The 144,179-nt window shown below is 42.0% G+C and overlaps 1 protein-coding gene across 6 annotated transcripts; it reads right to left on the bottom strand.

Annotated features, from left to right (window-relative positions):
• Window positions 1-42,399: 42,399 nt before the first annotated feature.
• ZNF462 (zinc finger protein 462) lies at window positions 42,400-135,646 on the bottom strand. Of its 6 annotated transcripts, none has more exons than XM_049794583.1 (13): window positions 134,814-135,644; window positions 95,444-95,695; window positions 89,365-94,853; window positions 88,326-88,490; window positions 86,430-86,704; window positions 83,183-83,301; window positions 78,843-79,034; window positions 61,934-62,198; window positions 57,297-57,433; window positions 51,550-51,773; window positions 49,035-49,167; window positions 43,896-44,010; window positions 42,400-42,645 (listed from the first exon to the last, which is right to left on the bottom strand). In XM_049794583.1, the coding sequence occupies exons 2-13, from the start codon at window positions 95,661-95,663 to the stop codon at window positions 42,444-42,446; spliced, it is 7,536 nt and encodes a 2,511-aa protein (XP_049650540.1). In that variant the 5' UTR covers window positions 95,664-95,695; window positions 134,814-135,644; the 3' UTR covers window positions 42,400-42,443. The 6 variants fall into 6 exon arrangements, with proteins under 6 accessions (XP_049650540.1, XP_049650543.1, XP_049650542.1 ...); XM_049794586.1 differs by having other exon boundaries at window positions 86,430-86,533; XM_049794585.1 differs by lacking the exon at window positions 134,814-135,644 and adding an exon at window positions 134,544-134,799.
• Between the last annotated feature and the right edge of the window lie 8,533 nt (window positions 135,647-144,179).

Here is a 144,179-nt window from a genome sequence, read left to right as displayed (position 1 = left end):
TGGCTGGCCAACAGGTGCCCACAAAGATGTTCTATCACTCCACCTCCTCAAGTGGACAGGGGGAGAAAAATATGACAAAAACCTCATGGGTCGAGATAAGGACAGGGAGATCACTTAACACCTACCATCATGGGCAAAACAGACTCAGCTTGGGGAAATTAATTTAATTTATTGCCAGTTAAACAGAGTAGGACAATAAGAAATAAGAACAAAACTAAAAACACCTTCCGCCCACCCCTCCCTTCTTCCCAGGCTCAGCGTCACTCCTGATTTTCTCTCCACTCTCAAGCAGTGCAGGGGGACAGGGAATGGGCGTTGTGGTCAGTTCATCACGTGTTGTCTCTGCTGCTCCTGCCTCTTCATGCTCTTCCCCTGCTCCAGCATGGGGTCCCACCCATGGGACACAGTCATCCATGAACTTCTCCAACGTGGGTCCTTTCTACGAGCTGCAGTCCTTCAGGAACAAACTGCTCCAGCCTGGGTCCCGCCTTGGACCTGCCAGAAAACCTCCTGTTCATGGGCCTCCGTTCCTGCCAGGAGCCTGCTCCAGCGTGGCCTCTCCATGGGCTGCAGCTTCCTTCAGGGCACGTCCACCTGCTCCGGCATGGGGTCCTCCATGGGCTGCAGGGGGACAGCCTGCCTCACCATGGTCTTCCCCACGGGCCACAGGGAAATCTCTGCTCTGCTGCCTGGAGCATCTCCTCCCCCTCCTTCTTCACGGACCTTGCTGTCTGCAGGGCTGTTTCTCTGGCATTTTCTCATTCTTCTCTCACAGATGCTGTTGCGCAGCATTTCCTAGCCTTTCTGAAATATGTTGTCACAGAGGCACTACCAACATTGCTGATTGGCTCAGCTTTGGCCAGTGGTGGGTCCATCTTGGAGCCAGCTGGAGCTGGCTCTGTCCGACATGGGGACAGTTTCTGGTGTCTTCTCACAGAAACCATCACTGCAGCCTGCCCCCCACCGCCACTACCAAAACCTTGACACAGAAACCAAATACACCTACTCTTAATGCTTCCAGTTTCTGTGATACTTATCCTAAAAATCTTCCCAAGTATAACCAGTCTACCTTCCTACTAACATCCTTTGTCAGATGTCTCTTGGTAGGTGCTAGGGCCTCCAAATTTAACCACCCAGAGAAAACAGTCCATTTAAAAAAAAAAAAAAAAAAAAGAGAGAGAAGAAAAGCAAAATTCTAGTTCTATTAATTGCAGAGGGAAAAAGATTGAAAATCAAAATTCAGGTGATCACAAAAAAAAACCCAACCCACATTACTCACTAAGGTAGAGATGTTAGCTGATGACCTTCCCCAAAACCTTCCAAGTCCCAGTCTGTCATTCTATTTGTCTTCTTGTATTTCCTGGATTGCCTACAAATGATCACTAAAAGTAGTAAACAGTCAAGAGAAAATGGGCTTGGATAATTGAGAGGCCACAAAGGAAAGGAAAAAAGCCTGAGAGTTTATATTTCTGTTTTAAATGTGATAATTCAAGATCTTGCACCAAATTGGGACAATTACATCTTTTCCTCTAAAAAAACAACAAAACCTCCAACTCACAGACTGATCAAATAGCTCAGGAAAAGACAGATGGTGTTCTCTGCCATCGCAGTTAATAATATGCTGTCAAGCCTAACAACAGTAAACAGCTCCAGCATCAAGGCCAGCAGGATTTCTAATAAACCTCTGGATGCAAAACAAAGTATGTCAGGACAAGTGCCCTGCTTTCTTTCACTGGGCTGCTTCCCAGCTGCTGCCTGCTAGGGGTGCCCCCCCCGCCATGATTCACATGTAGTGAAGATGTGACCCTTTCACCGTTTTATTCCTTTTGAGCTTTTTTGGAACATGAATGCAAAGAAGCTTATCATTCCATACTGGGAAAACTGCCTGTTTTTACCTCCATGACTTAGCCTTTAAGTCACGGATTAATGGCATGGCTCAAGGCAATGAAGTGGAGTGGTTTTGGTGTTCATGGCCCACGTGGCCGTGCAGACCTCTTCCTTTGCATTGGTCATGCTCAATAGCACAAGCCCTACCCTGATATGCATATGTGACTTTTGGTCAGGTGAATAGCAAAGCCAACAAGCTTCAAAGAAGCATCAAAGAGGAAAAAAGAGCTGACATGGGGCTTCTGCTTTCCACTGAGGAGCATAACCAATACTCATGCTGTTAAGCCTCCAGGGAGACATGTTCTTTGCCATGTTCAGCTCTTCATTGACAGAGGTGTGTTTGAATGGAGTGAAGATTTAAGGGGAGGAGAATAATTTTTTTATTCTTTTTGTCTTCTGGAAATTACAGATGTATCTCCTAACCTTTACCTGTATTACCTGTACAGGTTTACACTTCTCCAGCTGTGTGCTGTATCACATTGGGAACAAAGAGCACAGTGGAAAGCATCTTTCTGTCCACTCATGGAGATCTGTGCTATGATGAAATCTGTAAAACCAGTAAGTGACTGTAATGTAATGCAGGCTAGGGTAGCAGGACTGAGAAATCCTGCTTTATATTAAAAGCTCTTCAGGGCAGCATGCTTCTCTTTGCTTAAGGGTGTAAAGGGCTCATCTGGTGATCCCATCATATTGTGTGGGACCTTCAGATAACGCTGCCATAAAGATAATGAGTGGTTTTCATTCTAGTTCTGTCCTCTTCAAACAAACAGCTAGGAAATCTGGAAGAAAAAAAAAAAAAAGCTAAAAAAAAAAAAGGAAACAGAAAACCCACTATAAATCTGGGAAGTTATGCTGAAATAAGGCGAGGATGAAACAGCTCTGTCGGAGCAAAAGCAAGTTCAACTGACATGCTCCTTTTGAGGATCCCCCAGACCTAACCAGGTCTCCCTTCCACCTACCACATGGGCAGACCTTCCCAACCACATGTCTAGGAGAAAGGATGAGACAATCTGCTCTACCTTAGCCAGATGAGAAGAGCCTGCACATAGAGCAGCTTTCCTGCAGAGCAGAGAGGTAGACAGGGTTCAGTAGGTCTCGCCACAAACATACCTAAGTTTAACAGCAAAATGAAATCTCTTAGCCCAAACATGCACAGCCAGGCTCCAGCCTCAGTGTCTTTCTTGAGCGTTGCCTTCCCTAAACTACATGGCATGGATAATTTCAGTGACCTTCAGCACAGGGCAATCCGTTAAAATCCAATGCAGTGTAATGCTCCTTGTGTCTTTGCTGTCCTTAAATGTACTTCCTTTCTGCTACACTTCTATTTCAATATTTTGTTGCTAATTTCTATTCAAACAGTCACAGAATAAAAAGTGTCACTTGGAATGCACAAGGGAAAAACCCAAACAAGATCCTTAAAATGGACAAATCCAATATCAGCATTAAAAATCTCTGTGGATGGAGGTTTCTATGTTTTTTTTTTTAATGTGGATTTAAATAGAAAATACTTTAAATATATGAGGGTGGGACTTCTTTTGCTACTCAAGCAACAGAACTTTGTCTCCTTCTGTGTACAGATCAGATTTTCTTCCTGTTATATTTGAAGTTACCATTGTATCATAACCATCCTGATGAATGTGGTAGCCTACTAGCAAAATCATATCAGCCATAATCAAAACAACTTGAGTATCTGTCCTCTTTGCATTTTCACAAGAGGCATGATTAAATTTAATTTCTCTTTTTTTCTCCTTTTCTGGGGGTGAGTGACCTCTAGGGAGACAGTTGGCTAAGCCTGCTGGGTGGGTAACCCTTCCTGATTTTTTTTGGTAGGAACATTGGAGGTTTAGGAGCACAGCAAATTGCTGTTAAATGCTGCTCTTGTTAGTGCTTGGGAGAAGCAGGGCTGGGAGGAAAACAGTGGTGTGTAGGTCCGTGATCTGAATACTCCTGAAAGTCTGCCAGGGCAGATTCAGACCTGGTGTGTGGCATCTGTTTGATGGGTGAAGGACACTGAGTGTGCCAAGCCCTGCTCCCAGCTCACCTTCCCACAGCCCATGAGGGAGGGCTAAAAGATGTGTGCCTGTTTAATGTGTACACAAGAAGCCCAAGGGGAGCTGGGGAATAAGTCTTCAGTTACTCAGAGGTTTGCTGTATGGTGCAGAGGAATACACTGCTCTCCGTGACTCACCAAAATAGAAATAGAAAATGGATGGAAATTGCAGCAAGAGATTTGGGAGTGACACAATGGGAAACAAGGGGAGAGAAAGAGCAGAAATCATGGGAACTGATTTTTTTTTTTAAAAAAAGGGTTATGGTAGGTGTGGAGGAGCAGTACAGAGAAATGTGCATTGGGAGCAATCCTGATCTGTTAAGTCTGCTGTGGGACAGGGGGACTAGAAGGTATCTGCTGGTCCTCCCTGGGCCTGTTTTTAGATTTATACAAGCCAATGGAGGTGCATGTGTTTATCAGTGCCTGTCTGTCTGAACAGTATGGCTACAGCAGGATTACAGCTACCCTAAACAAGTTCCTCAAAACTCCTGCCAAAGCAGGAGTGCCCCACCTCCTACTGAAGCTAGATTGAGTCTCAGTGGACTGCTTTGGATGCAAGGGAAAGGGAGCCAACCCTCAGGTCCCAAAGGAATGATTGCATATCAGCAGGATTATCACTTCTGTGCACACCAGATCGGAAGCATGCCTGTAAAAACCACAGAGAGGAACAATTTTCAAACACTGCAGAAGGGAAGCAAGCAGACTCAAGTATTAGAAATAGCTGTACACCACAGAGCTATAGCAAGTCATCTCTCCCACGCCCCAATGGCATGAGGAAACAGTGAAAGCACAGCCAGGCACCAATCTCAGTCATAACCTCAGCTCTGCAGGCACGTGGAGTGAGGACCCCATACCAGCTCTCACCCCGAAGTTTGAATGCAGAACCTTTGTGGCCAGGAAGGGCAAATGGCTGAGGTCATACAAATGCTCCAAAAAGGCCATGTAAACATTTTGTTCAAGGAGGCATACACCTTGCTTGAGCCAGGAGGGCTGGAGTTGGCAGGCAGAAACAGCTTCCTACTGTGGATCTGTCTGGGATGCTCTAATGCAGTGGGACAGTGGAGAAGCACTATTTCTCTGCAGCAAGCAAAGCAGGAGACACACAACAGCCATCCACCAGCAGCATCCAGGGCTCCACCACAGGTCTGCTCCAAGTCAAGCCTCAAAAGAAGAGGGCAGAAGTTTCTCATGCTGTCCAACTTCGTCTCAGCACCCTCTTCACCACAACTTTCTGGGAAAGGAAAGGGAAGGGAAGGGAAGGGAAGAAGGGAAGGGAAGGGAAGGGAAGGGAAGGGAAGGGAAGGGAAGGGAAGGGAAGGGAAGGGAAGGGAAGGGAAGGGAAGGGAAGGGAAGGGAAGGGAAGGGAAGGGAAGGGGAGGACTATGTATAGACACAGAGAGGGGTATATAAGACAGACCCAGTGCTCACCAGCATTTGCCCAGGATACTTGAGTTATATCTTGAGGATCACTAATTGCCAGGGATGGTTCATCTTCACCATCTCATGTGTCAAAATGGTCTCTCCACAGTGTAAGTAAGTACCTGACAAACAAGAGGTCATTGTGCAGAGTGCTGAGCCTCTCCTGCTGCAAACTCTGCCATTTTGACACCAGCATGAATTATGAAAACACTCCTGAGGTGACCTCCTTACCTGTGCTCAGCTTCATTATCAGTCTTCTTTGGTAGAGGAAGAGGAAACTTGGAAATTCATTTGTAAAATTCCCACAGGTTGTTGCTGATCCATTCAAAGTGATGTTTGATCAATCAGTCCAATGATTAGGACAGGAATACGTGAGTGGGTACTTAAAGGGTTAAACTGCCTGAGACTCATATGCTTGGCAGGCAGCTTGGGTGAAAGTGACTTCCCTCTCCAAACAGAGTTTTCCCAAGCTTTTGTTTCCCACAGCACAAAAAGAGGAGTGAGCAGAATTGGGGGAGTGATATAGGCTGGGCAGGGTGGAATAAAGAGGTGAAGGCTGGGAGACTGCCACTGAACCACCCCCAGCATCTTCTTCCAGATGTCAAGAGACTTCGGGGTTGAGGACTGAGAAACGTGGCATGATTAACCCCTGGTGTTAGAAAGCAGGAGCTGCCACCCAGGGAACACAGGCTGACCTGAGGGTTTTGAGTCTGGAGCTGAGTGACTGCTTGATATCCGAAAAGGAAGCTCCCGCATAGACACCAAGAGCCCCCAGCATTCTGGTGGCACATTGCATGGAAACAGCAACAAAAAAGGGGACAGGGATTAAAACCAAGCAAGCCAGAGATTCCCAGTGTCTGACTCACAAGTTTAACATCCAGGTCTGCATTATTATTTTGTAAATTGCAGGCAGCAAGTCTTGGCCCAGATGGTGTTCCTCTTCCCAGTCTCATTTGTACACTGAGAGTGAGAGGCTCGGAGAGCAGGGCTGTCCTGTTTCGTCCTCTAATCCCCAGGACACTGTTCCTACAGCCTCTGGACTATGTGAGGAGCCAGGTGGTGGACCTGAGTTTGTGGTGGGGTGGTGGATGGAGCCGAGCCAGGGTGAGTCCAGGGGAGGCAAAAGCACAGGCGTGGTGGGGTGAGAAGGCATGCTGGATGATGGCTCTGGGGACAAAGAGCCATCAGGGCAGGAGAGCCAGCCCTGTGCTTTTGACACTTCTTGATTCCACAGAGAGGCAGGGAAAAATGCTTCAGAAAAGTCTCTCTCCTGTATGAGATTTCCTCCTACTGTTTCTCCTGGGTGTGACATGATCCTGTCCTGCGCTAGATCATCTATGCACATTGAAGAGGAAAAGGTGGGCAGGATAGCTTTTAAACCGACCAGAGGAAAAAAACGGTGGAGTTCAGTAAGTGCCTTCTAATTTCAGTCCTTTAGAAAAATGAATCCAAAGGATGTAAAGAGATTTTCAAATGCCATGAGTTTCAGCCTGACTTTGGTGTCACTGAAGTCAGCAGGAATTTTCTCCTGATTAACAATGGGAACAGAATGAAGTCGGGGCTGAGCAAACCCCACATTTACAGAGCAGTATTGTTCCTTCCCTCCTGAGCTGAGCAGAGGCACATTTCAGATAATCAGCCAGAAAGCCTGCGTTTAATGTCAGCTGAAGCAGGGAAAGTGTTAGAAGCCTCATAGAAACCCTGGGATGTAACACTGAAACAGGAGGCTGTGCTGAGTGAGGGATGAAAAGATAAACTGGGCAAAGGCAGTGTTCACAGGGACTCTGACAAAGGAAGATGGAAGGAGGGAAAGAGAGAGCAGGAAAGCTTGGGGAACAAAAGGATGGACTCTGCTGTTATGCGTACTGAAACAAATCCTGCTGGAGTCTGTGACAACTAAGTGTATCTCCCTGGGAGCAAATTTGGGGAGGATGGGAACACTTGCCTTTTTTGTTTATCACAGGGGAATGTATTTATACACCTATTAGGTGTCATAGCTGGGCCACACAGATCTGGGTGCAGCAAATAAGTGCTCTGTCCCAAAATGGGAAAAAAAATAAAACCCAAGAAGTGCCCATTATCAAACCAAAAGGTTGATATTAGGAAGACCAAATTGTATCCACCCTAAAAAAATAGCGACACTTTCTGACTTAATGTCTATTACTGTAAGGTGTCCACAGCCATGTTACATTAGATGTTTACTCCAATACTAACACTGAACAGTAATTAAAAGAAATAAAATCCAGAGAAGAAAATGCATTGCTTGCCTCTCTCCTTTATATTTGTAGTGGTGAATAGACCTCTAGTGGCAACAGTAAAAATATCCTATCAAGTATAAATAAGCTCTTGGGTAAGAAAATATGCTGTAGATAAAAAAAATCTGAACAAAGGTGAAAGTGAGGAACAGGTACCTTGAGTAATCAAACATAAGATTTTTGCTTGTGAATAACAACATCATAATTTTATCTGGGTGCTATTAATTGTCCAGTGGTCTTTGCTGGTTTTGCCAGAGCAAATAAAGTTCGTTGTGAAAAACAGTGGAAGGTTTCCTCCTAATAGCTGTCATTCATTTTGTGCCTCTTATAATTATTTTTTTTTTACAATTTCATCGAGATTAGCTTTTGTTCTTGAAGCTGAAATCTATACCTTTGAAATATGAAAGAGTCTGAAACAGTGCAGAAAATCAGCAAAGTTTCAATCCTTATTTAGGGCAGTGGGACAGCATTGCAGAACTGCCCAGCTGAAGGATTTTGCCTACTCTACAAACCCAGATAAATGAATTGAGGAAAGGTTAAGATAGAAATCTAGGTAAAAAGACTTCTACCTCTAACTACTTCTTCTTGCCTATCATTTCAGTAACACATGAGTTTCTCATCAGGAACAGGATTGGCCTATGAATTCATGTCATTTATGGCACTTCTTTGAAGGTAAGCAGTTTATGTGTCCTTTCCAAAAGAGAATCAGAAATTTAAAATCCTAAGTCCTATTCATTTTCAGTAAGGCATTAGATTCCCAAGAGGCTGAGTTAGCTTTGAAAATGACAGTGAAGCACCTGAGAGTTTCTGTTTAAACCTCTGACCATCAAAAGTCCATGTTTTGCAACTAAAGAAGAAACACAAGGATTAGAAAAGCACTGTTACAGCAAGGGCATGTGTGGATTAGGAAAGGGAGGCAGAATGAAAAGCAAGTAGGAGGGGAAGGTGGAGAAAGATAATCTAACAGAGATGTCAATACAACTATACAGATGTATACACGTACTCTAAATAAAGTGTCCATTTGTGCTGATTTGGCTATATGCCAGGGGATATTGTCTATCAGTAATATGAATCACAGATCTCTGTTTTGCTTAAAACCCAACATTTTTAGGGTCAGATTACAAACTGCCTCACACATAGTCCTGAAGAAAAGCTCATGCACAGGCCTCTCTAACCTGTAGTAGGCTGGTGTCTTCAGAAGTGACTAACTGGTCTCCCCACCCTGCTTGTTAATGGTACTGGAACTGGGTGGAGTAGGTGGGAATCAGGTCCTCAGGGCTTTGTGGACAACAGCACAGAGAGTTTTGGACCACAGGAGAGCCCTCATCACTGTTCCTCCAGCTTTTCCTCCTCAAGGTCCCTGGCTGGGTTTCTGGCATCTTCATCTGTTTGGCTACGAAATCTTTGAATGTCAGAGGTTTTATGTCTGGTACTCACCTCAAAGAACAGATCCCCACCTGAAATAAGGCTCCTTTGTGCTACCAAAGCAGCAAAAAGCAGCCATCAAATAACAGAAGAATAGACCCAGATTGTCTCCATCAGATTACTAATTGAGATGCTGTGAGGGGTCCGTACTGCAGCATGAACAAATCTTGAAGAAACTGTAATGAGCCCAGCTCTGCATAATACTGCTGTGCTTCCGTGGCAGGATCTCAGTACCTCATGCCTTTCATTTTCCTTTTGTTTTCACTGAGATGGGGTAGCAGCAATATTCTTTTTCTCAGGTGGGGAGCTGCTGCACCAAAGGACTAAATAGCCTCATGTGAAAGACCCACAGGTGGAGCAGAGAGCTGAGCTGAGGGGGTGGGTCTGCCCTCGTCCACCAGTGCCACTGTCCTCCCCAATGAGCAGCCCAGCAGGAGCCAGAGAGGCATCAGCCACCTGTGGTGGAAGCACCTCCACTTGCAGCCGGATTATGTAAGCACAGTTCCTCAAGCCAGTGAAAGGCTACTTGGCAATATATTTGCATGCTTGAATTGCAGACACAGTCCTGCACAGTATCCTTTCACAGGAGTGGAGGTTTGGTGATGGTGCTTCTGTCCACGCCCAATAAAGTGCATGAGCTGGATCTCTTTTGGCATGGGAAGCAGTGCTAAAATGGGGCAAATATCTGGCTCCCTAAGTGCTGTTAGTTCAGTTCATCTAGCTGTAGACACAAGGAGTCAGTCTACGCTTTCATTTTAGAAAGGTCAGGTTGCCTTTGCAGCTAGAAAGAGCTAGAAGTCTCTCTCCTTAGTTTTTTCCTCACAGGACAATAAATCCAGACAGTGTAACCTTGCCCTTTAAAATTTCCTTATCCTTTTTCTTTTGTCTTTTCTGCTGGAAGTTAATATTGCACTTGTCATCCTCACTGGTGTCTTCTCCCAGGCAATATTTTGGTAGCAGAGCTAGCAGAACCTAAAAGCAAGCAGCCCAGCTCAGCTGCAGTGAGTGCTGCAAGACGTGCAACAACAGGCTGCTCTTCTCTTCAGCATGGTTTTCCCTTTTCTGGCCCCTTTTTGCTACTTCTGCTGCCCCAAGGAGTGGGAGTGGAGCATGGCTGCCCTGACAGTGACACCTGAGGGACAGCAAGGTCTCTCAGCAGGCACTGAGCCTCATGTCTCCCTCCTCCTTGTTGGGGGGCAAGTCAAGGAGGAGGGATCTGCACTAATGGGGTATCTGGAGTTGGCCAGGGCTCTGCTGGCACCTGACCCATAGACATCTCTGTCCACCTTTGCATCTCCAGCCAGCCAGGGCAGCTCGCAGTGCCCATCTGGCCACGTGGCACCTGTGTCAGGACTGGCACTTAGCTTAACCCTAGTCCAGTTCTTCTTGAGTCTGGATGCTCGTGTTTTATCATTGGTCTCCAGTCTTGCTTTTCTGCTCGAGTTATCACAGCAACAATGGGTCTCCTTCCTCTGTCATGCTGCATTTATTTGAATATCTGCTAGTGGGTGACTGCAAGGGAAATAATAGCATGTTCCGGCTTAACTTTGGATAAGAATTTACTCTTTGACCTCAAGGGATCCACATCATGTGCATACCTATGCCAGCCAGAGCGCTGTCACACTCTGAAGGCTGCTGTTCTTCTTCCTCTTACCTCTAACTGTGTCACTATTGATTAATCAATAAAGTAGCCCAGATGGTCCTTAAACCGACAATATGGCCTCATGGTGCTAGGCCCTGTACAAAGTACTCTCTTTCCCAGAATGAGCTCGAAGCAGAGGTGTGGATGAGTGCCTTACAGAGCTGGATTTCAGGCAGAGAGCACTTCATAGAGCCACACAGAAAAACAAGTTTGGAGCCCAAAAACCAGTTGTCCTAGTACAGAGCTGGTGGCCGCAAACCTCTTCTTTTCCAAAACAAAGAGAATGGACAAGTTTGGTTGAAAGAGCAGAATAAGAACAAGCATTTTCCAACACCTTTCAGTAAGTTTTTTCATGGATAGGGCCCCCAACAGAATAAATCTTTCAGGAGCTAATTCTCTCTACTCCCACCCTGATGCAAACTGGGAATGACATAATGCTGTGGGCAGTGGGGGCACACTGGGAGATCCCAGCTCCAGGTGGTGATAAAACAATCCCTATCCATAGGTATTTTCAAGACCTTCCTGGCATGCATTAGGCAATATGAAACTGCTGTCATAGCTGTCATTATCCAAACTCAGCAAAGACATCAAAGAGGAGAAGCTGAGTGGACAGCCTGCCTCAGCCCCAGAAAAGGCTCTTGCTCAGAGGAGGTGAGAAACGCATCTGGGCAGGTCTGAGGAAACTCACATGGCTTGCTGCTCTTGCTTTGCAGAGGGGATGGTTTTGACTAGTTTGAAGGATGTGGTGCAGTTTGAATGCTCGTTTCTCGCTGTCGCAAAGTTATTATTAGGCAATGTGCTCTACTGGGTGGAGCTTATCTCTCCCACACCATCACTGAAAATGCAAAACCTAGTCAACCAAAGGTTTTAGGTCTGCAACACAGAGCAGCTTAAGATGTAACTCACTAGGAAGGATATTTTTTAGGAGGAGGAGAGGGAGATCAAGCAAAGTGAAGCCTACTTTTGATTCACTACTGCCTAAACATCACATTTTGATTTCTCGTGTCAAAATGACATCTGTTACCAAAACTCTTTCCACTTATTTATTTGCTTTCAAAACTTAAGTCTCAGCTGAAAAGAAATGTTTTCATTCAACCCTAAAGATTTTGTTGTCTCTGAACAATTTTTCCCCACTACTTTTTGTTTTATAAGGGAACAGTCAAACAAAAGAGTTTCAAAAATTGTCACACAGCCAGTAAAACTGAAATAAGTGTGAAGACCTCTTTTTCACAAAGTTCAAGGCTTACCAAACTTTAATATAGATAAGATACTGCAAGTTTCAGCATCTCTTGCCCTCTCCCTATCTTTAACTACATAGCTTATTGGCATATGTTAAAATGCACATGGAAGAGCTGCAGATTCAACAGTGCCAAAGTGATGTAGGAGGATAAGCCCCACTGAGTGTCAGTGGGAGCTCAGAACATCAAAGCCTTCTTCAGAGTTTTTAAACCTTGATTTAAATCTGCACCTACCTGACTAAATGTTATTTGTAAATGTTATGTGGCACTCTTCACTTCAGAAATGTAGTTGTAACAAAATGAGAAAGTAACTCTTCCTTTTCACTACATGCTGTCTGTCTTGCAATATGTCTATTATGTACATATGTAGTGCATATCAAACATCATTGCGGGGTTGGTGGTGTCAGATACATCACAATATGTATCTCCAATACCCAAATCAGGCTTCTGAGACCTATTTAGGTTTCCAGCTTCTTCAGAAATGTTATAAAGAAATAAGCAAAGAGGTTACCAACCTCCTCACAGAAACACCCTTTTTGGTATTTGTTTGCTGATAAAAGTTTACTAAACCCTCTAGTATTCATAAGCTATTGAAGTTCATGTTTGCACTTTAATAATAATTAAAATATCACCAATGGGAATCTGGCCCTGTGTGAACAAATCCTTGATGACAATTAATGTAGTAGTGAGGTTTGCTCCTAGAAACAATTAAGATATAATTGGATGAGTTGATCCAGAAAGCATGTGGTTTATTTATGAGGCAGAGGGGGCAGCAGCTACTTTCAACATGGCACAAATTAAAGCATGAGAATAGACTACATTATTGCACTCTAATTAACTGAACAGTTTAAAGTCTATTTTCAATTTCGTTTTTATCACAGGGAGAAAATCACCTAATCATATGATTTTACAGCCTCATTTTCACCTCCACAACTCCTTGTGCAGCCAGATGATGCCACCCTCAAATAGATCACAAAGCAACCCTTCATTTGTTGCATGCAACACTGCCACCACTACCTCCCTTCTCCTTGTGGCTTCGTTTGCATGGGGCCGGCTTCTCCTAGCACTGAAATAAGTTAATGCAAGGTAGAGCTCATCACACGGTGACAGGCGTATGGTTTGGCAGCACACAAGAGAGCTAGAGCTGTTGGAGGTAATTTAAAGGATGCCCTGAGGACAGCCAGCTACTGGATTACCCACTAAGCCTTCCTCCTCTCTGCTCAGCCAAAAGTCATCTCCAAAAAGCTGACAAGAAGAATAGCCTGGGGATTAACCTGCTCTTCTGGGAGAGACCCCAGTTCAGCTCCTTTGCTATGCCATGGGCATCCTTCCTGACTGAGGGCTGGATTCACTGATTACCTTCTGCACTATCCATTGACTATAAAGTGAGATGACCATGTTAGACTATTCAAAATCCAAAGTTAGGCTAAGATCTGTTTCATCTAGGTCCATTACATTATTTTCTTATATATGAAATAGAAGGCAAAGCATTTCCCTCTTCCCAGCAGTTTCTGAGACTGAAAAATTGAAAGAAAGCTCATAATGTGCACAAACTCCATGACAATAGGGGCTGTAAAAACACAAGCAAGAAGAAGGTAGGTAAGGTCTCCAAGATGCCTTAGATAATTTGCTTGGGGATTGCATACATCCAGAAAGGATGAGGACATCCAATGAAAACACCTGTAGTTCCAGTGCTAGCAGGTGACTGATGTTGTGCAAAGACAGTACTGAAGCATGGTTGTAGTGTGAAAAGTGCTGGTCTAAATGACCTCCTAGACTTCCTCCCACCTGTGCTTGGACCTCTTGAATTTAAGAACAGTCTTGTCTTTTGGGCCTGGTGGTTACCCAAAATAGGGCAATACCATTCATAGTGTAAAAACACTCATACTCTTGCAAGAGAATGAGCAATCAAGCAATACTCCAAATCCCACAGTGAATAATGGTCTGAAAATGAAAGGCAGCATTCACTGAGAAGAACAAGATGAGCTCACAACACCTGGAAGAGTCTTTATGTTCATGATGGGCAGAAAATAATTGGATTCAAAGAAACTCCCTCCTCTTTGATGTCACCGCCCCAGCAAGAAAATGAACTGGTATCATGAGAAGTTAGGTCTACACCACCGCTGTGGATCAGATCAGCTGAAGCCTGGTGGCCTCCACTCTAGTCAGTATGCACTGGTTTGTGTCAACAGTGCATAGAGCTAGAAACTGCTGGAGGAGGCAAGCTGCATTCACATTGTGCTGACTTTGGCTGACTGGTATCTCCTGATACCTGACTCAGTATCAGAAGAGCAACCAGAGGTGTGAACAGTAGTGCATTTTGACACTGGGTAATTCAGCTACTGCTTCCTGAATATAAGGCAACTTCCCCATTGAAAGAAGCACTTACTGTCTCAGTCCTTAGTAGAGCCTAAAGAAAACTTTTGATTACTGCAAACAAAAGATTAGATAGAACCTATTTGTTGCATGTATTTTTAACCGCTTCTGTCTCCTGCACAGGGTACAATGTAAGGAGGTTGTGAAGAGTTAGCTATGCTGGCACCAAACACTTTTCCCAAGCAACACCATCAGTTACAGCTTTGGTGTAGTTTTCCAGCCTGGGTTGTTTAAAAGGACAGAAGTCTTGCCTACATGCTTTCCAGGGGTGCTTATTTACAAGCCCAGAGGAGACAAATTCCAGCATACATCAAAAATGGGACTCTTGAAACACATTTGGATGCCTGCAAGATACATTTAATTGAGTCAGTATCCCACTGGAAATCAGGGTTTAATTACTATTGCATCAAGAAAAAAAGCCACCTTTATATATAATGAAATATACACTTCAGAGCTGAATCAAAACAGAGTCTCAGGCTGGCAGGGTAAACTGGATCATCTACAACTTGGTGCATTCTGTTAAAAAAAAAAAAAAATGAGATAAAACATAAGTACCACTACTTGAAGAAGTTCTGAACTTGAGCAAACTAGTTCAAGTCCTGAAAAAGTTGGAGGTTTCTTATATAACAAATCATCAGCTAAAAGAATCACTAATAAATAGGTGTCTTAGGCCATATCTTTGGCTGGTAGAACATGCAGACACATCCATTATCACCTTTTCTTTTTTATATGAGCCCTTCCACCTCTGGCTGTTGCAATAAGAATGGATTCAAGAATCAAAGGAATTCATAGGAGCAGTGGGGAACATAAAGCCCTGTATAATAGATATGAAATACTCATGGTAACAGATAGTCTTGGGCAGTCTTTGTAATTATTGGTGAATATTATAGGAAGTTTTGGATCACTGACAGTAAAAGTAAAAGTAGTAAAAGAAAGTGAAGGAATGACACTTTTAAAGTTTTGTCCCTTTTCAATGCCAAGTGAGTCACTGTACTTTGGCAGTCTATGAAAGTCACATTCCTGGTTATATTGCTTGGTGAGGAAGAGATTCCTAATGTCTTTAGCGAGGTTGATGAGACCCAAAGCCAGCGTGGAACCTCAGCTATTAACCAGGCCTGCGTCTAAACTCTGCCTCCTTTCCTTACACAAATCTCTGTTCCTATGATGGATGTCTGAAATCAGCATTTTCCTGCATGAGGCAGAACTGAGACATCTTTGCGTGCTTCCTTTTAAGGAAAAGTTATTCAGTGAAACAGATTACCTCAGCATAATAAAAAGTCAATCATCTGCAACAATATTCAGGTAAAGACTGTGTTCAACATTTTACTATTCAATATTTTTATTGATTTGAGGGACTTGAAAGCAATTTCAAGAAAAATGTGTATCTATTGCAATAAATGCAGAGGAGAATGACAGTGTGATTGAAGGGCTGGAAATCACGACCTGCAAAGACAGACTGAAAGCATTGGTGGTTATTGAGCTCGGAGGAGAGCAAAAAGAGCAGTCCTCAGCTATGTCCCAGGCTGCTCTGAGGAAGAATGAAGTAACATGTTTTCCACTTCCATTGTAGATGGGACACAAAATTATGCTGTGAATTGCAGGAAAGGGCCTTTATCTCTGGCTTCAGGAAATAAACATTCAAACAGCAGGAATAGCTGAGCCCTAGAGTATATGTATCACACCTCCACCTCTGGAGAGATGGAAGAAAAGATTAGACAAACATCCATCTTGGATAACTTGGGTAATGCTGAACCAGCCTTGAGGCACAGTGATGGAGCAGATACCTCTTCCAGGCCTGTATTCTGTGCTTTCCTGTTTACAAATTGACTTTTTAAATACATCGCCTTCATCAGAAGATTATTTTAGTCTTAGCTGTATGAATGGGTTACTGACACTCAGATTCACTTCCTGCTTTTTTTTCCCCAGGCTCGTTTGTGGATTTCACATTGCAGACAACCTGAGAGCAGACTTTTCTATCTGTCTGATCACTGCAAGCGTGTCCCTTGTTTGGAGACTGACACAGCTGAAGATGGTGGCCTCAGAGCATGACACACGCTCACAATGTATAAGGTGGATGTATTCTGAAGTCTGCAAGATCAATCACATGGTGGCATTACTGCTGCTTAATGAGTTGCTTGGTGTCAGCCTAACCCACAGTAAAAACAAAAGTGAGAGAAGAGATCTGCTGTGAGGATTCTGAGCTGGCCAGCCTGACCACAAGCTCAGCTGGTACGAGGCAGCATCTCCTCAAGCCACGGCTGGTCATGTGCTTGAGCCCCAACTATCCTGATGTTACCTCCCCAACTCTATTTACTCATGAAGAGCTTAAAAAACTTGGGGCAGCTGGGTTTGGAAAGATCACACCTCTCTCAACCCTTCGGTGCTGGAGGTCTACATGGAGGCAGAGCTCTAAATTTCACTCATGTTTAGCAGCAGTTAATTTCTAATTAATGAGCTTCTATTCCCCTCTCTAAATATCCTCACATAATTCAACTCCTACTCCCAGTTTTTGTGAGTCTAGTAACTGGGAGTGCCCAACTCGGAAATTATGGGCTTGCTTGCCAACTGCAGGGAAATCAGTGTGAAATCAATAGTTTGAAGCCCTGTGGATTGTGTTCCTGCAATGGATCATTTCCTCTGTGCTAGGCGTTCAGATGCAAGATCACACATGGTAATTTAGATAAGAAGGAACTTTGCAACAGGGCCATGTGATAAGAGGATCCAGAAACCAATGCTTAGGGGACAAGAAGATTCAGAAGAAGGAAGGGGTAGGAGGAATTTCCTGTTGAACACACAGACACATACATACACACACAGAGAGAAAAAAAACCAAAATAGCTACCTGAAACCCACAAAACATATGATTTACCCCAAAGCTGATATTCACTTTTACTATTCCTTGGGTTACAGGAGGGATGGATGCATATATTGTATGGAAGGATGGCAAACCATCACCCTATCCAAAGGCATTGCTGTTAACGGAAAGATACTTATCCACATCAGTAGTCGTGGTGTTTTTAAGGGCTTGATCTGATTTGTGGCAATTGTTGGATAGGAAAACTTCTGTTCCATCCATCAGTCTGGGTGGATAAGGGCCCACATCCTTAGTTGCTGTCCAAAGGCAGTGTAGCTCATGATTGTCTGTGCAGATATGCTTCCCCAACACAAAACTTAGCTGCCTGCCAGCAAAGTTCCCTAACTCTAATTTTGGTCTAGAGATAGGAGAAACATTCCCAAAAGTGTTGCTGTGGCACTTGGATCAAAATGAGTGTTATCAGGGGAAGCGGGAGGAGGAATCAAACAGCTTTTTTCCTAGCATCTCTTTTTTCTCCTTATCTTTTTGCCTCACAGCCTAAATAGTTGTAGTTAGAATATGTTTTGGGTGTTTTTTTTAAGAAAAAGATAATCAAGAAAAAAACCCTCCAAAACACTAGCCCAAAAAACAGAGCAAATGTTCTGCTTTGAAATTTTCTTCAGGAAAAAAAGTTTGTAGGAAACCGCCCTTTTCAGTTCAGAAAAGCATCCAACAATCCCTTCTTTCCCTCCAAATAGAGCGTTTCTCATGGCCAATTGTTGTCATGTTTAAAGCAACTTGAAAAACATAGCAGCTATCAAGAGCTACCCCAAATGTGTTATTTTTTCTTAAGAATTTCAAAACTTTGAAGTTCTTCTTACACCACATTTGATACTATCACTATTACTTCATTTCTCTGGCAATAGCACCTAGCAACCTCAGTCATTTTGGCAGATGTTATGCAAACATATAGGTCCATTTACACTTTTTGCATGTCAGCCACTGAGCTCTTCTTTTATTGCTGGGACTTATTTGCATAGCTGGTTAGTGTTACTATGCCACCTACTTTTCAGACACCCTTGTCTCAGCCAGATGTCTCCTAAAGCTTGCCTAAGTATAAGCAAGCCAAGACTTGGTTGAATCTCTCTTCAAACTGTTGTACTCCCCGAGACAGTTTTCTTCTTGCCTCTGGGCTGCCCCTTTTCAAAATTGGATGCACCAAAGCAGATAGATCAGGAGAGCTCAATTCTTTCTAAGCGCTTGCTGGGCAGTATGTCATTTATATTCTCCTCACTTTTAGAAACCCTTCTCAGGGCTTTGTTTGCTTTTCAACTGCTGCCAAACATTGTCCAGATGGTCTTAATGTCACATCACTGTAGGTCTTTTATTTTCTAGTCTGTGCTCTGTTTTGTCCTTCCTTCCAAGCTAATGTCTCTAGGACTATTTTTGGCCCCTTACTTCATTTCCTCTCCCTTCTGTACATCAAGCTGGGTGACTCACACTCATCTGTCCAGGAAATCTCATTTATTACCCCAATTGTTTTGGACTGAAAGGAGGAGAAGAGCAGTCATGTCCAGACAACTTTGTTTGTGCTACCCCAAAGTGGCTCACCAAGGGTTTAGGTATTTAACACCAACTAGTTACTCTGCACACACACAAGGCTGCCCTAAGGTGTGTAACAGCACTGACTGCACCTCCAGGAATGTGCTTTGGAGAGGGAGCATCTTGCCAGGACCCTGCAGTTATCACATGCTGCTGTATTTTTTAACAGTACCAGGAGATCCAATTCTCACCTACACACACATGCAAAAGGTAGCCATGTATGCCAACAGAAGACAGTATACAAATGTTGAAGTGCAACCATTCAGTTGATATTGCTCCACATGCAGACCAAATAAAGAAAGATGCACACAATCTTTGGATCTTAAATTCAGACAAGTGGACAATTTGCTTCAGCATTTTCCTTACCAGCATGATCATTAGAAACCTTCATTTCTCTTCTTCTTCTTACTTTCTCTCCTGTATTACAAGGATCTATCCACTCTAAGTATAACTCCACCATAATTATTCCTTTTCCATTCCTTTGGTCCCATTCCCATTTTCAGGTAAGAAAAGTTTTATGACTTTTACTACTTCCTTCCAAATTCTGAGATACCATTTTTCCAAGCCTATTGCTTTCATCATTGTCCTTAGTTTTGATGCTGCCCTGTCTGCTCAGTTTTAAAGCCAAATCCTATCTAAATATCACATTCCTCCAGAACAGGAAGCTCTTTCTCTGGGATGCTACCATCAATATCAGCAAACATGAAGGCAAACAAGTTATTTAAGCCTCAAGAAACAGCTACTCCCACTCTTCAAAGGTGCAGTAGAGGAGACTTGTGGGTTTTGGAAACAAGGCTGTGCATGGTGGCAACCTAAAGTTGTAGACCTATTTGCAACCCTTAGTCTAACAAACCTGATTCATGAAGGGAGTGGGAAAGATTTCTGATTTAAGAAAGAAGAGTCTGTGTTCTGCCTCTCTGTTGAGGAAGGACAAGGTCAGGTAGATCTCTCAATTGTTTGCTATCAAGCTCTGAGTAACCAGTGCCACACTATCTCCCAGCCTCTAGTAACTGAAATGTCAGGTACAATGACTGGTACTTATCATCTGAACTTGTTCCTACTCCATAAATCCATTAATTGAGACAAAATGGCAGAAGGATGATGCAGGTCTTCATTTAATACAATCAATACAGTGTGAAACAATACTCAGCACCTAAAGCTGTGGATGCCTTGTCGAATTTCAATAGCCAGATGGGGTGAATTGGTGTATCCTGGAGAAAGTCTAATGCTCTGCAAGTTTAAACGCTGGGAAGATGGGCCCCATTTGTGTAACTGAGACCAAACTTGTCATCCCTCTTGCTGTTAGCTGGTCTGTTGCACTGTAACCAGTTGTGTGAGAGATGTCAGATTTGCTGAATCACGCAGTTGGGTGCAATTCAGAGATGTTCAAACCAGTGCCAACCAACTTCATTCTGGTATCGGAATAAACCCATCAGTGTCATACCCAAGGTAGCACAACTACAGGAGCTGAAAACACTTTGTAAATGGAAGAGTTGATTGATAGCACCTCAGGAGTCCCCATATTGTGTTCAATTGCCATTAGATTTCCTAAGACACAGAGCCAAATTCTTGCATCCGCTTACTTACTGGTGTAGACAAAATCCCCTCTAATTCCAGAGAAATTACTTTGGAGCCACATGCTGCCATGTTAGACAGTTCCCAAGAGGAGAACTTGGTGTTTGCTCCCTCGCCCTGCTCCAGAATTACAAAACCAGCTCACAAGCACTGCAAAAGTTTCAATGGGGAAACAGCCTTTGTGTGCTTACCAACTTAAAACATGCAGCAAAAACTTCTGCGGCCAGCAAGTTAACAAGGAAGTAAGATGCTAAGAATCACAAGTCCTGTATACAGATTAATTTTGATAAAGAAGGAAATTTTTTCCTTTCAATAAAAAAAAAAAAATGAAATCTACTTCGCAGAAACCCCAGGCTGACCTGATTTTTCTGAAAGCACCCAATTCCCATAAATCAAAGACACCTGCAATCATTCAACACCTCTGTGAAATCAGGACAAACCTTGGGCTTTTCTTATTTCCAACAGTAATATAATACAGCAAATGTAAGCCAAAAGATCCCTTCCAGCCTCCTTAGTAATCTCCTGAGAGTCATCCCGTACATCCTAACACAATGCTGTCAGTTGGCTGATGGGGTCAAATAGCATCCAGGTTAAAACCAATGCAAACCAGAGAACAACAGTTTCAAACTCAGTGGGCTGGAAAGTGGAAGGTATGGTGTTCCTTTTTTTGTGTTCCTACACAGTGTGACCTTAGGCATATTTTTCATGCTGGGAAAATGAGAGTGAAACTCTGAAAAGTCACACAGCACCTTGCCTGCCCACCAAGATGAAGATCTGGGACCTAACAGCTCAAACCACAGAGATGGCCACAGGATCTTATCAAAGCCATATTTAAAGCAGAGATATATTTTACAAAATTTAACTTAAAGGAAGTGCAAAAATATATACTTTTAAAAAAATCTTTCCAATCCCACCCCCATTTCTCAACAGGTTGTGAATGGTGGGGGAGTACAGTGATATAGGTTGGGGACTGCAGAAACCAAAATCCCCAGGCACAAAAATTGGCCTTGGACTTATTGCTCCCTCTGTCTGTAACACAGCTTTCATTTCTAGAAAGCAGAGGCAACGATCCTGACAACTTTGGTAAAATTCTTAAACTCTAGAAATAGTACTGTGTTGTACTGTTTGGCACTTGGAGCCTCATTCAGGGTCCTGGATCCAACCATACTGGATTCTGTGCCAAGGTTGCAGATAGCCCCACCTACAGAAAGCATCAGTATCAGTGCAAGTGTTCAACACTAGAAAGGCACATATAGATGGGGAAGAGTACAGAAACAACAAATCCACTGGTCAATGTAGGTCAGACAGTGATCTCAGCACAGCAGAATTGGGTTTTAGAGGACTCTGTGGCAAAAAATGTTTAAGAAAGGATTTGAAGGAGAAGAGGGGGCAGCTTTGCAGGCAGTGCAGCAAGTAGGAAAGGTATGGGAGAAAGCATCAAGGTGCCTGTTTAAAAGCCCCCCTGTCAGGAGTGTGGGCTGAATGCGGTGTTCAGCAGAACCTGAGAGCCAGGGGAAACAGTAGTCTTGTGTCTGATGCTAGGGAGAAAAAGCAGCTAATGAAAAGGTGCAAAGACAGCTAAATAGCTAAACAGTCGCTGCAGCAACGGTCAGGACAGAAATGAATAAGGCAAAGTAGTGTTTGTTAAGGTCGGAGAAATATTTTGGTAGTAATTGACACACAAGATTTTTATTTGCATGGGTGGGTAGAAAAGGCTGATTTTTTGAGGTGTTATGCAGACTAAATAGGAAAAGTCAGAGCATGGCCTAAATGCACAAGTCTGGTGAGAATCCCAAATCAAAAATACTTATGAACAGTTTTCCCCCACACTAATAACAATAACAATAATAATAACAACAACAATAATAATAGTTATTATTATTGTTCGTGTTGTCATTTCATCAGTTCTAATGGTTACATTTATTGTCCATCTGTCAGGCAGCTGCTGTAGAGCAGGGATCCTCTGTATATATAGCTACTTTTGTGACCCAAGTAATTACAGAAGTACTTCAGAGCTTTTTTCTTCCCTGGGCACCAAGGAGATGACATCCCTGAAATGGCAGGGTACAGGTTTGGTCTGTGACTGTGGATCCTCGCTAGATTGTTTCCTGAGTTCCTGTCACCACCCTGTAAAGTTTAATGTGAGTGGAACGGAAAGCAGAGTTTTCCTCTCAGACCCTCCACTTCCGCTGCTTACAAAGGAGGATGAACACATCCTACGTGATCTTAGCACTTGAGGTACAGCACACAAACCTGGCAGGTGAGAAATAAGGGACATGTCATTGCATGTTGATGCACAGTGAATCAGGAGGTCACCAGAAAACTGAGCAGGCAACTCCACAGGGCACTTCTCCAGGCACTGCTGAGAACAGTTGTACTTCAACAGGGCAAGGCTGACCCTTGGTCAGGGACATCTCTTTGTCAAGAAGTAGTCATTTCTTGGTTTCACACCAGCTAGAAGCGGAATACAAGGCAAGTGCTACCATTGTCCTACCATGCGTTGAATTCTTTGTGTCAAGTTGCACTCAACCTCAGAAGGCAATGCTCAGACACAGTTGAGCCCATACTACTCACTCCATTTCACATATAGATGCTCAGCACTATTACATGAGGTCCCTTAGCTTAGCAGAAACACCAGTGGTACTCTATGCTTTTGAAATTATTTATGTAGCGAGTTCCTGAAAGATCCTCATTTTTTTGCGCTCCAGATACTAGAAGCAACAACTCCCAGACCTTCACAGTTTTATAAGCCACAATTCACTTCACTGCAATCACTGTTAGAAACATTAAAGAGCTAGATCTAGCTAGCTATTTATAGAGCGACATCTGAGCACTTTCCAAATCACTGAAAAAGCTCAAGGCTGACTCATTTTGTTACTGGAACCAAAGGATGGAATTTCAAAGTACCTGACCATACAAATCTGCACCCCTGCATATCTGACAGGGCAGCAAAGGGTAGCGTGTGCCTCTGGCCAGATTCTTGGGGGACACAAAGGGAAGTAAATCCATCAGAATCAATAGAGAGGTGCTGATTTATGCCAGTGGAAGAGCTGATGCCTTGGGGGAACTTCACAAATGCTTTAGTCACGCATTCCAGTTCATCAAGAAATTTTTCTTGCAGGGACACTGCAAGATGCATGTATGTGCACGTGTGAAGTTAGCAAAGTCTGTTTTTTTAAATCTTTTTTCTGCCACTGGGTTGGAATAGCTTTATCCAGGCTGCTTATGGACTGTATGGCAGCTATTAAAAAACTAGGTCTTCCCCACCTAGTTCCATGCTCTGGTGCTCATGACCCCTACTAAGCCTGTACCTGCTGGGCCCTCACCTTTCTCATTTTTCCCTGCCCAATGCATCTTCTTAACATTGTGTCCTGCACCACCTACATGCCACATCACCGTCATGCAGCACTTTTCTTGGAAATGACTCAGGCACCACAGAACATGATATAGAACAACAAAATTCATGCCACAGCTGCACACAACAGAGTTCAGCAGCTCCACTGTCACTGCCATACGTTGCGAAATATCATTTAGGAGGTGTCCTTCCATTACATTAGTTTTTCTCTTTTTGCAAGACACTCTTAGTATTACTCAGGGTTTTACTCTATTTATTCAATCTTCCTGGAGGTAATTTGGCAGAACTCAACATCTTTTTTTCTGCACCAGCATGAAGTGCTAGAGGAGGCAAGAGCTGACCAGTGTGAGTGGGGAAGGACATGCTGACAAAACTTTTGGGTTTTTTTTCAGTCTCCTTCACTGAGAGGAACAGGCCACAGACATACATTTGAGCAAGACAGGTATCACTGCAAGGGAGTGTTACAGTTCTGGACACTGTGTGATCCTCAACCTTTCTTGAACTAAGCAAACCTCTGTGTAACAAGAAAGACTATTGAAGTAGCGCAAGTCCACTGACAGTTGAAAACTCTGTTTATTGCCCTTAGTTATATCTCTGGCAAGGCACAGAGAGAGGAGGAGACTTCAGTTTTTCAGGCAGGATCTGGTGGTAGGAGACAGGAGGGAAAGAAGACAACTACTGTGTGGGATGATTACACATTTTAAGGCATGCTCCAGCTCCCTGACTCGTTGGTATTTTTCAGCAAGATAGTGTGAAGTGCGTGCACTTCTTCAGGATCTACTGTTTGTGTAACTCCCTGGTATCCCTCCTGGGCTTCAGAAGGTGAGAAACCGAGCCTACTGAGGTCATGGAAAAACACCAAGGAAACATTGCCTGACATGCTCTGCCTTTCCTCAGCCTGTGCTGTTTCTGTAATCCTGACCTCATCCTTTTCTCTGGTATCCAGCCTGGATCCAGAGATGGTAACAGAACCTTGTCATCTCAGTTGCCCTCCTCTTTACTAAGCTTCAGAGAAGTTGTCAGTATGAAGACCCTGACTCCTTGCCTCCTCTGCTGCTGTGGCTAAGATGCCATCAACTTTTAGAGCCCCCTTCTCCCTGCACCTTCACTCCAGGTCGACAGGGATGAGATAACATGGCTAAAGCCATATCCCTGCTGTTCACTCTGCTCCCATCAGACCCCCGTCCTCTGCTCTACCTTTAACAGAAACTGGAGAACATGGATTCCTACCGCAGAGTATCTGTTTCACTTTAATTAAGTCTCCAGTTGTTAAAGGGTATCAAATGTCCCCTGCACTGAGACAGGCAGATTTGTGGGACTTGGTGAAACAGGAATGCGCAAAACCAAACAGGGCTGTTTGTTTGGTCGGCAATAGGCGAGAGTACAGTCAGCGAGGACCTGCTTAGATTAGGCTGCCCGCTGCCCTGGCAGGGATACTTTGCCCTGCAGGCTGTGACACCTTCAGGGGGGCTTCAGTGAGGGGAGGCACAGAATTTTGGGTCCCACTTATTACAGGCACAAGGCAAAAAGCAATCAGACCCTGCCAGCCTGTCGTGCCCCTCCCCAGTTCTCCCCACAGAAGGGACAGGAGGCCTCTGGGACCATGCCCACAGCAGGCAGTGGGAAGGAGAAACTGGAGTCCCCAGCCAAGCTGACAGCAGGTGCCAAACTCCAGGGAAAGAGCAACGGCAGCTCTGTGGCAGGTCTGAGCAGCCAGCTCTTCCCAGCCAAGGACCCTGCCAGCCCAGGCGGCCGGTGTGGACGTGGGGGTGACGTGCCACACATCCACAGAGTGAATCCGTCAGACTGCTCTTAATCCTCCGCCACCTTGAGATGGAGCTTTGGCTCCTCACATGTGCTGACGAACAGCTGGAGCACTGGAAAAGGTGACAGGGTCCCTCCCTCCCAAAGAGGAGAAAGGAAACAGTGTGTTTAAATGAAAATGAAAATCCTCCATTTCAAATTGAACTTTTAGCAGAGTACTGTTTCTAAACAGAGGCCCTCCCTTTCAGGACTTCAAACAATTGAAACCAATTGTTTTGATTCACAAGGAGATTCCAGCCAGAGCAATGCTCTTGCATGGCAGGTTTTGCATTCATTGAATCAGCACCTCCCAGCAGCAAACCTTGCCTTTGGGAAGTTTCCAACCATCTCTGCTTTGGAAACAGTGCTTCGGGCAAATCACACTACCACATCAACACTGAATCATAGTTTAGATGGAGATAGAAAGCTAGAGGACTTCCAGAGCAAGCTGTTTCACCACACCCTTCATGCAAAGTCTTTTTTCCACTTCCAGTTCTTGCAAAGGGCAATGAGCATTGTTGTAAGTGTTTACATTGCTGCTCTCTGCCAAATTAACATGATCACTCTCACCACCACAGGACCTTTTAGGTAATGCTAATTACTTGCAAGAAACAATTTTAGAAGCACTAAAAGCAACCAGGATAAATGGTGTAACTCCAGTGAAAAACTCTATTCCAACAAACAAGCTTAAATTGTAAATTTTGTGAAAATGCCAGATTATCAGATACTCCCAAGTTTTGTAAAAGCAAGTTACTTTCAGCACATATATCATTGCTCTTTCATACATCATTTCACGGTCACTGTTGTATCAGAAGGTAGGTAGTGAGAATTAAGCAAAGAACCACCTAAAATACCAGTCCACATTGTGAACCAGCTTTACACAGTCCATTTGATGACCATCTGCTTTTCAAAAGTCACTCTTTGCCTGCCTTGAACCTCCTAAAAAATGTACTTTCACCATATTCCTGCTATGTAGGATAGCGTTGTCCCCACTGACTTAAATGCAAATCATGGTGTGGTGTAGAAGACTGAACACAGCTCATCTGAACCTTACCCCCAACCCTGACCTTTAAGATGATCTTCCCTCTTTCAGTTGCGTGTGGCAAGTCTCGGTATATCATCATCAGTGGGAAATATGTAACTGCACCGCTGAAAATAACTGGGAGACATGTAGGTAACTGAGACAATGCAGAACTGCCAGAACCATGGCAGCTGCTGAGGGCAGCTTTACAGTTTGACATTATGCACATCCAGGTAAATGATTATTTTTATATGCATTTTCCTGTGGGCACAAGAACTAGCACAAATATACAAGGAATTTTTTATTATTATCACTTTGTGGAGAAAGTATTGAAAGCTCCATTTCACCAGGGACTGTTTCTGGAAGGGGAAGAAAACTGGTGGAGTCTTCCTCCCAAAATCTCTAAAGTGGGTTAAACAAAGACATTCCTTCAAAAAATGTTAAATCTACCATGATAATACAGGGAAATAGACAACCCCTGTCCTGCCAGAACCTCGTTTAAATTAGCTTTTCTAAACTTTTCTAAAAGCTTCTATTAGCTTTCAGTAACAATAACAGGAGGCTAAACACTTCAGACAAAGTACTTTCTCCATGCTGAACAGTTGAAGGAAAAAAAAAAAAAAGAGAAAAGAAAGAGAGAATGGGGAAAGCAGTGGAGCACCAAGGCTCTCCTTGTTTCTGGGGGGATAGATCCTCACGCTTGGTCTGAGTGCCTCGTGGCTTCAGCAAAACTTTGGATCAAGCTCTGAACTTTGTCAAACAGCTTCTTGGTTGGTCCTAGCCTGTGCTGCTTTATTCAGGCTTCAGCACCCTGTAGGAGAAAGCACTTTCCTTGCTGCTTTGTGCTGAGTGACTTCCTACAGCTTCATTCAAGCTGGAGCAACATAGCCCTGAACCTCTGCTGAAACATGCAGTGCTGCATAAGGGAGTGAGTTTCCTAAGTCTTGTTAAAATCAATGTCTCAATATCATCCAGGCTGCCTGGAAAGTTTTGGCCAAGCTTCATCACTAAGATAGGATGAAATATACCATCTTGTAGTGGAAATATTAATTCTTTACTGTTTCTGAAGTGTATTGAACATGAAAATCTTTCACGTTATTGTATCTCTGTCTTTTCTAATCTTCAATATGGGCTTTCTGGCCCCCCTGTCTACCCCAACCAATATTTTATATAAACCTGGAGTGCAGAGCCTGCACTGACATCTTAGAGAATGAGCCAAGTGACTATCATTCAAATATTTATTTCATGAGAAGTTAGAACATTTTGCACTTTCCTCCACAACCCTTTCAAAAGCAGTTCATTTATTCTTGTTGGAAGAGTGCCATTGTTCATCTGATGCTAAAGATAGGGCTTTGCTGTTTTCTTTTAAGCCAGCGATTGGAGGGTGGAGAGCAAAGAGGGAGTTAAGCTTTATTATGCTGCCTTGTCAAAAGGATACAACATTATGCAAAAGGAATGATGTGGAACAAAAAATTGCCTTCTTTTCCATGCACTCTCTCTCACTGGCATACAGATTTCAAGTGATATTCTTCTTTCGCTTTGTCCAGTAGATTGGAATTCAGATGGCTGTGTCAATTAAATGGCAGGCACTTTGTGCACCTTGCTGCCTCAGTCATTTAGGAAGCAGCAATCAGTTTTCTGTTGCCCTCAAAATTTTCAGATTAATGGGGCAGGAGGATGGCGGTGTTTGTCTGGTTTTAAATCTATCTTAAATATGCATTTGATCTCCTTAGTGTTGAAGCCTGTAGTCTGGAACGAACAATACTCCCTCAGAGTAAAGACAGTCAGAGTGTTACATCCACAGAAGGGCAAGAGGGGCACAGAGGCACCAAGTGATTTGCTTGGGGTCACACTGAGATTGCATGGAGAAGCAGGGACTCCAGCTTACAGCTTCTCTATCTTTAAACTGGAGGCAAACACGGAGGGACTGTGATCTACCAAGAGAAAAGAGGACAGCCAGTTTCTTTTCTCTGTGGCTTCACAGGATAAACCAGAAAACACTGAGTGATACCCCTCCTGATTTGTTTTTCTAACAATGTGTGCCTACCTCCCAGCTGCTCGCCTGACTGCAGCATGTTGTGCAGCAGGATCATTTTATAGCCAATAAAGTGTTTCTTCATGTGTGTTTATCATCCTTGAAAGTGGAATCCCTCATGGCTGAACGTCGCTCGCACGGTGCGCAGTGGGGAACGCGTGGCAGACTCCCAGCGAATTCCAGCGTTGAATGTGATTAGCTTCCTTGTACCTCTGAGGAATAGTACCAGGAAATTGCTAACACTGTAAATTGTCTCAAATATGCACTTACTAAAGCCTTTAAAGAGCAATTACTGTATGTTAACTGAACACCAATCAACTGTAAAAACAGCAGTTATGTGGATTTAATAGGTATATAAAGGAGAAAATCTCACCACCCTGTGATTAATTCTAAATCACATAAAAAGTGTAACTCGTACACTTATTGCTTATTAATACATAAAGCATGTACAGCATGTTAAAACATTTAATTAGCACTTAAATAACAGGCTAAAAGTTAAGTATCAAATTATCACTAAAATACTGTTGAGCTCTTCATTAACCATGTGAGACAACCCCCCCAACATGCAGTGCTTAGGTCATTCTAGCAATTAGGTGCTTTCAGTTATCCATCAGTGATTTTATATCAGCTGTGTCCCATGCTCTGTCGGGAACAATGATATATTATCTAGTTTCACTGTCTCCAGAATCACCTTTCTTACAATACAGGACATTCCCGAGAAAGCCAGAAGACAAAGAAGGGACAGCAGGAAGAGATGCTCCTGAGCAAAGTCTTCAGCTCTCTTTTCCATGAAGCTGTGTTTAAAAATCTGGCCAGTAGAAGATATGTTAATAGCAATTCTCAATGTGGAGAACTTCATCAGTAGCTATAAGCATCTCAGGAGAGATAGGAGAGTAAATCTGCAGCAAAGGTTCCCACATGGAAGAGGAGACCAGTAGTAAATGACAACGGGATTGTGGCAGAGGCCAGGGAAGAAGGGAGCCAAAACTAGAGAGCTGGAGGCCTCCAGCATCACGAGGAGGAGAGCAAGTGACTAAATATCACAACAGGAGTTTGAAAAAGTAGAAAAAGGAGGAGGGAGGGAGGTGCACCTTAGACTTGAACTGAAGTCAAGATGGATGTTTACTAGGGATCCCACAGGGAAGGAAAATAATAGCTGGTATATGCCATTGGGAACTTCATCCAATCATGCAGTCTGTTGACAGAAGGAAACCACAACGTAGAATTACCCTTTGTTTAGTCTAAATCAGCTGCCAGTATGCACATACACCACATGAAAGGCGAAACCTGAACATGTTCCCAGAACGTCTTCCTAAAAAAGCCATCTGCTGCCCAAGCTAATGTTACCACTCTCCCCATCACAATGAGTTTTGAAAGGATAAATTCCATTTTCCAGGCAAGATAACATCCTCACCTCAGCAGCATAGCTTAAGGCTGCCAAGTGCAGTCAAGAGACTGGTTTCTTCACAAGGCTATCAGCTATTGCGTGCAAACTCACAGAAAAGGCAGAGGTGTAGAGGGGTTTGCATGCAGCCAGCACAGCTCATCACTCTTGTGGATTTGTGAAGGGCTGTGGACTTGCACCACAGCTTCAGAGAAAAGGAGGCATTGCTAATGGCCAGCACAGACAAAGGCAGAGCTGCTAGCAAGCTGGACAGGTTATTGGAGGGAGACCTGTGCTGTTGTACTTCTCCACCTGCAGAAGGAGGTGGTAGAGGAAGGACACCCAACCAGCCCCCTGACTTCTGTGGGGCAGATGTGAAAGTGTTTGTTCAAGAAGAAGGGCCAACAAGAGGAGGCCATCTATTGGCCCCAGACACAAAGATGCATCGTTGCTTCTCACCAGAGTGAGTAGAAAAGCCTCCCTTTCCTCAGAAGCATCATTTAGCAGACCCCACGGAGTTGGGCAGATCTGTTCCCCCTCAGAAAAAGGATGTCCACTCACTAACTTGGCCTAAATTCTTTGACTATATTTGATTGCATTTTTTCTCATCTTGATAGTAAATCTGAATTTATGGTACCCCAACAGCTTTAAAGATATGTTATGCAGAAATTAAAAAAATTTGTGCCTTTCACACAAAAAGGTTTAACTTAAAGCAAATATTTAACTTAAAGCATTTTCCCTCTTGATACAACTGTATCTGTGCACTTACCAAGAGGACAGATTTAAATGTGAGCAGCTATGGGTCCAAGAGATGGATAGCTTCTTGTTGGGGTTGACCTTGGCTGGCCAACAGGTGCCCACAAAGATGTTCTATCACTCCACCTCCTCAAGTGGACAGGGGGAGAAAAATATGACAAAAACCTCATGGGTCGAGATAAGGACAGGGAGATCACTTAACACCTACCATCATGGGCAAAACAGACTCAGCTTGGGGAAATTAATTTAATTTATTGCCAGTTAAACAGAGTAGGACAATAAGAAATAAGAACAAAACTAAAAACACCTTCCGCCCACCCCTCCCTTCTTCCCAGGCTCAGCGTCACTCCTGATTTTCTCTCCACTCTCAAGCAGTGCAGGGGGACAGGGAATGGGCGTTGTGGTCAGTTCATCACGTGTTGTCTCTGCTGCTCCTGCCTCTTCATGCTCTTCCCCTGCTCCAGCATGGGGTCCCACCCATGGGACACAGTCATCCATGAACTTCTCCAACGTGGGTCCTTTCTACGAGCTGCAGTCCTTCAGGAACAAACTGCTCCAGCCTGGGTCCCGCCTTGGACCTGCCAGAAAACCTCCTGTTCATGGGCCTCCGTTCCTGCCAGGAGCCTGCTCCAGCGTGGCCTCTCCATGGGCTGCAGCTTCCTTCAGGGCACGTCCACCTGCTCCGGCATGGGGTCCTCCATGGGCTGCAGGGGGACAGCCTGCCTCACCATGGTCTTCCCCACGGGCCACAGGGAAATCTCTGCTCTGCTGCCTGGAGCATCTCCTCCCCCTCCTTCTTCACGGACCTTGCTGTCTGCAGGGCTGTTTCTCTGGCATTTTCTCATTCTTCTCTCACAGATGCTGTTGCGCAGCATTTCCTAGCCTTTCTGAAATATGTTGTCACAGAGGCACTACCAACATTGCTGATTGGCTCAGCTTTGGCCAGTGGTGGGTCCATCTTGGAGCCAGCTGGAGCTGGCTCTGTCCGACATGGGGACAGTTTCTGGTGTCTTCTCACAGAAACCATCACTGCAGCCTGCCCCCCACCGCCACTACCAAAACCTTGACACAGAAACCCAATACACTCCTAATCTCTGGAAACTGGAACATGTCTTCAATAACCATCAGCAAGAGTACAAGCAATCCTGGTCTCATCTAACCTGTAAAGTAACTAATATCTGTCCTTACCAAGTGTTTGGACAATATGAAGCTGCTGAAAGTATACAAATATTTTGTGGAAGGAACATATTTCTCCTCTATCCTGGACCTGAACATGTCTTGAAAGTCACTGGAGAGAAGTGGATCTTCTTACTCTATGACATAGCATGTCAGGTCTTCTTTCTTCAAGGGGTTTTATTCTTGGCCTGGCATTTGTTGCCTAGTTCTGAGGTGGGTTTAGTGTCCTTCTATGCACAGGAGAGGATGTTCAGTGCATTTTTCAGGTCTGAACCAGTTTTATGGTTAGCTTAGTTTGGCTAACCATAGCCAGGAGCTAGGATCCAGCTCCATGATGCAGACAGACCCTTCTGGTTTTACATTCTTATTCTGGTAAAAGAGAAGGGAAGGTCTTCAGGCTAAGGCCATGGACAAGGACCTAACTTACCAGAATTTGTTTTCTGGTTATGAAAGACTTCCCCAGGACAACATTATTTCCTTCACTTCCTGTACCAGTTCTCCATCTAGCAAATGGAGATATTAAAACCTTCTGCTCCTACAGTAAGCCATGACTTGTTTTTTCCTTAGATGGTAAGATTTTTGGTGAAGGGTTTGTGCTTTGTTCATACTACAGCAAGCACTACAAAAATACTTGTGTGATGTGCCTTCTTTATGCTATTGTCATGTACAAAAAGATTAGTGTCTTGTTCCATTTTTTATTCCATCCTCTGCCTATAAATAATGCTCTTTGAGAAAGCATTAATGACAAAGGATACTAGCATAAAATTCTAATGGGCTTTTGCTCAAATTATGACTACCATCAGTGAAAAGAAATATGAGAATTAAAATAATTTAAATATTTAATTAACAACAGAAGCCTTGCTAGTGCTATGGATCCTCCATGAAGGGGACCTTGAAATGGTGATAGGAGACATTTATAAATAGTTTTAAGCCCTTCTCTCTCGCTGGAATATAAACAGGAATTAAAGTTTAGGAATTTTGAAAGCAAGTTTGTACAACTCTTCCTGCTTTGAGCAGACTCAAAGTCTAAACATTATAGTTTTAGTGAATGTTATTCATGACGCAGGGAAGTTAGTTAAGAGAGGAGTATCACTACCTTTAAAAGAAAGAAGTCCCAGACTGAAATTGGACACAATCTGGACTAACTGAAGCTGTGCTGGTAACCTGCTGTTGAAGAAGCAAATGAGATTCCTCACTGCTCACAAACAGCTAAAGATGTCTGGAAAACTTCGTGCAGAACAAAACAGTCCAGCAATGAAACAGCTGCACAGAGAAGTTATTTAGGAACCATCAATTTAGATGTTCAGATTAGAGATAGATCTAAGCCACAAAGTTTTGATCAGGATTCAGACATGCTGTAAGTTTTCAGTCTGACCTGCCATGGGGACTGGGCAGTACTGAGCTCCTGACTTCTCCAAAGCTTATGCACAATTTGGATCTGAGAGGATAGCTTGCTCCCAGCTCCAGCTCTAAGAGGTCAGACACCTCAGTGCTGAAAAAAAGTACTTGCATCGTACCTTACTTCATCCTCTGTGCTGAGGTCCGTGAGGAAAAGGACTATGTCAGCATGGGTGGTAGTTACAGATAACTCCATGGACAGAAAAAAAATTAGGAAGTACCACGACTCTTTGGGTTTGCATATTCCTTTTCCATCATTAGCTTTCAGATGACATTAGGCATCTGCAAAATAAAAGCATAATGGCTAGGTTTGAGATACTTAAGTTATCCTAATAAAAAGGCAACCCACCTACATGTGCATAAGAACAAACCATGAACTGGAGTTCTTGTTATTCGCAGAAAGTATGACTAAAACACAGAATCAGTCAGTAAACTCTCATAACTCAGTCAGAAACTCACTTGAGTGCTAGAGAACAGCTCATCTGTGTTACACCCTTGCCATTTAATTTACAGCCTTTGCTAATGTTTGTATCAAGATGGAGCTCTCTGAAATTGAATCTGAACATTCTAATTGAGAAATCTTGGAGGCTTATCTTATTCTAGGTTCCCATTTTGTATGAAAAATCAAAATTATCACCTCTTCCCTGAGCTGTTTAACCACCTGTGTGCATGGCACTTTTCCCTTGCTAACTCACGGTGGTACCTGATCATACTTCTACTTGAATGCAGAGTGTATAATCACGGAGTTTGCTCTCAAGGATAACATTGAGGAGGAGGCCTACTTTTTTTTCCCAGGCAAAGACCAAAAGATCTGCAGCAGATGACTGAAGTTCTCTGCTCCAGGTGAATGGGGGCTCCCCATGAAAACCAACTCTTCCATGTCTGCAGTCGGAAAGAAGTGCCAGGAGATCCTATGTCACAGATATAGGATTGCCAGCACACCTATAATACAAACTCCAATATTAAGTTCTGAACTCACACCTCCTGCAATGGTAAGCATGATTTCTAGATGTTTTCAAAACCACTCAGATGCCAAAGAATGCCAACAGGCCTCCTGAGACTTCTAAAAATCCCATGCTGCTGTTATGAATGTTGAAAGGCAAGGAGGCTGCCAAGGAAGTAATGCATTTGCTTACTTTTGCCACCATGTGTGTAATCATCATATTGGTTTGGAGAGCCTTATCCCTTATTCCTCTTTTCCATCTCACTCTAAGGCTCTCCCAGCCTTCACAGTGTCCCTGGGAACACTCCATTTGATAAAAAGTAATGGGAAAAGAGCATCTCCTTGTCAGCTTTCCAATTAAATTACATGGAAAGAAATCTAAGTTACAGCATGAATTCCTGCAGAATGAGGTCCTAATTGCTAAACATTTACGTTAAATGGAATAAACAACAACATATATTTAATCTGATGATAAGAATATAATTATATTTTTGTTGCTGCTGTTAATTGAGTTAATTACATGGAATATGCTATCTACATCTGATTGCCTGTCCTTCCTGCTTTTGGTGAATAGGACAGAAGACCAACCAGTTCCTCAGAGAAGGTTCAGACAGGTTTAAATTCATTCACCCCCAAAAAGCTTTTTTCTGCAACTGAGCCAAAAAAGCACACATCCTGTTTGCACCTTCCCTCCAGAGCAGATCCTAAGGACTGATGAAGGCAAGCACAAAGATACTCTTTTGACTGCCAGATGGATTATGTCTGGTCTGAACCAAAGGCTAGCGGACAACTTTGTTTTCTTGCCTTGCTGTGTGCTCCTCCCTTCCAGGCAGGGATGGTGTCTGTATAATCTCAGTCTTGCATGTACATGAGGCTGGGCTTCCTTTAGCACGAACAACCATGATAATGTTCTCAGTCTCCTAATACAATAGCCCAACTTCTACCAGATCCAGTATGGCCAGAGTTTGTTGTCTGGCTACTAGGAGTAATCCTGCAAAGGAAGGTGGAAGAGGTGATTACAGGAGCAGCTGAGGAACAGGGGAAGCAAATCTCATTTTCTAACCTGTTTTTCAGGAGGAGACTCCTATAGTAATAGGAAGAAATACCCTGCAGCTGCAGCAAGATGGCTCAAAGACCTTACTTCTTTCTGCAGGCAACATGCTTTTAGTGCTATTTAATTACCTTTGAGAAACCAAATCCTTTCTACTTCTGAATGACTATTTTTACTTAAATCTTGTGGTTTCAACAATCACATACCTGAGGTCCTGAACAGTTTAAGCAGAGGAAAACATTTTCTCTGGAAATAACACATCAAAGACTCATTGCTTTATGGAGCTTGCCTTCTAATTATCTCCTGGTTCATACAGTCCAAAATTACCACTCCTTTTACTGCAGCATGTCTGCTAGAAGTCTTTCGTGACTTCAATCTAAATGATTCCACAAAGACTTGAAGCATCATTTGGCCCAGTAGCTTAATATGATTTCCTTCAGTTGCAGAGAGAAGTTGAAATTTCAGTCCAACATTTTCAACACAAGCTAAATTAATTTGAGGCATAGCTGGTAAACATATTTTTCTCTTTAAACACTACTGAGAGCACAACAGAACAGCTGCAAAGAAACACATTTCACTTAGATTTGGAAGTCATGCATGTACAGTTGGCTAGTCTGAGCTAAGCTCTTCATTAATAGAAGTGTAAACTCAATAGAGAATTCAAGAATCAAGCTGAGGCATATTTGCTTTTACACCAACTATTCAAAGAGGCAAATTATTTGAGAAGAGAAGCATGTCTCTTCTCATTCCAGCAGCTAACTTCATTTTTTCCTAAGCATCCTAGCTGAAATGAATCAATTGGATTTCTTGACAGATTATTTTATGTACATGAAAAATGCATTTTATGAACAATGTAAGAATAACAGAGATAACACAACTAACTTAGGAAGCATTTCTTTTTAGGAGAATAAAATAACAATTTATTTTTTTTTTTTAACACAAAAGTATTTTACCTATCAGTTCTCATCAGAGAAACCAAGACTTCAGTAAAATTTAAAATGGAATTGGTAGCAAAAGTAGTGTAACTTTTATTACTATAACATAAAATGAATATGAAATAGGTAGGGCTCCTTCTGCTTCTTTGCATAAAGCTATCATCAAAACAGATTAAGATGAGACTTTCACTAGGGACAGATTATTACCTTCCTGCTCACCATGGGATTTCCTGCTTTTTCTTCAGGAGTCAAGACACTGAACTAGACAGGGAACAGACCTGATCTGATCAATTCCCACATTCTTCTAGAAAAAAACCAGATCTCAAATGCAGTAAAAGAAAAGCCAATAGTGCTACCTGACACTTAGCTGCACTCTCCATCTGTTGCTACACAATGGAGTGCATTGCATGAAAAGTTACTTTATTTTGCTTATTTTTCATGCTGTTTTCCTCATTTTTTTCTAAGTTGACAGAACTTTGTATCGGATTCCTCCAGCTGTAACAAGCAAGTATACTGGCTCAATCACAAAAGCAAAGCAAAAACAAAACCCCACCACACTGACACTATTTTGTTGGGTATATTTGACTTGATTTGTAGCATATTGTGGGAGTGCTGGAGAAAACGAATTGTAGAATTCAAGTCAGAACTAATTAAATAGTTTGGGCCAAAATGAAATGCAGGAATACAGATCGGTATCTTCTACATGATAGCCATTTTCTACATCTAAGGGCTGGTCGGTGCTGTCCCCTGCTAATGATGCGTATAAACCCATAGAGAAAACCTGATAAAATTTGCTTTGATCTTGCTGAGACATCATTGCCTTAGGTACATTATATGTCACTAGGCATGCATTTAGATGGAAGGCATGCCTTTTGCAAAAGTGATTGGACATAGAACAGACAGAAATGCTGGTCAGAGAAGAGTCTATGAGTCAGTGAGCACTTCCTTAAAGTAGTTCACACTTCACCAAAACCATGGACTTGCAAAAAGTCAGAGACAAGCTGGAGATATCGAAGGTTAAGACAACCCTGAAGAAAAAATAGGAATTTGAAATAGGAAATGGGCCTGGGAGGTAGTTCTGGAGGTCTGTGGTCCAACCTCTTGTCAAAAGCAGGTTTATTGCTAACACTAGACCAGGTCAGTCATGGCTTTGTCTGTATGAGTCCAAAAAACCACCAACAGTGAAGACATCACATGCTCATGGGTTGACCTGCCCCAGTGCTGCACCGCTTTCCCAACAGAAAAGCTAACCTGTTGTCTTATCTGAGTGTCTTCTCCCTTTAGAGCCACACATGTATATGTCCTGCATGTCCAATGAATCATGCTTCCTTCTCTCCCTCTACCCCTGCAAAATATGTGCTGTACATCCACACACAGGTAAGCAACTGCAAATGCAGCAGGAAAGATAATGCCTTCAACTAGGCTTTCCAAACCTCAGCTGATCCAAATAGACATTAGCTTCCTTTACCAAGACTTCGGCAGGATGCTTGCTCTTTGACTTATGCCACCCAGCCCCACCTTCGGTTCACAGGGTGTTTGCACCCATCCATTTATCTGAAGACAGTTTGGTATGTGACAGATGAGAAGGCAATAAAAGGTTTACAAGCTGCATCCTGGAAGGACTGTAGCCTCCAAGGCTAAACTTTGTACTCCAGACTGCTCAAACTGAAATCCCTGTTTCCAGCAGTGGTTGGTGTGGGGGGCATGGAAGTAACCATGCTGCAAAGAAAGAAAGAAAGGTTTCTCTAACATCTTACACCTATCTTGGACTAAAACATTCCCTTTTCCAAAATGTTCTTACCCAGAAGCATTTCCTATTCAGTAATCTTGTTGCTTTGGAGCCAGACATCTGGCTTTCACGATGGAAAAGTCTGCATTATCACAAAAATATTGAAGAAAGACTTCAAGGTGAGGAAGAGTGGATAAACTTGGGTCAGTTTTCATTGAAATGTACTGAACAATTGCAACTGTATTTAGATATTTTCTTGAAGCCAGGAGATTGACTTTTGGTGCTTAAGTTCGCATGAAGTCTTCTGTGCAGCATCAGTTTCTAAAATAACTGAGCCACAAGTATCAATATTTCACATAGCCCCTATCACTTCGCAAAGAGTGGACTTTCCACTGGAAACCCTACAGTTCTGGGACTATAATCCTCACTTGCCATGACCCTGCCAATTCTCAGTGTTGGTCTCTGAGTCACAGGGTAACCCCAACTGCTCAACTCTTCTCCAGGGAGGTTGTGTGTTTGCAAGGGAGGGAGATAGCGGTCTCCCTTCCCATAGCAACTCCTGCAAAGCCTTTGCGCTGGTGTGAATACAAAAGCAAGATCTTTGCATGGAGAGCGTTTAGGCACTTTACCTCTAGACCAAAAGAAAATGCCAGCAGTCAGCTAGCAATAATGTGGCAAACATTTACCCAGACTTCTTAAGAAAAGGAAGGACAATGAGCCTGGGATTACAGTGTGTGCAGAACATCAGTTGTCCCACAGCATAAATGCTTCCTGTGAAGCCCAGGACTCCCAGTTAAAAGAAAGGGAATTGTCCAGCAAAGCAGAGAAGTAATGTGAGTAAAGGATCATGTTGGTAACTATTTCCTTTGCCTTTTCCCTCCCACCCCCTTGTTATATTTCAATTCAGCACAGGAATCTCAAGGCAGGTGATCCAGTCGCCTTCAGCCAGAAACCTAAAACTGGGACGATCGAGGGCATTGGTTCAAAGCCACACAATCCTGCCACTGAGGTGAACGGGATAATGCACTGTAATACTCTAGAAATCATCCCAAATTCTTGCATTACATCAGTTATGTAATTCTTGTTAGTAATGTACCACTGAGCAACCCTTTCCCTTTTTAAATTGGTCGAAGTGCAGGTTACCTCTGGGCTAGAACATACAACATGCAGATTATTTGTAGGTCTCCCTCATGAACAAACGTTTCCAGAGACTGCTAAAAAAAGGCAATGTCTAACAGGCTAAAACGCATCCTTCCCTCCTCCCCCCCTTTTTTTTCCTCTGTAAACATAGGATCAGGAAATTAGTATTTTAACAGAGAAATATTTTGACTCCTAGGGACAAACGTGGAAGAATGTAAAGCTATCAGGTGATTCAAGCTTCCATACTGTTTAACATCATACACATTCAGTTGAGATCCAGTTCTAGTACAATCAAAAAGCTACTTACACTGGAAACAGGATCTGATCAAAACACATCCAGAAAAAAACCCCTGACATCCTCTGAATGTGCATTTAAATATCTATATTTAAGCAAAGAAAGATTCCAAGACAACCCCACAAGTATAATTTTAAGTTTTCAATGGAGAAAGAGGAAAAAATAATGCCTCCATCTTACTGGGTGTATATTTGACTCTAATTTAAGTACAGGCTCAATGCTGGATCCAGTAGGTCACTGGATATTGGAGCATACAGTATCCCAACTCATGAAGAGACTAAGTTGCTAATCCAAAATACCAGCCTGTCTACATCTATTTTGATCTTTCAAGACAGCTTGCAAAATTCCTTCATTTCTGTTTGGGTTCAGGAGTCAGCAGACCTTGGCAGTGTGCCCTTGACCTCTAACAGATGTTGGGCTGGTGGATATTCAAGGTATTCTTTGGGGAGGTGGCAGACCCTAGACCTCTGTAAGCTTGGGGAATTCACACCCCCCCCCCCCCCACCTATAAATCCAAAGTTCTCAGTGACATAGGGGAGGAAAGGGTGCTTTGCTCCCTCCCAGAGCTGCCAATTGCACAACCAGTAACTTTTACAGACCCATCATCAGAGTAGCCAATACAAAACTACACACACAAGCACACACTCTTAAAAAGTTTTTATTAATTTTCATTGTTTTTTTTTTTAAAAAAAACAAACCCGTCAGTGCAACAGTTCAGTATCCCCTTCCTATCCCCCATCAGTAAGCAGTAATTTTAAAATCAGGAAATACCGAGTGCTGAAGCCAATGGGTTAGCATTTTGCTATTATTTCCTTCTGTCAAACTCTGAAAAAGTCCTCTGTATAAATTAAACAATGAAAAAAATGTTATTTTCAATTCTATGTCATTACAGTCAACAGAATCATAATAATGCATCTATGTGTGTCCACAATATATCAGGTATACATTTTTGGGAAAAGAAAAAAAAGGAAAAAAAAATATGACATTCTAGGCTTGTTAAAAGGATAATGGTCCCATATTTTTTATTAACAGGTTAGCAAAACAAAATCCAATGGATTACAATATTTACATGTTATTTGAAAAATAAAGTAGTGATAAAAGCATGTCACAATCATTATTTCTTTTTTTTTTTTTTTCTTTTTCATTTTTGGTAACCATTACAAACACCCAATCCAGGTATGGAACTGTTTAAATACATTTGAAATGAGGCCAATTAAAAACAAATACAGACACAAAATGTGTATTTATACTTGTCCCTCCAATGTGTTTTTCCATGACGTTCCCTCCCTACTTCAAAAACAAAATAAAAAAAAGCCAACAAAAAAATCAAAAGAATCCCCCTAACACACAACTGATGAATCCCCAAAAGCAAAACACCATGCTTCTCAAGTAGCACTTATTCCACAAATGCAACATTTTTGCCATCAATTTTATGTGAAGCTCTCTAGGACACCGTTTCCTCAGCAGCTTCCTATTTCCCCCCCTCCCCCTCCCACAGATCCCCCCCAAAACAAAAAAAACAAACGAAGACACATGCATTTCTAAAACTAGGTTTCAGTCAAGTACTTTCTACTTTTTGGAAAGAAACTCTTTTTTTTTTTTTTTTTTTGTTCACAATCAGAACATACCAGAGGCACCAGATCCTGTATTCATTGCTCAGGCAAAAGTCCTGTTGAGTTTGGTAGGCTTTCCACCCAAGAAGTAGTGCAGGATCAGCCACTTAGGTATGCAGGTTCCTATTCATTCTACACTGCTCCCCTCATGCTCAAAGCTAAGGAGGAGGGGAAAAACTTAGCAACTCCATCTGGAATCGAGTAAAAGTAGTTCTCCAGGCTCAATGTCGTATGTAACTATTTCACCTCCGCTTGCAAAAGATGTGTTAACAGACACCCCTCCCTCCCACCACACCAAAACAAAAAGAAAACACGCACACCACAGACGGAAGAAAAAAAGGCAGCCAATCTTAACAAAAAGTTACTGGTGTGAGACTGATAGATGTTAGTATGACAAGCAACAGAATGGTTATGAGGACCTATGTGTTTGGCCCGCGAGCTGCATAGCTGTGCCGTAAGTTTGGTTCTTTAGTTTTTAAAAAAAAAGTTAAAACTTCTTTGTTATTTCCATATGTTTAAAATTAACAACAACAACAACAACAAAAAGTTCTATTCACAAGATCTAGTCTCCTTTCCCTGTCCCCCCTGTGAAAAGAAATAACTCAGTTTACATGAGAAACTTAATTGTGCTGTATTTGTAACACCTCAGGCTGATAGAAAATAAACATGTGGCAAACAAAACCGCACAATCAGTCACATGAAATCTATCAAATCCTAAAATTATAACTGAATACTAACAAACAGCTTACCTGGAATAAAGGATGACAATTCACAAACAGTTATCTAGGAATTAAAGTCTCTCTCTCTTTTTTTGTTTTTTTTTTTACTAAAATAATTAAAAAAATCACAGTATTTTAAGAAATAAAACCCACACTGGGATTTTAAGCACAATTTGTTTTCCTTTCTTTAAAACTTTTTTTCTTCCTCCATTCACCACCTTGCCCAGCAGTCTCTCTACATTTAACCACAACAATGACAGGTAGTACTGACAAATGCAGAGATCTCCCTTGGTTAATTCTGAGGTACTAGGAAACAGGTGACTGTTTTAAGCAAAGCAGTTTCTGTTTTGTTTTTGTTTTCCTTTTTTTTTTTTTTTCCTCTTTTTTTTTCTTTTCTAAAGCAGTTGCGTTCAGTCTGGAAAAGCGTTATGTATTAAAACTAGAAAAACGCACACAAATTTGTGCGTTGAAAAGTTGTCCCCCCCACTTCTTCCATGCTCACGACGCTTCCATTCACAAACAATCCAAGTCTCCACTGCAAAGCACGATGTGTAATGTAGGAATATGGGGAGTTGCTTCATTAGTCCAAGATGAATGTAACTTCCCATTGTCAAGATCCAGAAGAAAAGATGCAGTGATGTAATGGAGCCACTTATTCCATCACTTAAATAACTTTAATATACACACACTCACACAGGTACCAGTGCTTTGAAAATAGATCATTCAGTCCTAAAAGCAGCTTTATTTCTTCCTTCTGCCCACCCCACCCACCCACCCCACCCCATTCATCACTGTTCAAGTACGTTGATTAGAATCACACCAAATGCTTATTCGTTTTTGGCCTCCGAGTTGTCTTGGAGAGGTTTGTCAGCAGCTACCACGCTGACTGCTGTTTCACTGTTGTGGGAATAGTCCACCACCATTTTCTCAATGACTTCTTTTTCTTCTGGCAGTGTGCTAACAGTTTCTTCTACATCCTCCTTTGGCTGGCTGTCCTCACTGGTCCTGTGCTTACTTTCGTTCAGCGCCCTGGAAAGCCAAGCAACAGAAAACAGAAACACTTACAGTCAATATGGAGAACAGCAAAGCCAATCTGTGCATATCACACAAGGGAGAAAAACAGATCACTTTCTAAAAAGGTAGACGCAAGCAGTCACACCACTGCCACCTCATGCTCAAAAGGAGAGGCAGTGGAAAGAAGCTACCTACCAGTGGGACCCACAACATTCTAGATTTGAAACCAAATCTTTATTTGCTCTACACTGGAACAGAGAGAAGATGAGAGGGAAGAACTATAATTGTAACTTAAAATTTTATTCCTGTTTTCGAAGTCCCTTGTAAACAAGACTTACAAGGCACCAAACAAAGGCACAGGAAAAAAGTACTTTTCCCAAAGAGTTAATGATCCAATAAAAATTTTTATAGGTTGCAACATTTCAAGTACTCGTATTTAGGCAGACAAGATTAAGGGTAAGAGAAGTAATATTTCTCATCCCATCACAGTTAACCTACAATATTGTATTTAAATGTCTTCCACATGTCAGCAACCTTGAATGAGATCTACTCTTCGAAGAAACTCTGGTCAGCAAAGAGATCTCTGCTACAGACGAGATCTTCATCAAAAGAAGGAAAATGATTCTTCTAGAGATGCCTATCTTATCTGTGATGCGTATTATGCCACAGTGTGCAAACCGCTACAGAAAGGCAAAGATCTTCACTATGAAGATGAACTAGTGAACTTCACTGTGCATATTTTAGAATGAGTTCATTCAGATTGATTTTACTTCCTTTGAAGGTCTTGACATTTCTCTGCACGTAATTCTTCTCACTGCTATGCAAGATTAGCTGCAAGCATGCAAAAGAGATATAACAACAAAGGGGACACCCCCCCCACCCCCAGTTCCTTTGTAGAACATTCCATCTAATTTTCTGCCATTTTTATGCTGCTCTGCTGGCAGGCAAAATCAACAGCACGCTTAGGTAAAATTAATCCTGGCCAAGTGGTATTTGTCTTGGCACAACGTTAAATTTTAGAATCACAGTTAAACCCTACAGTCTACAGCCACTCTGGGCAGCAGAGTTAAAAAGGATGAACAGGACTTCCCATGCGGAGACATCTGATGACTGTATCCACACTTGTGACAGACAGAATTGTTCTTCATAGAACTGTGTTTGCCTTCATCACAGAGCTTTTTGGGAGGCAAGGAATGGGGTCCGAGGAACGCAAAGAGATCTGCTGTTACTTTGGCTGTTTGGCAAAGGAATGTAAACCAACTTACATGCCATGTCTCAGCACATGTCGCTCCCACTCAGAGCCTTCTGTAAATGATCGGCCACAGAACTCACATGGGAAGCGTTTCTCTGGAGCACCACTATCAGGAAACATCATGGGATCTGGAAAAAGACAGCATAGCCCGTGAATTCGGAAGTGCCAGGGCAAGAAGGGACCACTGTGATCCTGCTCTGATCCCCTCTGCTGCACCTTCTCATCCCTGAGAAGCAAAAGGACTTACCTATCAATTACCTGTGTTTGTGAAAATGCAACTCCCCCAAAGCAAACTGACACTGCAAGCGACATATCCCATCCTAAGTCTTAAAGCATCACTGCAAATAAGGGTAATGAGTTACTACTCCCTGTTCCTGTATTTCAACAAATTAAGAGACTGTGGAGTTTTAATTCAAAACCAAAACTGAGAAGTTTAGGGCTGAAATGGCTTGAAAGCAAAATAAAAAAAAACAACACTAAAGCCCATCTATAATTCTTCAATTCGTAGTACAAATTTTAGGATACAAAGACCTGGCATATTTATTGTGATCCTCATAATAATTAGATATCCCTTCATCATGAAGGCTTGTGGGTTAAGTCCTGCATCTTAACTGCATAGGTGTTTCATCCCAACCTAATCTTTTTATACATTGGGACCTCATCTGCAGAAGTGTCAAGCACCTAGTAATACAAGAGAAGTCACTGGCAGCTCAGGGATCGGTATTACTGAAAGCCAAGTTCCATGTGAACACAGACAGCTTTAACAAAAGATGAAACATTTTCTCACAAATTAAGAAGATCACCACATAAGCCATTAAAAATAATTGCATGGACTATCTCACTTGATTCTTTTGCTGGAAATGAGACAGCACCATCTGCTCAAAGCATTAATTCCTTAGCAGGGATTATCATAAGCAAGAAATCAACAGAATGTCTTTCTGACTCCTCCCAAACTACATAAAAGAAAAGGGATTTTGCTTCATTTTAGTTCTGATCTCTGCTCACTTGATTTCTTCACTCTCAGATTTACTCTGTTCAAGATCAGCCTATGAACTTAAAATTGCCCACACATTCCCTATCATCCATATGTAAGTCCTGTAAATGTATTTTTGTGACACACTTCTCACTAGCCTTTACTGAAGTTCTATCTGGAATGGTTCTTAAAATAAGTTTTTGCCTCTTCTCCCTGAAAGAAAAAAAAATAATTTGTATTTCTTACTGTCAGTGATTTATTATGTGGCTAAGTATCACAAAGCAAGGTGCTGTGTCAAGAGGAACACCAGAAAGTAAGTCAATGCCATTAGTTCAGTTTACATTTGGATTTTAATACGTTATGTGTGGTACAAATCTATAAAGACACTGCAACACACAGACTAGTTATGGTACAGGGACAAATATATATGAAAGGTAAAAGTTTTAGAGGCAAATGCTGCTGTTCGGTACAAGAACATACCTACTGTATAGTACACAATAGGAAGTTTATTCTGGGCCTCTGCAGAGAGGAGATATGCAACATAGAGGCTGTTTTGCTCAAATAGGGAGGAGTTAGGGTGGTTCAGCCTGGAGAAGAGAAGGCTCTGGGGAGACCTTGTTGCAGCATTTCAATTCCTAAAGGGGGCTTCTGAGAAAGATGGGGAGAGACTTTTTACCAGGCCCTGGAGTGACAGGACAAGGGGTAATGGTTTTAAACTAAAAGAGGGTAGGTTTAGATTGGACATAAGGAAGAAATTTTTTAAGATGAGGGTGTTGAGACACTGGAACGGATTGTCCAGGGAAGGTGTGGATGCTCCATCATTAGAAGTCTTCAAGACCAGGTTGGATGGGTCTTGAAGCAACATGATTTAGTGAAAGATGTCTCTGCCCATGGCAGGGGGATTGGACTATATGATCTTTAAAGGTCCCTTCCAACCCAAACTAGTCCATGATTTATACTTGCAACTCCCAGTAAGATAAGCAAGTGCTAGTCTAGTCAATACATCACCTCTTCAGAACACGCTATCATGTTCACCCTACCCCACGATCAGTTTTGCTTCTATAGGGCTGTGAATTTGGATGGCTTCTCTGGAGGAGTATCAGAAGCTGCCCTTCTCTGAGGCTTGCAGAAGAGAGGTAACAGACTGCACAGACACCTGACCTCTTTGCGGTTTTCCTGCATCACACGTACAAGCACTCATGGACATTTATTTTTGTCTGCTGTGGAAAACCACCTCTCGATTCCAACTTCTGCTAAAACCAAGACATAAAGGTCAGTAAAGATAGGCAGTCCCTCTGGGATGCAGTGCCTACAAGGGCGAGCTGTTCTTTCCACGGTGTATGCCAGAGACCCTCTTTTCTCCCTCTCATCTTCTTCCTCCCAGGTCAATATATTTTCTACCATCCATTACCAGCAGCCAATGACTCCCTTCCTTTCCCATCCAAGATAGCAGTTCAGCTCTGCTGAACTCTGCTGCTCAGCTCTGCCTGTGCACATGGCCAATACCCCTTCTTTGGTCCACTATCCAACCGCCCATTTGGAGAAACAACACACTCTTTGCACCTGCAGTACTGCACATACCAGCCAGAACTCAAAGTGGTGAATGTAGGCAGCTGTTTGACTCATGGAAAGAAATCCTGGTTCTGCCAAAGTCACAGACTTCAGAGGGTTCAGACGGCATTTGATTCCAGATACTCGGAGCACACTGAGGCACTCTCAGCAAATCCCACTTCCTGCTAACACCACAAAGGCTAGAATTGTCAAAAGCACCCGAGTGGCACACAGGATTACACAGTTTGATGTGGTTTGAAAGCTGTGACAGCATTAGACACTGTGACAGGCTATTTAAAACTATAGGTCTGTTCCTCTGCTAACAGGGCAAACCATTTCTGTGTTTAGAACTGTCTTCTGAAAAATCCACGGGGAGATGTCAACATGCAACTCAGCATCCAACCATGCCTTCAGTTCCTGTCTCACTGGGACATCTTCAAAAAGTGTACCTTGCATCTTGCACCTTATAGTGGTAATCCACAACTTGTTGAGAAAAATATAATCAATACAACTGGATGTTTTCTAAATACCCTTGCTGTAGTAGGCATAATCGTTTTCTGCATTTTCTACCTATTTTACTATAATGCATTACAAATGGTTACAGATTAAAAAGAAGAAATAACAATGGTGAAACATTGATCCTACAGGGTAGTCAGGAAAGAATAACTGCCAAGCAAACTTGAAAATATGCATGATTTTTTTAGACTGGTCAACTGATCAAGCATGCAGAAATCATTTTAGCCAGTCACAGATTTAAAAAACACAGATAAGGTGAAAAAAGTACAAAATAAAAATTAGAATTATGAAGATACTATCCCTTGCTCAACTATTGATCACATGAAACATGGGGATAACACTTATCTATTATCCCTGCAAATTTAGATTTCCAGCATAAAGGTGGTATTTTTACATTTTCACAGTGTAACCTAAAGCCAATTTAAACAATGAACTTCACCTCGGGCTGTCCCCCTCCCCATGGTGCATTTACAGGGATTTGTAAGCTTGGCAGATAGCACATTCTCCTCCTTGGTCTAGATGCCATGGCTTGCAAGGTCACTTCAGCACCTGTGCTTGTATGTAATGCTAAGGTAATCCTCACAAGGACAGCATGACTCTTCATCCCCTGCTAGCTGTGGGTCTATAGAGAATATTAATCAACCTGCTACATCTGCAACTAAGGTGAGCTGCTCCTTTCGTCAAATCATTACTCAATCATTGGTCCAGCCATGAAGCTCTGAGGGTCGAAGCTGTCCCCAAACAGACACCCAAGCATGTTTCCACATGAGTTACTAATGTTGAACTCTGAAATGCACATAAAACAAACAACTCTTTAGGTCATCCTCTGATTTTTCTGCTGCTCTTGTGAAGGATATTTTTCATTAAAACATAAATGGTTTCCTATCCAACTCGCTTCCTTTCTCATTTAAATAAAAGCTATCACTAACCACGCTTGAAGTGAAGTGCTGGTGATAAGCGCAGACTGAATTTATGCTGCAGGGACACTAAACAAAAGCCAAGACACTGGGGTCTTGCTATGAAAAGGTAAAAGCATGATCTGAGCCCCTCCTGTTATGTAAAGAACCTGTGAACCCAGAAATTGGAATTTTTCAACATCTGAAAATATGTAGGGAGACACGTTTTCTTTTGTGAACTCACTCCTGAGTGAGCTTGAAAGCTTAAAATTCATGAGGAAAAAGGTAAACATGGTGGCGTACCTTTAGTTAAAGTACATAGAACTTGGCTAACTGCGGTTGTCCGCATCAAGAGGGTAGGTGACCCCAGGAACCTGACATTCAGACATCACAGGTCTAAGGATGTTAGAGTTGTGAACATACTGCATTTGACTGATGAACTGTGCACAAGAGCAGACTAGACAACACACAGTTTACATCAGATACTGCAATAACCTGATTTTCATGGGGGAAGGTTGTTGGAAGGGAAGGAGAAGAAACCTTTAGTTCCATTTACAGATAACTTACTTTTTCCCTGCTGATCTAACTTGGACCAAACCAAAAGCATGAGCAAGCACATGGCCTAGCCTTGCTGAAGTCAGTGGGATTAGTCTTACATATGAATTTAGGCAGATATTTAAATACACAATAGTACAGGTGGGGCATGGACCTACCCTGGCTCCAGAGCTGCCAACTGCAGCAACGGCAACAGGACTGACACTGACAAGGAATGCTGGACACAGAGTTAAAAACAGCCCATAAAAAAGTTTGGCCACGACCCCTTCATCCCTTGCTTGAACAATGCCGAGTGAAAAGCTGAAAATTGGTTACCAAAACAGAAAATCTGACAGACCACTAAAATACTCCACTTATGTAGTTTTCCAAGCCCTTATAGATGTTATCTGCATGGGGAGAGAAGTCACAGATGCTATCTGTGTTTTCTCATAGTACGTATTTTCCGAACAGACAGAAAACTTGTAATAAGGATTAGAAACACAAGATTCCCCCAGGAGCATCAGTGTCTTCACAAAAGCCCCATTCTGCTCCTGCTGGCATGCCTGCATGGCTCTACAGGAATGTGCTATAGAGTCAATAGCTGACCTTGCTTGGTGGGACTGGTAGGGCATGTTGCAGTGCCAAAAAAAAAAAAAAAGAAAGAAAAAAGGGCTGCACTGACCTCTCTCTTCAGTCTTGGGGCTTAACTCTTCTTCTTTTTCTTCTTCATCACTGCTGGAGCTCTCTGTTTTCCCCTTCATTTGTTCCAACTGGTCCAAGTTAACCCGTCCAACCAGCTCAAAATTACGACTCACCTTTGAAAGAAACACTTTTGTCAGCAATCAGCACAATCAGTAGCTAATCAGAAAAATCATCACATATGCAGAACAAAATCGAGTACACCCCAACGCCTGCTCAGCTAGACGTGACATGTAGTCACCTGATCAAATTAACACACATTTCTTTTCAATGATAGTGATTCTTCTTTTGCTGTTTATTTTGCATTTCTCATTTTTGGTTTTCAAAAATTAATGACATTCAGTAAACCCCTCTCATTTCTACCTGGTTTTGATGTATTAAAAAAAAGTATCCAAGAAATGCAAAACACTTTAAGTTGTATCCTCTTTTTATGGGACCATTCAATGGCTGTGATCGAACACTGCTATTGCATATCCACATTGAAGGAAAATTCTTTGTGACTGGTTCATTCAGCTTCATTCATGAAAGGTTGGGTCTTTTACTAAGCACACGTGTGCCACATACACTTTCACTCATTAATAACAGATTATTTTTCATTATGAAGGGCTGCAAAGTGCTTTGCAAACTGATACACAGACTATAATGGGAACACTTCACCCAGCAGTCAAATTCAGCTAACCCTAGGGTGAAATGCACCAGCTACTTAACAGCTCACAGCAGCAGTATGAAAGGAGCAGCTTAGGGCACGGAATTCAGGAACTCCACCGCATCCAACAGAAACAGCAGAGAAGCACTCCAGATTTATAGCAGAGGCAGAGCATGGAGCATGACACTAGGGCTAGTATTTGTTGGATGAGAAGTGCCCTCTGAGCTCATTGATTACTGCTGGGAAGGATTTTGGATTCATCTTTCATGCAAAGAGACAGCCCTCCAGCAGCACAGGCACTCAGCCACAGAGGCAAACAGGATGGAGACGGAGGAATGAGCGCAGTACAACACCTCCTGCAAGATGCTGAATGAAATATCAACACCCACTAACTATTTTTTATCCCTTTGTGGGAAAGGGAATGTGAATAAACCTAAGGAGCATGTGAATTAGACTGTAGTATACCTTCAAATAGCAAACTATCCTAAATGCGGCGGTGTGCAGATTCCTAGCACTACTCTACAGACAGCTGTGATGAGGTTCTCTGATTTAAGACGTTACCCACTGAGATTTAAACAAACAAGACCTCATGCAAGGCTCTTAATTTAATGCAGCTCATGCACAGGAACTCTTTAAGGTGCAATATATCTTTTGGGTATTGGAGCCCAGAACTTGGACACAAATTAGAGAGATAAATTACCAAAGAGAAATGGGGAAAAGATACCCTAAACTACTGGCACTGTCACTGCAGGTCCAGATTGGAAGGGAGAGCTGAGTAAGGGAATCATCTTCCCAGCCTGATGCACTGTGTCTAAAGAATGAGAACTAGTGCCTCCTGGATATGCCAGGTGCCTAGCTGTGGTGACTAGGAGACGTGGAGCATCTCATGTACCATGTGAATTGCAGAAGATTCTCCAGAAGTAATAAAGAGGGAAGATAAGCACAGCAGGCCAACATAAGTTTACAGAGTTTGTTTTTTATAAGACAGCCAAATATTTTTTAAGCATGAAAAGTTTTGCTGGGACTGCTGCTGCTGTCAGCATAAATGTATTTGGCTGTAATGAAAGTGTCATTCAGTCAATAAAGGAGGAGTGCGTTTTTAGCAAGGACCTGGGCAGCTCAGCTGCAACAGGTGGAGGCATATAGCTGTGTCCCATGGAAATATGACAAGGAAGCACTGTAAGAAATACTCCAAAACACATCTCAGTTCTAGAACTTAAGTGTCTCTCAGCTACACAGCTCACAGTCCCAGAAATTCAAAGCTAACAGTCTGTGGAAAGCCTCTAATGACTTCTCAAAGACTGGATCAGGTCTGCACTCAGGCACTCCACAAAAACTCCAAAGCATCTTAACTTAGGACCTGGTTATATCTGCTGTTTATCTTTCCCTTGTTAAATGTAAAAGGCGATGTATTGCCCTCTTTGTTATTAAAAAATGCATGGCATGTCACGCTGCTGAAGTTGCCAGAGCTATCTTATGTTTGGAATCTCCTGTCTTTTAGAGGGGCTGAATCACACAGCCCTGATATTGATTCACAACCCTTTTTTTTCTCTCTTTAAATAAACCTAGCATAAAGTGCCTCTTCCAGATAACCATACTCTGCATACAACAGTCTGCCAATTCTAATCAATATGAACAGCTTTAGAAACCATCAATTTTGAGTTTCTAAAGAAAAAAAGAAATAATAGAAAACAAAGGAAGTGAAGCCCAACAAGGGATTAGTTTCCAAGATTTGGGGAGGGAGAGAAAAAAATCCAACAGCAAGTTGGCTACTCAGAGTTGACATGCAAGTAAACTAATACAGCATTTGCAAAGAGTAGATTGCTACAAATTAAAACTGTTTGGATGTTACCTTGTGCTCATCTCGAAGGTGAGCGTCCAGCTCCTCTGTGTGTTTGGTCTCATAGTAGCAGAGTTGGCATTTGTAAGGTTTCAGTTCATTGTGCTTCTCTATGTGCTGCTGCAAGCTCTCATCACTGGAGCAGGTAAAGGTACACTTATCACAGCGGAAAACAACTCCCTGCAAGTACTTTGACAGTTTGGAACGGCAGACTTCAATGGGAACGACCCGCTCTTCTGTAGGGACAGGACAACATTCACTTAACAAATTTTATGAAATATCAGTCCCACATGTCAACAGTTTGGGCACTACCACCCGCACAGGGAATAGGGTCTGTTATATGGGTAGGCAGTCCATCTATAAAGGAATGGGAGCTAAGCTGGACCATCACAAAAAACACAAGACAACAATTCTTTGTCCAATGACAGGGTTATTCCTCCAAGGCTACAAATTCAGGTGTCCTCACAAATGTAACTGCTTATTGGGTGAAGAGGATGGGAATGGAGGTTTAGGAGCAAATAAGACTCCATCTGTGAGTCAGAGCAGCAGAACCTGGGAATACAAAAGCAACCATAAATCAGCCAGACCGAAAGTCCATTTTCATTCAGAACTTGAGAACAGCCAGGAAGGGCTGCTAGAAATGTAATAAACAGGGAAGCTGCAGGGTGCTTCCCAATGCATCACCCTGCTGGCTCTATAAAAATCATAGCTGGTATCTTCACCATCACATCTAAAGCTATTCTCTGGGAACTGAGAGAGTAAGCAAGGCAGCACCTTTCCCTGGAAGGGGCTGTGCAGTTCAGCCAAGGGCAGAAACTTCCCAACACACCCACACCTTTCAGAAAGCTCAGATTCAGAATGCACACATGATGTACTGAAAATGCTCTTGCTGAGTGTTTAAACTCTCCACTTCTCAAAGCACTGACGTTTAACAGAACAGCAATTAATTTCAGTAATTTGACAGAGACAGAATCCAATCTGTATAACACTCATCCACTGTGGTTCCTCGAGCTGTGCACACAAGCGAAACCCCAAATTTGACCCTTCAGCTGGAGGTGACCAGAAGATCCTCATTATGAGCTTTTGTTACTCAACTGGCCTTTTGAACTAGAACACTGAAATTTAATATTGTTACTCCTTATGGACTGCAAATTAAAGGAGGAGTTTGATTCTCCTCGTGCAGGTTCATCCCTCATGACAGACTAAAACAAACAAATGAAAAAAACAGGCCTGAATCTCAGATGGTAGACATGAAGGCTAGGGGAATGCGAGATGTGGCAATCCACATATGGATCTGAGCCAATGGGCCTTTTTCTTTAGAGAGGAGGGTAATATCACATCCAAAGACAACTACAGAAATACAAACTCCCTTAGGCTTTCTGGAAGGTGGCAAAAGCTCCACTGTTCATTCACTTTTGGCCAATCCACATGTTACCACTGCTCACAAGACTTTTTTTACAGCCCAACAAAATATTGCATCCTGCTCAGCTTCTCCCTGAACACAAAAGTTACCCTATCTCATAACTTCCTCTTTGGCTACTTCAAAAAGTGGAGGTTTTTTCCCAAAGCCATGCCTTAAAAAAAACCCCTGTGGACTTGTAATTTTTTTCTACACCAACGATAACTTCTCTAGCTATAAAGATACCAAGCTGTGGCCGTTCAGGGTGGGAAAAGGAGAGGGGAGAATAGGGTCTAAGAGATGACAGAATTTAAAGCTGTGATTCTGGGGTCATAAGAAGACTTTTTACAAGGTGGTTGTAGCTGTGTGCTTTTGAACACACTGAAATAAGTGACACAGCTGGTTTCAAAATTGAAAAAGTCAAATGAAGTTTTCAAAAAGAGAAATACAAATTAAAATATTTGAAAATTCACTTTTGTTCTAGTACCTGGCATAGATTAAAAAAGCTCAAACATGCGATGGTATAAAACTTTTTATCTACCAGTGTAGAGTAATGCAGCATTCCCTAATTCACATTAGCAAACCCTATTATCTCAGAATCACCCCCCCCCCCCAAATCAAAGGCAGCACAGTAACATGAGAAAAGCAAAAGAAACATCAATTCTAGCCTGAAGGATTTCACTTTCAGGTAATTATTTAAAACTTTTACATGATGTATTCATGTCAGTGAGCTTCCTCCAAGAAAAGACTTTGGAACTTGCAGGGTTATTTGGATCCAGAACCTCCTATTTTGTAAGGTGATGCTCTCATCTCCAGCTTACCCCTAACAAAGCTCTGTTTATTTAATTACTCATTTAGAATGCACTTATCATACCTGGGCAACTGACAAACTGACAAGCAAACCATAAAGCCCCACAGACAAATTGAAAGAGGTAGCTTCTTCATCCATGTGTAGACTTCTTCAATGTTCAGCAGTGTCTAAACAAAGACTACTGTATACGCCTTACAAAAAGACATCCTGAATTGTGGAAGAACTTAGCAAGAGGTGTAATTAAAAAACAACAATAAAATAATCACCAAAAAGCATCATCTTGGTTTAAGAAACCAAATCCTTTCATTAGACTGAAATATTCGGGCTAACTGTAATGCAGATCAGGGATTAAATGGAAAGGCCATTAATGCACTAGGTGTTTGCAATACAGTAGCTCAAAGCAGACATATGTTTTTTTGCTTGAGGCATAAGAGAACCCATGACTCTATCAGTCCTTAGTTGTAAAGAAAAATCTTTAGTCAACAACATACCACAACATACACAAGTTATTTCCTTCCCTTAAAGGAAAACCAAGTACAAAAACCTAGTTCTACTATCAAGACATAGATCAATTATTTGGTCATGTTGGGTGTTTGAAAATCTGCATTTTTGCCTGCAAATCCAAGCTACAGTAACAGAACATGTAGCATTTGCATTCCAGCAGCCAAAAGCAAGCACAGCACAAGGTTCTGCATGTATCAATGAACCTGTGTGTACAACAGATGCCAGAAACAACCACATGCAAGGAATCAGGATATGTAGCAATGAAGCCTTTGGGGAGGTAGGTGAATTTGAAAATTTGTCTTTTTTATCTTAAAGTTACTATTTATTCAAGAGAAGCAGGTGTGATTTCTCTTAAATGGAAGAACAAAATCACTATGTGTACCATGAAGAGAATAAAATGATTGGTAAAAGAAGAAAAAATAATGCCCCAAGGATTTTAAAGTAGACCCAATAGTGATCTTGGTAAGTTGCATTCAGCCCTGGAAAATACCAATGTGTTCTAAAATGTGTGATGGGAATGTTACTGAAGGGATAATGAAAACTAATTGCATTGTCCAGACTAAATTAAAGGCCAGCACCTCTGTGCTGGCCACAGAGCAAGCATTCACTGTCTCCTGTGTATCTCCTCTCCCCAGGCTCACCTGTCACAAAGGTCAGGAAGAACTCGAGAGCCAAACATACTCTCTTCACATACCTGCCTCTAGCTATATCAGTTGCCTGCTACAGGCCACCTGTAATGAGTCTGTGCTCCATCTGTACCCACAGAAGGGATGGTGAACTGCTTTTACACTGATGAGGAATAGGTGATACATGGAAGAAGGCTCTTGGAAGCTTCCTGTTTGCCCCATTCTTAACGGCAAGCAAATTCCTTGCCTAATTTTTTCTCACTAGGCATTCAGGCTTCTAGCTGATAATGCTTTAGCCCTGTAAAACACGGCTTCCGCAGCCATTCATTAAGAGGCATATACTCTCCATTTCAAGCACATGCTGTTTCATCAAGGATTAGGGGTGCAGCAACTTAGAAGTAATATAAGAGGCATGCATCTGTAAACATGTCTTTTTACACAGGAGGAACATTAACTATGAATGGATCAAAACCTTCACTCTTGATTTTACACACTGCACCGCTCCATCTACCTCAAAACTAAGTTTCTTGGACCACAGCTCAGGGCTATGCCCTTGTTTTACCAATGCAGTGGCTATAAAAGAGAAAGGCTATCTATCTCAGACTACATTCACCATCCCTCAGTCTCTCTTTCAGTGCATGTTAAATCTTATCAAAATTGTCTGCTTCAGCTGCCACACAATTAAACACAACAGTAAAGGGCTTTTTTAACTAGATATATGCACCAGGAAGAACTTTAAGGAAGGACCTTACTTCCTTTATTGCCTGGATGCTTGACGCCAGAGAAAACCCTTGTCCATCCCTCAGTGGCCTCTGAGTTTCTTTATCAGCTATAATCCCATTTGCATTAAAACTTCTTGTACTCTGTTTTACCTCTCCCAACGCTTTAGTGGGTATACTGTTATGTCCTTTGTTATCAGCTTTGTTTCAGCAGCACAAAGGCTCGAGGTTGGCTTGTGCAACTGAAGCAACAGCTCTGCAAAAGAACAGACCCACGGTGTCACTCAGGAGGTAACCACCTCCTTCCAATGCTGTACAGGCAGTACAGCTTCTTAAGCTCTTGAAGTGCTCTTCTACTTCAGCAACTGGACATTCCCAGTGTCAAGTCTATGTATAATGGAAAATACCCTAACTAAGCCCATCCAGTTCTCCCTCAGCCTGTATATATGTATTTTAAAGGTCTGGCAGTGTCCACTGGAGCCCTGGCACAACCACAAAACAAAGCACACCTCGGCAGCAGTTGGAACCTCACAGTCCTCTGCACAGGGGTTAACTAAACCCTCCTGTCCTCTACAGTGAGTTAATTCTGGAGTATGCCCTGAAGCTGGGTGAAATCCAACATAGCAACACCTTCAAAGACAGGAAGCAAAAGCTAAAGCATCTGCGAAACCCTTACAACCAAATAAGGCAGCTTTGTAATGTGCTTTCTGAACCGTGGCAGGCCATTTTTCTCAGATGTTCCCTCTGAATAGCCCTGCTAGCAGATAGAAATTTGTATGAACTCTGCCAGCCTCACTGCTTTGGTACAAGAAGGACTTTAAGCTACCAACACTGAAAAGTGGTATGTTACAAGGCATTACGATAGTGCTTGTCACACCAGGATCTCCTCCAGGAAAAAGATGGCATGCAAAACTTGTGTTTGCTCACCACCAATACCCTACTGTGAAACTCGGCCCAACCTGCAAACAGGCAGAGTGCCATCCCAACACATGGCTTTAGATTTCAGCAGCCAACAGACCATCTACAAGCATCAAGTGTGATAGCTACGGGCAGGAATCCCAGCCCAGAGAGCCCAAACAGCTGTCTCTTCTGAGCTAGCAAGCCCACAGTTAATAGAATATAGAAATCCCTAATCCCACTTTTAGCTGGCTTTAAAGAAGGGAGAGGTGGAGATAGAAAAGGAGTCTTGAAAACCAAAAATATTATAATTCTTATTTTGATCCTAAGAATGCTGAAGAGAAAAAAATCAAGGAAGTAATCAAGAGATATTTTGGGGCCTCTGATTAGTTGATATACCTTGTCACAGAGTTTATGATAGTAAGGCCTTTATGATAACAAGCACATAAGCAGGAAACAACTGTGGCCTAGATTAGAGCTGTAAATTAGGGCCTCTTGCTAAACAGGTGTTTGATGACTGTTAACCTCTCTAGAGAAAAAGCTTAAAAACAATTTTAAATCTGCCCTGTTTCAGCACTGGCTAACTTTGAATTTTACAGGAGATAAGTAAAATGCATCATTTAGAAATGAAACAAAAGATACTCAAGGGCTGATGACTTATTTAACGTACTTGTCCTCATGTACAGAGAGTGGAAAATTTAATGATATACAGAGGGGAAAACTTAATGAAACCGGTCTGAAAGACAAGGGCGTTGTTCAGCATTCCCCTCATCAGATACAGACACATACGGCGATACTGTTACCTCTGTGCAGAACTATATGGTCAATCATGTTGCGTTTATATTTGGTGTGATATAGGCAAAGAGGACAGCGAAGGTCTTTGGGTCCTTCCTCAGGAACTGCCGAATGCCCAGCTTCCACGTGCATAGTAAAAGCAGATCTGTGAAACAGGAGGAAGAGATGGAAGCAGTCAGAAGAGGCGTGCAGGGAATGATGAAGTGTCATAGCTCTATAAGGGACGTGTTGCGTAAAATGGTACAGATACCACTCAGCCTTGTCTTCACAGTGCCACATGGCATTTCAGTGGAGCTACTCAGATGAGTAACACATGAGCAGAGGTATTTTCAGGTTTGTATCCCCAGTAACAAACATTCACTCTGACAAGATACTCTTTTGCATGGGTTGCTTTATAGTCACATTGCTATAGTTAAGATAGCAAAAGAATTCCTATCATTCATGGTCATTATTTGTCTTCAGGATGAAATATTCAGTGTACTTTCTCTGGCAGATTAAATTTTTAGCAAGTTGAACAAAATCTATCTACTGTTCTGGACCTGCAGAGGTGAGGACAGACTTATTTCTGGAGGCAGATAACGACCTTAACCATCTCTGTCTTTGTAGGACAAGCCCAAAACCAGCTAAAATCTTTAGATTTGGGATAAAAACCAGACTTGCGTTCAGAGTGAGTTTGGCACGGAGTAGTTAAATTTTAAAGCATCAGCCATAAGGATCTGAAAACCCAAGATTAAGAATACTCTAGTTATTAATGTGGAGGAATGAATGAATACTCCACAGTACTTTTGAACAAAAAATTTCTTGCTGGCATTACATTGGCTGCATACTTAAAAGTTGCAGGAGACATGCACACAGAGGAAATTAACTGTACACCAATTTAACCACAAGCTCAACTACTGAAATAAGAGGTGTCTGTAAACTTGGGGCACTTGGTCATTTTTTCCTAAAGCAGTGGTAAAGCTTGCAAAAGCTAAGGAGCTTGTCACATTGAACTAGAGTTAGAAGTCTCTTTGAAGTTCTTCAAGACTGTTAGCTTGACACAAAGCAATTTCCTAACACAACTGGCTTTGGGCCCAGTTCAGCGATCACTGAATTCTACAGGTGTATTTCTATCGAGTTCAGTGAGTGCTTTCATGCATTTAAGTTTCTATGGTAAGTTGAAGAGGGGATTGGTATGGGGTTTTTTTGCCCCCTCCGCCCTTTTTTTAAAGACAAAACCCATGCTGTGTTTCTAAAAGAAGCAAGATTTAAACCCTGAATGTTTGAGACACCACATGACACCACTAATCCCTTATGCAACTATGAACGTGTGTAAATGTTGCTTGATTTAAGATGATTTCATTTCATTTCAGGTAGAAGAAAATGACACTCACAAGACACAAACAGAATGAACAGACCTGGCAATTGCTGGTAATCTTTAAGACAGAGAGCAATCAGGATATAAAGCACAAGCAGCAAATTATACCATAGAGGCAGCAAGGGGCTGAAGCAACAGAGGCTAGAGACATGAAACTAGAGGTTGCTTGTTTGGATTCTATCAGGTTTGTGCTCAACATTTTCTTCAACAGAACTCCTCCCCTTTATCCAGTCATCCTGCTTACTGTGACTGGTCTCCTAAGAACTTAACAAGTTTGAGACCTCAAATTCCGCTAAGGGTGTTATGCTTGAGGGTCCAGCATATCAGGAAGAAATGATGAACAGCATAGGTGCACAGGCCTTTATTTTCCTTACAGAACAGCAGCTAAAAACATACACATAAACACACATAGCACTGAGTTTTTAAATTTTGCATATCTATTTGGATTTCTGAAATGTCTCTATATGCTGTCAGATATACTAGAGAATGCTTTGCATTTCAGCTAGATAGATGGTGGGAGAAATAAAATTACATGAGAGAGGTTTTTTTCAGAAAGGTGATATAAATTCTTCTGTCTCTGTAGGACACTTGATTGTTCCATGCTTCATATCGATTGAACCAGAAAATTACCTTATTTTTGTAGAGAAGATTTGCACAACTGAGGATAAGGATAGCCCTCTACATGCCTATGCTGAGGAGGAATTACTACCTGTACCATTTCCTCCAGCAAGTAAATTGTCACCCCACTGGACCTGTTGTTCGAGAACACAAGGACTTGTGGGTGATGTGATGATTGGAGGCCATCTTGGGCATAGCAATCATGAAATGGTAAGAGTTTTCAATTCCTGGAGAAGTAAGGAGGGGGTCAGCAGAACTGCCACCTTGGACTTTCAGAGGGCAGACTTTGGCCTGTTTAGAGGCCTGGTTGACAGAGTTGCTTGGGAGGCAGGCCTGAAGGGCAAAGGAGTCCAGGTAGGCTGGACATTCTTCAAGAAGGAAATCTGAAAGGAGCAGGAGCAGCTGTCCCCAGGTGCCGAAAGGTGAACCTGCAGGGAAGAAGACTGGCCTGGCTGAACAGAGAGCTTTGGCTGGAACTCAGGACAAAAAAGAGTTTATGACATTTGGAAGAAGGAGCAGGCCACTCAGGAGGACTACAAGGATATTGTGATGTTATGCAGGCAGAAAATTAGAAGGGCCAAAGCCCAGCAAGAACTTAAATCTGGCTACTGCTGTAAAATATGATAAAAAATATTTTTATAAATACATTAGCAACAAAAGGAGGCTAAGGAGAATCTCCGTCCTTTATTGGATGCAGGGGAAAACAGTAACAAAGGATGAGGAAAAGGCTGGAGTACTTAATGCCTTCTTTGTCTCAGTCTTAAAAAGTAAGAGCAGTTGTTCCCCAGGTACCCAGCCCACTGAGCTGGAAGATAGGGAAGGGGAGCAGAATGAAGCCCCCATAATCCAAGGGGAAATGGTTAGTGACCTTCTACACCACTTAGACACAAGTCTGTGGGGCCAGATGGGATCCATCCAAGGGTACTAGGGGAGCTGGCAGAAGTGCTCACCAAGCCACTTTGCCTCATTTATCAGCAGTCTTGGCTAACTGGAGAGGTCCCAGTTGACTGGAAGTTAGCAAATGTGATGCCCATCTACAACAAGGGCTGGAAGGAAGATCTGGGGAACTACAGGTCTGTCAGTCTGACCTCGGTGCCAGGAAAGGTTATGGAGCAGATCATCCTGAGTGCCATCACATGGCATGTACAGGACAACCAGGTGATCAGGCCCAGTCAGCATTGGTTTATGAAAAGCAGGTCCTGCTTGACTAACCTGATCTCCTTCTATGACAAGGTGACTCACTTAGTAGATGAGGGAAAGCTGTGGATCTTGTCTACCTAGACTTTAGTAAAGCCTTTTGACACTATTTCCCACAGCATTCTCCTGGAGAAACTGGCTGGTCATGGCTGGGATGGGTGTACTCTGCTGGGTAAAAAACTGGCTGGATGGCCTGGCCCAAAGAGTTGTGGCGAATGGAGTTAAAACCAACTGGTGGCTGGTCACAAGTGGTGTTCCCCAGGGCTCACTACTGGGGCCAGTTCTGTTTAATGTCTTTATCAGTGATCTGGACGAGAGGATCAAGTGCACCTTCAGTAAGTTTGCAGATGACACCAAGTTGGGCGGGAGTGTTGATCTGCATGAGGGTAGGAAGGCTTTGCAGAGGGATCTGGACAGGCTGGATTGATGGGTCGAGGCCAACTGTATGAGGTTCAACAACCCAAGTGCCGGCTCCTGCACCTGGGTCACAACAATCCCATGCAGCGCTGCAGGCTTGGGGAAGAGCAGCTGGAAAGCTGCCTGGCACAAAAGGACCTGGGCGTGCTGGTTGACAGCCGGCTGAACATGAGCCAGCAGTGTGCCCAGGTGGCCAGGAAGGCCAACGGCATCCTGGCCTGTATCAGAAATAGTGCGGCCAGCAGGACTAGGGAAGTGATTGTCCCTTTGTACTTGGCGAGGCCACACCTCGAGTACTGTGTTCAGTTTTGGGCCCCTCACTACAAGAAAGACATTGAGGTGCTGGAGCGTGTCCAAAGAAAGGCAATGAAGCTGGTGAAGGGTCTAGAGCACAAGTGTTATGAGAAGCAGCTGATGGAACTCGGGTTGTTAAGCCTGGAGAAAAGGAGGCTGACGGAAGACCTTATTGCTCTCTACAACTATCTGAAAGAAGGCTGTAGTGAGGTGGATGTCAGTCTCTTCTCCCAAGTAACAAGCAACAGGACAAGAGGAAACGGCTTCAAGTTGTGCCAGGGGAGGTTTAGGCTGGATATTAGGAAAAATTTCTTCACTGAAAGCGTTGTCAGACATTGGAACAGGCTGCCCAGGGAAGTGGTTGAGTCACCATCCCTGGAGGTATTTAAAAAACATGTAGATGTGGCACTTGGGGACATGGTTTAGTGGTGGACTTGGCAGTGTTACGTTAACAGTTGGACTTGATGATCTTAAAGGTCTTTTCCAACCTAAATGATTCTATGATTCTATGATTCTAAAACCTACTGTAAGGACTTACTGTGCTTTCGTCTGCAGCAGATGGTACCAGCTGTTGTAGGAGAGAGGAAAATGGATTACATGGATGCTGCTGTGATCTGGCATGGCATTTCCTATGTTCCTCTCCCTGGTCAGCAGTGGCCATGTTTCTGTTAGCTACAGCCAGCTCTCAAAGATCTCAGAAGTCTTTTCAAGTGCTAAAATACCCCTTATGAGTTCAGTTTATCTGTTTTGCACAGTACTTACTTAAAGCCTGTATAAAAGGAACAATCTTTGCACTTGAAGAGCTTCTTCCCTCCATGTTTGTCACGGTAGTGACGCCGAATGCTCTGTATGTAACCCGAGGAGAATTCACAAAATTCACAGTTAAGGATGGCTTCTGTTTTTTCCACTCCTGCAGCACTCCCAGAAAGTGGGATTGGGCTGATGTTGTTGTTGTTCCTGGCCAAAGCTGCAGACTGGTAGTGGTTCAACTGCTGCTGAACATCAGGAGGCTCAGAGTATGAAGAGTCTGTAGAAAAACAAGAAGGAAGTTGTTATTCCAGGTGGATCAACAAATCCAAAAGTGTTTGAGGCCTGCTCCAGCACCTATTGGCTTTTAGAGGGGTGGATCAAGATGTTGGTTATGAAATCCGCCGACAGCTTTCTGAAGGGATTAAGAAAAAGAGGTGTAGCACTTCTTAATCTAATCTAATGTGTATTCTACAATTTAAAAGGTGATCAGTATAAATTATGCTCTTTAGATCTGATTTGGGGAGGAAAGAAAGTGACAGATTTAAATTTAAATTAGTCGAAAAAGAAGTCTGGTTTTAAAACACTTAATTTGTGAAGGTAAAGCACATTAATCATACTGCCAAGTGTTTATGTGTTTGGTGCATAAATCAGACCAGATACTCTCAAATGTCTTATGCCAGTTTACACCAGATGAAGGTATGGCACAGGATACACATAAATAGCCGACCTAAAAGGGAAGACAAAAAAAAAAAAAAAAAAAAGAAAAGAAAAGAAAGGAAAAATAAATGGATACTCTTCCCTACTTGTTCATGGAATTATTTGAAAACCCACACCAAAAGTTAACTTTAGTGAAATGATACAATTTTACTTTGTCACACTTGAAGCAGTCTTCACAAAAAGTAAATTCAAGTTCTCCTATCTGATGATGTTTGAAATGAAATGATTGGAAAAAAAGATATTTAATCATAAATTCCAGTAAAGCAAACTTCTAAACCACATTTCCTTAGAAGCTGCTAAGTTTTGCTATACTGAGAAAGAGATCTCTTTATACAGATATGTCTGTATAGACACATCCCTTCTAAAACCCAGCAGAACTGTGTCACACCATTTTAATGGCATGTGGAGAAACACAGTCGAGATGTCTCAGTACTGAAACTGAAAGCTATAATACTTTAGTTGGATCCCTCCAAAAAGGAGCGGGGGAGGGTGGTGTTGAACCTTTACCAACACACTGCTTGAATGTGGAGGTTAGGAATTCATCTGCTTTGTCCTATATAACCCACAGCTGCCCATGAATGGCACAAATGAAAGCAGATGAATAAAGCACAGATGAATTTCAGTGTAACTTTCCTGAAAAGAAGACAAAAGGCTCTTTTCTTAAGCTTTCTGGAAGAAGGGAGGGGGTAAAGGGGGGAGGGGAGAATGGAGTCGGGATACAGACTGTACCAGCCACCTCCTGCTTTGATGGTTACTTCATTTTCCAAAGCTTAATTCCCCGAGGCTAGATATGTAGGAATTCTCTAACAGAGGTACTTGTGGGAACTTAACACCATCCATTCTAACCAATTAGTACAGAGAAACAAAAGCCAAGCAGGCCTATACAGCACTCAGTGTGGGGACTTCTCCACCTGCCTTCAAAAGAGTGAAATGCTTGCTTTCTTTTCTCACTACCGCAGAAGGGGGTTATACATGCCTGAGAAATGAAAAACAAACTAACAACAACAACAAAAACCAAAGACACAAACAAAACACAAGCAGGAGATAAATGTCTTCAGGCTCCCCTGGCTTCATCACCAGGTGTGCAGCAAAGACAAAGGCAGAGACATGAAAGATTCTGGTAAAATGAATTAAATACTTTTTGGTTTTCCTATCCAAGCCTCATGAACTGAGGCTAGATTACAATGAAGCATTTATCATCTCTCATTTCCACCACTTCTACAGCAGGTTTGCTAATCATGAGGGCTCACAGTGGGCTCCACCCATTCAAATGTCAAGGCTTTCTTTTCCTTGTGTTTGAAACAGGCTCCCCATTTCCTTTACTTTGGCACCAAATGGGACTGAGGAGGTGTAAACTTCTGCAGAAGTGTCTTCTCCCTCAAAGGCAGCAACTGTGCTCTCACCCTCTTTTGGAACAGGACCTTGAGGCCCAAAATGATGCATGATTCAGAACTTGCATATCTGCAGCCTGGTGTCTGGGCTACCAGGTTCAGTATTTAGGAAAGCTAAAGCCCTGATAGAATTAAATCTGGCCAGGGATGTCAAAGGCAACAAGAAAAGCTTCTGTAGGTACATCACAGATAAAAGGAAAAACATGGGCCTTCTCTGGAAGTAAATGGGAGACCTGGTTACCCAGGACATGGAGTAGGCTGAAGTACTCAACGATTTTTTTGCCTCAGTCTTCACTGGCACGTGCTCCAGCCACACAGCTCAAGTTGCAGAAGGCAAAGGCAGGGACTGGGAGAATGAAGAACTGCCCACTGTAGATCAGGTTCGAGACCATCTAAGGTACCCGAAGGTGCACACGTCCATAGGACCTGATGAGGTGCATCCACAGGTCCTCAGGGAACTGGCAAATGAAGTGGCTAAGCCACTATCCACCACATTTGAGAAGTTGTGGCAGTCTGGGGAAGTTGCCACTGACTGGAAAAGGGGAAACATTACGCACTTTTAAAAAGGGAAAAAAGGAAGACGCAGGGATCTACAGGCCTGTCAGTCATATCTCTGTGCCCTGCGAGATCATAGAGCAGATCCTCCTGGAAACTATGCTACAGCACATGGAAAATAAGGAGGTGACTGGTGACAGCCAACATGGCTTCACTAAGTGGAAATTGTGCCTGCTAAATTTTGTGGCCTTCTACGATGGGGTTACAGCATTGGTGGATAAGGGTAGAGCAACGGATGTCATCTACCTGGACTTATGCACAGCGTTTGACACTGTCCCACATGACATCCTTGTCTCTAAATTGGTGAGACTCGGATTTGATGAGTGGACCACTGGGTGGATAAAGAATAGGCTGGATTGTCACACTCAAAAGAGTTGCGGTCAATGACTGGATGTCCAAGTGGAGACCAGTGACAAGTGGTGTTCCTCAGGGGTCAGTACTGGAACCCATGTCAGTGACACAGACAGTGGGGTTGAGTGCACCCTCAGCAAGTCTGCTGACAACATCAAGCTGTGTGGTGCAGTCGACACGCTGGAGGGAAGGGATGCTATCCAGAGGGACCTTGACAGGCTTGAGAGTTGGGCCTGTATGAACCTCATGAAGTTCAATACAGCCACGTGTAAGGTCCTGAATATGGGCTGGGGCAATCCTAAACACAAATACAGGCTGGGTGACGACTGGATTGAGAGCAGCCGTACAGAGAAGGACTTGGGGCTACTAGTGGATGAAAAACTTAATACGAGCCAGCAATGTGCACTTGCAGCCCAGAAAGCCAACTGCATTCTGGACTGCATCAAAAGAAGTGTGACCAGCAGATTGAAGGAGGTGATTCTCCCCCTCTGCTCTCACGAGACCCTATCTGCAGTACCGCTTTCAGCTCTGGGGCCCCAAACATAAGAAGGACATGTACCTGTTGGAGCAGGTCCAGAGGAGGGCCACAAAGATGATCAGGGGGCTGGAGCACCTCCCCTGTGAAGACAGGCTAAGAAAGTTGAGGTTGTTTAGCCTGGAAACGAGAAGATTCTGGGGAGATCTTATAGCCTTCCAGTACTTAAAGGAGGCCTACATGAAAGAAGGGGAAGGACTCTTTATCAGGGAGTGTAGTGATAGGACAAGGGGTAACAGTTTTAAACTGAGAGAGGGTAGATTTAGATTAGATATTAAGAAAAAATTCTTTCCTGTGAGGGTGGTGAGACACTGGAACAGGTTGCCCTGGGAAATTGTGGACACCCCATCCCTGGAAGTGTTCAAGGCCAGGCTGGATGGGGCTTTAAGCAACCTTGTCTAGTGGAAGGTGTCCCTGCCCATGGCAGGGGGGTTGGCACTAGATGATCTTCAAGGTTTTTTCCAACCCAAACCATTCTATGATCCTAGGATTCTATGAAAACCAGTGAAAGCAGTGGAAAGATAGCAACTGACTTGAGTTTGCTTCCAAACACGCGTTTTAGCGCACAGCACATAATGAACTGCCATCAAATAAGAAACAGATGGTGAGGTTGAGGTTTTGGATTTCTTTTATTTATTTTTCAAAAGCAGTACCTGAGAGAAGGACTAGGGAAGCAAATCCACAGCACAGAGCAACAGCACTGCCTTAAACTGGCAGAGCACTCCTACGTGGGCACCTTCTCTATTTCCAACAGCTCTGCATGTACTTCATTGCTGGGCTGACTGAAGTTGGTGATGAAACATTATAAGAGCCTTCACATTTATACAAGCCTTGAGCTGCTGTGCCCCGAACTGCTGAACACCTTCTGGCAGTGTTGCTGCAACAACAAGATGCCTTGATGTAAGAGTGGAGCATGAAGGAGAAAGAGAGCAGAACTTTTCCCTCAGAACTGACCAACAATTGAGTCATGGCTGTACACAATACAAGTTCCACCTTAGTCTTTTTCCTGCACCTCAAACACAAAGGATTGGGAGCACTCTGGGACAGTTTTACAACTTTGGCCTGGAGCAGGAAGAGGGTCTAGCCATCCATGTCTGAAAAAAAGTAAAATGGCTTTAGAAGCCTACATCAAAGTCAGAAAGCAGAAGAAAGACATTAAAAGAAGCAAAGGGAAGAGTTAAGAGAATTAGTATTCAGTAATGTAAAACACAAAGGCAAAGAGAAAACATGAAGGGGAAGAAAATGAAGAAAAATGAAACACCAGGAAGTACTGATTATAGGTTAAGAAAAAAAATGGCATTTTTTTTTTTGAACAGCCTCAAGGCAGCACAAGAAAATAAAGCATGCTCATATATGTAATGCAAGGAAAGAAAAAGAAACAATTAGCCCTGACTGATTTAAAACAATAAAACAAAAAAAAAACCCACACCAAAACCACCCAAGATCGGTTTTTAAAAGTAATTTTATCCAACATGAATGGAAGGACTTCGCCATGCAACTCCAAAAGCAAGGTAACTCATGGGATGATCTGATGTAAAAGGAAGGACACCTACAGTCATGCCAAGAGGCAAAAATTAACAGTAATTGATGTAGTAAAAAATGGAAGAACAGTACCAATGCTGCAAATCTCAATTTTGAGATTTCACATATCACATCTACCTACAGACTACCTGTACAGGAAGAATAACAAGGCTAGCTAGTAGTGTAAACCCTGCCAGCACCTACAGATCTAAAAGGCCACAGAAACTACACTCAGTATACAACAGCATTTTCAGATCCAAATGCGGAAATGACTAGTTGAAAGGAAAGCAGTAGAAATGAATGTCCACATGATGACTCATCAGCACAGCCATACCGAAATTACTATTGTGTGCTGGTAATAATACATAAGTCTTATAGTGTCTCTGCATGGGGTGAAGAGAGACAGCATTTCCAGAGTGCCTAAAACACTTAAATGCCTGGTAAGTGATGTTGCCACCCTGAAAACTTTATTCAGAGTACAGACACAAAGACTGACACAATGAGTCTGTCAACAATACTGGAAGTTACTACCTCATCCAAAAAAGCATTCACAGTCTCCACTACAATGTAATACAATGCAATCATGAAGATGCAGCTTGATACATACCTGCATACCTTGGGTTCATGCAGAAAAATATATAATGAGAACCTACTACAGAAGCAAAATGAAAATCTAAGTTTTCATGGATCCTCTGTAGCATGTAACATGTTTCAGATACCTAAAAGAAGAAAAACTTGGGAACTTTTCAGAAGAAAAGAGTAACTAAAGATTCTGATCTGGATACATAAATTTACTCAGGAATTAAAAGATGTTTTAGTTATTTGTAGGTATTTTCAGAGCTATTGATGAACACGTAGGCAACGGCAAAACACACTAAAACAAGACACCTAAATCAAACAACAGACCAGAAATATCCCTGGACACATCTAGGTAAAAGACACTGAGCAGCAGTTGAGAAACCAGAGGAAAAAGTACCTATTAAAGGAAAGAAATCAGACCATTGCTTCATCCTTTTAGGGTGAACAGAACCAGACACTTCTAACACAAGCATTTGCATGCCTGCACAGTGAGGGACAAGGATGGAGGGAGAAACACTGTTCAGCAAAAGCAACTCTTTGAATACACTGGAAAGTGAGCTTACTGCATGTGCAAACTACTAATAACTGAATAGCTTTATGGCCAAAAGGAGACAGTGGGAGAAAAAAAATGAAGATGTCATGCTTTCCTGGTACATCCACATGGAAACATCAACCAAAGTCAAAAGAGATCAGCATTTGTATGATAAATGAAACTGGGAAAGGGGATGTTTGAATCCCGAGATAAGAAAAAAACCAAAGAGAAGGTATAAATAACAAGTCCTTAAAAACGCTTGGGGGCGGGGGGAGAGGAGGAAGGGAATGCAGTAACAAAACAGGCCTAGGACATTATGGATCTGTGAGAAAATGTACTAAAGCCAATAAAAGGAAAATATTTGTGTCCTGGTTTCAGCTGGGATAGAGTTAACTGTCTTCCTAGTAGCTGGTACAGTGCTATGTTTTGAGTTCAGTATGAGAAGAATGTTTTCAGTTGTTGCTCAGTAGTGTTTAGACTATAGTCCAGGATTTTTCAGCTTCTCATGTCCAGCCAGGGCACAAGAAGTTGGCACAGGACACAACCAGGGCACCTGACCCGAACTGGCCAACAGTGTATTCCATACCATGGGATATCCCATCTAGTATAGGAACTGGGAAGTGGGGGGCAGGGAATTGCCGCTCGGGGACTGGTGGGGTGTCGGTTGGCGGGTGGTGAGCAATTGCCCTGCGCATCATTTGTACATTCCAATCCTTTTATTACTGCTGTTGTCATTTTATTAGTGTTATTGTTATGATTATTAGTTTCATCTTTTCTGTTCTATTAAACCGTTCTTATCTCAGCCCAGGAGTTTTACTTCTTTTTTCCCAACTTTCTCCCCCATCCCACTGGATGGGTGTGTGTGTGTGTGTGTGTGTGTGTGAGTGAGCGGCTGTGTGGTGCTTAGTTGCTGGCTGGGGTTAAACCATGACAATTTTGAATGCTACTTAATTTTCTCTGAATTTATTCACATAAAGAGAAGATTCCTACAAAGAACAACAGAAAAATTCCAAGGCATAAGATAAGTCTGAGTGGAACTTATGACATTTAGGAACATAACCCCTTCTGAAATTCAACAGGACTCAAAATTACAAACTCACTGAGTGGTAGGATAGCATATAGTCATGAATGGCAACAGCTTGAAAAGTGGGAAGGTGGCAAAGCAGGGTGTCATACAAAGATTGTCAAGACTACACACAGTTGTTCACTTTATGCCATGCAGCACTGACCTGGAAGGAAGAATATGTGGGAGGGTGAAATGTTCTGGCAATAAATTAAGCTGAGGGGAGGGGAAGATAGAGAAGACTAAGATTCAGAGGGATGCCACAAAACATTCATGAAGAAGCTTAGAGAACCATACAGTACAAGGAAATTTTATTCACTTCATGTTTAAAAACAGAATATGAACCTACTTCTCTACCCAAATTCTGATTTCTACTGAAGAACCTTTACATTGCTAGGATGTTGTGAATGAGATGTAACAGAAACAAACTTTGTGTCATTGTTTGCACACTCCAAAACACAAAAGAAAAGAGTCATCACAGAGGAAAGAAAATAAAACCCTGGAATAAAATTGCCATTTAAAGGATTTACACAAAAAAAGACCCACCACAAAGCCCAAACACAAAAACCTTGTTGGAGGAATTTATTTCAGCATTATCTGTAAAGGCCATTTTTGGATCATTTTGGACCAGCTTTTTGAGAAACATATTACATATATGTCTAAGACTCAGAAGAGGGCAACCGGAAAGATACATGGACTATGCAAACTTGTTTATTCAAAAGAGGTGAGAAACTACATCGGTGTTTCTTTATAACTTTGAATTCCCTTTTGAGCTGTGTGCACACCTATCTCTGAATGGAACTGAGACAGGATATATGCTATGCAGCTTCTTGTATTAACATCAAAATCATTTCAAAGGGACATAAATTTCATCTAAGAAGAAGAAAATAATAAGTAATTTTATCTTCTGAATTTCTTTACACAGAGAGTCTCATACTGCTGCCTACTGAAGAATCTTGGAGTTGAGATCAAGGAGAGAGTGGCTATAATACTCTGTGTAACAGATGCAAAGGAAACCAGTAGGAATAGTAGGACTTAGGAAAGACTAACGCAATTGATGAAGTAAGTTATACCATATTATTTCCATCAGAAGAGAATGGTTGGTCCAAGAGCTCCCCATGCCCTCCTATTTTTGAGTATCCAGCACTACCAGTAATTCCTATTAGTGTTAGCTTTCAAGACAGGCACAAATGTTCACAAACACTGCCTGAATCATTACGCTGCTCTGCTAAAGCTGTGATTTGGAAGGATCTGTTTTAGGGGTCAGGAAACACTTCATCATATAGCCATTTAATTTCTTGCTATCCCTTCTTTTCATCTGTCCTCCCCACAACAAAATTTCTTTCCTGGCTTCAATGCAGTTTAACTTTCCTACAGTTCTTTGGGTGGCTTGGCCAATTACTAGTCACATTTAGGCTGCAAACAACCCTCTCATTATAAGCTAGGCTCTTTCCATAGCTGCTCTACCACTTGCAACCTTCGCAACATCAGTGCCAAGCCACTAGAACTTTCTAACCCCACCAGTTGCTTTGCTCATTGCTGGTTTTGCTTGCAACACAGAGATGATGTATGGGGACTGCATTGTGTTTCTGTTGCTCTTGGCATTCATGTTATTTCACCTCTGTTTATCCACTGTTCACCTTTGTTTATCCACTGCCTTCTCTTCAAAGAGTGCTTCAGGCCGAGATTCTGCTGCCACTGGCTTATACCAGGTGGACGGTTCAAACTGTTAGTCATGTTTCAACCCTATATTCTTATCATTTGTTATTCAAGGAGTAAAATTCCATTGTCTAAATACAGAGTGGCACTTAAACCAATAATTCTGATACATGTCAAACACCGGTATGTCCATGTGCTTATATATTTCCATAAAATGCATAAAATAAAAAGTTGCCTCATTATTCCATATTCTGTTGAGCTAAACTCAAACCTCATAAATGGAAGTGAACTTAGAGAAGAGAGGAACACAAACAGATCTGCAAATAGCTTTAGCAAGAGACTGATTTAACCAATCTTTCAAAAGGACTTACTAGTAACAGGTTCTCTTCTGAATTTACAAAGATTTCCTACTTCAATTGATTCTTCACTCAGAGAGTAATCTACAGAGCAATTTTTTTTTTGGCACTGGTAACTGAACCATTGTCATGCTATTATGCTCCATGATTTCCTTCTCATTTTTAAGGGTAATTTGTCAGATATTTTTCAGGAGCACTCCACATTTTCTTCTCTATTGCTCTGGCCCTCTAAGTATTTGTATTAATACAAACACACAGCCACAAACAAACATCCTGCTGTCACCTAAATGCTCACTTGCATCTAAGCTTGAAATGAAGAGGGGAAAGAAATCCAGCTTTGTCAAGCTCTACGTTTTTGTGTTCTGCTCTAAAACTGGCCCTAAAATTACAGTGACAATATATGGGTGCTAGGCATCCACTCTAATCATAGAGCTCAGGAACTTGTAATTTGTTCTGGAGACCTCCAGCATACACCTTGACATTATTATTATTATTATTATTATTATTACTACTACTACTACTACCACCACCACCAACAACAACAACAACAGAAAGGCCTCATCTCTATCACCACCTCTGAGGTCAGATCACTTTGGGCAGTGTTTTCAAGCATTGGTACCAAAATGTAGTAACAAGTCTCTTAAAGAAGAAATAAATCCAGCTATTTTAATGTCAAACTTTGGGCTGTCAACTATGATGATGATGACATATGTCCATTTCAACAGAGCTAAAATGAGCAAAGGAGTTTTACCTCCCTGTCAAGTACCAAACCCCTCTAGCAGGTTTTAGATCAGTGGAAAGTAACTGGAGTCTCAGGGACTGGGAGAATATCAGTTAGCTTACACAAGAAGGCTACTAACATGTGGGAACGATAGCCTGCAGAAATGCTTTCTTGCACAGCATTGGTCAAGTCATACCACATATCCCTTCACAGCAATAGCATCCTTTTTACTCTGTATAGAGTAAAATTCCAGGGAACAGCAGTAGTATGTGACACCTAAGACAGCATCACCTACCACTTTGTGCCCTATCTTGAACATAAAAATCAAGAGTCAAAAGAAACCAAAAACCTCAGGAAAAAAAAACCAACAGGAGTCTAGATATGCTTCTTTCTTTCTGCTGTGGGTGTAATCAGGTCATTTCTGTATGCCCGGAAGGCATCCAGAAGATGTTTCTTCCTTCACTTATTACTTGATCCACCCAAACAACTTATTCTGTCTTCTCTCTACCCTAGTCAAATCTTTCAGTATCACAGCAGGCTGGCCAAATCCATACAAAGACTGACAGCACCTTCTCCCAGCTGCATGAGTTCCTGTCTCTACCCTGTTGAATCTCAATTTTGCCTTTACCCTTTCAGTTCAAGCACAAAAAGCTCAGGACCAGAAAAAAGCACAATGAACAGCAAGTTGATACCCCTCTGAGCACAGCCAGTAACAGAATAAACATCTCCCTCTGTTCTACCAGGCACAAAACTGTTCTCAACACGCTGTAGGAAAAGGCCAAAAGCCAAACAACTATACACCAGTGGAAGAGAGCTGCACAGAACAAGGTCATCCCCAGTGCCCTAGGTCCTTGAAACAGTGAGGAGTTTGTTCAGTAAACTTAGAGGTGAACAAGTCCTGCACTTGTTCTACCAGTCCCTGCCAATCTGATGCAGGAAAAAAGTTCCCATCTGATCTAACATCTGATAATTAGTTTAACGCTGCCCACAAGAAGTAAGACGCACCAACAAGTACCAAGAGTTTTAACAAGCACTGGCAGGCAGTGCGGCTACTGGCAGCATCCCTGGGAAGGAAAGACAAGCAAACTCTGAGGGGAAAGCAGAAACATGCTCTAAGTTAGAGAAAGAAGGAACACAGCTAGGGTGAAAAAAAGCAGCCTGCAAGGAAGAAGGGTTAATCTGATACTTCAGCGTGAACATGCAGCATCACTCCTATGGGGCACAAAAGCAGGGAAACAGGCAGAACAAGTAGACAGCTCTTTGCAGCCTGACTGTAACTACAAAAGCAGAGACACCTTGTGTTCTGCAGTATGCAGATCACCATCCTGCATCTTTAGCATGAATGCTATCCTTCCAACTCACCTTGCAATTAAAGCAATTAGGTATTGAAGCTTTGCCTGAATTTGCCCTGTAGTCACTACTGGCTCTCTGCCTCCCCAGTCAAAACAACAGTCAAAAGGGTCTCAGACAAAGAAAAGTGTGTTGTGTCCCCGTCCCCCCCCCCAAAAAAAAAACCAAACCCAAAACACCAAACCCCAAACTAAATACAAAGAACAGGCTATTCTGCTCCAACACAAGGTTTCTGGACTGTGAGGAACTCTGACTGTTGTGGTCTTCCCCAAACAGCAGCAGCCATGAAACATAACGACACAGTAGCAACAAGAGAGAAACAGCACCAAAGGTGAAGAGACAAGTCTTAGGAACTTTCTGCCCTGATTGGAAGGTTAGAAAAATATCCCTTATCAAGAGCAACAGTGCACATCAATAGAAATAAACAAGTCAGCCACAAACTATGGCAGAGATTAAAAAAAAAAAACACACAACAGTGGCAGTATGTCTGGGCATATAGAAAGTTTGCCTCTCTTCTGAAAGGTGGAAGGAAGAGGGAGATGTGTGGCTCTAGGGCTGAGTGGATCACTCTAACAATCCTGCCTCACTGACACCAGCTGAGAGGATTTTGTTGAAGAGGCTCCTTGCTTCCCACTGTTCTGATAGTACATGAAATGGCTTTAGCAAACTTGCTAAAGGCCCTCTGCACCCCTCAGGATTTCAGCTGTCAAGCAGCACAAAAGACACACATCCTGATTATGCATTATCCACTTTAAAAATTGTACAGAAATGGGAAGGGATTTACAGTTCTTAAACAACAGTCCCAGAAGCAGAACTTAGTCAAGCAGTTTTGTACCCAGCCTAGCTCTGGCAAAGCAAGCAGATGTATTTATATTTCAGTCTCTAGATGAGGCAAAGTTCTTTTCCACTGGCAAAGGCTAAAGTTCAGAAAAAGCTGTAACAGGGCACTGGGTGTTTCACTTAGTAGTTTGCAACGCATTTGCTGCTGCAAGTAATTAAATTTAATGTAGATGTTGACATCCCATGTACTGGGAAACTCCAAAAATCTTGTAGTTCTGACCCTGCATGTGTTTTGTGATGTGTGCTGGTATTAATGATAGATCCCATTTGGCCTGCACAACAGTGAAAAGCATGATTATTGAGCTTCAAGGGCACACACAAAGTGTGCTGCTTTCTACATTCCAAGAACTGGTTACCACTATAAAGGAATGGTTTTGTACAATAGCAGCATGACTGAGAAGACATTGAAAGCCACATCCAGGTCTGTCTAGTCTATCACTTGCACTTTACTGTTCTGTTTTTACAATTCAATATTCTTAATCAGTAAAATTAAAAAACTATTATTTTGAATTACTGCACATAGTAACGATACAAATGAATTTATGAGGCTCCAAATCTGCCAGCATATGCGTAAAGAGTAGTACTTTGCTCTACAATGCAGTTAGGCCAAAAGGGTTATTTTCACAAAATAAAGAGCTACTCAAAAAAGCAGTAGTACTAGCCAGGGCAATTTAGGGCAAGTATCTTACATGGTCCCAAGAAGCTTTTGCTGAGGCTGAAGTCATAACACAAAACTGTTTATCAGTCTACTGAGTCATTCTGCCTTATGAGCTTTATGACAATAGGTTGCACTCATGGATTTCTCCAGTTTATAAGAGGAAGGCAGTCCACCACCACCACAGCCCTTGAATAAAAGCAAACATGCATAACACCAGTGCTTACACAAATGTCTGTTGCCATGTGCCTTCTCCTTAGCTGATGATCACTTTGCAGGTAACATCTGTTGCTATTGTTCCTATTCCTGTTTTCTAGTCTTCAATCACACAATTTTTGTGTCTGTCGTGCTTCCAGCTCTTCCTTATTGAAGAAAGAGACTGTAGTGTTCTATTGTTATGCCTTGACAATGCAGATTATGGGATTCCATTGCCTTGCACTCAAGTCAATAGGAACAGAGCTGACCCGGCACAGTGCAACACTGGAAACCCTTACCTGTGACACATACTGCCCCATAGGATGACAGTATCATCAATAAATCCATACAATCCTTCTGAGCAGAGATTAACATGAATCTAAGTTCTGATTCTCACAAAGACTGTGAAAGAACACTGAAACAGATCTTGTTAGGGCATTCACCCAATCCTCCTAACAGCTTGTAATATTTCAATTTACACTGATTTTTTACTGCGTAAGTTCTCAAAAGTGTTAAGCCACATTTCTGTCTAAAGGGCAAATAAGTAAATCAATCCAAACAAACAAAAAAGCCAACCACACAAATGCAAATAAACAGTCAAACATCACCACTTGTTTCTTGCAAGAGGAAAAATACCTGTAAACTATGGGGAAAGGAAAAGAACATTTTATCACAATGGCAACCTTATCATTTCAAAAGAGTTGGACACCACAAACCATTTAGTGCCCCTATGCTATGCAAAACGGAGAAAGGTTGCATTGGTGATCAATATTCGCTGGGTTTTTTTAGCTGTTTGTAAGACCCTGTCCCCCTCCAAACATCATCACCCCACCCCCTAAAAAAACCTGAGTCCTTTACCTCTAGTCAGATTAGGATACAATGAAAACACATTCGTTACATATGAAAATAATGCCAAGCACACAAAGAGAGGTAGGATACAAAGAGCAGCATCTTCCAATGATGTCTCTGCAAGGAACTTCTCTGCTAACTCACTGAGACTGTCACAGTCACCTTCTTACATTATTGCCTTGAGAGAGGCATACAAGCACTAAAGTGGTTGTTGTGCTTTCTAATGATAATGAGGTTGCCAGGGATGGGCCTACCTAAAATGTTCAGCATCTCCACTTTAACTTCACTTCCATGAGAAGTATACCAAGCACCCAAAACATCTCCAGGATATACAGCTGAACGCTTCAGATACACTTGCTGCTACCAACACAGAACTAAAAGAGATGAGTCACAAAAATTTAAATATATTCACATCTTTTAATGAATGGATCAATCTATAAGAACAAAAGAAATGTTCTAAGGGAGGCCCCTCAGGGAACAATTTCTGCAGAAAAAAAGAAACATCAGCAGAAGTTCCACTGGGCTGTTGTCTCAGAACAGTTCTATTCAGATGTGCACTCTGCTATTACAATTCAGTACCCTTTCCCATTTTCTCCATTTTTACAGGGCTTAACAATTGGCAAGATAAGTTCTGCCAGCTCCTCAAATCTCCGCAAGTCATCCTGCTTTATTTCCTATTCCAACCACAATGTTATCCACAGACAAGAACAGACCCTTTCTGCAACCATTTCAATTATACTAGACTGCTGCATAACTACCAACCTACAAAACAAGTTCATAACAATGTGAGACAACCTATTGTCTGCCTTTCACTCCAGTCCTAATTCAATTTTGCATCCCCAGTGAATTAACTTGATCACAGCCCACACTGAAGGTTATTTATACATACCAACACATGCAAGATTCAACTATGCCACACTATGTTAGCCCCACTTAATACTGGCTCCAGCTAGACAGCATAGTGCCTGTCACACAGACCTGCATTTCCTTTTATTGGGACCAGTCTTTTATCTAGTCCTGTGTATCACCTGCAACTTGCAGGCCTAGGCCACAGAGACACTGATTTATTCCCTTCTAAAAACCAAAAATGAATGTCATAAGAGAAGCCACCATTAACTTGATCTCAGCCAATCTCCTAATTTAAAAAAATTTCCTTAAAACAGGTTATTCCTTCCTCAAGCAATGCTGAAAATGTTAACATGATTATTGTAACACCTGTACTCGTCTGGCTAGCTCCCCAGTAGGTGGCTTCTATTATTGTCAAAGTGACTTAACCATTAACCCTGTTTAAAGATGATCAAACAAATTGGGACAAATTCTGCCTTGTTTTCAGGCTGCAATACAGATCTAGGTAACAGAGTCAACCTCATGACATGCTTTTGTTAATGGAGTCATCATTTTATGTATTTTTAGGAGGAGTTCCTAAAGGCTGTAAAATTGCCTGCTACAGAGATCTGCACTCCAATTTTTACTTCACTAATCATGACTTTGAGCTCTGGGAATAAGCAAAAAAGGAAGTAAATGAACCATCCCTCTCAAATTCAAATATTGTCCTTCTGTATCTCTCAACAAACCATTGCTACCAAAAAGTTGCTACTCACAGGAAAGACTAGGACAGCCACTGAAAATTATTTTCCACTTTTTAGTCAGTAATGGAACTTTTTTTTTTTTTAAGCAATGAAAAAGCAGCAGAATATGTCACAATATGTACTCTACTTGTTGGATTAGTTTAAGCTAGCATTAGCAAAAATAAAAGCTCAGTTAGTAAGCCTTCATTGCACTGTTCCAGACATCCTTTGACAAAAGGTAGTCTGAGAGCAGCTGGTCAAAATCTTTTTATAAGATTCTGATCCCAGAAGTGACTTGCTGAACCACAAAAACATTATTCACGTCTCTCTTTTTCTTCAATAAAGTATTTCTATGCTGATTACTTTTTTCTTTAAATTCCATTCTGACATTTTTCTGAACTTCTTATCTTTCACTCTTTCTCCTTTCACACTTTTTTCTGTTGAGAAAGGAAAGAAGGGAAGATGGGAGACCAAAAATGCTACAAAATGATTACTGATAATATTTACCTCCCATCCATAGTTCACTAGTAACCCAAGCAAAACAGCAACAACAAAAAACTCTAAGAACCTCTCAAATTTCTGGAAAAAAGTGGGTTTTTTTTCACCTCTTCTAATATGCCCTCCATCCATCCCAGTTCCTTGAACACCTGCAGGTCTGAACCTTTTATTTATTGTCACCTACATTCTCCTCCCTTGTCAATGCAACTCATCCAGGAATTAAGATTTTTTTTCCCCAAAGACCAGCTCTTTTCTTCATTGGCAGGAAGTGACACCCAAAACGTGCCTCATAAGCTACCACTTAAAAGGCCTTAACATGTGCTGTGATACCACACACCACCTCTTCTATAAGTCTGCATTTTCTCTGTTAAGTGTTGCTTCCTCTGCTGCTTTCCAAATATCTTCTGCATACTCCTCCAGCACAAAAGGATTAACGGCTTTCAAAGAAAGCATGGAAAAGAAAACGGTTCTCAGATTCTCCTTCCTGCAGATGCAGCTTAATATCTGAAGGTACTTTTGGTGCCCTCTGTAGCAAGGACAAGAAGAATAATTATGTTTACTATCATTACAGGTTCACATTTTAAGATAATCACATGGTTTCACTGAAGTGCTCTACTAACAAGATAAAGCGGTGTTTTTCAGGAGCATGGATGGAATTAGACGATCCCTTTCCCACTGGCTATTACTAGAAGCCCTGCCTTTGAAAATTTTCTACAATTTATATCTCTGCTAAGAAGTAAAGCCAGCATTGACATATTCCAAAGTCAACTGGTGACAGGACAAGTTAATGTAGTATGAACTAGTGAGCATCTAAAGCAGGTCATGCCCTACAACACCGTGTTTACTCTTGGTTTTGATGCAAGTTCTGTTTTTTCTTAATGATCAAATTAATCTACTTTTTGGGCAAGCTGCCTACTGTAAGTTTTTTTGTAATAAAAATATTAAGTGGCACCTTAGACAAATTCTTGCTCTGAGGCACCTCTTACCATTAGAGTCCTCCACTTCTTCAGCAGGAGTGTGGTTCTTGGAGGAGTGGTGGGCGTGTGAGGCTGCAAGGTTGACAATGCGGGGTCTTGGTAGTGTCAGTGCTTTCCCATGCACTTTCAAGGAGTGCTCTTTCAGCTGGCTGATTGTCATGGTGGAAAATGAGCAGGAGGAACATTTGTAGGCATGTTCACCTGGGTGAGCGAAATACAGGCAAGTCATCAGCTCACAAAAGAAACAAAATGGGGCCCCCATACTTCTCTTACTGAACTCGGCAGTAAAATTCCCATGGACTCTTCAGCAAAAGACTGATCCCAAAGAGAACAAGCTCTGTGCATCTCCTTGTTGGAGCAATCTGGAATCTGCGGGCACAGGCACCTGCTTTGGACCAAAGTATTGCTTTCTGACAACTGCAGATCCTTGTAAAGTGACGGATGCCAAAAAACAGAGACCAGACTCTTAGCATGCCTGTGTTGCATGATATGAGAAGAAAACAGACTCTGGGATGAAAATGGAATCACTTAACTATAGTACTTCCAAATTTCTTTGGGAGCACTGCAACTAGAGAGGGTGAAGTCATCTGTTTCTGCATGCAGCACATCCAGCATCATTATTAATGAAGCAAGAAGGACACTACAAAATGCTAACAAAGGTCCCTCCAAAAAAAAAAAAGGGGGGGGGGGGCAGGATTTACATTTGGGAAAGGTCTCATTTTCCTTATGAAAAACCTGCCATTAGGCAGAGGTAATCTTCACAGAACTGGTAACCAGGTCAAGGTTGGTTTACTACAAGAAGTGAACATGGTAATACCAAGAACAGTGCATATCTGTAAGGCTATGTGAAAGTGTGTTATGAAAAAGCACTAAAAGAAGTGAAAGAACAGAAGTAATGAACAGTAGTGAATTTAATTTTGAATACATTCTGAGCCATAGAGACAGCAAACAAGGGGAAACAAATCCTGAGACAAGATTTGTTTTGCATTAAGCATGGAGGCAATTGGAACACAAAGTGAAACTGTCCCAACACAAACAACGTGATATTATACAGGTGCCAAGTTATTGTTTTGGAAGTGCCACTTCCATGTACAGGAGTAACACCGGCCACATATGAGTTGTACATGAAGTGCCAAAACTAATATAGGAGTGAAATATTCATGAATAGTAACAGAAGAACAAGAGTTCTGGTAATGAACGAAGCAGAACATGTTTTCCATCTCTCAATAAATTTAGCAGACAAGGTTCTCAAACAGTATTGTTTCTAACACTGGAAATAAGTGAACCAAAAGAGAATGTGAAAACACACATATTGCAGCAAGTCAGAGTAAGCACACCTGAAAAGATTAGCAACCATCCTACATAAAAATAACTCCCGCCCCCTCTCTTCCTGAAAAACTATGCTAATCATGGAGACACAATATAAACTCTTAAACAGCCTCTTTTGGTACATCTGAAATAGAACAGATCACTTAGAGTCTGAAATGGTGAAACAAAAAATTGTCCCACGTTTTTTCAAATGACATTCCTCACCTGCATATCATACCAATTATATATTACCTTTTTACAAATAGAAGAAAACATTTTTGTGTACCACGTACAACAAGTTGCTCAATGGAACAGGATAATATAAGGACAAAAGAAACTCCAAGATATAAGATACCAGTGAGATGCAGATACAGGCTTTCATGGTTTGTCAGTATAAGAGATTCCTGGATGACAGTAGGCACCAACCGTTAACTTAAAAGCACCACAAGACATTAAAGCAAATATAGGATGAATACACATTAAGCAGTCTAGACACAACTAATAAATATACCCACTATTCAGCCATAACAGTTCAGGTGGACATCAGCATGAAAGGATGTGTTTGCAGAGGAAACGCTACAGTTTGGCTTAACAGATGCCTTCTGCACTTTTTTGACTACTAGCTTTGCATTTCATAAAATGATTATATTAATACACATACAAATAAATAAATCTAAAAATTTACGTAGTGGGTCCCAACACCCTATATGTACTCAAACCATTATGTTCCAGATTACACAGAAACTGAGCAGGGCCAGTACTGTCTTACAATCATCCATTTTGTGCATGCAGCATCTCCAGTGTCATTACTAATGGAGCAAGGACACTAGAAGATGCCAACAAAGGCCCCTCAAAAAATATAAGCAAAAAAAAAAAGAACAGGTGAAAAAGTTCAGATGAAAACAACAGACAGCCCATTTAGTGATGCTGTAAACTGTTCTGATCCATGCCAAAGGAGATGGCAGATGAAAAACAAATGCCAGAAACACTGACTGGTACCAGCTGTTAGGCAAGAACGCATTTTATAGTCCACTGAATTTTGATGCATCCCCAGAAAATGAGGGAGGGAGGCAGACTGTAAAAGACTTCAGGATTCAGGATTTTATTGAATTTTAAAGATCTCCAGGAGACTTCAGAAAAATTCAAGGGGATTGAAGTTTCCACTGCTAAATAAACTGATAATGAGATGATTGACAGGAGACAAAAGATGGTAATAAAACAGCAGTTCAAAGAACCACCGTGTTATTGAAAAACTGGGGAGTCTGAGGAAACGTCTTCATAACACATTTATTCGGTAGTATATATTTCTGAAAGATAGACTCAAAACACAGCAAAGCAAAGCTCTGACTGAAAAACATACAAGCAATTTTTCTGTGGTGTGAATATTCATTTGGTAGAAATGGACTGAGGGAGAAACAGATCATAAGCCTTTGGAAACCCTATTACACAAGTCACTGTGCAAGCACTATCTAGGCAACCATGAAATTGTGTTCTTGTATGATGCAAAACATGGTCCTTCAAGGAGTGTTCACTAATCAAGTTCAAGAGCATGAATTCATAATAAATAAATCAAGGACTTACATGAAGAAGAGTGTGAAGTAAATATTAGTTGCATGCTAACTTTGGCTCTAAAAATCTGGCAGGTTCAAGCAAGGTAACACAAAGTAGCCCAACTGTACAATAGCAGAAAGAAAACATTATTTTATGGTTGCTGAAGATAAAGAACCATGTCACCTCCATTCAGGATGTGGGATTCTGTAAACTGGAACTGCTGCATACAGTTGGATTTCCTAGAAGGGACAGAATGCCATGGTCCCATACAACAGTAGGTTGGCAAAAATTAAACTAATCCACAATACCCATGCAAGTACAGAAAAGGGTCCTGGCACAAGCTCTGTGAAATCCAAAATCAATACAGGAAACAAAGTACAAGCGACCATCAATCCCTCCTACATTTTTGTAGATGAAAGCTGCGTTTGGATCAATGTTGACAATTACATTTTTTTTAATCAGCAGACAGCTATAAAATCCTCCTGCCTTTCTTTCCCATTTTCCCATCTGCCTCCTCCACTCCAACCTGAGTATATGACATAGCATAAACAAATAATAAAGAAAGGAACATACTTCTAGCCCTTTTGTCATCTGTTTCAGGAGTTTCTACTTGCAAGTTTTTAACAACTGGGCTAGTTTGCAGTTTTTTAGATTGGTCAATATTATATAATTTGCTCCAGAGTGCATGTTTGGACTGTGGTTTGAGGGTTGATTTTTTGCCCTTTTAATCAAAAAGATGCAATTGTGGAGCCAGTGGGTTTTGACTCCAACCTTCTGATAACCTTTCAATGCATGATGTGTGATGGTGCCAAGAGTCTAGGGCCAAGAAATAAAGATGAGAAATTCTGAATCTCACACTTTTTAATAATCAAAGGTGCAACAATTTGAGCTGACCTATCTTGTATGGCACATCACCTTCCCAATTCCTGTTCATGAGAAGCATGTCTCTTTGCTTGCTTGTATGGATTCTGTACTGCAATACAGAGATTTGCAAGACAAATTTCCACGTACGATAATGGAATTGTGCCATTCTCAGCCTGCTGCAGAAAGACCCGACTCCCAAAGTTTGCAGTGTTTTGTTTTAATATGAAAGCCAGTGTAAAAGTCTACCAAAACCAAGATGCAATCCACAATCCTTTTCCCAGAACCACCTAAAGCACAAACATAAGACACCAATGGTATAAGCAGACTGATTAAATTCTCTTGGAAACAAGCAGAAATAATAAGAAAAAAAAATCATTAATATAGAAGAAAATGAAGACATTCTTGAAGTACTCATCACTGTTTTAAATTCTTGTCCTTCCAAAAACATTACTCAAACTCCCACTGATTCCAACAGGTGTGCAGGCTGGCCAATCCTGCCTTGCCTTTGAAAATCTTACCCAAATTTGGTGACAAAACACGTGGTTCAAACCAGCATCTCTGATCAGCAGCAAGAATACACCGGCCATTTCAGCTGCTGCACTGCAAAACTGAGAGAGAGAACTTACCAGCATGAGCCTTGAGTATATGGGTTTTCAGACGGCTATTATAAGAGGACTTGAATGGGCACAGTTTGCAACGGAATGGCTTATGGTGTCCATGATGGGTCTGCATATGACGATCCAGACTTTAAAAGAAAAAGACAGAAAAGGGAAACAAAAAATGGTAAATAATTCCAACTATTCCTTCAGATGCAAAGCAAAACACTTAACAGCAATAATAAATTAAATAACAGGTAGACCAACTATCAGGCTCAACTATCCTTTCTCATACTCTCTTGAAATTCAATAGGTCTGCTTAAAGAAAAAAAGTACAATCTAATCTGAGGAAAAGGAGCAGAGCTGACACCAATTCTGTTAGCAGAAAACAAGCCACTTAAATAAACTTATAGGGCAAGATTAGTATAAATTAAATTATACCTGATCCAGATTTAAAGGACCAGTTGAAGAAACAAGAAACAGACAAGAACAGTAAAATTATCATTACAGAATTTTTCTCCTGGCAAACATTTTTGTCAAAATATGCCCTCTTTTGTCCTGTTGATGCAGGGGGACAAAAAAAGTATTTTTGACCAGCTTTACTGAGAAAGCCTTCTTTTGGTTACAGCAGCAGAAGCACATTAGACATCCTGCTCTGGGGAGGGTGCCAGCAGGCTGCAGTTGATGAGTTCCAGGATTAAAAGGCAGCAGAGTTTCAGAAGTAACTGTGTAGGAGACTCTGCATGAAGCTCAACAAGAGAAAGGGTGGCAAAGACCAGCCTCCGTTTTCTTCAGGGAAACTGGAAGATACTGACAGCCTGAATACTGGGGGGTGATCAGAACCTGCTCTTTCCACAGTTTCCTGTAACAGCTTAGTAAAGTTTGGAAGGGAATAAAGGATGTCTTCCACATTTTCTAACAAAAGATCAAATTCATTCTATCTGTGGGACTCCTGCAGAGCTCTGCAGTTCCTACAGTGTGGCTGACAGCCATGAATTCACAGACTCCAGGTGGCAGGCAGGTAGTTTCAGCTCGGGTTGTAAACATTTCCAGTACAGCCTCTTCTTTGGGCACATTCATGCTTTGTGATCTACTCTTAGTTTGAGTCATCTTATGCGTGGTGATAGAACAACAGCACTGCAGATACAGCACACTAGAAGAGTGACAATTTGCCAAAACTACCCCCCACCTGTCACCTTAATTCTAGATGTATTTCAGGCATATTTCCTTTTATTTTTCCTAAATTTTCCTGTTCTTTTTTTACTGAATATCAACACATAGATCAAGTGGCAGTTGTTACAGCCCTCTCACACTACACAAGATTGTCACGGGATCTTTAGTCCCACATTGACAAGAGCTTGAGCCAGAAAATCTGTGTTTACAAAAGCTAACACTGAAGTCTGTGTATTCAAAGATCTGATGACAGCAAAAAAATAAAAAGTGAACTTATGTCTTCTCTCAGGGCCACTTCATACAAATACAATTTAACAGAAATCCGGGATGGAGTTTGTGGCAAGATAAAATGTACAGCTTTTCCAGAGAAATGGGAAAAAAGTCTCCTAAATAAGACATTGAACACTTGCAGTGAATAGTCCATAGAAAAAAAATTGTTTTAAAGAGATGACAGGGAATGAGCTTACTTAACAATTAAAGCAGACTGCCAAAGATGTATGTAATACATATCAAGCTATTCTAAATATGTACCTTAAAGTGTTCTACACAGTAATAATTAAAACTATAGTCACAATTACATACTTTGGGAGCAAAATTCTTCCAAAGGCAGTTTTTTAAGTGTTAGTCAGATTTGGGAGAACAGTGGGCTGTTTAAACATTTGATTTGGTTTCTTTCACAGACTTTATCTCCCAACAGAGTAATTGCATCAGAAACAAAAACAAAAGATGAAGCAGACAACTTCAACAACAGCGACAATGCCTACTATCAAGTTAGATGATACCTATAGAGTTCTTCCCTGCCATCCACCACTTTCAACTTACCTGTCCTTCTACTAGTAGGACATGACTTTATTTGCTTCCTAGGTAGGAAACAGAGTGACTAGAGACCAAACACAACACAAATCTGATTTTGGAAGCAAACCAGTTTACTAGGCAAATAGCAGGTTCTGTAAGCTATGTGAGGTAGGGGTGTCCCTCACTGTCAACCTTGGCAAAGCAGGGTGGGATCTACCCAGTAGTACCCATCCTTCCCCTGGTCCCTTTCTTATTGTTGGCTGCTCAATCCCACAGACCTTTTCAACAAGACAGACCAAACTATGGCATCAATTTGCAACGCTGTGACACTAGCTGAAATCTTGCTTATTAACATAAGGAGTTAAAAAATGCTTTTTATCCTACTTTCTCTCCCACATGCATTTGATTGCAAAACAGTGATTGCAAAACAATTCAACAAATTTAAGAGCACTACTGACAGTGCTATGAATGCCTACATCAAATAGGTACCTGGATCTCTCTTCTTTTGTTAAAACAGTAAATAAGCAGCTCTTTCACCAGAAATCGGAGAAGATACATACCCATGAGTCAGTCCAAGATGCCAGGGGAAAGTACCCCACAAGCCCCATTTTTGGGGGGCATGCCTTATATATATGATTATGATTAAGATACTTTTAAAAACTACCCAGCTTAAAGAAAGTCAACCTTAGGGAAAAAAATCATAAGAAATGTGACTATTGATGATGACTACGTATTTTTCACATGCTACTTCAGACAAGAAAACAGGGTGAGGGAGTCACTAGTATACCAGACTGGTGTGAACTTGAAATATTTGTAGACTGAAATAGCATACCATAATTAAGAAAAGAAAAAAAAATGAATTTTAAGGTAAGTTTATGACAGTTAGAGTTGTAGTAATTATAAACAAGGTAGTTATATGCAGCAGAAGTTCCTTATATATGAAAAACTAACATGGCAAATACTTTTCTCTCCTCTTCTTGGCTTGTTAAGTCTTAGGCATTTGACAAGGTTGCATAAGTGGTGGGCTTCACTGTTTGCCTACTCAAAGAAGTCTTATTCTTTTGCTTGCATGCTTTTTCCCTACACACACAAAAAAAGGGCTTAAATAAACTCAAGAAAATATAAAGATGCAACTTTTTATAAATAGCTACTCGTAATGGCCAAGATTTTGCAGCATGGAAAATACCTAAATGCTGAGAAAAGTGTTGCTCAAGATCAAGTTGAGTGCACTCTTCTTCAATGTCAACCTACAAAACAGTAGTGCTAGTTTGTGCTTCTTTTGAAAACAAAAATAAAAGCCACAACTTACTTGTGCCTGAAAGCAGAGACAAAGGAGCAATACTGGCAGCTGTACTTGTCTTCCCGGGTAAACATGGCCAGAGCCAAATGACTCCTCTCGTGAGATCGCAGACCCTGCATAGACATCAAAACCCGGTCACACTGGCTGCAGTGGTAGCCCCCAGGCCTGGTATCATCTTCCAAGGATGCTCCAGATTCAGCTTCTGTAAATTCCACAATGCCAGGGTCTTTGGCTCCCTCACAACCCTCCATCAAAGTTGTGTTTGAAGGATCTTCAGCTTCCTGCTAAAAAACACATACCCCCCCAAAGCCATCAATTCTCTCTCCCTTCTCCCCCTCAGTCTTTCCCATGTGTTCATTAAAATGCCTAGGTTTCTCACTGCATTATTTTTCTAAATATATCCCTACATAAACTCCAAATCAATGGCTTTCTGAAAAAAGGGCCTACTCATGGGAGGGAAAAACATAATTATGTCTATTATATACATACTTGCATATGTAAAAAAAGAATCTCACTCCCTTGATCAAAATTGTGTCAGATAATGCAAAAATACAAGAAACCAAATCAACTATCTTTCAATAGTCTTCAATGTATCTTCTAAACTTGATCAGATAAACAGTAAGGTATAGAGCAAGTACATATTAGTTTATTTTGTTCTAGCTTACAGTGTAACTACACTACAGACTAATACAGTAGTCTAGTCTGCAGTAGACTTTGTCTATCAGTGTCGAATTCACAAGAAAGAAGCTGGTACTCTAAGACCCTAGAATCCTCTTTAAAAATAAAAAGCAAACAGAAAAAGTCTTTTTTTTTTAATTCCCTTGCCTTGCCTTAGCCTTTGCCTTGCCTTTCCTTTCCTTTCCCTTTTCTAACCAAAGCATGCATTTTTGCTGCAACTTTAATAATTTGTAAGACTATTTCCATCACGTTCTTTAGGCTATGTATTTCAGCTTTTGCTCCCTGCTGCAAAATTTCTATTTACTCGAAAGAAAGCACTGACCCTACATATACTTCACTTGAGAAGCAAGGAGAAGAGGAAATGGTCTATTAGGAGGGAAGCATCTGAATCTGTCAGTAGTGCCAGGTAAGGTAAAGGAAGGTCAGTGGTAGGGCAGTGAAAGCTCTCTAAGGTAGCATGAGTTAGGCTATGAAGGATTTGGCTTCCTCACAACAAGCAGACAATGTCCAAAAGAAGCACCCTTAAGTCAGCCAGCAGGAGTCTTTGCCAAGAGCTCACTGCAGCATGGAAGAACACACAGCTAGTTCCCCCAGCCTTGCTGCACTTTCACTACCCTTGCCGATATCCTGGAGATGGGGCTGTGGAGCATGGCCTATCCTTGGAGATGTCCTAGAAGGCATCCCTTTTCACAGGGAGAAAATCACCTGAATGGGACCAACAGCCGGCCGTTGAATGTTTTGTTTGGAGCCAGCGTGCAAATTTCATGTGGAAAGGTGAACCACAAGCAACTCTGCACATTTGCATGTGCACACTTCCTCTTCTTGGAGAAAAAAAAAAAAAAATTAAAGAAAAAAAGAAAACAAGCAGCTCCTTTAGGGTTTAACTAAGCAGAAAAGTAGCCCAGAATAGCTGAGAGAAAACCTCCTGCTCATAAACCAAGTCTTTCGGTCATCAACGACATCAACTCCTCTGTGGCTGAGAAGAAATGAGAATTAAATAGTCTTCGTGCCCCTGGATTAAGAGTGGAAAGAAGTTAAAACATCTTAAAATAAAACAAATGTACTTCAGAAACATAGTGTTAGACTAAAACATCATGCTGAACTGGAATACCCAGTTCAAAAATCATGCAATTTCACAAGACCCCTCCATAGATTTTCAACCAGTCCTTTATTTGAAACAATGCAAGAAGTTGCAGTCAACTTCAGTCACCTTTTTAAGATTCTTACCTTTACTGTAGCTGACACAGAAGAGACATTCCCATACTGGACATGCTTGCGAAGGTGATTACAGATGGCTCGAAGTGTTGGATGGACTTCCACGCAAAATTTGCATTTGTAGCCAACCACCTTTCTCTCCTTAAGTTTAGAAACATCTTCCAAGTGTCCAAAAGCCTGTTTTAGTACACAAACATAAATCACTGAAGTATGCTTTGTTAACTCATTTCTAGGAACACAGACCAGATTTTACACCTGAAGGGAAATTACGCTTGATGTACACATGTCGTGTTTTAGAGAACTGCAAGGTTGATTTTCGCTGATGTCTATTAATGCCTCCAGAATAAGTGGACAAGATATCTGTGCAGCAGAAACCTTCAGTTTCTGTGTAACACTGGTCCTCTAGAAGACCATTCAGTTTGGCCTGAAACTGTGCTCTTCCATAACACGACTTTCCTAACAGCCATGTGGAGCTTTTCCACAGCAAGTGTATTTCAAACTGAAGCAGAAGAAAGAGGCTAAGTGGGCAAGAAAAGGAGCACAACTTGGTCTTCTGGTTACGAGGTACTTGCCCAAAGCTTCAGTCACCATCATGTTAACATTGAGTGTTTAATCAGAGAAAGTACTGAGAGACAGAAGGTTGAGAAGGAAACTGATGTGTTATTCAGAGGTACACGGAAGAGGGGGATGGGACATTTTGTAAAGAATCTGCAAAAAAGTATATGGCAGCCTTGCCACAAAAGAACAAGTAACTGTCAGATACAGATGGCCTTCCAGAAGGGTGGGAGGAAGGAAAGAAGATACTGAAGGAAGCAGTAGGAAGGAGCAGGGCTTCCTACAGAACCTAGGGAGACATGGAGGATGGATGAGGAAATTAAAGTGGAATGTGTAACTGACTTATGGAGCTCACTGGCATGCTGACTCATTCACTAGCCTGTGGTCATTTGGCTGTCATAGAGAACATGCAAGTGGGCATTAGTGGGCTCCCTGGCAGGGAGTGGGGAGAAGGGAACAGAAAGCAGGGAAAGAGACCAGACACACAAATCCTTACCCTCTCTTGTTTGAAATCTGCAAAAGCACCATCTGCATATTTCTGCTTGCTCAAAAGCTGCTTTCTCCTCTCCTGACGTTTGGCACGCTTCTGGAACTCCTCGTTGTGACCATTCAAGTGTGCGGTCAGCTCTGCCGTGCTATGTAATTTCGTATCACAGTGCTTGCACTGGTAGACAGGGTTCTGAGAGCGGGTGCCACTTCCCAGTATGACAAAGTCCCTCTTCAAATCCTTGCTGTGGTGGTCAGTGTAATGCATGCACAGCAGCTCTGCTGTGCTGAAGGACAGCTTGAAACATTTTATGCACCTGAAGGGAAGCCACTCAATTTCCTGAGCCTCAGTCTCCACCTCAGGCTTTTCAAAGTCATTCTTCTCCTCAGCTGCAGTTGGCTTTTCATGCTCATCGGCATACACTGCAGTGAAGTAACCTCCCAACTTGCTTGCGTGCTGCTTCTTGGGGAAAACACCAGGGTGACGCTTCATATAGTGGGACACAATACCCTTTTTGCTGAAGGACTGGAAGGAACATAGTGAGCATTTCTTCTTCTCTACAGCCCTCCTCAGCTCCTCACTTAACTGAGGAGTGTCATCCTTGGGAGGAGATGGAATGATCACTTTATTGGGTTTGTCGCTTACCGTCCTGGAGGCTGCTAAGCAGTGAGTGTAGTAAGCATCAATGTCATGTCTTTTCTGATAGTGTGCTGCAAGCCCTTTGCGGATAGGGTTGGTGTATGAACACAAAGCGCATTTGAAGAGGTTGTTCTTGCCCTCTGGCTGTGCTCGGACATTGTTATGTTTGATGCGGTAGTGCCTAGCTATCCCCTTCCGGGTGGAACAAAAGTATTTGCAGAGCTGACACCGGAAAACAGTGTGAGACACTAAATGAGAACTGGAGAAATGAGGTGCTGGCACAGAGACTTCTCCAACATCCTCAGCAGCAATTTCTGGGGAGGCCTTGATTTCAGTCACCATGTCTGGCTCCACTGATGCAGACACCTTTGGTGGTGACTGGGCAAAAACATCAAATTCAGGCTGATTGTGGTATTTCTCATAGTGAATTTTCAGCTTCTCAAGTGTTCCATGTGTGTAAGGGCAGAGTTTGCACCGATAAGCACCATAACCTTGCTTGAAAATCCTACTTGTCTCTTCCACGTCATTCTGAGCAATATCATTTGACTGCTCCACATCATGCACAAAGTCTTCAGCAGTGACCTTTACTGATGGGTGCCGTTTCTGGTAGTGTGTGAGAACACCATGAATACGTGTATTAATGTATGGGCAATGCCTGCATTTATATACAGCCCCTGGGTTAATGTCTATATCCTGAGCAAAGTCTGCAGCTTTCACCTTCATGCCAGGATGCTTTTTGCCATAATGTGTCAGGAGACCATGCAAGTTGTTGTACTCGGACTGGCAAACTGTACACTGATATGGAGTAGAGGAGATAGCAGGGTTTGCAGAAGCCAGCTGGACAGTTTTTTCCTGGGAAAGACTGGGATCTTCTGCACACTCTGCATCCTGATCCATCTGTGATGTTGTTATCTGGTCCTCAGAATCCATCCTGGCCCCAGCTTCATCGGGCTGTGGGATGGATTTCTCAGCAGCATCTTTCTCCTTAATGATATCTAACAAAACAGATTCATCTCCATTCATGGCCCAAGGGTGAAATGCTTGGTAGTGATTAGTAATATCCCAAATGGAAGATGCTTCAAAAATGCAGTCTCTGCATTTATAGGTCTTTATCTCTGTTGGCATCACTAGGGCAGGAGGGGAAGGATCGGGACCTGCCCAGAGTTTTGTTGCCATATACGTGTAGTCAACATAATGCTCGGGATGTCTCCTTTGGTAATGCACAAGCAAACCACTTGGCTCTGTGTGTGAATAAATGCACCATTCACAGTGATAACCAGCTTCTATCAAGCCATCCAGAAATGCCCATCTCAGAATGGATGTGACCGTGGCCTTCAGATTCGGATGGTCTTTCTTAATATGCTTCCTCAATGCATAGAAGTAAGGTGATGTGTAGCTACACTGCCTGCATTTGAGGGCTCTCAGCTTTGACTTGTCCCGTTCAGTGCTGGAGGTGTGAGCAGGCACGCTGCCAGTTGATTTCTTCTGGCTGCGATCACAAAGGCTTCTAATGGTGGCTGTATGCTGCCTAATCACATCTGCATTAGCTTTGAAGTCACGATGCTTCTTTTGATAATGAATGAGCACACCTTTCACAGTCCGATTTCCATAATCACAGTGTTGGCAGAAGAACATTTCATTCTCGGGAGGATTCACAGATGTCTCAGATCCACCCCGGCTCAACTGCTGCATTGACACTGGTGGCCTCTGAATACCAGGTGGCAACTCACCCGCCCTCATCATTGCTGCGGTGGGGGGTGCCTGTCTGATATATTTGGCAGTGACCTTTATCTCTGGGTGCCTTTTCTGGTAGTGGACAAGCACTCCCACAACTGAGCGGTTGCTGTATGAACAGTGTTTGCAATAGTAGAGTTCAGTAGCAAGGTCTGGGGGTGGTGGGGGTGGAGGTGGAGGTTGAGAAGCCAAGTTGGACAATTTTGGGGAGACGGGTGTCCCCAACTCAAAAGACATCTGAGCCAGGGCAGAGCCTCTGTCAACCGAGACTACACGCATAGTCTTCTGAATTCTGAAATACGATGCTTTTTCTTCAGGGTGTTTTTTCTGGTAATGCACAAGAACCGAATGCATGTTAGGGCTTGCAAATGAACACACATCACAGTCATAAACAACCACAGTATTGACTGAAGGTTCCTTCTGATTTTCACATTCAGAACTAAAACTCTTGGCGGCACTTTTGTTAAAACCAGCTGGCACACCAGCCCCGCGAGCCACGGGGGTGGAGGTTGCCATAGTTTTTGGAGCAGAATTCAAGATCTCTCTCAGTGTCTGAGACTCTGTGTTCAGCCCTTCTTGCTGCTCAACAACGTAGCTTGAAAATATCATTGCATTGTTAATTTTCACTGTGGGATGCATTCTTTGGTAATGTGGCATCAGGCTTCTAACATTTGGGCTTGTATAAGAGCAGAAGCGGCAGCGGTAGATCAAATCAGAATGATCAAAGTTCAGTACATTCATAGCTTCAGGATGATGCTCTCCGTAATGCTGCTGCAGGTCTTCAAAATTTGTGTAGTCAATGTAACACTCGAGACACCGGTATACTGCACTGTGATCATTGGGATCCAGGATATACCTAAAGCTGAATTTAATATAAGGATGCATTCGCTGGTAGTGGGTGCTAACACTCCTGGCAGATTTGTTGCTGAAATCACAGTGTTTACAATAGTAAAGCCTGCCAGAGTCATTAAACTCTGAATTCTCATTGTTCTGATCAGTACCATACATGTTTGACTGGCTCCCCAGAACAGAGGCATTAGGGCTCTGATGGTCCTTCAGGCTGACAGAAGAGTAATAATCTTCCTCATCTTCAGATAAAGTGAGCTCAATCTCTGCTCCATTGGTGGAACTGTAGTCATGCTGCATGCTTCTGAAGTTTGTCTCCTTCTGGGAATCATTAGCCTCTCTGCCCCACATTTGCTGGGGTGCATAAGAACTGGAAACCTCTATCATTGGTTCTGTTTGCTCTTCTTCTCTGTCTAACTCCACTTCTATCTCCACCTCATTGTCCTCCTCCTCTTCCTCATCATCCTCTACATTAATCACAGCATCTTCTTGCTGTTTGTTTTGGTTGATTTTGCTCTGCAGGTTGCTCGCTATTTCATCAATTCTAGTTCTCTTTTTCACTGGAGAGAGATCTAGAGGGAAGTCATTTGACACCTTCCGAGGGGCTTTTGCAACAAAGTTATTTTTAGAGGAGAGCCCAAGGATGGAGGTCTGGCTCTTCTTCACTGTGCTGGAAGAGGAGTGAGCATCTGCTTCACTCTCTTGTGGTACGTTCGATGGCGGTCCATCATATTTTGGCAAGTTGTCACAGAATGAATGCTTGTGCTGCTGATGAACTCTGAGGCCTTTCAAAGTTGTGGTGGAATAATTGCACATTGTGCACTTGTATGGATGCTGTGAATGGGGCTGGGGTGACTGTTGCTGCTGTTGCTGCTGTGGCTGCACAGGTTCCATCATCCCAGTTGACTTCCTGCCATTTATATTTCCACTTTCGTAAGACACTGTGCTGTCATTCAAAGAAGAGGCAATGCTTTCAGTCTGAGAGTTTATAGTGTCCCAGTCTGATGCTGTTCCTGTGTGACATTGCTTGTGGGCACCAAGCTTTAATGAACTCTTGCAGGTGAAAGGGCATTCATCACACTTATACACAGCTGTCTTCCCAGACAGGTGAATGTTCTCAATGTGACGGGAAATGCTTCGGCGGTGCATTGTCAGGAAAGGGCAAAAAGGACACTGGAACCTGTTCATATACCTTCTAAAGGGAATTCCCTTTGTTTCCAATAGTTTGTTGCCATCAGATCCCATCAGCTGCTCTGCAGACATTCCTGAGGTCTGGTGATCCATGGAGTTCAAGCCATTCTCGCTGTCCATTTCATTTAGCTCTTCATCTGAGCTGGAGTCATTTAGCATACTGCTTGTTTCCAGGTCAGCAGAAGAATTCGTCATATCAGCAATTCCATAGCGGGATCTGTCAGACAAATTAACCATGCCCGAGTTGTGAGGTGACTTAGGCTTCATTTGAGGGTAAGACACAGAAGAAAACTTGGAAGATGTGGAAGAGTTGGGCCTGATAAGGGAATTGCCTACAGAGCTCCTGAAGTTTGAGACATTAGCATTCGACATCTCACGTCCTGTTGTATTCATGGATATATAATTGGAGTTTGGAGAGGGATTCTGGGCAGTTTTACTCTGTACATCAGGTGCACTGGTTCCGTCTTGTTGCTGCCTCAAGCTTGACAGTATTTTTACCATGCTGCGGTGCTTCTTCATCATGTGGTCACACCAGCGCTCCCTTCGAGGTGTCTGGTAGCTGCACCATTCACAGCAAAAGTTGCCCCTAGACTTTGTCAGGGGCTTGACCATGGATTCCAAAATGCTCCGCTCTACCACTTCTGCAGGAAGTTCCTTGCAGGGTTCCTGCACTGGCACAGAAGCAGACGTTGATTCAGACATAGCAGCAGCAGCAGTAGGAGGAGTTGAACTCTCTTTCAGGTTGTTTTTGTGATACATTTTCTGGTGCTTAATAATCCTTGCACGCCTGGGTGACTTGTAGGTGCAGAACTGGCAACTGAAAACTTTGCCAAACCCTTCATGCATCATGATGTTGTAATTTAGGGAACCAGAAGTTGGTGGCCCCACTGAGCTCCCCCCAGCCTGCGCTCCATGAACCTTTCGTGTGTGCTCTATGAGGAGGTTTTTGGAACGGAAGTAACGCACACAGAACTTGCACTGGAAAAACTTGTTGGTTGGTTTAGGATTTGGAGCCATGTGCTGACCATAGAAAGTCTGGCTCTGGCTATAGTAACTTCCAGTCCCCATCTGACTTGTTGCATTTTGCCCTAAAATGAGAATTAAGGTGTATATGTAAATAAATAAAATGAAATAAAGAGGCTTTTTTTCTCCACCCACCCTGTATGCGTAAGAATGCAACCACATCCTGAATAGGTAATAATCACACCAGGATTCCCTCATTTCTTTATGGTGAGACCTACATATCTGGCAATGGTCAGAAAAATGACCATTATGCACAATTTTTCCATATATATGGCCATGGCGTATAGTTTGGGATAGGTAATTGCCAAAATAATCTTCTTGAGGAAAAAAGAAAGCTAGTACACTAATAAACTTGAAACTTTTAAGGTGGTTCATGGTAGCAAAGAACAACCATGAAAATCTGAAAAGCCAAAAGCAATATGAAGAACTACATGAAAAGCAGCTGGGAAATAAAACTATCCTTCATGCTTGCATGTACACAAAAAGCCGTGGTCAGAACCAATGTGGCTGAAGCTAGACATCTGCTTTGCTGACACAACAATAAAGATAATGTGAGTTTTTTAAATCACATTAAAAGTAGAAACTAAACCACACTGAAATAAGCCACATGTAAAATAGGGCGTTAAGAGCTGAGATTAATCCAGTTGAGATTTACCTGCTATTTCATCTGCAATTGTAAATTCATCCTTTACAGATGAAAATTCAACCTCGGTCTGGTTACTAGCATTCATGGAACCAGACCTTGGCTGGCTAGGACTTTCCTCAGAGACATCAGTGGGCTGCAGAAAAGCAGTGTGAACATCCTGAATGTGAGCTTTTAGGTCTTCATAAGATGGAGCTCGAAAATCACACCCATCACACTGCAGCACCTCCATGGTTCAGGGATGATCTTTTACATTAGGAAACTCTGCAAGAAAAACAGGTGAAGGAGAGAAAAAAGAGATGTTTTACAGTGATGCCATTGTAACAGATCCTGAAAACAGGTAATACCAAGCTTATGATGACTCAGTCATTTCCAGAGATTCCACAAATACTGCAGTGTAAAAGTCAGTCTTTGCTTACGACATTAAGAGACATCAATTCAGATTCACATAAAGTCCTATCTAGGTAGCTCACAAGTTGCTGACTCAACTCTACAAAGTCAACTTTCTGACAAGTGACTATTGAGTCAATGCACTTTGTCCTTGTGGCTTTACCATTACACATGATAGGGCTGTTGCTCAGAAGTTTGCTTGTTCAAAGACTGCAACCCATATGATAGAGAAACAGTACATTACTCCCAGTCTTGCACTGAAAGTCACAATCAGAAGTGGCTTCAAACCTTCCTGGAAGTTGCCAAGTCCTGTCTAATTCACTACCGTAGATCAAAAGCCTTCACAGGAAGAAACTTGCCTTTCTTCTCAACATCCTATCAGTCCTGACATTGATGGAAACCTAGACATAACTACAATGTGAAATGCAGCTATATGAACCCCAGGCAGAATGCTTTGCTCTGCCCTACTTCCACCAAGCTTTGTAAGGGCATCTCTGTTCTTTGATAAAATGTTTACAGTTTCATTTTAGTCTATTCTGGGGACATGACCTTTGTGCGTTAGCAGGCTGGGGGCTGGAGAGGGCTGGAGAAGAAAAGGACAGCAGCAGGAATAGGAATACTGAAAATGGAAACAGGAGTTACAAAGACTCATGACTTCCTCGATTTATGCAAAAGCCCTGCATACCTTGAAGTACAAAGCAATATAAAAAAGGGTAACATGAAGCATGGTGGTTCAGCTTGTGGCCAATTAATCCTGCAATGCACTTGTATGTTTACACACCATCACGAAGGAGAAGAGATACAATGCACAAGCAGGACAAAGACTTAGACCCTCCTACCCTATGCAGTACCTGGGCAGAAAAGCAACCTTCCAATGTTAACACAGGAATTACTTCTTTAAGCATCCATGTGTTGCACTGGAAAAGGATGATAAACTGAGCATTTCACAAGGGCATCCCAAAGCACTGAAAATTCCATGTGTTTATTGTATGTAGGGTATGAAGCTACTTCCACAGTGAGGAGAAGGCTCCAAAAATTAGGGCACAAAAACAAGTGAGGGTAATGCATCAGGATTTTATATGAAATAATGCTTCTTCTGATAGCCTGCTAAAATAAACTTCTAGCAAGTCAAATTCTGGACAACCTAAGCACAAAGGCTCTCCACATATTTACCTACGTTACTGTGCAGGCTGCACTGTGTCCTTTCTCTCCCCCCCACTCTCCTCCACCACCAATAAAGAAAATGAACGCTGTACCAGCTTCTTTTCAGCTAACAAAGTTACAATAATCGAGATACTCAAGCTTTTATGTGCAAGCACCAGACCAAATTGTGTGGAAGAGGTTGCTATCTGCTCTGGATCAAATTACAGCAGTGAGTGAAGCCCCACCCCACGTCTCCTTTAGCACAGTCCATTAGACCTGAAAACAAATTTTTCCATGGAGCAGACGACTCCTGCATTTAGAGCACTTCACAGAAAAGCAGATCATCCAGTTTTCACTACCCATCCCCCAAGCTTAGTCCTTTCATCTCAGCCAAACAAGCCACAGCTCTGCTGAATGTGTTTATCACACTTTCAAGAGATATGAGCCCCTGCGTCACTGAAGCTTTAAGACTCACTAAGCTGCCCTAGTCCTCTGAGCTTTGGGAGCAGCCATTTTAGCTCAGACAACTCCTGCACTCAGAGGCTCAGAGCTTCTCGCCTGTGCACAACATGGCCTCACTTATCTCAGCTTCATCTCAAGCACACCAGGCTTTTTCTCCCCCCCCCCCCCCCCCTTTTTCCTCTTCCTCCTTGGGTGATGCTTGAAAAATCAGCATCCCCAGAACACATCTCCCCTTCTCCTGCATGACCTGTCCCCCAAATCGTGTTGCTGCAGTCACCCTGCACTGCCCAAGGCAGAACCTTCTTTCCCTGAGCAGATCGCCTGCAACCATCTCCTAGGGTTGGTTCCCCTGTCCCATGGATGACAAATGTGATGGTTCATTCCAGAAACACAGCATTACAGCGCCAAGACACTGGTCCAAGCTGTCTTACGGGCAGAGGCAACACACAGCTGAGCCTCGGGGGGGGCTGGTGCTCCGGGGGGGGTGGGGGGTGGGGGGGTAAGCGAGGGGCCTCCAGCCTGCCCTGTCACTGGGGAGCCCTCCTGCTTGGCGCAGAAGACACACCACCCCACTCCCCTGCCAGATTCCAAAGTCTAATGACCTTTGTTAATCACCAGCCAGCCTGTCTGCATCAGCAAACCCTGCCAACAGACACACCCTTCACACAAAGGCTGTAGCTATGCCTTTTAAGAGAGGTTCTCTGAAAGCTCCATTGTGTAGAAGAGAGGAAAAACAACACACACACACACAAATCTCGCTCTTCCCCACTCATGCCCCCCCTTGGAAAACTTCAGACCCTTTAGAAACACCACCACAAAACACTTTAAGCTCCTTTCTCTTCTAGAAACTTCCTCCAGCTTACAAAATAGAAAACCAAAAGGGAGAGTAAACCTGAGGTTCTGAAAAAAAGATAATCTTGGCAGCTTCAAGAGGTAAAACCCACCACCGTCCCCATCTCCAGCAGTCATGATACACTTGAAGAAGGTATCCTCATGGCTGCTGGCTGCTGTCTAGACAATCTTAAACCAACAGCACCCTTCTGCTGCAAATCAGAAGAAAGAGTTGAGAGATTAATTGCTGCTGATTACAAAAACTGCTCGAGACTTTCTAATGGGTTCCAGCTTGAATCTCAGCATGGTCTGTATCACAAAGTCAGCACCAAGTCAGAGAAGTTAATCTTACTGCAGCTATGAGGAACAAACATCAGGTACAGCTGAATGGACTTAAATTCGATGTTTTCACCATGCGTCACACTGGAAGCAGGATGAAGCATTTTGTAAGGAATTCTGCTCTAGCATTTCCACATTCTTCTTCAAAAATCAGGCATTGCACAAAGGTGAAGAAAACCACAAACTTGCTAGTTTGAGCTTACATATCAAAAAACCCTGAAATACAATGTGTGTCTTTCTCTCATCTTTTTTGTCTGCTTGGGATATGAAACTGAGAGAGACCCATCTACCCACCAGCAAAGAGCATTTTCAAATGCAGATGTTAATACGCTGGCAAGAAACACACCCCAAGCAAAGGAGACAAAGCAAGATTTGCATGTTTTCATCATGACCAGCTAAGACAATGCATTCCATAATCCTTTAAAATTTCAAACAGCACAATAAGAAAATTTAAGAGGGGAATGGAGGTGGAGTGAGAGAGGAGTTACCAAATCTGCTAACTCAAGAGCAGAAAAGGAAGTCTGCGAAAAAAACCCCAACCAACTAAACACAACCACCATGAAAAGAATCCATAAATCCCACAAGCCCTCTAACATATTCACAACCAATCGCTTCAGACCACATTGCCTACAAATAATGTGACTTCTAAAATACCCTTACTAATGCAATGCTAACCTCACCACACAGATTATTAGAATGCCATTCTCTGACTAATTTGCATTTACAACCTCTTAAAATATATGGCTTTAATGCTTAATATGGAGGTTTTCTCATTTTCCTTATGAGGGGAAAGCTTCCAAAACATTGGCAAAAGATTCTCAAAGCCACAGTTTTAAAGACCTAAGGTGAAGTCTCAGATTCTCTTTGTCATCCTCCTCTACACTCATAAATCTGTGAGAACATCAGAGACACAGTTGCATTAGATTTCTAGGTTTTTAAAAATCTAAAACAAAAGATAATTGTGCTTGTTGAACAACAGTCATTACAGAATTTGGCAGCAGCCAAAGTAGTACAAATCATTATGTTTAGGTTTGGTTTAAAGCTTCAAAATACAAAATTAATTGTGAAGCCCAAGGCACTGACCTCAAAATTGAGCTTCTGTGGTTTAAGTACCCTTCCGTTATATTTTGAGATGGAGTCAGCAGAGCTTCTAGAAGTTAAGAATACACACATGCACAACCAAAACTGAAAAGGTCAGTCAGACCACACACACTGTGTGAACTGCCAGCTCAGTATTAGTAACATCTCATGTAAACCAAAGAAATATTCAGTTCTCCAACCCTTCCTTCAGTCAGATCATCAGAGGCATCTTCATCCCTACCTCATTCACACAGGTTGCACACAGAACTTTCATTTTACTTTGTGCCAAGGTGGAGCTGAAAGAAATTTCTTCACCAAAAGGGTTATCAAGCACTGGAACAGGCTGCCCAGGGAAGTGGTTGACTTGCCATCCCTGGAGGTATTTAAAAAACATGTAGATGTGGCACTTAGGGACATGGTTTATGGTGGACTTGGCAGCATTAGGTTTATGGTTGGACTCAATGATCTTAAAGGTCTTTTCCAACCTAAATGATTCTACGCTTCTATGATGTTACCACCCCATCACACCAGCAGAAACACTCCCAAACCTGTTTCAACTGGACAAAGTTCCCCTGGAGATGCAGTGTATGTCGGGGCCCTGAGGGCACCCACAGGCCTCGCTCTTCCTCAACAGCCCTCCTGGGGCTCCCCCATGGCCCAGGATCCCATTTCATGCCCTAGCGCTATCAGCCCCTGACCCAGCAATGCCGCCCTGCCCTGGGCCCCTCGCCGAGCCAGGCCCAGCGGCAGGCCCACAGCCCCACCAGGCCCCAGGGAGGTTCCCAGTGCCCAGGGTGGAGGCTGTCCCTGGGCCTGCCCTGCTCCCAGCTTGGGCAGTGGGAGAGGCCCTGGCTGCCAGGCCCTGACCTGCCTCTCCATGGGGACCCCCAGTGGCTTCCATGCGGTGCACTGGGTCAAAGCAGACTGGAATACGCACCCAAGTAATCTTTTTCCTTCAGAACATGCAGGAAGCTTCAGTGCTGATCTAATCTCCCTGCTGCCTTTTTCTTCCTGTCGGAGAACAACCTACCAGAAATAAACTACCAAACACTACAGCAATGTGATTCACAACCAACTAATTACAGACATGACAAGTTTTCAAAATTCCCTTAAGTAACACCGCAGACATTTTTCCCTGCCAGAGAAGCCTGGGTTTTACAAGGCAGCAGTGCCTACAGCTATGGCAAGGAACTTGCAGCCATGCCACCTGGGCTCCTGGCCATGTTCAGCTCACATATGATGGAGCTGCTGCCGAGATGTCCTTGGGTTTGGGTTTGGCTTGCCCTTTTTCTTTTTGTCTTAAACACTTTTTATAATGTAAGATCACAACAGGGAAAATTAGGACTAAACCAGAAAAATCACAGGAGCAATGCAAACATTTGTACATTTGAGAAACTGGAAACCTGAAGGCTCTTCTTCCTGGAGGAAGCCAGCCTCATTTTCATTTATGACCAAAACCCCCCAACCCATAATTAATGAGGAATTCAAAGAATATTCAAAGAATTCACCTCTCAATTAGTGTCAGGCAAACCTACTCAACTCATGGGTCTTTTTCAGTGACCAAATTCCAGTCAAGCCACTGGGATTCTTGGTCCTCTGAGGGTTGTCTGTGGAGTTACTCCTCCAAGCTGGTATCAAAATAAACTAAATTGAAATGTCATTTCTTTTTTCACTTTTTTTTTTTTAAATTTGATTGAACTGGATTTTGATAGAACTCTGGGGGTTGGGTTGCAATGGTCCACTCCAATATACTTATTTGTGGTTCATATTTTCATGTAAAGGACTTATGGTAAAATTTTATCACCAGTTACAGCTTTTATTATCAAGATCTCCATACTGATGTCCAGTTTGGGGTTGTTTATTACATTTTGAAACTCAACAGTTAGACCCATGAGAAAAATACATTTTCTGATACCTGTGATCCTGTTGCCCATTTCTTCCAGTTAATATTTCTGTTGACCTACATGGAAATACGTATTACAATGTAAGATATTTTCAGGAAAGAACTTCTGTTAGACGTCTGTTACAACTCAACAGTAAAAACAGTGATCTAAATTGAGCAGAGACGCAGTCATTTTTTTCCTAAAATGTATTTATCCAGCCACCTGGAAGACTGTTTGAACCTGAAGTGGGCTCCAGGTCTGATTCCACAAAAAGAGGTCTTCCTACTACACATTCTTTGTACATTATATGCCAAACTTTCCAGAAATCTCCCAGTCATGGAAAACAGGACGACCAGCTTTGTTGATCCCTATACAGTTTCTATTTACTTACGTCCCTGAATACATGCATTCATTTAACATACCTGATACCATAGTATACATCACTGTACAGCTACTGCACAGCTTGCAAAATCTTCTACATTTTAAAGGAAATATTAACCACATTACTCTTAAAGCTTGTGGAAAAGAGGCCAGAAGCATAGATGGGTTTTTCAGTTCAAGAAGAAAATAAGGATTCACAGAACCTCTGGTTATTTTTCTTTTGGGGAACTTAATACAGAAAAACATAAATGACCTGAAATGGATCCAAATGATGGATACATTGCTATCAGCTCAACTGGTTCTCCAAGACTATGACTTTTCAAAAAATGGAAAAAAAAAAAAACCACAAAAGAACCATAAAAAGTTACTGAACACTGATGCATATTAGCCATCTCACTGTAAGACCCTAGCAGAATGAAGGCATACCATAGATTTTACAAGGAGGTATGAAAGAAAGGAGAATCGCAGATAGCAGCAAAATATCAGCTTCTGTGAGGTGTCTTGAGGAAAAGTCTGCAGTCCCTAGCCTCAAGCAGACACAGCAAACTAATAGTTGTCTCACTGCAGAAAACACAAACTTTTCTAGCAAGGAAGACAAAAGTCCAAGATGGAATACTTGATCTTACACCCATGTGTTACTTGCAAGGAAATCAAATCAACAAAGACAATTCAGATATAAGTAACCAAACTACAAAGAACATTGGGCTGGGGCTTTATTTATTCAAGCTATCTAAATGCTGATGACACCTTTTCCATTTCTCACAAATAATGCCATCTTTGTTTGGGCTCCTGGAGTCTACATATGTATCTGTTCTTTTTAAAAAAATAAATGAGGAGGCCACCTGAATGTCTGAAGGATACTTTCAAACTTCAAAACTTGTAAAATAAAAGCAGATTGCAAATAAAATGCCACAACTTAATTAAAAGACAAATTGAGTGTCACACAAAGTGTAATTCTGACATTTTTTTTGTCTTTCCTTCCCAAAGGTTAGCTGTAAGGCATTACATGATACAGAGCATGGGCAACTGAGTCTTAGGATGAAGAACTTCATCTATGAGAAGGCTCTCAAATATTAAATGCTTTTGCTCCAAGCAAAATTAGGATGGGTTTTTCTGATCTTCTGAATTACTTTTATGGCAAGTTATTAATCCCTACAGAAATCAAAAAGAATCCAAATATATGTGAGAATCTGAACAACTAAATGGTCAGAGTAGGACCTTTATTAAGTATGGCAGGTACTTAATTTACTGCACAAAAGTAGTTGCGGAGGTGCAAATACAGACACACAGTCAGTTTTGTCAAGTTTTCCTGTGGTTCACCAGAGTCAATAAATATAATACTGCTTTGGCCATGTGTTACAAGAAGATGCAACAACAATTTTACTATGAAGGGGGGAATTTTGATCAGATAGGTTCCTTTTTTCCAAAGAATAAACAGTTTCCTTTCCTACCAGAAGGTGAAGAAGAAGAAGAAAATGAAAACACACACACAAAAAGCATTAAATCATTTTCCTAGTCAAAACCTTTAACGAAAATATCTGTTTAAATCCTTCCAGGATTTAAGAGGAAAATGGAACAGCATAGGGCAAAACTCTATACAGTAGAAATGTGGTCTGCTACTTGGTTCCCATATTAGATGCTCACAGGAAACAAGCCAAGTCATCCACCTCATTGACACAACCCAACCTCTCAACACTCTTCTGCATAGACATACATGTTCAAGAGGCAAGTGGGCTGGCCCAACGTAGGAAAACAGATACCAGAGCCAAGCAATCTGGCTTTTGTACCCTGCTCCTTAGTGCTCCCCATATGGCATTATGCAACTGAAAGCAGTGGGTCTGGGGTTTCTGATTTCCAGCCACGACTGTATTGTTCATTACCTCAAAAATCCAGTTCCTATGAGTTAAGAGAAGTGCACATGGACTTGGGAGAGGAACATGTCAGTAGGTGGTGCTGAAGAACACGGCAGCACTCTGCCTGGGTATTCGAGAAACAACCTAATTCCTTCTCGTGCATTGCAAATAACATCTTCCATGAGCTCTTTACACAAAGGATGCATTACCAGCCTCACCCTGGAAAAAAGCAGGGGGAGGAGCAGGCTCCTCAGGCTGGCATAACCCCAGCAAAGATCTCTTTCTTGCCAAGAAAAGTCAGAGCCGTTATAAAGGGGTCCTGCCAGTGGCAAATCAGATAGGACAAACTCAACCACACACCCTGCTAGACCATGAACTTAAGCGGGAAAGAGCAAAGCTGTGACTGAAGACAGAAGATATTATCTCCTGATGGCCATCTGCCCTTAAATGAACCCTAAAACAGGCTTGCACAGCCTTTAGTGCCTTTAAAAGTAATCTTGCCATTCGCCCCAATCTACATGCTCTACTCCATGGTCACTTACAGTGCTAAGTGCTGTAGCTGGTGAGTTGCAATCATGCATTAGAGAGGACCAATCTTAGTTTGCAAGGAGCATGGTGCTTTTACAGCAGCTAATACAGCTTACAAACTGGTGACAGAGCTAAACCATGGGAATGCGTGAACTGCTGTATTATTTTAGGGGTCACAGAATTTTAATCTTAAGAGATCTTAGATCAGCCAACACAGCTGGTTTAAAACACAAGCAGGCACTCTCAGTGTAGTCAGAGGTGGAAATCAAGTTACTAGCACTCACAAACCACAAATGCCAAGGGCAAAGCTCTGCTTTGTGACTGCTCCTGAAAAACGTCTTCAAGAAGGCAAAATAAAGAGAGATTATTGCCATCTTGAAAGATGGATGTGAGAAGATGCTTTGCTGGACACATGTTCCTCCTTAAGTGCAGAGACTGGACCTATGTCATAGCAGTAGTGACAGAGACTGAACTCAGCTGGTGAGGGGAGTAATCTTCCAGGCAAAGATCATTTTCATAATACAGCTCCCAGTTAGGTGGACATTCAAGACTCTCTAAGTAAGAGAAATTCACAGGGCAGTCAGGAACCAAAGAAATGTTGCATGGATCAGATCCAAGCAAGTCAAAGCCCACTGCCTGCCTTTCATTCTCAATGATGCAGCACTCTCCCTCAGTCCATCCCGAGATCTTACATGCTCCAGCGGTACTCCTTTAAAGGGTTAACCCCGTGCAGAGAGCATGTGGAGAGGAAGAAAAAGGGCATTCAGAGGAATGGATTTAACCCTATAAAACCAAAGCACCAGAAGTCATGTTCTGTACCAGCAAACAAAGCCGAGTAGAACAGCATATCACCTCATGCAGGCCCAAACCCACCTCATGCACAACTCCAATTATAAAGCAGGATCCACAGCTGAAACCTTACTGGAGGACAAGAAAATGCTGATTAACAACACCTAAAGATTGTTCTGCTTTCCCAGCCTACTCCTCAGAATCACTCGTTCATTTGAGGAGCTCCACTGACATCCTAGCTATTTTAACACTGCCTTTGTCTCCAGCTATCCCTCCCCTTCCCCCAAGCTTCCTGCTATATTTGACATTTGCTGGGCAGCAAGCAGAAGCCTCTTTGTCAGCCAGTTCATTTCCTCAGGTAATACAAATCCATCACTGACCCATTTAAAATGCCAGACAGAATACAGTTTTATTTGCCCACTGACTCACTCGCAGTATGGCAGCCAGCATCTCTGCCCCAAGTAGAAGAATATATACTTTTCCAGTATTTGACAGATTTCAGAATAGTGATTACCGCTAGGCTGCTACTCTTCTCCCTGCTCTCTCCCAAAAGATCTTTTCCACCTGTGCAAGTGAAGATACTCTGTCTGTTTGGGACAGTGGCAGCAAGATGCTGGTCCTATACTGATGCCTGAAAAAGTATACTGCTGAAAGGATTTACAGCTAACACTTACGTTGTCCAAAATAACTTTGTCCCAGATAACTTTTTTCATATATATAGAGAGAGAGTCCATTGGATTACATGTTGGGATGCAATATATACACACTGGAATGCAATATCCTGGGTCCAAATAAGAACCTTGTTTCTTTTACTCCCCCTTTAACCTGCATTTCCACCTACCTGGTCCTTCCAGGAAACAAGTTTCTGCAGTTGGTATAATATATAAAGCCCAAGTACAAAATACTTAAAATAGCGTACTAGCTCAATCATCATCATTTATGTGATACACAGATAGCAGACAGTCTCTTGAAGAAACTAAGGGGAACATTTACAATGGACTTTAAGGCTGGGATTCAGAGTGATCCTAGGATTATGGATCACATTATCTATGAATTGACCAAGTTTAATGGAAGTTCTCGAGCCAGAAATTGTTTGAATCAAAGAGGCATTAGAAACTATTACATTAAAAACAGGAAAAAGCTGCTACTCTCTGTCTATAAAAGAAACATACTTTGTTATGCAGGTAATAATTAAGAACAATCTCCCTCACAAAAAGAAAAAAACCCCCAACCTCTTGTTAACCTTATTTCTGGTCTTTCCAATAATAAACAGTCCTTTCCCCTGACTACTCTGGACATACTCAAATTAAGGAGAAAACTATTATTAAAGCTGTGGTAAGATGTTGAAGCTGCTAATGGAGTTCTTCTGTCCTAGTTTAATCCTTTTTGCTTTAAATAAGCTGTTTGAGGGTCAGCCACTAAGATACAATTTCTTTTTCTTCCTCCTAAGAAACACCCAGACAGGAAATGGACTATGAAGAAGAATAAATAACTAAGACTTTCACTGTAATAAGGCCCATGGCTAAGAGGGGCTGAGATTATAACCAACTGCATCCTTCAAAAGCTACAATCCTTGCAAGCATGTAGACATTACAGAACTATTGCAGCTTTTTTCTCTTCTGCAACTACACAACACCTTGGTTTTTTCTGCTGTTGTAAATGCTTTACATTTAACCATTTAAAACTGAAAAAAAATAATCAAGCATTTGAAGTAACTAGGAAGGTAACAAAATCCCATTTTAGAACAAAAAAAATCAGTTCCCATTGTCCTAAGAATACTCTCATTTTGAAGAAAGTGGAACCATTCTTGCTTTACCCTAAAGATACAGGGTGAAAGTTCGTAAGAGAAATAGTTGTCAAAACTTTATCCCAGAATACATAAAACAATTGCCAAACCATATATAAAGAAAACAATGTCTCTTATGATGAGGGAAGTTCAGTTCAAGACTAGTTTATCAATATAAAAAGGATCTCTTTGAGAAAAAAAATTAAGGGAGACCAGGAACACCCTGTTCTTACATTTTCCAGCCATCCACTCCTTCTATTTAACCCAGTGAATTAAACTAACAAGTTCTCATAATTTACAAAGAGTTCATTGAATATTTTAGCTACCAGGTCACAATCTGACACCCAGACATCATGTTTTACTGAAACACTCTGAAATAATATGGCGTATCTTCATTATGGAAGAAGAAAAGCATAGGACAGCCCACTTCAGAGAAAGTCTCTGGATAAATTAGTTTCCTTAACTTTTGGAAATCTGTGTAACCTGGAAACTGAACCCAAATGCTTGATTTTTGCAAGAAGCAGAATGTAGAAAACTCAACACACTCTGTTTAAAGCAAGGTGAAGACTGGAAGAGATTTTCAGTTTTCCTGGCCTAAGAGAAGAGACTTCTTGGGTAAATTCAAGGTGGAAGGACTTTTTAGAAAGTGCTCATGTATGTGTGTAGTCAAAAATGCGACCTTCTCCAAAGAGGAAAAAAAATGCCAAGAAAAAACCACCAAGACTCTTAGACAAATGAAGGAAAAGGCAGGCCAGTGGCGTCTTAGACTTTACCAAGAGTTTGGTTTTGCACATAAATACTAAGAAGCAACAAAAAGAAGCCTGAAGAGAAGCATTAGACAAATGGCCAAGAAATGGCCATCTTCTAAGCTTTATCCTCAAAAAATCTCTTTATTTCATTGCAAATGCAGGTATGTTACTGAGAATTCTTTAGACAGTGGCTCTTCAGGACAGGTATTCTGCTTTTGGCTACAACCAGAAGCCAATCCATGCTTGGCTCTAGGAAAGCAGTCCAGGCAGCAGTTCTCCTCTCTCCCCACTGGGACACTAGCCATTGCTTTAGCTGCAGAGAGAGTAACTGCTCCAGGGATATTCCCTCTCTGGAATCGAGGGGACAGAACTCCCTGACTGCCAACAGCTCCACAACCAAAACACAGAAATAAAATGAGGTCATTGTGTATCTGCATATGGAGCAGATCCATTTTGTTCTGAAGGATCCAGTTAGTGTTACTGTTCTCACTAGAAGCCCTCTGCAACTGACCTCAGCATGTCTTCCTACAAACACTTTCATCAAGCCTCCACACCATCCTGCACGTCACACCAAGCCATGTGGGTGAGAAGAACCAGAAGTGAGGTTGTACCCACACTTGGACATGCTTTTGGACTTAAGGAGGGTTATTTGGAACTGCAGTAGCTCTGTCTAAATAACTCAATCGGCAGACAAACCTTGACATTTACTCTGCACGCAAAGTAGATGGAAGTGTGTAAGATATATTTTAAGCTAACAAAGATGGCAAAAACATTTTTAAAAATACCTGAAAGAACCCAGAAGATTCAAGCCCTGTGATGGTTTAAAATACCCAACAGAACTTTCAACCTGATGAGATACAAACAAAAATATGCAATATAATGTGCCTTTTAATGAATCTGAAAACTTCAGAAGTAATGTTCCGAAAGCAAAGGAGCAGTCATCTGGCTCACAATGTTTTCAAAAAGAGAAAGAATATTCACCTATGGTAATGACAAAGACACACATGCTATGTTCTACAGTTCCAAAGCAAAGAGGTACATAATTGAAATTGGTTTTATTGATGATTATAGAACTACTTAAATAAAAGAAACAAAGTTTGACTGAAAGGGAAAGAAGTTACAAACTTCCCAATTTAGTGCTTTTCCTACAGGTACACATAAATACTTCAGGTAGATAAAGTGTCATTGAATCCTCCAGCTCAAGAGGTTTTAAAATACAGCAGGATTACTTCAAAGCACAACCATATAAAGATATTCTTTTTTCTTCTTCTTACTAAAGGACTAAAGATGGAAACAAGCAATTGAGGAAAAAAACCCTAAACCACAAAGACCATAGACTCAACTGTTGTAAAATTGTGAGTCCTCAGATTTATGCTGCTTGAAAAAGACAGGAAGCATCTTTTCAACTACACATGGAGAGGAGACATGGACAATCACAGAGATAAACAACACATGTCTCTTTTCAGTACGAGTCCACCTAAATGAACAGCCCTTCAGACACAGCATTCAGCAACACCACTTGCCAGTCAGGTCAATCTCCTCCCTGTTTTTTCATCCCAAAAGAGGCATACATGAACCTCATGACACCAAAATACATACAAAGAGTATTTTGAGGCACTGCATTTATATTAGCCAACATCCTTTAACACTATGGAAGAGAAAAAAGGAAGAATGTAATGTTTTGTAGTCCATTCTAGACTTTTTTTCCCTTTAAAACTCATTTCAATAAAAGGCATTTGTACTTTTTCGTTTCTTGCAACAAGCATTCATTCAAGCGTGGGTTCTTGTTTGCAGGAATGTATGAAGAGTGAAAGATTCACATTAATTTAGGACTTCATTGACAAAAGAGTCTATGCCAAAAGTATACAATCAGTCCTGCAGAAATTTCATTTTCCCTTCTGCTGTTTATGGAACACCAAAGCAAGACAAAAGACAGTATCGGATGTTTCAGGTTTCCACTCCGTTATCACAAGTCATTTAAGTCAGCAGAAGTGACTTGCTCTCAGAGAGAGAAAAGACTGAAGTATTCCCCTGGTTTTCAGACAACTTCAAATTATTAAACAAAATGTGAAGACTCACAACCTGTAGGCAATATGTAAGGAACAAAAAGGCAGAATTAAATATATCAAGTAGCAATACTGACACTCTATTCCATGCAGTTACTACCTATTTATTTGACTCATGCAGCTTCAGGCCACACTGTTGAAGGCTCCCTCTGTGTGAAAAACAAGGTGAGCGAGTCTGCACCACGGAGAACCTTCTTCCTTTACCTGGTAATGGAGAAGCACAGGAAGTGGAGTAGCCTGGCTCCAGGTTGCACAGCTGGTCTGTGGCACAGCCAGGAGCAGAAAGCTGGTTTCCAGTCTCCAACCCTTCGCCGTTATGGCACGCTAGCTTTCTGTGCCACTGTCCCTGAAATCCCAGTCCTAACTTCTCACAACTACAAATGAAAGGTTCTCCAGAACAGTGGAATTTAAAATTTCAGGAGCAGGGGTAAATCATACACCACACACAAGGATATTACTGATGCTCTTTATTAATCTTCATATTTACTTCTTAAGTGGGGTTGCCATTTCCAGCTTTCTGCACAGAATCCAGGCCTTTTGCTGAAGAATTTAGGTCAACTCAGCAAAACGTCTGCAGAGCTGAGAAAAATCGAGGGGAGACAGAGTTTAGGGATGGTGAACATGGTCTAACCCTCATATTGCTCGAGATCACAGTAGGAGGAGGGACATGGAAAAAGGGTGACTATTCAAAAAGGGAGCTTTATATGGGGGTGAGTAAGGATATTTGTTCTGAAGGATTGAGAGCTAGAAAAGCTGAAATTCTTACATGGCTTGAAAGGCTTTTCTCTTAATACGATTTTGCCCAAACTGCTGAATCCTTCCACTCTTTTCCCAAACTCTTCTAAATAATGGGCAACATATTAATAATTCTTCTGTTCTAACAAACGTCTGGACAAAAAAACCATCAAAACTTACCAGAAGTCATCAAAGAGAATCTTCTTTATAGCACCTTAATAAAATTATTTGTAAGAGGAACACACGAAGTCTTCCTCAATGTCTTCTGTAAGCAGGAGATATTCATGACCAAAGAAAAGGAAGTTTGATTTAATCAGACTTCTCTTTCACACGTGCCAGCTAGAGCCACAAAGCGTGTGCACACTTCCACTCCACACTGGCTAACAAAATTTATGAGAACAAACTGAGCAATTAGTTTTCACATGCTGACAGTTGCACCTACCCTTCATTGTTAGGACATTACCACAAACAAGATCCAGATATTTTAAGGGTTTAAAAAAAACCCCAAACATTCAGACTGTAAGAGAACCAAGTCCTACAAAAACTTTAGGCTACAGCATCACCTTCAGTGTATGTTCAACTAGTATGCAAAGCTAGTATGGTTTCTCTGAAAAATTTCAATAAAATAAATGTCACAGTTTGAGAGTCTGGATGTCTAAGAAAATACGACTTTCCAAAAAATGTGATTAGCCTGTGCCGAGAGCCACGCACAGCCTACTGAGAACTCCTGATCCTGTTTAATGTGAACCCGAACTCTGCAGAAGGAGCTCACAGACACAGAGCAGTCTCTGTAGTAATCCAAGATACTTCTGGCATTCCTGTTGAAGGAAGCATACTGAGCATGCTTCATCCTATGTCTGCAGAGCAGAACCAGCCTGAGCTCTGCCAAAAGCCAAGTGTGTCATGGGCAGCTGTGACTGTTACTTTTCCTGGGCAGAGATACAAAGTGGTAGCACCTCTTCTTTGTGTTTTTTTTCCCCTGTAGCTGTCAACCGAGATATACAAACATGCTTGCTGCAGCTGGAAGAAGCCTCTTTAAAATCCAGTATGCGTTTACAATGAGAAGCATCTGGGGATCAGGTTTTTTCCTGGAAACTGCATCTGCCCACTCCATGCAGTCAAAAGCGTAGGCTCCAATCTTTTAGCACACCAGCTTGAAGCAGCATACAGACAGGTAAGACTGTGCACAGCTGCTTCACACCAGGCCACTGGAGGAACTCTGACCTCCCACCCTTGTCAGCCCAGCTCCCAATTATCAAGCAAAATCTAGAAGTTCATATGACATCAGCATTTTGGGGAAGCAGGCAGAAAAGGGTTAAATCTTTCACCTTCTTCATCCCTGTCTACCTCAGAAGTGATCAAGAATTGTATCTTCCAATTTTCTTAGACTGTTTGTCTGAGTAGTGCCACCTTTTCTTTCAAAAGATCATTCCTTTCCAATATAACTTACCTCGCCTTCCAAGCTGTATTCCTGGCATTAAACCTTAAATTTCTGCTTTTCTGCCGTAAGTAATTCTTCCTGGTCTATCTACTACCTTCTCCATAGGCCTCTCCTTCTCCAGGTCTTCTAGAAAGATGCAAACTAATCATCTGCTATTTCCACAGCCTAACAGAGAATGATGCTGGTGATGTGTATCTTCAAGGTAGCTCTGAAGTCAAGGGAGCCGGTCTTTCATTTCTTACGAAGATATTTGGCATGCTGGTCACTAAGAACATAAAAGCCACTGCTTTTATCTCTTAAGGAGCACATTTACAAAAAAGACTGCTCTGCCCAGAACCATTACTCACTAGGGCAGAGAAAATAAGGGGACAAAAGGGAGGCCTGGGAAGGGGCTACAACAGACACCACCAAGAATGACTGCCAGTCATCTGGTCTTACTGTCTCTCAACCCTGCTGCTGATGGGGGGCCTCCCATGCACTCCAGAAACTGGTGTCTGAGGCTGCAGAAGTCTTAAATTTCTTCCTCTTTCTCTTTGAGGAACAAGACTCCCTTTTTGGTTCTCATTGTCTGTTGCTCTGAACTCAGTAACTGATATAACTGTGGTCAGTCAAGATACTGTGTATGTGTGTATGCTATGTCTGGATCCTCAGGAAGGCAGCCTGGTATTTTATTTTTAAACTTTGGCTCCTGTTGCACAGCCCCACATATAATGGCTCCACTCCTGAAGGCTGGACAGTCTTCTGCTATCAGTTTTCAAAGAAAAACAAAGCCATACAAGCCAATACCACCAAGAGAACAGGAGCAAAGTTCTCTCCTAAAGATTTTTGTTCCCGCATAAAAAAAACAAGAGATCACAGAAAGATTAAGCCATCGGTGTCATTCCAACATTCTGCTGCTGTATTCTTACAAGCTGCAGAATCTTGTGCAAGTCCCAGTAACTGCTGTGCTTTTAGAGATTTCTTCAGGTTTTTATTTCTAGAAATTTGCTGGAGTTCTGCCAATTTTCCCCAGCTGAGGACCAGACTGTTATGTGGATCAGTACTTATTACAGCCTTTTATTATGAAGTAGAGGGTCAAAACAGGACTAATTTTCTCCTTACCTGAAAGCAGAACCTGCAATGGATCTTCAAGGTCTCAGAAGCTGAAGGAGGCATAACCAGATTTGCTAATCACAGGACTGGTGCTACAGTTCACCCTTCCTGAAAAGCCTGCCCTTGAGATGTGTTCCAAAGCTGACAAACTAATTTGCATCATGTACCTCTAGCCACCTGCAGTACAAGATCATTTTGGCAGTGAAGCTTCACTGTGAAAAAAAAAAAGTGGTTTACTTTTCAGCTGAGCACACAGGGGCTGTATCTGTAGGCTTGATTACTAGAAGAAAGGAAACGTTCAAGTTAAAGACAAGAAGGCTCCTTTGCACCCATGCCTGGGACAAAAGATTTTACACAGAATATGGGAGAGAAACGGAGAGGGAACTGTTTGCCAGGAGGAAGTTACCTTCTTACCTTAACTTTACTTGCATTTCACAATGGAAGACAGCCACTAATCTCAGTGTTACTTACAGGTTAAAATAGTCATCATTCCAAAACCAAGAAACAGAGGAAACAGCTCAGACCTCTTTCTCCTTCTTTATTCCTGAACTGCTTTGTTCTTCCATTGACTTCTAACTCCTCCAGTTAGAATTCTGCAATATAGAGTTCTGAATCTTGAAAGCAGTCTTCCAAAACTGAAACTACAAATTAAGAACTGAAAACAATTTGTCAGTTGGGGAATCAAAACTCTCCTTCATCCTGCTGTAATAATTGGTTTATAAAGTTAAAAAGAAAAGCATTTACAGTGAGGCCTCTACTGCAGCATGACCTTCGAAACCAAGCTAATGTACCATTTTTCCCAGAAACTGACTTGTTTGTGCATCAGTTATCAAAAAAGAGGCTCTAATGATAGTGCTTATTGTTAAAGTCTTTCATTAGCACAGAAGACAAAAAGAGTTAATCTCTTTCCCAGATTTATCATCCTTAACAGACCAAAGTCTAAGATTTTGAGAGGTGTCTAACAAAAAACTGAAACAGATTACTACTGAAAGGGTCAAGACCCTTGAATCTACTGAAATGCTTTCATAATATAATTGGTGGGATATCTCTAATAGAAAGTCAGGTTACTCTAGGAAATTGACATGTTGACAAATTCTGAGTGGGTTTTTATGCCACAACCACCTCTGTGGTAACTGCAGGACCAAAGTCTCTAGTTCTTGTCTGTAAAACCAGGACTGAAGTTCTGGGTGACCAAAGTGCTGGGTTGTAGAGTCCAAAGGAAGCCAGAGGTCTTCTTCCTGGAGGATTTACTGATTCTTTAGAAACCATAATGGAAAGTCTATAGTAGCTCTGGCAGGACTACAAAAACCTTATTCCACTTCTTCTTTTCCTCTATTGAGCTAACAGGAAAATATATCTAATTTTTAAGATGAAAGCAGCTTCCACCAACCTTGTGCATAGAGTCCACTTTGAGAACAAGATGCAAATCATTTGTCCATAGTTTAAGCCTGAACCAGGGAAATGGAAGAAAACCCACTACAGATAACCAAGCCTAAACTGATAACCACAAACCTGCTGTCATCCTTAGCATTTCACTTAACGTGGTTATTTGCTTCCCTTTTCTTTGCCAGGTGAGAGTCTTCTTGCATGTTCTGCTAAAACTCAGTCACCTCCTTAGACTCCCTACACCTTCAAGTTACAGCATTCCCATCAGCTGTTCTTTAAGACAACTAATCCCTGACCTGATATGAGATAACAAGTGGGAGTCATCTTGCTGAAAGTTCACTTTCTACAACTAGACAGGTGTCCACGTCCAACTCAACGGTAACAGTCGAAAGCCTGTCTCCCACCACAGCATCTGAAGAGAAACTACACTTAGTCTTGACACCTTAGGACTTTCTACAGAGTCCATGAGTTATTCCATAGCTCTTAATCTATCTCCACTGTTAAATTAGAAATAAAGAACTATTTATATAGCAAACATTTTCTAGTCTTAGATTCCAGCCACTGCATCTTGTTACAGTTTGGTACCCATTCCAGACTTCTATAATATTGGACATAACCTGGCAAATTAACTGCCTTTAGTCCTCTAAATGTCACTTCTGAAAACCTCTGAAAGGGAGGAATGGAGTCTCTGAAAGCTCTCACTGTGAAGCACAATTTTCCAGACTTGAAATCATTACTATCCCCAGCATTTCCATGGTCATTTTCACAGACATGCCAACTTCAGGAATGGATTTAGTATTCCAAAAGTGGTACTTGCAAAGGTCAGCAGAGGGATGACAATATCTCCTGTTTTTATACATCTAAATGCTGTACTAGTCCACTTAGCTATTCTAACCATTTTGAATAATATCTACTACTTTGCAGGATCACTGTTTTCTGATTTAAAAGGAAGACAGGACTCTTAAAGTTCACATAGGCTACAAAGCCAAGACATTTCATGAGTAAGTCACAGAGCATTTTCTTTTCCACATTTTCTGTCCATTACAGATATAAACTGAATGAGGAGCTTTTAGGTCTGATGTATTTTTAAATAAAAATTACTGGTGTAGAGAAGAGAAGGAAAAAGAAAAAGTCTCTTTAAATCCTGTCAGATAGCCTTCTTGTCTGACCTGTGGGGTGCTTTTGTTTGCAATGAGTGGGTCCAAAATAAAAAGGGAAAATCCTTGCTTTTCTCTTTGGGATCAAGGGCTCTCAAAGGCATAGCACTGGTGTTACTTGTTTGATCAATCAAAGCAAGGTCATTATCTACTTTGGTTATGGAAAGCCCCAAATGTCTTTTTGATACACTAGAAAAGCCAGTGGCCAATAAGACCCATCATTGCTCTGCACTCCCTGCATGAGATTTTCTCGTCCCACCGTCCACTTCTCCTGGAACTGCAAAAGCAGATGCCTCCATCTGGATGATCCCTGAGGAACTGACCTAATTCTCAAGCCCTTTTTCTTGGAAAAAATAAAGCACAAAAGGTGCTAGACTTAGATCTAAAGATTGTACAAATACATGTTTTGATTATTTCCCTTCTTCAGCTTGACTCGTTTGTGAACATTTGATGACAGCCCAAAAATTTGCTGTTGTCTTTAAGTATAACAGGTAAATTCCAAAATTCAACATTTGGCCACATTTTGGAACTTCAGACATCCACCTTGCTTGACCTGATGGACAACTGAGAAACCAAGCACATTGCTCTTGTTCAAAGTTTCATGCAAGTGAACCCTTCATGGTTCCACTTTTATTTAGATCATGATACAGCCTTTTTTGTGAAAACATTATCAGCTTTATGATTGGTACAGTGCTCTGACGTTTCAGAAAACAGTGATTGGTCAAACTGTCTTATATCTTAAGGAGTTCTATTATTAAGAAAATAATATAAACATCCCACAAAACAATGATAAGATCTGCTTAATATAAAGTTGGGAAACATAACAGCTTCAAAGGGTGCTTTTCTGAAGATCTCCAAAACTAGCCAAGATCCTCTGCTGTGCCTCCTATTTCCTGAAGAGGTGAGTAAGCAGAAGATAGTAAAAAATTCTTTTGCAGCCTTCACCAATAGATAATTGACTTTTTATCTCTGCTTAGCACCAGGCTGATACTGTTCTGTCAGAAAGTGCTCACTTTCAGACCCAAATCTTTATCACTTGGGAGAATGCTCCTTGATTTATTTGTGAGATTTATGTCCACCCTGGAGATCTTTCCTCTTGTCCTCACACCCAGGCATTGTTTGAAAGCTTGTTGAACGTATTTTTTTTAATATACGCATTTTTGATCACCCTGTCCAAATAACACCAATTTAGTTTAGACATGGTGTAACTGTGGTTGAATAAAGGAGGCAAAGCACCTAGTATCATTATTTCCTCTCCCCAACAGTACTTCCTCTAGGGCAAAGCAGCTGGAAACCCATACTGAAGGTTCTGTTGGTCAAATCCAGCATGCCACATCCTCTGGGATGGGTTTTAACCCTCTCCTAAGAATAAAGAGAGGGAATTTTCACAATTGCTTTTGGATACTAAACATGCAGATCATGGCAGCCCAGTCATCATACACTTCAACACAGGCTTCCACTCAAGGAGCCTGATGACTTTCTGACGTGCTTTATGAGTAGGCTCCTAAAGCAGCATCTTCATCCCCAATGCACACTAGTGATGGACTCTGTCAGCATCCTGTCGAACCAATTACTTCTCTTTTGAACTGACATAACGTTCTGGACAGTATGTGGGAGAACGAAGGATGGAAGGCATCTCATGGATCAACAGGACTGGTTCTGTTATCACAGACACAATCTAATCTCCATTAACTTAAAGAAAGAAAAATAGCATGCTTGCTAAATAAATGACAGCTATGGGTCCCTGAGCCAAGAAAATCTTGATTTTAAAGAAAAAGAAGAAAAAGAGGAAAAAGAAGAAAGAAAAAGAAGAAAGAGAAAAAGAAAAAGAGAAAAAGAAAAGGAAAAAACTCTGAATTTTCTCATTTATAGAAAAAGTCTTAAATCATTCTTTACTAGGAGGTCAGAGTTAATTGGATTTCTACACCCACTGAGCCTCTTTCAAGGTAGGCTTGGTCCCATATTCCAGGCCTCGAACATTTAATCAGCTTCCTAGTAACAGTTAAGATTTTCTAGGCAGCCTACAGAAGAGAAAGTACTTGTTCAATACCAGTAGTCCATTGCCACACTTTCCTGTTACAAGCTTGTCAGCTTGCCAATGCAGAGAACTTCTAGAACTCCTGCTTGCTCTCTTCCCAGAGAACACAAAGCAGCATATTCCTTCAGAAGCTCTGTTCAACCTCCCTTTCTTCTCTGTGAGCCTGCATCTTTTGAGACAATGGATAAGAGGAGGCGGACCACTTCCTCCATTCATTTGCTCAGCCTGCTGAAACGTCAGATCTGTCTGATCTTGCAGCAGAAGCATTATCCTTTGTTCTGATCAGGTTGCACAAATAGCTGTGCTTGTGTCAATCCCCAGAGCAGAGATTTTTTTCATGACCAATATGATTACAGCTCATGCAACACATTGGGTCTTACTAAAAATGTTGCAGTTCATTTTCCCCCAGATCCAGGAGTTCTCCTACAGAAATATCATTCAGTGTTGCACACTGAGGAAGAAGGGGAAACTGTAATGCTGTCACTACAGGTATCCTAGCCAAATAAGCCAAAATATTCATAGCCTCACTAAATGAGCCCAGAGGCATAAGCAGCACATGAAGGGCCTCAAGTTGAAGGAGTTACAGGGATACAAGACGATTATGACTCCCAAGACATCCCACCAGTTCTCTGCAGGTTAGGCACTCCCCATGCTGATCAGCAACAGCTGCCTTTACAGGTCCTGACAGCTTACTTCTTCCCACACAGACAAATTGGGCTGGCCCCAGCCACCCCCACCGCTGTGGTGACATACCTTTGCCCAGAATTCACACCTGGACTGCTTGCAAGCCATCTGCAACTGAAGAGACACAGGTTAGCCACTGCCAGGTTAAATGAATATTCAAAGCGGTACGTCTGGTAAGCAGTTCAGTTTCCCACACTGACAGAAGAATAATAAATCACCATATCTACTGATAAAGTCATGAGCTCTCAAAAGGTTACAAAGCATGGCTTTAATTTTCCCTTCCCCCTGTTCTACCATAATGCACACTACTTATGAAAACAATCCCTTCCTTTTCCTAGGGCAGAAAATCAAATTAACCAGAAAACACAGCCCATAGGTTCTTCAGAACTTTGGCCTGTCAGAAAGTAGTCATTCAGGTTGGAGGTTGAACTTTATCTAGTACCTCCAAATTTCTTATATTTTTGCCTAAGTGTAAGTATGCATGCTGTGTCGTCTCTGATATCAGGTAAAAGCCTGAATCCCCATTTCTGGCTTCTAGCCAGGATTTAAAGAGGAAAAAATTTGCTAATCCATGGTTTGCAATGAAAAAAACACCTACCACAGGGGAAAAATCCTCCTGCCTTTAGCCAAATCTAATCTAATCTTTCCTCACAGCTGTAATACCACTCTGAGTGCTTCACTCCCTAACTTTAGCTTCACATATGGAGCACAGGGAATTACTGATACAAACCTTTTGTACAAGGCCAGTCTGAAAAAAAATACATAAATGAGTCTGATTAACACTCCTGAGTTTGCAAGCAGAACCAATACAGTTCCATGAAGGTACTGGCATTTTTAATAACTACAATACCCTCCAAAATGCAACAGCATTATATAGTTTCTGTTTTGTAAAGGCTTTGACTTTCCTTCTATTATCCCAGTCTTGCTTTAGCACATATTTTATATTAGAATGCGTTCCAGGAGGCATATGGCAACAGAACTAGGTCAACCATTAACCAAATAACAGGAAGCTGCTCTGCAGAGCACACCCTTCAAAGCTTGCTTAATGAGCTAGCTCTTCAATGTGTCCTTCACTGAGGTTGAAACTAACAGTTCCACAGGATTTTCTTTAAAGCCACAAGGTCACCCAAGTTAGGCAGCTACTGGACATGACAGGCTCTGAACAGCCATCCCGAAGTGTAAAGACATCTAGGTCAGATGTTAAGAGATGAAGAACGCTCCACAGTCATGCATGGGTCATTGAACATCAGGATCCAGTTCCAATAAGTTCTTCATCTTACCTGTGAGCAGAACCCATCCCATCACTAATCTGCTCCCACAATTTCAGCAAAGAACACAGGAATTTGCCTTTCTAGTGCTTGTGGGGAAGGATACCATCACTAGAGTTACCATCTCTCTGCCTCCTTCCATGCTTTCCTTTCAGAGTATGGCAAATTACTTCCCAGATGAGAGTCAACTCCAAACACTTGTACAGTTTGAAAAAAAGGACTGATATTAAAGGTTGCAAGTCAGTCTCTGACTAAATTCTTCAGGTCCTGTTTTCTCCTTGATCTTGTTGAGATACATACAGGACTTAACATGATCTGTCAAATCAGGGAGAAAAAAAATCCAACATCATTGTTAATACCTTCATCTGTTCCATCTCAAGCTTACCAATTGCTTCCACTAAATATCCCATTCCATGCTTTTAAGCAACCACAGATGCCCAGGCTTGAAATGTAAGTTATTAGGACTCTGAAAAGCATCAGGCACCGCACCAAGGAACAGAATCCAGGAGTAACATGGAGGTTAGAAAAAGTTCTGATTCATATTATACTGTTAACAAAGCAGCAGAGATGGCCTGATCGAATTGTTTCTAAACAAATAAAGCACTAACACTTGCCAGCACTCTACTTGAAAAGACATTTGCATACAACAGCCATTGATATCAATCGCACAACTGTTGCAATAACATGGTAACTCAACAGCCATGTACCAAAAAGCAGTATCAACTTTTCAAACTCAAAAAAGGCAACATCAAGCTATGTGACTACAGTCAAATCTTGACATAAAGCATATATGGGTATTAATATTAGTTTTCCAATACCCTCAGAAAAATGGATACAGCCTCTTATCTCTTTATTATCGTCTTTCTTTTGGACAATATTTCTACAAAACAAAACATTTGGAGATCTTGAAATCATTATTTACCCAAATAAAGCCAACACAAAAAAAATCCTCTCTACACCATAGCCAGTGGTAGACTTATGTTTCTCCACCATTTCTAACAGTAAAGTGTGCTGTGAACACATATGTATCAAGAGTTTTGCCAGTAGTTCCTATCTATCCTTGTGACAGGGGAAAAAAAAAAAAAAAAGGCAACACCCAACCCCCCCAACCATGTCCAACAGACATTCTCCTACTAGTGCCTCCATAACTCAGAACTGCTCTGTAACCTGATGTTTATAAGATGGGAACTTAAGTCCATCTTTCTGGTGCTAGATCCTGCTGGTGTACCAGATAATAATTCCAGTTCCTAATTATCAGGCACAGGAAATGATGAGGCATCCATGATGACAGAGAAAACAGTCAGTGTGTGTGATCATATGTCCCTGCAGATTGCTTTGTATCTTAAGCGACAGCTCCTTGCTGAAACAGGCTAACTCAGTGGAAGAGTGCCAAGCATGCTGTGGTGAGATTATCATCTTAGTTGTTATTTATAATAAACTATCTTCAGCAAATAGCACCTTTTTTGGTATGAAAAAGTCATGTACAATGTATTTTCTTTGCAGTATAGAGATGTTATATGAGAAAAGGTACAGACAAAATCTAGAAGCACTACTCATTTGCATATGAAGAAACACTTCTGATGAATGCTCTCCAGTGTGTTCTAAAAACTGTTCAACACCACTAGAAAAACCACAAAATTACCAGCTACTAGAAAATAAAACCTGCAAGGGAAATTACATGGACAGACACAACAGAGCAACCATACCTTAGAAAAAGTATCTGGGTTTGCTTGCATACTTAATACTTTTGATGCTGAACGGCTACCACAACTTGGAGTTATTTATGGAACCAAGAAAAAGTTCTACCCTGAGAGTTGGTGTTTGAGTTTCACATAATTCTTCCGTGCGATTTCTTTTCAAGTGTCCTATGCAGAAGTGCTAGACTCCCATAGCTTCAACCAAAAAATCTCCCGAATGGGGCCAATGGAGCAAGGAGGACTGCATAAGGATGAAGTTACTGCAGAACAGAACAAACAGTCTCCACACACAAGCCACGTTTTATATGCATCCCCTCCTCCCATCACTGAATTGCAACTGGGAAAACATACCTGTGGGTTGACTACTCCCGCACTCCCACTCCAGTTCTTAGGAACGTATGAAGAAAGCCATACCTTTGCAGGGCTACCACAGAACAGCATCTAAGACAAGGATTCATTCAAGGGGAGCTATAATATTATTCTTTGAAAATCCTGCTGAACAGGCAATAGAAACCATGAGAGCTCTGATTATGAAGTTCAGCTCTGCCATGCCTGTTAGGAAGCAAGCTCTGGTATTCTAGAGTTTCCCAGGCTGCAGCTATAGGAAGATATCTCCACATGTTTTTGGGTAAAAAAAACCCAACAAAAACCCCCAAACGAGTTGACCAGTCTGTGACTGAGCTGACAGAAGACATATTACTAGATTTTTAAGTCCACTGAAAGCTTAGCAAGCTTATTTAGAAATTATTTTTCTGCAGATTTAGACAGTCGTGTAACAGTATTTGGCTCTTAAAAAAATGGAGTCACAGCAATTTGCTACTAGCTTTAATCAAATAGGAAAAAGAAATTCTAATAGGACATCCCTACTAAGAAGAAAGCAGAAACAATAGCTTTGTACCGTTTCTTAGTAGTTACAGAGTTTCAAAGTCTACACAGTATCACTTAAAGTATTTCCTACCTTTCTGCATTTCCCAGCTGCAGTACAATGTTCTCAAATGGTTACAGCTTTTGAACAAACTGTCTCTGCACTAAAGCCAAAAGGATGCACAATGAAACTTCATCTGAAGCTCAGAACTTTCACATGACTGAACTGTTCTTTCTCCAGATCTGCTTAGCCCTTCAGCCTCCCCCCAGCCCCTTTTATAATCCATCAGACATGCTTTTGGAGTGCATTTCACTTGTTTTTTTTTAAAAAAACAAACAGGTTCAAAAAGAGAAAGAAATGAAACCCTGCTGGGCTGAAGGTTTCAGATGACAAAGCAGAAGGTAATCATTTAATACCAAGTATGAAAGCAGCATAAAAGGACAAGATGCAGAGGGGAAAAATCTATTTAGGCTTCCTGCACTGGCATGAAATGGCTGCTTTCCTTCTTACTGCCAGCTCCCATGCTTCATGTTGACATTACACATCCTGTACTGTAGATCCACCCCCATGCTGATGCTTGCCCAACAGAATTATCTCCTGCGTCACAGCAGTGGTAACAGAACTGCTGGCTCTGCAGATCTGAAAGCACCATTTCAATGCTTAATAGATGCAGCAACTGGACACACTACCAGATATTCTGGGTTGGTTTGTGGCACTCTCAGTGCTGTATTACTTGGCCTAACCTTCTGTTAACCAGATGGTCTATTCTCCCCTTGGGACCAAACCATTAAACTTTATTTTATTAATTTCTACCCAAATGCAGGGACAGTTTACAGCACTTGTGTCTGGTTTATCTCCAACAGGGTTGCTAAGATGAAAAGGACCTAAAAATAACTGGAAATGCTGCTTCACACCAACAGAGAACAAGATCTTTGGAGTAAATATTTAAGTGATCTGCCAGACGAACTACCATAGCAGTATGAACCACATGGATAGCAACTTGTATTATGTACACATATGCAAAGGTACACACTCCTGTCATTGTAAAAGGGCCTGGGCTGCATTTTCCCTGATCCAAAGCACCTCTGTCTTGAACAGGCAATTACCATATTAGTACTTATTCAAACCAATCCCTTAAAAAAAAAGTGTGAAAAGCCATGGCTTCCAAAACCACCACAGTTAGTGATGGGACTCCAGAATGCATGAACATCATCTACAGGCAGCAGAGCAACATGAATGTTCTCACTAGAACACCTACAAACTCATATGAAACCATATTTCAGGGACATGCCAGCATTAATTAAAGTCAAAGCCGAGTATTTACAACATACATGCTCCTCCTGTCAAAATAGAAAGAGTGAGAATGAAAGAAAAGGAGCACATGAATGAAAGTGAAAGAATTATCTAATGCATAAGCTCCTGTTGGCTCTTGCAAATCAGCTACAACCATGCCCTCACATGCAATCACAAATGAGCATCTCATATATGTAGGTGGTAGTTGTTGAAAGCTAAGGGCATCTTCTATTCAAGATATAATTTCTAAATGCCTCCCTGAAAACTCCACAAGAATTAGTCCATGCAGCTAAGGATTTGATCTTCAAACCTTTACTCACACGAGTAGCTGCAGTGAAATTCAAAATCAAATCACAGCAACTATTCACATGAATAAGCTTTTACAGTATAAGGGCTTTAGCCCCCATCTTCTTTTATCTGCCAAATGTACTACAGTAACAAGAAAATGCAATGGTAGCTGAGGTCTGACCTATTAAAAAGCCTTTGTTAACGTTCCTAACACTGGCAGTGAGGATTTATTAAATAAATAAATAGAGCATACATGCCTACACACAAAACAAAATCCTGGGAATGTAAGAAGAATCCTGTAAAAGTTGCTGGTTTACTGCCTTCCAAACAAAATAGGAAGCCAATCCACATAAAATCTAACCATAATAAATCATTAAAATCTGTTCTTCATGGCTACCACTACAGTGCTGTGCTTCCAAAGCAAGGCTGGATTCACTGTTCAGATTGCTGCATGCACACATTTGTCTGAGGCAGTCCTCTCAATCTAAAGTCCAAATCTCTGCAGGCTGGGATGTCAAGTATGTTTAAATAGGACAGCACTGCTATTATCCAACTTCCCACATGTGACTAACTTCTGATGTGGAAGAAGATCACAAACCATATTCTTCATGCCTCTCAGGCAACTAAAACACTGTTTTGGTCACCCACCATTACTAAAATTCTTACTCAGACATGAATAACCCTCCAATCTGGATGTCAACAGGTCAGCAAGCATTGCCTTCAGCTCATAAGCAGACTGCTTATTTCACCTGTAAAGAGGATTAGATGTCTTCAGCACATCAAGGAAACAAGCATGAGAACAGACTGTGTGGCATTTTAGCTCCATCTATCTTTAAAATTTCCATAAAAATTTTTTATGTCCCATTTAAGTTACTAACTCATCATCATATGACTGGCCTCCACTGCCATGACATACAAAACTTCAGTGTATGGTGACAGGCCCCCCAGAAAGTCATTCCACAACCTGAAACATCATCTACCCTTCAAACACACTAAAAATAGATTCCTCACCCCCTTGAGGTCTCAGCAGCCCATCTGATATTACAGTACAGTATTAACAAACCTATGTAGACATGAATTCTTAAAATAAATATCTTCAGAGATAAGACCAGAATACCAGCAAGCAAATTATATTCCTGTATACCACTGAAGTAACATGGGCAAACCTGTGGAAGCACTAAAGAACCATGGAGGGCAAGGAGCATTTCGTGTTCATTTTGCATGAGCACACCACAAGCAACCTTTGGTCAACCTGTCTGTCATCTTGCCAAGCAACTTCTGACTCAAGGCTTCTGGTCTGAAAGACATTTTCTTAGTGCAACCTCAACAGTTTTTATGTGGTTCCTTGGGAGAACACCACGCTCAAAATCTTATATTCTCCCCCGCTCCACAGTAGAAGGAGAGAAGCACATTTGTAGAGGGTGCAGAATGGAAAATTCATTGTAGTATGTTATCACCTCTGTAATCTGATAATTTAAAAATAATTTAGGTTTACTCATTTATTCATGCAGCTGGTAGACCCAAATATATTGACGCACTCTTTCAGCAGCTCCAGTGAGTAATACAGTTATGCCCTTAGAGCCAGGGATTTCAGGTCTCACACATGCACAGATAACCTGGCAGAAGAAATCTGCATGCTCTTGAGAAACAACAGCTTCCTCTCAACCTACCAGGGTGGAAACACACTAGGAGCCAGCACCACCAAAGAGTTAAATACACGAATCCTGCAAGCCCTGAGCTGAGAGCCATCATACATGCTGATTCACAACATGGCCTTCTCCCCAGGTCCTGGTGGTATCGCACACTGGGCTGTTTTACACCATATGCTTGATCACAGACAAGAGAACTTGACCTCTATACAACCTGACATAGCTGAAAGCCGATATGCTTTCTCCCCACTGCCCTCCCCCAGCGAAGATAAAAGGTCATTTAGACCAAAAGGAACCGGTCCACACTGACTTCCAAGTTACATGAATTCAACTTTTGAGATGCACTCCTGGCCAGGAATCCAAATCTTTTCTCGCAGGGCTGCAAGCCACAGCCATATGAGAGGGTAGGAACAATTCAACAGTCAAGAAGCTAATTAACCAGGCTGAGAGCTGTCTGGCTGCTCTCAATTTTCCATCAGCCATTTGTTAACATTTTTACACTTGTCAAGTTATTTAGCTGAGCATGATAGAAGCACAGTTTCAGAGTCCACCAGTGCTGGAGGTCCTATATCCTGCAGCCAGAGCCACCCAGATGTAGAAAAGGAAGGGAAAAACTGAAATGCAAGATCAGAGCTTCCAATCAAATAAGGAGAGAAATCATTCCAAATTTGTTCATATTGACATTTATTTATTTTTCTGACAGTACAACTTTTCACACAACGTAGAAGAAAACAAGATGACTCCTTATGGCCATTGCCTTCCAAACTTTGCTGCATTACCAACTAAACTAAGTAGATATTGTATATATAGTCTCTTCTTCCATACTCACCACAAGCAGCAACACACCTGAGAACACACCATCAGTCAGAATCAGTAACATTGTAACAAAGTGGCAGGTAACCCTAGTTCCCATCTCCCAAGAGCTTGCGAACAGCAGAGCAGGTCTGCTCCAGCCTCACCCACCAGAACGACTCCCTAAAGGAGATTTTTCTTATCTACATATTGGTTTGTTTCAACACACACAGCAACAGAATCCAGCACCAAGGTCTTAATTTCCAATATCCTTCTTAAATCCTAATTATGCCTATTTTACTGGGTAGAGGGATGGATGGTTGAAGTAATTAAAAAAAAGTAAGACCAAGGTTTCAAGGGCTGTACACTAATTCTTTGGTCTCCTTAGTGTTTGGTCAGAGAGGCCTAAAACCCCATTATAAAGAGCCACATGCCCACAAATCTAAGTCTGACTGGAACTGAAGTTCCAAGTGTGAGTTAAAACAAATAAATATTCAGGGGCCTCTTCAAGTTCTCTCCAGAAGCAGTCTGCTCAACTAGAGATGCACACTCATGCCTAATTCACTGCATCCACCTCAAGACCAGCACTCCTCTAAGCTGTCTCACAAGTTTAGCAAAGACTGGACTGTCCACTTTGTTTAAAAGGGGGGGGGGGGGGGGGGGGGAGAAGGGGAAAGGGAAGAGGAAAGGGAACTGGGAAGAGGAAAGGGAAGTGGGAAGAGGAAAGGGAAGTGGGAAGTTGTTAAACAACCACCACCGACATAAGCCACCTTCACCAATCCCTACAGAACTTCTGACCTAGAATCTATTCAAGCTGTCAATTTAAGAACAAGAGGTAGGCAGAAAGGAAAAAAAACACTTTTCAGCATCATCAAATAGCTGAATTCTGGCATTCGGACCACAGCAAGGCCTTTATTAATGATCCCTTTCCCAGCTAGACACTAAATTAAAGTCTTCAGCAAGTCAAAGTCAAAGAAACGTAGATGCACCGCCCTCCATGTCACACTCATGTTGGACAGAAATCCTCCAGCACATGTAGTCTTCCCTTAACTACCCTGTTTATCTGATAAAACTCCAAGTATGGGCTGCTGGAGCACAGATTCTGTGTCACATTCCCTCATTCTGCTCTTTTCTTTGCCAGCAATGAGAGGTCTAGGGACAATGTGTGGGAGGAATGTGTTTGCCTGGCTCCTGTGATAAGTAGCTATTGTATTATGAAAGCATTTGCATGACAACAGCCCAATCCAGTACGACCCATCTTCTTCCCAAAAGGAATATCCTGTGATGCCTTCTTTCCACAACCACTGATACCACCCTGAAGCAGCACTATTTGAACCTTAAGAGCTGCAAGCGGGAAGGAAGACTTTGCTCGGAAGGAAGAGTTTGCTCATTCGGGCAGTGCAAAGAAGCCCCTATTGTCCTACAAGGCCACGGAAACAGTGACCACATGTACATCAGAAGATTCCATTTTTAGCATCTTTCAAAACAAAGTCTTCTCTTTCACATTGTCACGAGCACATTGAATCCTCAGTCTTCCTATATCATTCTCTGCAATGTCTGCTTTGTTTTGTCTTGAAAAATCATTCTCCTGCCTCTCTACCCCACGCAATTGCTCTATTAGCAGCAAGTTTCCACTACACATAATTATGGCATGCCTTAGCCTACTTTTCTGTTTGCTGAATAGCTCTGCCTATTTTCTACTTGTGCTGATGCTACCGTTTACTTTTCCTGACACACTAATCCTTGTATCCTTTGAAGGCCTGACTTCCTCCACCCAGCAGCTGGGGTTCTCAGGCCCCTTTCCAGAGCTTTTTAATAGCAACAGTAATGCCATCACTGAACATCCCACTTCTTAATCTTCAGGTCAGCATAGAGCCTGTACCTGTTACAAGCACTGCAAATACACCATCCAGTGCTGCTTACCACCCATTATCTAAATGACTAGCAAGTTATTAATTGCATATCCATGGCATTGAAAGAAGGAGAAACACAGGCACAAAATGCAAGCACTTAGCTTCTTCTCCCAAAGGCATGAAATAACTCTCCAATTTTCTGCATAATCCCAATTAGATTGTTTTATCTTCCACCACGAAGCAACAAGCAACATACTTCAACAACTGAATTCTTAATTTAACTAGTTCAAAACTAACAGAAGTAGTCCAGTGAATCAAGTGTTTTCTCAGAATTATTTGTCCTCAACACACTGGCCTTGCAATGATTGCTACCCCGATAAGCTCTCAGTAAGTCCCTTCTAATCACTCATGACATTGATGCTGTGCCTACAGCTCTTTATGCTGACATTATTAAACATGTATTCTTAAAGAGACTATATTTGACTCCACTCAAGAACAATGAATGCACATCCCAAGATGTCTCACTTCCATTTTCTTCAAATTACCAAATAAACATAAACTGATTGTTTTTCTTGAGGGATCTTACCATCTTCTACCCAAAAAGCTGCTTTTGGCCCAAGCCAAAAACCTATTGTATTCCTCGTAGACAGCAGCTGTGGAGGTCCATAATTATATCGCAAAGACTAGACAAAAATGAAGAGACTTTTCAATCAAGGGGAAATTAAAGGCATAGCACTGTTGCTAGGTCTGGGAGTCATGTTCTGATAACCAATATGTCTCAAAAATTACTACAAAGCAATCACAACCAATGATGAGGGAAGGCTCTTTTCCAAACACTGCTTAAAGAAAAGTTCCTTCAAGTAGTGATTACGGAAGGATATTTTGCCTAAAGCTGAACAAAGCAACTGTACCAAGATCTTCAACTCCTGGAGAGCTGAAGAGAGCATAGAAAAAATTAAAATTGTACATGACTGTGTGTTTCAAATATAAGACACCAGAAATAAAGACACTCCTTTTCCCATCTTAAACCCTCTCTTTCAAAGCCCTTCAGAGTTGTTTGTACTGCAACATCTGGCACAGCTTCATAAAACTGAAGAGATGAGGGGCAGACTTTAGATCTTTGGTATTGTTTTTAAAGCTAAAAGAACAAAATGGAAAAAAAAAAAACCCAAAACAATCTCATGTGACTTTTTATTTACCTATGTGTTCAACTTCACAAATACAAGCTGAAAGCAGAAGAATACTTCCAAAACTCAGGACACAAATGAAGACTGCATTCTATTAAATCTAGTCCCCTCATTTGGAAATTTCTACTAAAGCCGTTTCACTACAACCAACAAGATAACTATCATAAGTTGAGCTATCTCCCTTCCTCCCCCCTTTTCTTCTTTCAGCATTGGCATACAAACCATGCTATTTTAACTTCTTTCCTGTTCTCCCAGTTCTTCTGGAACATTTTATTTTCAACAGTCAACTCATTTGGAGAAGTGCCATGCTGAAGTTCAACCATTTACAATGTTAACTGTGTCTCTGCCAGCAGCTGAAGACTTGCATCACACCACCTTCTCCAGCACTTCTTGATTAAACAATTTGAGTTCCTCTCTCTGAGAGGTAAGCAGCCTTCATTCTCATCATACTCCTTTTTTTTTTTCTTAAAAATTATCCTCACTCTTTGAAGAGTAAGGTGGCATTTCTCATCCCCTCCTCAAGTAACATTTCACGGATCTCCTGCTCACTTCCTATGGACTCATATTATATTTTAACACTATTGGAAAGTTTTCTATCAAACTCTTTTGGGCAGATTGGTCGATTATTTAGTACTCTAGAACAAAGCAACTGTTTGGAAAGCAATCATTTAGACTGATGAAGTTCAACATTTTTACTGAAGCCAGTAATTAGAAGTTCATACTTGATCACATCTTGATCCAAGTATGCAAGTTAAGCAAATCATACAGTTCTGGCACTAGCAGCAGACCATCTTCATCCAGAAAAAGTCCACAAAATACATTATTTCATTTCAAAATAGAGAAATATCTGTGAAGAGAGAGTTTACATTATTTTTCTACTACAATGATTGGAAGTATAACAAAGGATAAGGAAACAAAATACATGAAAAGACACAAAGACATATTGGCCTTTGTAGATCTTTCCTGATGTGTCAAAACAGGATCTCCTTCCTCTAACAGTATGCTTCTTCAAATCACTCTTTTCAATATTTCACCGGAGGTTTTTGGATACTACATGTTTTGTCCCTAAGTTTGCTTAGTGATAGGTTCTTAACAGGGCAGTGTTAGTTAATGAATACTGCACAGCTATTCACCAGTTTCACACTTTTAACTCCTTTTTCTGCAGTTTCTTGCTACAAAGCAGTGTTCTGCTCAATTTAAGAAATTATCCACACCATGCAGATAAAGTGTTACAGCAAACTGGAGCAATCTCAACTTATATTGTCACTCTATACATGTTGTTTGGAGGAACAGGAAAACTCAATAGGAAAAACTCATTTACACTTGTTCCTGGGAGTTCCAAATTTCAAAACATATCTTTGGGCTTTTCTGAAGTAACCTTCCTCAAACTGTAAGCTGTACTATTATAAATAAGACTTTAGTTCTTCCCATTTCCTTTTTAAGGCTAAAATTAAACGTGTCCATTCCTTAGGGCCCAAAGTAACATCTGCCAGATGTCCAGACATCCATGTTGAACACAATTCTTCTCCAATACTTATCAACTCTCTTTTCAATCACTCATGTCTTCATAAAAGTCAATCCTCCTTTAAGTCAAAGTTCACAACACTAAAGAATTTGTTATAAAATTTACTGAATTGAAATGATCTTTTTTTTTTTCCACGTCCATTTGCAGTTGTTCTACTTTCCATTTCCAGCATCCAATTATGTACTCATGTTCTTCATAGTCTGAGCATACACAACATATTTTTAGTTTTCCTCTTGTAACAAAATAATTTTTTAAAATTATGGAAGGAAATTCTAAACATAGCCTTTTAAATTTCTCAGCAATGTAATCCATTGTGAACCTAGTTAAAATGTATAAGGAAATCAAATCATTGCTTAAACATTTTTAAGCACTGGTCCATAGGCTATGTATAATAGGGTTGAGAAAAGTGATTAAGAAAAGCAAGTTTATATACTGAAGAATAAGAATGCAGAAAAATATGAATACAGTTTCTGTTAGAGCTTGCACCATGAAAAAGTTCTGGGTGCCCACAAACCAAAAGCAATTGAAAGCCATTGTCCAAATGAAGAAATTTGTGCCCAGTTACAAGAAACATTCAAGTCACCACCAGCTCATGAATTAAGATTATCTTTCTAGATCTCCTTTAAAACTCACTGTTGGGTTTGGGTTTTTTTTAGATTTGTTTTGTTTTTAAAAAGAAAAGAAGACCCTCAGCTCATATTTTAAAAGCTAGGTGAAATTCAGTTTATCTGGGCAGAACTACAGCAAGTAACATCATTAACTATCATTCTCTAAAGGGATTTCAGTCTCACAGTGAAGAACCCCCCACGCCCCCCCAAGAAATAACACCACTCTCAATCCAACTCAAACTACTGCAATGACGTTTGGTTTCCTAGGGTGTCTGTCACCACAGGAGAGAGGTAAGAGGCCCTCCCATAAAGATCCTCAGCTTAAATCTCAAACTTGTTCTTGGATTGCACATGCCACATTCAAGAGCTACGTATCTGTAGGGCACATTGTAGTGGAAGCACTGAGTTGACCTCTCAAGAAGTAAAAGGAGATTCAAAATTCTGAACTATGAAAACAAGCAGATACCTAAGAAGATGGCATACAGTCTTCTTATACTGGAGATGGGTATTTAGGATCTGACCCAAACAAGCAAAGGTCAGTGGGGACTTCTGCAGTTTCTTCAGCACCTGCTGATTTAGACCTGTGCAGAGACTGCAAAGGGCATCAAAGAACATCACTTGGGGGGGGTGGGGAATGAACAGTTAACGTCCCTCTTTACGTTGTCAAAATATAATATTAAACATACCTGAAATGGTATATTCCATGGCCCACTTCTGAAAGATGGAGACAACCACAGTATCTCAGTAATTTGGGTGATATCAGCAACCAGAACTTAAGAAATGCACAGCTGATAATGCCATATCTTTCCCAAGTATATTAGATTATATACTAAACCATTTCTTCGATAGCAAAAATAAAGGGCATTGATTTTAACCTTGCAGCAGCTGGATCTCAAGTCCATCGCTAGTCATTGCAATCCTCAAATCTTTCTATTCTCTTTGCACATCTGGGAGCATGTTCTGATTCAGATTCATTGGTCCCCTATCCTGTCACTTACTCCTCCATATGTAACACATTCCTTCTTAAATTCTTCAGAGTAACCTATGTATGAACATTACTGACACCTTTCTATGGAGCTGTGCCTTCAAGCTCAGTAGTACTGCACTCTTGTACCCCCCTCATGCATTTCAGCACGTAGTTTGAATTTGGGGGGAACTGCATCTACTATGCAACTGATGTGCAAATTTAGGTTGGTGGGAAAAGAGTGAGGCTTGTTTTGAGTCTACTCAAAATGGTTTCAGATTAAAAGGTGGGTTAAAAAAAAGCAGATAAATTCCTGTTCAACTGCTATCTCACTTTAAAGATCTTAGGTTTCCATAATGACATTAAAATCATAACAAGAACATTGCCATAAGTTTTCAGGAAAAAAAATTTTAAGACACCAAAAAGACAGCTGTGAAAACCGTTTCTTTTTTTTTTCTAAGAGAAATCATGTATGTTATGATGCTCTGAGGAACCTACTAAAAGCCTGCCAGTATCATTTTAATGCAACCTAGTGTGTGGGGAGAAATATTCCATCTTAATTTAAATACATCCAAAAGAAGGAATGCTCTTGAAAATCAGATGTTAAAAATCCCCCAAAACAAGCATCACCACCATCATCTAGAAAAAAAAATGACATTTCATGACGTTCTCTGGAAGAACCTGAGCAGCCTCAAGCTGCGTGCACTTACCTCCAAATGCTTTCAAAAAATCTATAAATATATGCATATAGGCACTATTTCTTTGGCCAACTGATCAACCTCCTAAATTCTGTGGTCTTTAACCAAAGAAAAATATCTAGAAAGGTGACCTCCACATGAAAGCATAAGAGCAAAAAAGCCTGAGGATGTGTTTCTCTGTGTGAAGGAGAATCTGAGCAATTTCCTCCAATCCTCATTTCCTGATAGCATGAAGTCAGAGAGAAGACCCATCACAAATGTTGTACATTGAGAAAACTGAAGAAACCTTAGGGGAAAAAATCATGATTAAGCCAGCTACTGCCAGCAAAGCTTCAAAACATGGAGAGACATCCACGATGTTAGGAGCACTTCCCATCTCAGCTTTGTCTACTCTCTCTCTCTCCTCCATTTTCTGGTGGAGCTAGAGAACATGACATGGCTTACCTGACTCAGATCACAGCTCTCTGCCAAACTAGTCACTTCCTCTTAGACATGCAAGCAGCTTCATGAGACAAACAGACCCCCACAGACACACACACAAAAGCAGCAGCAGAAAGCACTCAAACTTGAAGGTCTTTCTCCTTCCAAACACCAGAAAAACGAATGAAACTTTTCCTTTTTCTCCCCCAAAAGAGGGAGGTGAGAGGGGGAGAAATCCTATCAGATCACAACTACATGAAGCTCCAGGAGGATCAGTGTGGAGAATAGAAACCACAATGCTAAGAGGAGCGGGGGGGGGGGTGGGGGGGAAAGTAGAAGGTTACTCCAGAAGACATAAAGAGCCTGTAGACTGTGTGTGCATGTGTGCGAGAGCGAGGAGAAGCTTTGTGTTGTGGAGCCTGGACTGGAACCAAAGCAGACAGCTTGCAAATGGAGGACAGGGAGATAAAGAAAGGGAAAGAGGGGGAGAGATAGGGAGAAAGCTGCTCCGGGTCGTTGAGAAAGGGGCAGGGGAGAAAGCGCCTTCTCCCTCCCCTGGTTTAAAGGTAGGGACATGGGGGAACTGAGCAAGAAGAAGTGGGCTCCTTCCCCTTCCTTTCTTCCCTTCTCTCTTTCTCTCAAAGGAGAGCACAAGCGTGTGTAATGGCTCCTGCTCTCCAGCTGAACGCTGTCCTCCTCCAAGCAACCTCCTGCGGGCACCACCAGCCCCCCAACCCCGACGCCGCCGGGGACCCCCGCATCCCAACTCCAGGAGAGCCGTGGTGGGGGCACCACCGCCGGGGTGAGGGACCAGCCTCGCCAGCGGCGAGCAGGAGGGCAGCGAGAGGGGACGAGGAGAAAGAGGAGAGGAAGAGGGGGAGAGCAAGAAAGAAAGAAAGAAAAGAAAGAAAAGAAAGGAAGAAAGAGGTCACCCGATTGCCTGGGTCGTGCCAGCACGGAGCTTTTCTCTCCTCCGTGTCTCTCCCGTCTCTGATCCAAGTCCACACGCACAGCACCATCCAGACCTCGCACACACACACACATATCCTCTCGGGCACCCCCCCAACCCGAAAGCTCGGCTGATATCTCACTCATCTCCCCATATCTCCCCCCCCACCCCTTAATGCAACAACAAAAAATTAATTAACCGCCTTCCTCCTCCTCCCACCACCACCACCACCAACACCAGCACCTCCTCCTCTTCTCCTCCTCCATGCAAGAGACTTCTCTCTCAAACAAAACACCCCGCTCTCGCTCCCCTCTCTTCTTTTTTTTTTTCTTCCTTTCTTTCTTCCTCCTTCCTCCGTTGACCGAATGAATGGATTTCAGAGGAAGGTGGTGGAAAGAAAGAAAGACAGAAAAGACCAAACAACAACAACAAAATATATATATATACACAGACACACGAGAGATGATCTCTCCAATGCCAAACCGGAGATGGGTTTTAATTGCAAGAACTTACAGGAGCGTCCCGGCACTGCTGCTCTTGCTGCTGCCTCCTCTCCTCTTCCTCTCTGCCTAGCTCTTCTTCTTGTTATTGTTGTGGAAGTTGTTTTGTGAGTCTCATGTGCTCCTTGCCAGGTCTCAGCAATGGAGGATCGCCATCTTTCCCTGCTTTTCCCCCCCTCTCTCTCTCTCCCTCTCCCTCTCTCTCTCTCCTTCACTGGTTTGCTGCAGCTGCAGATGACCTGAGATATCCGTCTCTCTCTCTCTCTCTCACTCACCCTCTGTGTCTCTCTCTGAATAATGAGCAACCAGAGGGAGAGAGAGAAAGAAGACAATCTCCTCTCCTACCACACAAAACGCAAGAGCACCAGGGGGTGCAAGAATCCTTTCTAACAACAACAACAACGTGTAGGGGATGAGGAGGAAAAAGAGAAAGAAAAGAGAAGAAAAGAGAGGAGGAAAAGGGAAGAAGAAAGAGAGGGAGGGAGGTGGAAGAGGAGGGGGGAAAGCAAGCAAAGGAGAGATCCAGGAGGCAGACAGATGGAGGAGAAGATGGTAGTGATAGAGGAGGAGGTGTTGAAGATGAAGGAGATGAAGAGGAGGAAGGTGGTAACAAAAAGTTAAGGTCTGGGACACTGAATCACTCACAGGCCAGGGAGGAGGAGAAGAAGGGGGAAAGATCTGAAGAGCTTCCCCTTCCAAGCTGTTGCCTTCACAAAGCTTCCTGTGCAGGAGCACTCAGCAGCTCCTGCGATGCTCGGGGAGCCGCTCAGATGGAGCACTCTGCTAGGTCATAGCTCTCTTCCAGCCATGGCAAAAACCGGTTTCTGCATGCAGATCTGCCCCTGAGGTGATCCCTCAGACGCATCCATCTAGAGGCTAATCTTCCCTGAGCAGGGTAAAGAACATAAATGGAGCTGGAGGTTGCAAAGTATAAAACCAGATCTACCACGTGGTTGGTTTTTAATCCCCCTTCCAGCTCGCATTTGATGTGGAGAAAGGACACTCAAATTGTCCATTTCTGGCACGTATTTTGAAGTCTACTCCCGGAAATAAAGACAGTCATCTCCAGGTTTTTTATTTCTCACAAGCACTTAGGAGAAGAGAGAGCTTGTACTACAGAGCACCAAAATCACTTCCTACATTGGTGAAACGTTTTTGGCTGCAAAAATAAAATAAATAATTCTACTTAAAATAACTTTTGTGCCTTCCAACACCTAATTGTCTGCTCCTTTGTGACTGATTATTTAAAACCGTGGAAACTAACGATCAAGGCTCACAAAGAAAGGTATCTTGGTGATGAAGGCAAGCAGGCAAAGACAAAGCGGCTGTAGCCTGCATTTTTATTTAGTCTCGTTTCTATAAAGCATTGTGCTGAGCTTCTTCTTTTGCTTGAAACCCCCCTCCCCCCCCTCCAATCTTCCTACAGCACCAGGTCAGATTCTTTCTAGGGTTACGTCTAGCACTGGGCGGGGGGGGGGGGGGGGGGGGGGGCGGGGCGGGAGGGGGGATTAGGGGTTACGTGCAGACTCAGAAAATCAATACACGGGAGTGAGGCAAAATCAATTTGAGCACAAGGGCATGACTGGTATTGGAACATCACTGGGGTTTCTCAAGCCCTGAAGCGCTGCAGCTTGCATGGGTGGAAGACAGACTAGAACCACAAAGGTCCGGTTCGGGTGAAGGGGGACATCCCTCCCCTGCTCCGAGGAAGTTTTATGTGAGTGGTGAAGCTGAGATGATCTTCTTAAAAGAGTCCAGATTTTACTGGCTCTGGGAGAGGTCAGGCATGTTAGAACTTCATTGTCTGAACTCTCCCAGTTCAGCTGAAGACCAAATGCAGAAATGCTAACAATAGCAATAAAATAAAATAACAAAAATCGGTCGCCCAGGTACTAGTCAAGTATTAAACCCATGCACTCCCCGATCTTCCCATCCACTAGACTGCCGTGAGTACAAAGCACACAGGCAGGATCTCTCCCATTAAATCTTCTCTTTCTTTGAGCCGTGCAAGTTAATCACTAAACAGGAGAAAGATCTTCTCCCTCCTCCTCTCCCCTCTTTCCGCTCCCCCCCTTCTCGCCCCAAACAAGTGCTGTGAGAAATAGGAGGAAGGATAATATCTGGGCAGAAGGAGCACTGTTGGATTTAGAGAATCCTTCTTAAGGAAAAGGGGAAAAAACATCAAAACTGAGGATTCCTACTAAGACTACTGGTTTCATGCAGACAAATGAAGCGGACACCTCCTAAGAAGCTGATAAAAGAACATTAAGGAAAAGGGAGGGACCGTCTTTACGGCTGCCAGAATGTGCATGTGTTCTGCCTGCAATTTTCTATAAATCATCCTCTTCGCAGGAAGAGAGCGCCTGGGCTTTGCAATCTTTGACGTACCATCAACGCCGAGGCAGATAATTTACCTCTTTGTCTCTCAGCATTACACTTTAAATTTAAAAAAAAAAAAAAAAAGAGAGAGAGGAAAAAAAAGAAAATAGAGCAACCCCACAATCCCAAACCCCAAAACACCTGACTTCGGACCAGCCACCCTCCAGGGAAACAACAATCCCATTTCAAAATGAAGGTTCTTGGGAGGAGTAGGCATCAAACCTCGGAGGGGGGGGGGGGAGGGGGGGTGGAGAAAGAAAGAAAATGTATCTTCATGGAGGTAGCCTGGAAATGTTTTCCCGCCCTATCCCCCCGTCCTTTGGCGAAGGGGGCGGGGGGGGAGGTGTCCCTCCTGCGCCGGTCCCGTGGGGGACCCCCGTGCGCCGGCGGGGAGCGCGGGTGTCCGGGCCCCCACCCGAAGTCCCGGGGAGGAGGTCGGGGCGGCCAGAGGAACCCCGGCGCTGGCGGGCAGTGCGGGGGGGCACGGGGCGGGAGGCTTCTCCCTTGGGGTCGGGTGGTCCATAACTTCCTTCCGCAGGCTTTCTGCCATCCCCGCCGTGCTCCGAGCGCCGCCGGGGAAAGCCAACAGCCAGATGGACACGCTGTGCTGGGAGAGCCCCACCAAGAAGCAGCCACCAGTGAAAAGAGTGGGGGGAGCCTCCACGGGCGGCTGATTTCGCGGAGGAATCGGCGCTTCTGGCTGCCGACTCCAGTGGAGGCGAAGGGGCCAAGTCCGGGGGGTGCAGGACCCTCCACGGGTGGTGGGCGGGCGGGGGAGGGCTTTAGCTGCTGGGCAGCCCCCCTGGCTCGACCCGGTGCCGTGCTCGGCAGTAAAGAGGTTAACCGTGCTGACAGCCCCCTGGTCTTAATTACCCCGGCGAGTTAACAGTCCCATTAAGGGAAACGAAGATAGTTTGCACCTCTCCGGGTGCCGGCGTTTGGGTCGCCGGGGACGCCTGGGGACGTCGGGGTGCAGACAAAGGCGCCGGTATGTCCTCTGGCAGGCAGCCGGGCTGCGGGACGGGAGTGGGAAAGCCCGGACGGAGCCCACGGTGGGGCTCAGCACCCCCGCTCCCCACCCACGGTTGGGGCGGAGGCGGGGGGGGGGGGGGGGGGGAAGAGAGGATTTCAGCTTCTGTGCGTCTTCCCAGCAGGGATTGTGTCCCACCGCCGTGTTGGCTGAAGCCACAGGAAGGGGATGCTCCTGGTTTTAAATAAGAAAATTTAAATCCTCTCTGAGCAACCTGCGGTAGATCGACGATGTTCAACAGTGTACCAGAGGAAGGAGGGCCTGGGGTGGGGGAAAAAACATTCTCCAGTCTCTCAGACTGGCTACATCTTTCTGCACCCAGAAAACCCCAGCAGCCTGGGCCTAAGCACTTCATCCCCAGGCCAGATCTATGCTGGTGTGCAATGATCCAGGTTTGCATGATGACCCTGGCTGACACCTGCATCCTGCTCCTACGACCACTGGAAGCCCATGGAGGCTACACGGTGAGCCCCACGGTGGCAAGGCCACAGGCAGAGGGGTGAGCATGAGCAGACCACAGAAAGCTCAAGATGGTGCTATTCTGCCTTCCCGTTTTTTATTTTTTTAGCCAAACCCATTTCTCCATGGGCTCTAATTAGCTCCTTGGGATGCGACACTGGTCCATTTGGCATGGACAGTGAACACAGCCTTAGTGAGCACGAGACACTGGGAAAGCAATGTGCACATGTGCACAAAGCAATGACGCTGAAAGCACACTTCTTCAAACATAGTCAACAGTGAGGCAATGTTAATGTCCCATCACAGAACAGAAAGTGGCTTCTTTTCTTCCTCCCTAGATTTGGAAGACTTTCTTCCTTTTCCTGCAACAAGTTTGAGTGAACTTCCTATTTATTCTCCACTTCTTCATGGCTATTTTATTCTACCAGAGCAAGGTGTCACAGACCTTGTGCAAGAGGCAAGCATTGTATCAGCTCACTGAAAAACTGAATATCACTGTCTCTCTAGAATATTATGTTCTGCAGCTATTGAGAGAATTTCACTTTCCTATCTGCATTTAGAAGTGCGCTGTTCTGACCTTTACTCTGGCAACTCACTTATTTCTTTAACTGCCAAGGGCTTCCATATTGTGAAGGACTTTGAGGAGAAACTGGTGGGTTGGAAGCAGAGAAATCCTTCTCTGATCCATGAAAGACAAGGGAAATCTAATCAGCAAAGTTTTCTTTTAGCAAATACTCTCATAGAGGACAGTGGATTCAAGAGGGTTTACATGTAAATAATCCAAATCTAGGCTCTTAAGAACCCTTCAGAAAATTCCTCTATTAAACCTAAAACTTCCAGCCTGCTAATAAAATTTGGAATGTTTTATTTCTGGCAGAGCTCAGACTAAAATCTCTAACAGCATTCACTGTAAGATCACTTTGTTATCTGCAGTGACACCTCATAATGTAGTACACATGTTGCAGACCCGTAGAAAGATACATTTTTATATTGCTGGGAAAATTTAAGAGAAGTATACTGGTGAGGACCAGGTTGGGTTATTGAAAGTCACTTCCTTATCTGACAGATGCGTAGGTTGCAACTATTAGAAATACAGTTTTTTCTCCTTCGAGAAAAGTGAATCTTCAGCAGTCAGATGTTTGGGCAAACTCATGGTTATGTTTTACACCTGTCCCCAAGCTTCCTCAGAAACTCTACACCAGGACCAGGAGCCAAGAAACCACTTTACAAAGAGAACCAGTCCTGCTCCAAAACCTTTTGGCTTAGGCCTGAGTCAAGACTAATGGGTGTATGGTGTTGGAAGGCTATGCTAGACTTCAGGGTGGATTTGGTGAGTACCACAGGTCTTCACTTCTCCAACCTAAGAACATGATGACTAAAAAGAGCAGGCAGCAGAAAACCGTGTGTTTAGAGCCCACTCAAACTTCCAGTAGAGTTAATGAAAAAAATTCCTTTGGTATCAAAATTAACTGGGTTGAAATCAAACAGAACACATCCTTAGTAACTGAAACATGAATCACAAATGGCCCTAGATCTTTAGTAAGTAATTTGTCAGTATATATCCTCTTTTCAATGATCAATTAGATTTAATAAAAGAATAAAATGCAGCCTACTCAAAAAAGTGTTTTATCCATCACCAGAAGACAGGCAACAAACTGATTTTGGGGAAATCCATAATTACCATGACAAGGGTTTGCTAAGCAACTAAAGGCACATCCGGACTTCACTTCTTACTGTTAAAAAACAGTGACCATGCAGCTTAATTAAATTCACTTTGAAATTTTGAAATTTTTAGAAGCAAAATATTCTTTGCTATAAATGCAAATTAAGTTTTATGAAATTCAGTTTTTCCAAAGACACGGCTGGATTTCATTTAACTTCTGCGTGTTTTAGATGGAGTCAATGAGATTGAAACTGCAGTTACTTTACAACATCAGACCTTCTGAATCATAACAAGTGTTTACTGGTTAGTATAGGAACATTATATCCCAACATTACATTATACTCACTACTAAGAAGACTTCAAGAGAGAAACAGTTTGATTTTGTCTTCAGAAGAGATAGGTACTGAGTGATTTGTGAAATGGTTTTGAATTTATTGGTCAGATACAAATGGTTTCTGGCTATATTTACTGGTCATTTTTCAGTCCCCCCCACCCTGTATATTTTATTAGATTTATGCAATTCAATAGAAAGCCATTCTTAACTTGCATACCTGTGAAAAATGTGTTTTCCCCTTTTTCTTTTTTTAAGATCTAAATGCAACACTTGCATCTCTTTATCTGTCTCTCTAGCACCCCAGTATTTTTAAAACTTAAGCTCTCAAATGCCAGTCAAATAATTTTTATTCTGTATGTCCTAATCAACCTGTGTAATATACAGCCTCTGATAGATTTGAGTTCCACTTCCTAGCCCGTACTTCTGATATCTAATTTTTCTACACCCACCATAAAATTGAACAAGGCCATCTCTGGCTTTGTAGGGAAGTGCCTGGTACTGCTGAATAATCTGTCTGGTATATGCAGTTTGATGACATTTTTATTGATACATTACAAATTTAGCCCAAGTTTCATTTTTTGAAGCAACTCCAGTAGGGATTTTCATTTCCCGTGGAAGCATTTCAGGCATAGTTGATTTCCCATCTTGCATGTCTTTGAAGATATAAAAAGGAAACAATGCATTTTATCTCCTACTTTTGAACTACTTCAGCTTACAGTTTATTTCCTAATGAAGTTGTTTCTTCTTCAGCTTTTGCTGAAGTCCCAGTTGTACGTATGGGTCAATTCCAGTTCATTTTCCCTGTGAGCATAGGGATGTACACTGCAGGAAGTTGAACACTGACAAAGTGCATGACAAAACTCTATTCTTCCAATAATGTTATTTGTTTTGGGCACACCTTTCGCATCTCTGAGCTTGTCACTGCTACTGCTAATCTGGAGATGTTTCAACAAATGGTGTTTCAGACTTTTCTCATGAACTTAAGTTTGTGACCAACACAAAATGAAGGTCTTCCTCATCCATCTCCTGTACATTTATCTCTGTTAAAAGATTGAATTTTTTCTACGCGCGTGTATTTATGGCAATTTTTTTTTTTCGTTCCACGTCTCCACATGATCAGCCGAATCTTCAACTGGAGTAATTTGGCTGGCTTCATTACTCCAGTGGATATACTGCTACTTTAACCCTTCTGAATGGCTCATTCTTACATCTAATTGGGTTAATAATCTTTACCAATTACTTTCAGTGGTTTAGATATTTGTCTGTTTACTTGTAGGTATTACGTATTAAAATTACATGTTTTTCTGCATTGATGTTCTCACTATGATACATTGATATCTTGTAAAGTGTTATTCTGTTTTTAAAATTTGTATTTTCTGCTGTCCTTTCTGATCTCTCTAGAGTTATTAATTTTCCTAATGCCCACTTTGACTTCCTATGTTTTAAACTGCAACATTTTGCTGAATTTGTCTCTGTATTAATTTATTTCAATATGCTATATTTCAAAGGAGCCTTTCTTCTGTAATATCTCATCTATACTAGTTTTGTGCCATTTATGAAGAAGACATTGTTTCCAGTTTTCATTTTTGCAGATAGCTGTTGTGTTCTCTAGAATTGAAGAGACACCATTTGTAATGTGAATTCATATTTACAATGCCCATTAAATACTGATCTAGTCAGAGATGGGCAATCATATTGTCATGAAAGATAACTGCATATATAAGAAGGCAAGTGCTATAGTGTAAATTTCAAAATATATTTCATAGCCTATGGCCATTCTTATTTGTCTTGAGATTGCCTGTAATAAAGTTTCTACACTAACACGTGGAAATATCTTGGTGTGTTTTGCTTCCTTTTTGGCAGAACCATTTTAGTATGAGAATTTTCAAGCTCTTTTATGGAAACCCAGGCTACATTTCAGCCTTCAAGGTGACTGGGTGGATCCTGTTAACAGGGAGAAGGTATGACAAAAGAAAGACACAAAGAAGAACACAAAAGGAAGTCCATAAATAGTACCAGTACACTTGGAAAAAGTCCTCACCTATAATTACAAAAACATTTCAGCATCCCATTCTGTCTTCAGAAAGGTAACAATTATTTATACATATCAATCTCTATGTAAATGCCACCTGTCCAATCAATATATTAATATTTGAATTAATTTCAAAAGAAGATAGCAGAAAAAAAGCCATCATTTCCTCAGTAATGAACTAATTTATCTGAAAATCTGACAACTGCAAGTGGGTGGTACTCTTTTCTGTGTAGTCTTACAAAAGATATTGCTGCAATCAAGCTGGTACTTACTATTCTAATAGTAAAACATGCCGAGCATCAAAACTTGACATGGAATGTAATGAGAAGTGATATGATTGAGCAGAGATTTAGCAGATATGTTAGTTATATTATGTTAGCATGATTTCAGCTCTGGGTCTTGAAATCTTTATACACACACACACACTTGATGAGTGAGACAATTTCTTGTGGAAAGTGTACCTTAAGGAAAGTTTTGGAAGAGAAAACAAAGGAACTATGGCCAATGCAGGGAGAATGCTCTGCTTTTAAATAGCCAAGTAGAAGAGGTTGTTATGACATATGTACAGTGCCTAGTTCAACAGGATCCAGTTCCACTTTCCTGGTCCATCTGGTAATGTACTGCAAGCAATAGGGAGGAGTTCAGCCATGTCAAGTCCTTAAAAGTAAGGGATGGATAGGGCGAAAGCATACAAGTGCCAAAGAAAAGCAAGGTGCTGTTTAAAGGGGAAGAGGAAGAGGAAGAGGAAGAAGAAAGGGAAGGGAAGGGAAGGGAAGGGAAGGGAAGGGAAGGGAAGGGAAGGGAAGGGAAGGGAAGGGAAGGGAAGGAGACAAGGAAAGGAAAGGAAAGGAAAGGAAAGGAAAGGAAAGGAAAGGAAAGGAAAGGAAAGGAAAGGAAAGGAAAGGAAAGGAAAGGAAAGGAAAAAAGAGAAAAATAAGAAAGAAAAAAAAATAAAAAGAAAGAAGAAAAGTTCAAATTTGACATGATTGTATGGAGTAACCAGAGAAGGGGATTTAGGAAAGCACTGAAATGTAGCTGTAATGACAGGATGATATTTGGCAGTAATATTTGGGACAGATTGAAGGGGACATAGCAGGTATCAGGAAATCCAGCAAAACAGTGATTATAGCAAAGGTAATCAAGCCAAAGGTTTGCAGAACAGCCACAAAGAAATTAATAGCTTCAGGGAAAACAGTAAGGATTCATGTTTTGGATAAAAAAGTTGAGGGCAACAGGAAGTTTGCAGCTCTTCAGAAAGAAAAGTAGGTGGATTACATATGCAGGAGATATAATCAGGTCTATGCTGCGGCTGGTTAGATCCAGTTCAGTTGATTTTGCACTGATGATTGCTCCCTGACTTTGCTACAGATTGTTATAGTTGTTGCTGCTCTTCTGTTGTGTTTTCAGGTGGTGAGTTTTGCTGCAGGTGCTGTTACCTATGGAAGCTTCTCCCTGATGCCCCCCTGTTCTCCAAGGTCTAAG

Source organism: Accipiter gentilis, chromosome Z (genome assembly GCF_929443795.1).
Source record: "Accipiter gentilis chromosome Z, bAccGen1.1, whole genome shotgun sequence".
Taxonomy (NCBI): Eukaryota; Metazoa; Chordata; class Aves; order Accipitriformes; family Accipitridae; genus Astur; species Astur gentilis.
This window is presented reverse-complemented; position numbering and strand designations above follow the sequence as displayed.

Bases quoted from the DNA above. Each gene is read 5' to 3' on its own strand.
- ZNF462 (XM_049794583.1), bottom strand. From the start codon at position 95,663: ATGGAGGTGCTGCAGTGTGATGGGTGTGATTTTCGAGCTCCATCTTAT. The intron at 62,199-78,842 runs GTAAGAGGTGCC...GTTTTTCTACAG, and splicing joins AGAAGTGGAGGACTCTAATG to ACTCTTCATACTCTGAGCCT. The intron at 51,774-57,296 runs GTAACAGTATCG...CTGTCCCTACAG, and splicing joins CCATATAGTTCTGCACAGAG to AAGAGCGGGTCGTTCCCATT.